The 118,878-nt window shown below is 42.9% G+C and overlaps 3 protein-coding genes across 6 annotated transcripts; 2 read left to right on the forward strand and 1 right to left on the reverse strand.

Annotated features, from left to right (window-relative positions):
- Nucleotides 1-437: 437 nt before the first annotated feature.
- Nucleotides 438-27,989, reverse strand: LOC142195518 (betaine-homocysteine S-methyltransferase-like). Of its 3 annotated transcripts, none has more exons than XM_075265370.1 (8): nt 27,841-27,989; nt 23,335-23,402; nt 8,351-8,505; nt 5,661-5,764; nt 4,483-4,644; nt 4,031-4,236; nt 1,168-1,244; nt 438-942 (listed from the first exon to the last, which is right to left on the reverse strand). In XM_075265370.1, the coding sequence occupies exons 1-8, from the start codon at nt 27,910-27,912 to the stop codon at nt 869-871; spliced, it is 918 nt and encodes a 305-aa protein (XP_075121471.1). In that variant the 5' UTR covers nt 27,913-27,989; the 3' UTR covers nt 438-868. The 3 variants fall into 3 exon arrangements, with proteins under 3 accessions (XP_075121471.1, XP_075121470.1, XP_075121472.1); XM_075265369.1 differs by having other exon boundaries at nt 8,339-8,505; XM_075265371.1 differs by lacking the exon at nt 4,483-4,644 and having other exon boundaries at nt 8,339-8,505.
- Nucleotides 27,990-28,313: 324 nt separating this feature from the next.
- On the forward strand, nt 28,314-60,960 carry ERCC5 (ERCC excision repair 5, endonuclease). Its single transcript, XM_075265382.1, has 16 exons — nt 28,314-28,351; nt 32,991-33,112; nt 36,167-36,342; nt 36,429-36,550; nt 36,640-36,732; nt 38,336-38,396; nt 38,676-38,819; nt 43,462-43,669; nt 45,266-46,384; nt 47,109-47,356; nt 48,547-48,666; nt 49,242-49,455; nt 53,641-53,785; nt 56,185-56,385; nt 59,426-59,510; nt 60,415-60,960. Exons 2-16 carry the CDS (start codon nt 33,025-33,027, stop codon nt 60,958-60,960), a joined length of 3,570 nt encoding a protein of 1,189 aa, XP_075121483.1. The 5' UTR covers nt 28,314-28,351; nt 32,991-33,024.
- A 21,988-nt stretch (nt 60,961-82,948) lies between these two features.
- On the forward strand, nt 82,949-113,708 carry LOC142195523 (protein-lysine methyltransferase METTL21E-like). Of its 2 annotated transcripts, none has more exons than XM_075265375.1 (5): nt 82,949-83,091; nt 94,102-94,157; nt 104,917-105,074; nt 109,366-109,483; nt 111,203-113,708. In XM_075265375.1, exons 2-5 carry the CDS (start codon nt 94,142-94,144, stop codon nt 111,610-111,612), a joined length of 702 nt encoding a protein of 233 aa, XP_075121476.1. In that variant the 5' UTR covers nt 82,949-83,091; nt 94,102-94,141; the 3' UTR covers nt 111,613-113,708. The 2 variants fall into 2 exon arrangements, with proteins under 2 accessions (XP_075121476.1, XP_075121477.1); XM_075265376.1 differs by lacking the exon at nt 82,949-83,091 and adding an exon at nt 92,508-92,712.
- The last annotated feature ends 5,170 nt before the right edge of the window (nt 113,709-118,878 follow it).

Genomic DNA, 118,878 nt, shown 5'->3' on the forward strand with positions numbered 1-118,878 from the left:
TAAAGCGCTATCGGTCCTGGTACCGTAGCGCTTTACAGTCAGAAGGGCATTTCTGACAGTCAGTCAGGTACGTCCTTCTCCACAGCAGCGCCTATCGCACTGCACAGTGTAAGCGGGGAGGAACGCCTTCTCCCCTCCTGATAATACTCGTCTATGAACAAGCACTATTAGCAGAGGGAGGGGGCGTTCCTCCCCGCTCACACTGCACAGCACTCTAGGCGCTGCTTTGAAGAAGGACGTTCCTGACAGACTGTCAAAAATGCCCTTCTGACTGTAAAGAGCTACGGTACCGGGACAGATAGTGCTTTACCCACAGATTGGGAAAGCCGACAGTGCATTGAATTCAGCACACTGTCGGCTTTCCAGCAGTATATGGAACTGCCTGTGCCCAATCTGATGAAAGGTCCTCTTTAAATATTGGGTTGAAACCAGTGGTTATGAAAAACATGAATATGTTGGAGAATAAGGCCAATTATGTGGCTTAAGAATAACATTTTTAAATTGTTTTATTATTCATAAGAAAGTGACAAAATAAAGATCATTCTGCTACAAACCACAGGGATTCTGCAGCAAAATCGGCAAGTGTAAAATTCAGATTATGCGGATAATTTGCAGCTGATTTTACAGGATAATTTGTAAATGTCTTGACATTACAACTGTAATGGGTTGTGCTTATTCAGAGAAGATTCCAATGCAAATCTGCCATGTGTGAACGTGGCCTTTTGGTTCAACTACTGCAGGCCTGCAATAGGTAATACATGAAGAGAACAGTATTGTAATTAATTCCAATAATGAATTGTGTGTGTCAGTTATTACCCTCAAAATACATATGAGGATAAAATAGTGTTCTTTATTTTAAGAGGAAAAATTATGTTAAATTATTTCTTCTCAAAATCTCTCGTATACTTGCAATATCACTGGGAGTGGTCCGGCAGCAGCCCCCTACCAAGACAAATACATATAATTAGCAGAGGCGACAACTCGCACAAGAGATTGAACCTTTTTAGTAAACTTGAACTTTTAACTATGGAATGCAAAATGGTGTGGTAGAAATTGATATCTAAATATTATACATCAGTATTTTATCAGATGCACCTTTTGAAAAAATATTATGTATGTTAATTGACATAACAGAACATATGAATTAACTGTGATTTGACTACTCACCAATCCATCTTGCACCAAGCTGAACCCACTCTATGGCATATTCAGAGATAGCTTTGTCTGCATTTAACCCTTGCCAGCTATATAAAAAATATATAAAATATCAATAAGTGTTTCTCAATCACTCTTTGGCTATGGATTTATTAATCATTAGACAGTATAAACTTAGCCATGCAGTCTGAAAATGCAAAAAATTAATTAAAAAACCCCAAAAACCAACACTAGAATGTCCCTTTAAGCCTTGACACTCTGTGCCATACTATTACGTCGTGCTGTGTGTATAGTTAATGCTCAGCGCTGTAGTACTAGGTTTCCGCCATGTGAACATACCCTAAGAGCTTCCTATATACTTCCCATTCTTTTATAGCCATTCTTGGCTTTGACTTAAAACAACGCAGCAGAATCTGCAACAAGAAAAGGTGCGTTTCCACAACATGGTGCCTCAGGATAGGAAATGTAGATAAAGCATGACCTTCAAACGCCTGCCTTAAAACAAGACTTATGCTAGGTTGACATCTGCATTTGGGTTCCCGTTCTTTGGGTCCGTTTGGAGACCTGAAGAACGAAAACCTAATCCTCTTAAAAAGCAGTTACCCATGGACACCATAGACTAAAAATACTGAAAAATGGACTATTCTCTCTGCATTTTTCAAGCAGATTTGCGAAAGGAAACCACCAACGGAATCCATGTATGTACCTAGCCTTAGCAGCTTGGCTAGCCTATATAAGTTACACATGATACCTGCATCTCTCTCTTTGGTGGAAACAACTATATACTGTATATAAAGGTATATAGAGTAATATACACCATATGTATTGATTTTTCCAAGAAGAATGGGTCCCAGCAGGTCTTTTACCTTTTAATTTTTTACCTTTGGATGCATAAAGTACTGTGTTTGTTCACAAAACAAATACAATACAGCAAAGAATATAGTCAAGAAGCTCCTGCGTTACTAAATTGCTACTTTCTAAATTACCGTATTTTCCGGACTATAAGCCGCACATAAAAACCTACGATTTCCTCAGAAATCGTAAGTGCGGCTTATAGTCCGGTGCGGCTTATATATGGATGGAAGCGGCGGCAAAGACTGCGTGCCGCTTCCATACATACATAAAAGGCACCGTAAGGGTGCATTCACACTACCGAACGCCGGCGTGTATCACAGCCGTACACGCCGGCGTTACAGCAGGGCTGCCGGACACTTCCTATTCATTTCTATGGGAGCCGGCATGCGAGCGCTCCCTATAGAAATGAATGGAAAAAAGCAGTCCATTCATTTCTATGGGGAGCGCTCGCATGCCTGCTCCCATAGAAATGAATAGGAAGTGTCCGGCAGCCCTGCTGTGACACCGCCGTCCTGAAAGAGAACGTGAAACTTACCCAACGGTGCAGGGCGGGCGGGCGGGCATTCTGGCCTCCTCTGCCTCCGATGTTCCGTCCTTCTCCTCCGGCGCTCGCTGATAATGGCCGGGGCGCATGCGCATAATGCTTCTACTGCGCATGTGCCCTGGCCATTATCAGCTTGCGAGCGCCGGAGGAGGACGGAACATCGGAGGAAGAGGAGGCCTGAATGCCCGCCCACCCTGCACCGCTCGGTAAGTTTCACGTTCTCTTTCAGGACGGCGGTGTCACAGCAGGGCTGCCGGACACTTCCTATTCATTTCTATGGGAGCAGGCATGCGAGCGCTCCCCATAGAAATGAATGGACTGCTTTTTTCCATTCATTTCTATAGGGAGCGCTCGCATGCCGGCTCCCATAGAAATGAATAGGAAGTGTCCGGCAGCCCTGCTGTAACGGGGGGGGGGGTGGGGTGGGGTGGGGTGGGGTGTAGTAGTTTAACCTAACGTTTACGGTTGGGCTCTATCAGCATGATTTTGCTGATAGAGCCCCTCCTCGCCTGCCGAGCGCTTCCAATAGAAGCGGCTGGCACGCGGGGGGTTAAGCGGCCGCTGGCAAAGTCTGCCTGCCGCCGCTTTCAATAAGATATAATGCGCACCGGACTGCGGCTTATAGTCCGGTGCGCCTTATATATGAACCGAGACGGACTATAAGGCGCTCATGGGCAATGCGGCTTATAGTCCAGTGCGCCTTATAGTCCGTAAAATACGGTACTTACTGTAGCAAAAATGTATATTTACCCATATCCCATTACCCCATTTCCAGAAACGGAACATCACCTACACTAACCCACCTCCCAACCCATCATACTTTCCTGGATTCCTGTTCAGAACCTCCGAACGAAACGTCATTTCTTCAACGTGCGTGTGCATAATAGAAGCCTGAATGTCGGCATGTGCAATAGAGTCAGAGCCTCTATTACACATGCCGGCGCTCTGGCCCTATTGCACCAGTGCGGGCAGAAGTCAAGAGAAGAGGACAAGGCGGCACAGAAGGAATTGATCTCCAGGACACAGAAGACAGAGAAGTATGATGGTGTGGGGTCCTTAGTTAGTTAGTTAGGTAGGGCTAGTAGTCCGTGGGCTATCTAGGGAGGCAGGGAGGTGGTGTGAGAGGGGGAGGGAGTGAGAGGGGAATCTGAGTGAAGTGCAAAGCATCATGGTAGTTGTAGGCTAAAACAGCAGGAAGCTACCCATGTAAACAAAGTAAAGTGGATGCCAGGAGCTCACAGAGAAACTCAGAAATCACTCAAAACATTGCTAAAGGTATTTGGGTGCACTAATTAACTCATAACTAATTAACTCAATAGCACTAAAATACCTTTAAAAAAAAAAAAAAAAAAAAAGTTTTTTTTGCCTGGAAACCCCTTAATGAACAAACATTTCCCCATTATCATACACAGCAAATTACAAAAAGGCTTATGGAAAAAAATGTCTATATTTTGCTTATCTGCTGTAGATACATACCCCTGATTGTGGTCCCACTTCTCTCCACTATTGGGATAAACAATCCAGTCGATCTTTTGACTTTGTTTAGTGTTGGCTAATGTTAGGAGTGGACTAACAAATGCAGGTGAACAGCAATTCACCCCCACCGCCACCAGCTGGTTGGACTTTGCTACCACATTCACTGCTTCATCAAACGTATCTCCGAAGCTTGTTTGTGACGTACTCTAGATCGAGAATAAAAACAATGACCGTTTTATCAAGAACTGTATGCCTGCTCTGGGAATTAGTATATAATGGGGCAAACTACGGACGGGCAGTAGGTGTTCTATACAGTATGATACAATAGCATATTCTTAGAACAACAGAACTGACCTTTTTTGTGTAGTGAACCTACAGTGTATACAACCAGGATAATAGAAACATGCCATAATGGTATACATTTCCTAATGTTCTGCTTATTGATCACACACCTGACATGAATAGGAGAGCCAAGCTTTGTTATTTGGGAACTCTCTCATAAGCTGCACAAGTGCTTCTGCCTCCTTCTGACTGGGTATTGTCTCAAAAGCAAACAGGTCAATTCCAGCAGCAGATAAACACTGCATCTGTATTCGATGCCAATCTTTTAACTCCTGCCTCCAAAAGACACAAGAGAAATTATTAGGTCAACACATGATGGAAACCTGGACCAACATGTGTCAATGAAAGTGGCAGTAAACAATGACAAACATTTGTAAGGGGGCGTTCACACTACCGTTGGTGTCCGACAGGTAGAGTCCACTCCTAGTGTCCGCTCAAAATCTGGCACGGACATTAGGAGCAGACACTAGATGTGTCCGTGACACCTGTCATTTATTTAAATGGGCATCGGGTGCGTTCTTTTGCACTCCGTGCCTGTCCTTCCCTGTCCGCATGTAAAGATGTCCGACTTCTCAAGCGGACAGAAAAACCCGACATGTAGGGACACTAGGAGCAGACACTACCTGTCGGACACCGACGGTAGTGTGAACGCCCCCTAAATCACTTTTTCTGATGGAAACTCAAAGCATAGGGAGCATTGTAAAGTTTGTAGCAGCCATACAGGCCTTTATCCCCTCGATTCACAAGGGTCACTTGTTTTACAGGAAGCCAACAAGTGTATAATACCAGTATATTTTCAGAATGTGAGAGGAAATTGGAGTACCCAGACAAAACCCACACAAACATGGGAAGAACACAAACTCAGTGCAGGTGTTTCACTTGGTTGCATTTGAACCCTGGACCCCAACACAGCAGTTTTAACCACAGAGAGAAGTATTAAACAGTTATAAGGCTAATATTCCACAATGCAAAAACACAGCCTTTTTTGTTGCAATGTTTTTACTTTTTAAGCCAAACTTAGTAGATTGAGGAGACGGGAGAAGTACAAGAACTTCCTAAATATTTCCCATTCCTTTTATAGCCACTTTTGGCTTTAGCTCAAAAAAAACTCAGCAAAATCTGTAACAAAAAAAGCTGTGTTTCCGCAACGTGGGGCCTTAGCCGTACAACAGTTTCTAAACTGAATGGTTCATCCAGTCATATCTGCTGAATCTTGACCTCTATTTGCCAAAAACCTATCAAGTTTCCCACCAAAGCTTGGAACTGGAAGCAGAGGAGTTGTACTTACCTCAATACTCATGCCTTTAACATAATTTCCTGTGTACTCAGATCCATCATGGAGAAAAGCTCCATAAGGTCCTATTGATCCAGCAATTGTAATTTTCCTTTTTTCTACAAAACAAACACACCTATTAAAGTTCTTAAAATCACAAAACATTTTTTTTGTTACATCTAGAGAAAAACACTATTCAATACACAAAGCCTTCTTGTGTTACCTTGAAATACTAATGATACAATGTATTACATATTTTGTTCTTTCTATTACCTTTACTGAACATGTCAATTTGAACTATACATAACATTTTTTTTAATTCTAAGAATAATAATTACTTAAAAAGGGTCCACCTTCTGATCAGTTTTTAATAATACATAGTGTGGTGTCTAGGGCATCTATGCAGCTTCAATATGTTTCTGCAGTAACAGACTACAAACAAATCTTCTGTTGTCTGATCTTGCAGTCTGGTTGTTGTATGTCCTCTACTTATTGCTCACATACATTCGGTAGATTATCAGGAAGACAGAGGCAAATGAAAGTGTATGACTACAGGATCAGACTTCTTAAGGTTTGTTCATAGTTCGTTATCAAAGAGATGTATAAGGCCCCATTCACAAGGGGCAAGAGGGGGCGAATTCTGGCGTGGAATCCAGGTCATAATCCTCCCCCTCACAATGGTGGTCTATGTAGACCGCTAGGGTTCTTTTTTCCACTAGCGGTATGTTGCACCGGCATCCCGTTGCGGCAGTCACAATGGAATATGCACAATCGTAATTGTATGTGAACTAAGCCTAAGTCTGCATAAGAGCAGAAGGCAGAAAAAAAGATTTCAGTCAATTATTTGAAGTGTAGTATATTGTACTTGCATTGCAGTATAGTGTACTTGCAGTGCGGTATCGTGTACTTGCAGTGTGATATATTGTACAGCAGTGCAGTATAGTGTGCTTGCAGTGCGGTATAGTGTACTTGCAGTGCGGTATAGTGTACTTGCAGTGCGGTATAGTGTACTTGCAGTGCGGTATAGTGTGCTTGAAGTGCGGTATCGTGTACTTGCAGTGCGGTATCGTGTACTTGCAGTGTGATATATTGTACAGCAGTGCAGTATAGTGTGCTTGCAGTGCGGTATCGTGTGCTTGCAGTGTGATATATTGTACAGCAGTGCAGTATAGTGTGCTTGAAGTGCGGTATAGTGTACTTGCAGTGTGGTATCGTGTACTTGCAGTGTGATATATTGTACAGCAGTGCAGTATAGTGTGCTTGCAGTGCGGTATCGTGTACTTGCAGTGTGATATATTGTACAGCAGTGCAGTATAGTGTGCTTGCAGTGCGGTATAGTGTGCTTGCAGTGCGGTATAGTGTACTTGCAGTGCGGTATAGTGTACTTGCAGTGCGGTATAGTGTACTTGCAGTGCGGTATAGTGTGCTTGAAGTGCGGTATAGTGTATTTGCAGTGCGGTATCGTGTATTTGCAGTGTGATATATTGTACAGCAGTGCAGTATAGTGTACTTGCAGTGCGGTATCGTGTGCTTGCAGTGCGGTATCGTGTGCTTGCAGTGTGATATATTGTACAGCAGTGCAGTATAGTGTGCTCGCAGTGCGGTATAGTGTACTTGCAGTGCGGTATAGTGTGCTTGCAGTGCGGTATAGTGTGCTTGCAGTGCGGTATAGTGTGCTTGCAGTGCGGTATCGTGTATTTGCAGTGTGATATATTGTACAGCAGTGCAGTATAGTGTACTTGCAGTGCGGTATCGTGTGCTTGCAGTGCGGTATCGTGTGCTTGCAGTGCAGTATAGTGTGCTTGCAGTGCGGTATAGTGTGCTTGCAGTGCGGTATCGTGCGCTTGCAGTGCGGTATCGTGCGCTTGCAGTGCGGTATCGTGCGCTTGCAGTGCGGTATCGTGCTCTTGCAGTGCGGTATCATGCGCTTGCAGTGCAGTATCGTGTACTTGCAGTGCGGTATCGTGTGCTTGCAGTGCGGTATCGTGTACTTGCAGTGCGGTATCGTGTACTTGCAGTGTGATATATTGTACTGCAGTGCAGTATACTGTGCTTGCAGTGCAGTATTGTGTACTTGCAGTGCGGTATAGTGTACGTGCAGTGTGATATATTGTACTGCAGTGCAGTATAGTGTGCTTGCAGCGTAGTATAGTGTACTTGCAGTGTGATATATTGTACTGCAGAGCGGTATAGTGTGCTTGCAGCGTAGTATAGTGTACTTGCAGGGTGAATATTGTACTTCAGTGCAGTATAGTGTGCTTGCAGCGTAGTATAGTGTACTTGCAGGGTGATATATTGTACTTCAGTGCAGTATAGTGTGCTTGCAGCGTAGTATAGTGTACTTGCCGTGTGATATATTGTACTGCAGTGCAAGTAAAGTGTACTTGCATTGTAGTATAGTGTACTTGCAGTGTGGTACAAAGCTGAATATATATGTTACGATTCTTCACATTGTTTAGAAAGGAGTTATGCCACAAAGGATATTTATTCTCTATCTATAAGTATCTGATCGGTGGGGGACTGACCACTAAGAATAGGAATATGGATGCATCCCATCCAGCACAGGCACACCTACATCCAGCCTGCAGGATGCACAAGGGTACAACACCCTGTTTTCACCCTCTTCAGATAGAGGATAAGTATTCTTTGTGGGATAACCCCTTTGAACATGAACATGTTATAATAAGTTTTACCTAAGGACTGACTTGTGAAACGTTCAGCTGATTCTTTTGCTTGTTGTACTGCTACCGTAAAAAGGTTTGTGGCGTCATCAAAGTTAAGCCCAAGATGCTGGTTAAATCCTTCAATACTGGCTTGATAGGTTGCTGTGCTTAGAACATTGGCACCACTCTTAAGAAAACTGGACAAAAAGAATCATATCCTAAGCAACATGTTAAGAAATTATCATAAGCTAAATATCATATCATATGTAGCTGGCATGTTGTGCGCCAAATCATATCAACTACAGTCTAAAATATAAAAAAACAAACACCCTCAAAAGAAAAATGAAGGTAACGTGTGTATATGGGAAGTCACTATTCAAGGAATACTCAGTTTTTGTATAAACTTTGGACAAGTCACAGTGACATGCCATAAGGTTTGATCAGTGAGGGTCTGGTTAGTGGATGTAGGAAAACTTACAACTGCAGACTGTACCATACAGTTGAGGTTATCTCTGTTTTACCGTTTTTGGCGTGGTGGGCTTAGTGTTGTACGGACTCCCACACTTTCTATGAACCCAAACTATACTCTAAAAAGCTCTCAGAGGACTGACAGGTAGAGAGACACATCAGTCACAATCTGCATAAAAAATCCAAAAAAACCTCTGCTATTTCACAAGTTTTATGAAATAATAGGAACCCTTTCAGGACCAAGTGTCATTAATAGAGATGAGCGAACAGTGTTCTATCGAACTCATGTTCGATCGGATATTAGGCTGTTCGGCATGTTCGAATCGAATCGAACACCGCGTGGTAAAGTGCGCCATTACTCGATTCCCCTCCCACCTTCCCTGGCGCCTTTTTTGCTCCAATAACAGCGCAGGGTAGGTGGGACAGGAACTACGACACCGGTGACGTTGAGAAAAGTAGGCAAAACCCATTGGCTGCCGAAAACATGTGACCTCCAATTTAAAAGAACAGCGCCGCCCAGCTTCGCGTCATTCTGAGCTTGCAATTCACCGGGGACGGAGGTTTCCGTCCAGTTAGCTAGGGGTTAGATTCTGGGTAGGCAGGGACAGGCTAGGATAGGAAGGAGAAGACAACCACAACAGCTCTTGTAAGAGCTAAATTCCAGGGAGAAGCTTGTCAGTGTAACGTGGCACTGACGGGCTCAATCGCCGCAACCCAGCTTTCCCAGGATCCTGAATGGAATACACTGTCAGTGTATTCCCGTATACCCGATATATACCCCCGATACCCGTTCCAACGGTGTGCCCCCCCACCTTCACCCCAGAAATACCCTGCAAGTCCCCTAGCAATAGAATTGGGGCTATATACACCCACAATTTTTACTACTGGTATACAGTGCCATTGTCTGACTGGGAATTCAAAGAATATATTGGGGTTATAAATACCCTCATTTCTTGCTACTGCCATATAGTGCCAGTTTCTGACTGGTAATTCAAAGAATATATTGGGGTTACGTGCACCCACAATTTTTACTACTGGTATACAGTGCCATTGTCTGACTGGGAATTCAAAGAATATATTGGGAATACAAATACCCTCATTTCTTGCTACTGCCATATAGTGCAAGTTTCTGACTGGTAATTCAAAGAATATATTGGGGTTACGTGCACCCACAATTTTTACTACTGGTATACAGTGCCATTGTCTGACTGGGAATTCAAAGAATATATTGGGGTTATAAATACCCTCATTTCTTGCTACTGCCATATAGTGCCAGTTTCTGACTGGTAATTCAAAGAATATATTGGGGTTACGTGCACCCACAATTTTTACTACTGGTATACAGTGCCATTGTCTGACTGGGAATTCAAAGAATATATTGGGAATACAAATACCCTCATTTCTTGCTACTGCCATATAGTGCCAGTTTCTGACTGGTAATTCAAAGAATATATTGGGGTTACGTGCACCCACAATTTTTACTACTGGTATACAGTGCCATTGTCTGACTGGGAATTCAAAGAATATATTGGGGTTATAAATACCCTCATTTCTTGCTACTGCCATATAGTGCCAGTTTCTGACTGGTAATTCAAAGAATATATTGGGGTTACGTGCACCCACAATTTTTACTACTGGTATACAGTGCCATTGTCTGACTGGGAATTCAAAGAATATATTGGGAATACAAATACCCTCATTTCTTGCTACTGCCATATAGTGCCAGTTTCTGACTGGTAATTCAAAGAATATATTGGGGTTACGTGCACCCACAATTTTTACTACTGGTATACAGTGCCATTGTCTGACTGGGAATTCAAAGAATATATTGGGGTTATAAATACCCTCATTTCTTGCTACTGCCATATAGTGCCAGTTTCTGACTGGTAATTCAAAGAATATATTGGGGTTACGTGCACCCACAATTTTTACTACTGGTATACAGTGCCATTGTCTGACTGGGAATTCAAAGAATATATTGGGAATACAAATACCCTCATTTCTTGCTACTGCCATATAGTGCCAGTTTCTGACTGGTAATTCAAAGAATATATTGGGGTTACGTGCACCCACAATTTTTACTACTGGTATACAGTGCCATTGTCTGACTGGGAATTCAAAGAATATATTGGGAATACAAATACCCTCATTTCTTGCTACTGCCATATAGTGCCAGTTTCTGACTGGTAATTCAAAGAATATATTGGGGTTACGTGCACCCACAATTTTTACTACTGGTATACAGTGCCATTGTCTGACTGGGAATTCAAAGAATATATTGGGGTTATAAATACCCTCATTTCTTGCTACTGCCATATAGTGCCAGTTTCTGACTGGTAATTCAAAGAATATATTGGGGTTACGTGCACCCACAATTTTTACTACTGGTATACAGTGCCATTGTCTGACTGGGAATTCAAAGAATATATTGGGAATACAAATACCCTCATTTCTTGCTACTGCCATATAGTGCCAGTTTCTGACTGGTAATTCAAAGAATATATTGGGGTTACGTGCACCCACAATTTTTACTACTGGTATACAGTGCCATTGTCTGACTGGGAATTCAAAGAATATATTGGGGTTATAAATACCCTCATTTCTTGCTACTGCCATATAGTGCCAGTTTCTGACTGGTAATTCAAAGAATATATTGGGGTTACGTGCACCCACAATTTTTACTACTGGTATACAGTGCCATTGTCTGACTGGGAATTCAAAGAATATATTGGGAATACAAATACCCTCATTTCTTGCTACTGCCATATAGTGCCAGTTTCTGACTGGTAATTCAAAGAATATATTGGGGTTACGTGCACCCACAATTTTTACTACTGGTATACAGTGCCATTGTCTGACTGGGAATTCAAAGAATATATTGGGGTTATAAATACCCTCATTTCTTGCTACTGCCATATAGTGCCAGTTTCTGACTGGTAATTCAAAGAATATATTGGGGTTACGTGCACCCACAATTTTTACTACTGGTATACAGTGCCATTGTCTGACTGGGAATTCAAAGAATATATTGGGGTTATAAATACCCTCATTTCTTGCTACTGCCATATAGTGCCAGTTTCTGACTGGTAATTCAAAGAATATATTGGGGTTACGTGCACCCACAATTTTTACTACTGGTATACAGTGCCATTGTCTGACTGGGAATTCAAAGAATATATTGGGAATACAAATACCCTCATTTCTTGCTACTGCCATATAGTGCCAGTTTCTGACTGGTAATTCAAAGAATATATTGGGGTTACGTGCACCCACAATTTTTACTACTGGTATACAGTGCCATTGTCTGACTGGGAATTCAAAGAATATATTGGGAATACAAATACCCTCATTTCTTGCTACTGCCATATAGTGCCAGTTTCTGACTGGTAATTCAAAGAATATATTGGGGTTACGTGCACCCACAATTTTTACTACTGGTATACAGTGCCAATTTCTAACTAGGAATTCAAAATGCGCAAGGCTCCCGGAAAGGGACGTGGACGAGGCCGTGGGCGAGGTCGGGGGAATGGTTCTGGGGAGCAAGGTAGCAGTGAAGCCACAGGGCGTCCCGTGCCTACTCCTGTGGGGCAGCAAGCATTGCGCCACTCCACAGTGCCAGGGTTGCTTGCCACATTAACTAAACTGCAGGGTACAAACCTTAGTAGGCCCGAGAACCAGGAACAGGTCTTGCAATGGCTGTCAGAGAACGCTTACAGCACATTGTCCAGCAGCCAGTCAGACTCTGCCTCCTCTCCTCCTATTACCCAACAGTCTTGTCTTCCTTCCTCCCAAAATTCCGAAGCTTTACAGAACAATAACCCAAACTGTCCCTGCTCCCCAGAGCTGTTCTCCGCTCCTTTCATTGTCCCTCAACCTGCCTCTCCACGTCACGATTCCACGAACCTAACAGAGGAGCATCTGTGTCCAGATGCTCAAACACTAGAGTCTCCTCCATCTCCGTTCGATTTGGTGGTGGATGACCAGCAACCCACCCTCATCGACGATGATGTGACGCAGTTGCCGTCAGGGCATCCAGTTGACCGGCGCATTGTGCGGGAGGAGGAGATGAGACAGGAGTTGGAAGAGGAAGTGGTGGATGATGAGGACACTGACCCGACCTGGACAGGGGGGATGTCAAGCGGGGAAAGTAGTGTGGATGTTGAGGCAGGTGCAGCACCAAAAAGGGTAGCTAGAGGCAGAGGCAGAGGTCAGCAGCTTAGGCGAAGCCAGGCCACACCCGGAATCTCCCAAGATGTTCCAGTTCGTACCCAGCCCCGAAAAACTCCCACCTCGAGGGCACGTTTCTCGAAGGTGTGGAGTTTTTTCAAGGAATGCGCCGAGGACAGATATAGTGTTGTCTGCACAATTTGCCTCTCGAAATTGATTAGGGGCTCTGAGAAGAGCAACCTGTCCACCACTTCAATGCGCCGTCATTTGGAATCCAAGCACTGGAATCAGTGGCAGGCAGCAACGGCAGGACAAAGGCCGCCTGCCGTTCACGCCACTGCCACTGCCTCTGCCACTGCCACTGCTGACTGTGCTGGCGATGCACTCCAGAGGACGAGCCAGGACACCACTTCATCTGCCTCCGCCACTTTGTTGACTTCTCCCTCATCCTCCCCTGTTCCTGTCTTATCTCCTTCTCCTGCACCATCAAAGGCACCATCAGGCGCTTCTTTACAACAACCCACCATCTCTCAGACATTGGAGCGGCGGCAGAAATACACTGCTAACCACCCACACGCGCAAGCCTTGAACGCCAACATCGCTAAACTGCTGGCCCAGGAGATGTTGGCGTTCCGGCTTGTTGAAACGCCTGCCTTCCTGGACCTGATGGCAACTGCGGCACCTCGCTATGCCGTCCCTAGCCGTCACTACTTCTCCCGGTGTGCCGTCCCCGCCTTGCACCAGCACGTGTCACTCAACATCAGGCGGGCCCTTAGTTCCGCGCTTTGCACAAAGGTCCACTTGACCACCGACGCGTGGACAAGTGCATGCGGACAGGGACGCTACATTTCACTGACGGCACACTGGGTGAATGTAGTTGAGGCTGGGACTGCTTCCCAAACTGGCCCGGTGTACCTCGTCTCCCCGCCTAACATTCCTGGCAGGGACACGAGAAGAACACCCCCCTCCTCCTCCTCCTCTACCGCCTCCTCCTCCGCCACCGCCTCCTCCTCCGCCACCGCCTCCTCCTCCGCTGTTAGATTGACCCCAGCTACGAGTTGGAAACGTTGCAGCACTGGCGTTGGTAGACGTCAGCAGGCTGTGCTGAAGCTGATCAGCTTGGGGGACAGACAGCACACTGCCTCCGAGGTGAGGGATGCCCTCCTCGATGAGACGGCAATATGGTTTGAGCCGCTGCACCTGGGCCCAGGCATGGTCGTTTGTGATAACGGCCGGAACCTGGTAGCAGCTCTGGAGCTTGCCGGACTCCAACATGTTCCATGCCTGGCCCACGTCTTCAACCTAGTGGTGCAACGTTTCCTAAAGAGCTACCCCAACGTTCCAGAGCTACTGGTGAAAGTGCGGCGCATGTGCGCCCACTTTCGCAAGTCGACAGTAGCCGCTGCTAGCTTAAAATCTCTCCAGCAACGCCTGCATGTGCCACAACACCGGCTTTTGTGCGACGTCCCCACACGCTGGAACTCAACGTTTCAGATGTTGAATAGAGTGGTTGAGCAGCAGAGACCTTTGATGGAATACCAGCTACAAAACCCTAGGGTGCCACAAAGTCAGCTGCCTCAGTTTCTCATCCATGAGTGGCCATGGATGAGAGACCTTTGTGACATCCTACGGGTGTTTGAGGAGTCCACAAGGAGGGTGAGCTCTGAGGATGCGATGGTGAGCCTTACAATCCCGCTCTTGTGTGTTCTGAGAGAATCCCTGATTGACATCAGGGATAACTCAGATCACACAGAGGAGTCAGGGATAGCATCCGATCCGTCACAGCTGGAGAGTAGGTCCACACATCTGTCCGCTTCATCGCGTTTAATGGAGGAGGAGGAGGAGGAGGAGGAGGAGGAGGAGGAAGAAGAGTTGTCCGATGATGTGATGGTGATACAGGAGGCTTCCGGGCAACTTCGAATCGTCCCATTGTTGCAGCGCGGATGGGTAGACATGGAGGATGAGGAGGAAATGGAGATTGAACTTTCCGGTGGGGCCAGAGGAGTCATGCCAACTAACACTGTGGCAGACATGGCTGAGTTCATGTTGGGGTGCTTTACAACCGACAAGCGTATTGTCAAAATCATGGAGGACAACCAGTACTGGATCTTTGCTATCCTTGACCCCCGGTATAAAAACAACATCTCGTCTTTTATTCCGGTAGAGGGGAGGGCCAATCGCATCAATGCTTGCCACAGGCAATTGGTGCAGAATATGATGGAGATGTTTCCAGCATGTGACGTTGGCGGCAGGGAGGGCAGTTCCTCCAGTAGGCAACCAAGTTCTCACCGGTCCACACAAACGAGGGGCACACTGTCTAAGGTCTGGGACACCTTGATGGCACCCCCTCGCCAAAGTGCCGCCACAGAGGGTCCTAGTGTCACCAGGCGTGAGAAGTATAGGCGCATGTTGCGGGAATACCTTTCCGACCACAGCCCTGTCCTCTCCGACCCCTCTGCGCCCTACACGTATTGGGTGTCGAAGTTGGACCTGTGGCTTGAACTTGCCCTATATGCCTTGGAGGTGCTGTCCTGTCCTGCCGCCAGCGTCCTATCTGAGAGGGTGTTCAGTGCAGCCGGTGGCATCATCACTGACAAGCGCACCCGTCTGTCAGCTGAGAGTGCCGACCGGCTCACTTTGATAAAAATGAACCACCACTGGGTAGAGCCGTCATTTTTGTGCCCACCTGTGTAAAGCACCCCAACATGAAACTCCATGTCTGTACTCAACCTCTCCAATTCCTCCGCATCCTCATACTCATCCACCATAAGCGTTGCACAATTCTGCTAATACTAGGCTCCCTCCACCCTGATTTCCCCCAACTCTGCTGGTTAGAGGCTCCCTCCACCCTGATTTCCACCAACTCTGCTGGTTAGAGGCTCCCTCCACCATGAATTGGTCCAAACTGGGCTGTTTAGCGGCTCCCTCCACCATTAATTGGTCCAAACTGGGCTGGTTAGAGGCTCCCTCCACCATGAATTGGTCCAAACTGGGTTTTTTAGAGGCTCCCTCCACCATGAATTTGCCCAAACTGGGCTGTTTAGAGGCTCCCTCCACCATGAATTTGCCCAAACTGGGCTGGTTAGAGGCTCCCTCCACCATGAATTTGCCCAAACTGGGCTGGTTAGAGGCTCCCTCCACCATGAATTGGTCCAAACTGGGCTGGTTAGAGGCTCCCTCCACCATGAATTTCCCAAAACTTGGCTGTTTAGAGGCTCCCTCCACCATTAATTGGTCCAAACTGGGCTGGTTAGAGGCTCCCTCCACCATGAATTTGCCCAAACTGGGCTGTTTAGAGGCTCCCTCCACCATGAATTTGCCCAAACTGGGCTGGTTAGAGGCTCCCTCCACCATGAATTGGTCCAAACTGGGGTTTTTAGAGGCTCCCTCCACCATGAATTGGTCCAAACTTGGCTGTTTAGAGGCTCCCTCCACCATTAATTGGTCCAAACTGGGCTGCTTAGAGGCTCCCTCCACCATGAATTGGTCCAAACTGGGTTTTTTAGAGGCTCCCTCCACCATGAATTTGCCCAAACTGGGCTGTTTAGAGGCTCCCTCCACCATGAATTGGTCCAAACTGGGGTTTTTAGGGGCTCCCTCCACCATGAATTTCCCAAAACTTGGCTGTTTAGAGGCTCCCTCCACCATTAATTGGTCCAAACTGGGCTGGTTAGAGGCTCCCTCCACCATGAATTTGCCCAAACTGGGCTGTTTAGAGGCTCCCTCCACCATGAATTGGTCCAAACTGGGTTTTTTAGAGGCTCCCTCCACCATGAATTGGTCCAAACTGGGCTGTTTAGAGGCTCCCTCCACCATGAATTTGCCCAAACTGGGCTGTTTAGAGGCTCCCTCCACCATGAATTTGCCCAAACTGGGCTGTTTAGAGGCTCCCTCCACCATGAATTTGCCCAAACTGGGCTGGTTAGAGGCTCCCTCCACCATGAATTGGTCCAAGCTGGGTTTTTTAGAGGCTCCCTCCACCATGAATTTGCCCAAACTGGGCTGGTTAGAGGCTCCCTCCACCATGAATTGGTCCAAACTGGGCTGGTTAGAGGCTCCCTCCACCATTAATTGGTCCAAACTGGGCTGTTTAGAGGCTCCCTCCACCATTAATTGGTCCAAACTGGGCTGGTTAGAGGCTCCCTCCACCATGAATTTGCCCAAACTGGGCTGTTTAGAGGCTCCCTCCACCATGAATTGGTCCAAACTGGGTTTTTTAGAGGCTCCCTCCACCATGAATTGGTCCAAACTGGGCTGTTTAGAGGCTCCCTCCACCATGAATTTGCCCAAACTGGGCTGTTTAGAGGCTCCCTCCACCATGAATTTGCCCAAACTGGGCTGGTTAGAGGCTCCCTCCACCATGAATTGGTCCAAGCTGGGTTTTTTAGAGGCTCCCTCCACCATGAATTTGCCCAAACTGGGCTGGTTAGAGGCTCCCTCCACCATGAATTGGTCCAAACTGGGCTGGTTAGAGGCTCCCTCCACCATTAATTGGTCCAAACTGGGCTGTTTAGAGGCTCCCTCCACCATTAATTGGTCCAAACTGGGCTGGTTAGAGGCTCCCTCCACCATGAATTTGCCCAAACTGGGCTGTTTAGAGGCACCCTCCACCATGAATTGGTCCAAACTGGGTTTTTTAGAGGCTCCCTCCACCATGAATTGGTCCAAACTGGGCTGTTTAGAGGCTCCCTCCACCATGAATTTGCCCAAACTGGGCTGTTTAGAGGCTCCCTCCACCATGAATTTGCCCAAACTGGGCTGGTTAGAGGCTCCCTCCACCATGAATTGGTCCAAGCTGGGTTTTTTAGAGGCTCCCTCCACCATGAATTTGCCCAAACTGGGCTGGTTAGAGGCTCCCTCCACCATGAATTGGTCCAAACTGGGCTGGTTAGAGGCTCCCTCCACCATTAATTGGTCCAAACTGGGCTGTTTAGAGGCTCCCTCCACCATGAATTTGCCCAAACTGGGCTGGTTAGAGGCTCCCTCCACCATGAATTGGTCCAAACTGGGCTGGTTAGAGGCTCCCTCCACCATGAATTTGCCCAAACTGGGCTGTTTAGAGGCTCCCTCCACCATGAATTTGCCCAAACTGGGCTGTTTAGAGGCTCCCTCCACCATGAATTTGCCCAAACTGGGCTGGTTAGAGGCTCCCTCCACCATGAATTTGCCCAAACTGGGCTGGTTAGAGGCTCCCTCCACCATGAATTGGTCCAAGCTGGGTTTTTTAGAGGCTCCCTCCACCATGAATTTGCCCAAACTGGGCTGGTTAGAGGCTCCCTCCACCATGAATTGGTCCAAACTGGGCTGGTTAGAGGCTCCCTCCACCATTAATTGGTCCAAACTGGGCTGTTTAGAGGCTCCCTCCACCATGAATTTGCCCAAACTGGGCTGGTTAGAGGCTCCCTCCACCATGAATTGGTCCAAACTGGGCTGGTTAGAGGCTCCCTCCACCATGAATTTCCCAAAACTTGGCTGTTTAGAGGCTCCCTCCACCATGAATTTGCCCAAACTGGGCTTGTTAGAGGCTCCCTCCACCATGAATTGGTCCAAGCTGGGTTTTTTAGAGGCTCCCTCCACCATGAATTTGCCCAAACTGGGCTGGTTAGAGGCTCCCTCCACCATGAATTGGTCCAAACTGGGCTGGTTAGAGGCTCCCTCCACCATTAATTGGTCCAAACTGGGCTGTTTAGAGGCTCCCTCCACCATGAATTTGCCCAAACTGGGCTGGTTAGAGGCTCCCTCCACCATGAATTGGTCCAAACTGGGCTGGTTAGAGGCTCCCTCCACCATGAATTTCCCAAAACTTGGCTGTTTAGAGGCTCCCTCCACCATGAATTGGTCCAAACTGGGCTGTTTAGAGGCTCCCTCCACCATGAATTGGTCCAAACTGGGTTTTTTAGAGGCTCCCTCCACCATGAATTTGCCCAAACTGGGCTGGTTAGAGGCTCCCTCCACCATGAATTGGTCCAAACTGGGCTGTTTAGAGGCTCCCTCCACCATGAATTGGTCCAAACTGGGTTTTTTAGAGGCTCCCTCCACCATGAATTTGCCCAAACTGGGCTGTTTAGAGGCTCCCTCCACCATGAATTTGCCCAAACTGGGCTGGTTAGAGGCTCCCTCCACCATGAATTGGTCCAAACTGGGTTTTTTAGAGGCTCCCTCCACCATGAATTTGCCCAAACTGGGCTGGTTAGAGGCTCCCTCCACCATGAATTGGTCCAAACTGGGGTTTTTAGAGGCTCCCTCCACCATGAATTTGCCCAAACTGGGGTGTTTAGAGGCTCTCTCCACCATGAATTTGCCCAAACTCTGCTGGTTAGAGGCTCAATCCACCCTGATTTTCAAAACAAATGTTGGTGCCAACCTCAACTTACTACAAGGGCCAAATTCACTGCTGGTGACAAGCTCTCCTCACTGCAAGTGCCAAATACACATGTTTCAAGGTGTTTTCCTACTGTCAGAGAGGTGGTATTGAGTGTGTAAAGTGTGTAGTTGTTAGGCTGTGATGTTGGGGTAATAGAGGGTCTTTGGTGTGTTAGATGCCCCCAGACATGCTTCCCCTGCTGTCCCAGTGTCATTCCAGAGGTGTTGGCATCATTTCCTGGGTTGTCTTAGTGGACTTGGTGACCCTCCAGACACGGATTTGGGTTTCCCCCTTAACGAGTATCTGTTCCCCATAGACTATAATGGGGTTCGAAACCCATTCGAACACACGAACATTGAGCGGCTGTTCGAATCGAATTTCGAACCTCGAACATTTTAGTGTTCGCTCATCTCTAGTCATTAATTCTCAGGCCACATTTAGCCCTTTGGTGTGCATTGCTTTAAAAAGCAGTATATTTTTTAATGGCTATGCATATCTCAACTATTTTTACCATGTTTTTTTCAAAAAACATAAGGCTTGAAATAAGTAGCTTATTTGTCAAATTAGTTGAATATTTTTTTTCGCTAGAAGTAAAAAAAATGGTATAAAATTAAGCCAGCAACATGTTTAGACAGGTCAGGCTCATCTGATTGTGATGCTTTTATCCCCATGAAAATTTCTGCCTCTGTTGCAGGGATAGTCAGTTATTTAAAAATATGCAAATGAACATAGCTTGGAGTGGCGAATGGCGCTTCGCTACTCCAAACTGCTGTGCCTCACACTTATCTATTATGGCCTCCTTTGCCATAAATAGAGGCACCATTTTTCATAAGGAAACAAAGCATTACATTCAGGTGATCCTGACCTCTGTGTGTAGCAGGTGTAATATGATTGACCCTGGTGACAGACTCCCTTTAAAGGGGCTCTATCACTGGGAAAAATCATTTTTTATCTAAACACATGCTTGCATAGGCTTTAGAAAGGCTATTCCACACTTACCTTTTGTATGTAGATTGCTTCAGTGGTCTCTGAATAAGTCCGTTTTTATTCATATGCTAATGAGCCTCCAGCCAGTACAGGAAGTTCCCAGCAGCCTCCTCTCTCCCATTATCTTCTATGTGTGTGAAGCAAACAGGAAGCTGAGTCATCAGCAGCAGCAGGAGCCGTCTCCCATAGAAAACAATAGGAGAGGTGTGCACCTTCTATCGTGCACTAGTCTAATTAGCATATGAATATAAACGGACTTATTCAGAAACCAGTGAGGCAATCTACAAACAAAAGGTAGGTGTGAAATAGACTTTCTAAGGGCTATGCAAAGGTGTGATTAGTTAAAAATGACTTTTCCTAGTGATAGAGCCCCTTTAAAGGCATTTTCTGAAATTAACCTGGATCTTGGAAAACTTCTTTAGGTTGTGGCCCCACGTTTCCGGGCAGAAAGAAGGTAAGAGGATGTCATTGTTGGTTTGGAAGGAAGAAACCACCTTAGGCAGAAAAGAAGGTGGTGGACAAAGGACAACCTTGTCCTTAAAGAGGACCTTTCACCATATCCGGGCACAGGCAGTTCTATATACTGCCAGAAAGCTGACAGTGCGCTGAGTTCAGCGCACTGTCGGCTTTCCCGATCTGTGCCCGGTGTGAAGAGCTTACGGCCCGGTACCGTAGCTCTTCTATGGTCAGAAGGGCGTTTCTGACTGTTAGCCAGAGACGTCCTTCTGCCTCGCGGCACCAATCGCGCTGTGCTGTGGAGCCGGGAGGAACGCCCCCTCCCTCTGCTCACACAGCTTGTCCGTAGACGAGCATTATCAGGAGCGGGAGGGGGGAGTTCCTCCCCGCTCCACAGCACAGCGCGATTGGTGCCGCGAGGCAGAAGGACGTCTCTGACTAATGGTCAGAAACGCCCTTCTGACTGTAAAGCGCTACGGTACCGGGACCGATAGCGCTTTACACCGGGCACGGATCGGGAAAGCCGACAGTGCGCTGAATTCAGCGCACTGTCAGCTTTCTGGCAGTATATAACACTGCCTGTGCCCAGATATGGTGAAAGGTCCTCTTTAAGGAAAACCAGACAGGGAGGTTTCTGGGACAGGACAGCCAGTTTGAAGACCCTATGAATGGAACTAATGGCCACCAGGAAGGAAACCTTCCAGGACAGAAGATGAAGAGAAATATCACACAAAGGCAACCTGAAGCACCTCAAGGATGAGATTCAGGTCCCAGAAAGGAAGGTACGGAGGAGCTCAGTATGCCACTCACTGCAGGAAGTTTTTCACCTGAGGTTGGAAGGCCAGGGTCTTCTGAAAAAGAATGGAAAGGGACAAAACCTACATCTCGGCTTAGGTAGTCTGCTGCCCAGTTGTCCAGGACTGGAATGTGAACTGCTAACAGGGCCGGAACATGATACTCCAAAGAAAAGAGCGGGAGGCCTCCTGCAAGGCTGCACGGCTCCTGGTGCTCCCCCTGATTATTCAAGAAGACGACTGCGATGGAGCTGTCGGTCTGGACACTGACCAGACTCTCCTGGATTGAGAGAGATCCAATGAGACAGGGCTAAGAAGATGGTCCTCAGACCCAATAAGCTGATCTGTAGAGAGGTCTCAGTTTTGGACCACAGGCACTGAATGGTCAAGAAACCGAAGACCACTCCCCAGCAAGAAAGACTGAATCAGGAAGTTGAGGCTGAATGGAGACTTGTCCCATAGGGCCACAATCACCAATTGCAGTGGACACGAGTGGAACTGAGCAAAGAGAACGGCTTTGAAGATCAAGACCTTCATGCACAAATAAAAGGAGCATGGAGAGTTCCTCTGAATGCAGGACACACCAGATCAGAGTGCCAGGATCTTGCCCTGCATATTGAGGATCATATCAAGGAATTCCTTGCGCTGAGAATGCACAAGACAGGACTTTTCCTCATTGGTGAGCCAGCTGATCCAAAGTAAGGAGATCCAAGGTGATCCGGAGGCTGGTCAGATTGTATGGAAACTGAAAATGATTCAAACCCACTGTAATGCAAAGGAGGAAGATGTCTTTGGACGACTCTGGGGGAGGAGAGAGCTTTTTCTTCCTGTAGCCTCAGAGATGAGCTTTTCTAGGCCTTTACCAAAAAAGCCAACCCTGAACATCCTGAGAGAAGGGAAGAGCCACGACCACCTTCTTAGAGGAGGATTCATTGTTCCATAAAAGGATCCAAATCATACGGCGGATTGCCACTGCGTTGCTTCCTTTGTAGAAAGCATCACATAGGTACTTGGAAGTGTTCAGGATTTCAGAAACAAGCAGCTGATTGTCCTTGAGATGGGCTTCACTAAAGAGACCCTTCTGAAACTGTTTCGAACAGGAAATGCGGGCCTTGCTGACCCAAGAAACACGGAGAGTTATCTCAAATGTTGTGTCTCTCAAGACATACTGGATAAAGTCCTGTAGAAACTGCAGGCTGCAGGAATGCTGAGGAGAAGAGTAACAGAAAAAAAACCAGACATTCCAGAGGGGGAGAAGAAACCCCTCCGACAGGTTTTCACAAGTCCACATGATAGAACAGGGAATAAAGGTCCTCCCTATGGCCATGACCATGACCTCCCCATGACCACTCAGAATGTCTAGGAGGGAGCTAGGGGGCTTACCCAGTCCGCCATCTTCACCCACTCAGTGAATCTCACACATAGTAGTGGGGTCACTGGCACTCCAGCCGCAGATGTGGCGAGTGGGGACTGGGTGACCAGCGAGGTGCCCTGTTACAGAGTGCTGCGCCTGCAAGGGGGTACAACAAGTGTGGCACACATGCTGAAGACCCCTCTGCACCTGAAAGGAAAATAAAAATAAAAACAATGTAAGACAGAAATACCTGAGTCAGGTTGTGTTTGAGGCTGAACTAATATCTTGATATTCCTAGTGTAAGCCTCCTAGTGGCTAGGTCTATACACATGGTGCTGTGTTCCCCAATGAAATAGGCAAGAGACTGCAACGTGGGGCCTCAGCCTTAATGTTCAACATCCCAAGTCTACAATACAAGTACACTGCAAAAACTTACTTGGTATGGACAGTCTTAATTGCTTCAGGATTAGTATGAAGAAGTCTTGCACTCCACAGTGGATCTCCCTAGAACAGAAAAGACAGGAATACAGCAAAAAAAAAGAAAAAAAAACAACTAATCACAATGAAATGGAATATCCAATGAATCTTTCTGAACCCGGAATTTTAAAGGAACAGTCAAGAATGGACAGTGTTATGTTTATGCAAGGACTGAGGGGATGGTGAAAGAAACAGAAAGTTTCTTTGATATTAGTGTAATCCCTATATCATGTGTCACCTTCTGAGTAAATATACATTGCACAGCGTGTGAGAGTACTTCTTTAAGAAACAGTTCAACAATTATTTTTGATTTTTTTTCAGAAATTCAATTCTATAAATTACAGTGTTCAAGTTATCGGAGTTGGTGGTTTGGCCTACTTGATCCACAGTCCTGCTCAAAGTCTGCTTCAAAAAAAATCTGTATGAACATACTCCTAGATTCCCACTGATCCTAAAAATGACACGGCAGCATCACTGGTTTACCATTACCTCCCCTTCACTTTTTTCCTGCACAGTGGTCACAGCGCTCCAGCTACCAAATGTGCAGGGAACTAAATTTAATCCCAAATAATTATAAAGTGATGCATTTCCAAGTGATATGCCATTACTTTGGTAGTATTTGGTACACTAGGCCTTTGGTATTAAAGCAGCTCAAGTTTCACCTTTAGCATGATAGTTGCCATCTATAGAAATATGTTATATGGCCTATATTCGCTACCATCAGGTTTTATTCAGATGTTGTACTACAAATTTATAATAATATTATATATATACTGTATATAATATTTTATATCAATAAGAAAAGATGTACACAAGCTGTACGTAATAAGTGCTATTGAGAAAATCATAAGTAAAGTACACAATATTGGAAGGGGGAGGGGCTAAGGCCCCATGTTGCAGAAAGGCAGCTTTTTCTGTTGCAGATTTTGCTGTGTTTTTTTGAGCCAAAGTCAAAAATGGCTACAAAAGAAATGGGAAATATATAGGTAGCACTTATACTTCTCTTTTCTACTCAATCTACTCTTGGCTTTGGCTAAAAAAAACTGCAGCAAAATCTGCAACAAAAAAGCTGCGTTTCCACAACGTGGAGTCTCAGTCTTAAGCTTTTTTTTTTTTTTTTTAGAGACACAACCATGAGTGGCCACAAATGGAATTGGAAATATAAAGTTTACACCTATCCCTGCTAAATCCACTCCTGGGTTTGGCTCAAAAAAACTGCAGCAAAATCTACAACAACAAAAGCGGCTTTTCTGCAATGTGGGGCCTCAGCCTAAAGAGGTTGTCTAGTTTCAGCAAACAAACATTATTGTTTAGATCCATTCAATGACTACTTCAAGTGGATAAAAATCAATCCATGGTCATGTGATATACAGAGATGCACCATGCGTTACAAGGCAGATATCTAGTTATTATATAAATATTTAATCACTTTCCTGGTCCCAGGAATTCCAGTGATGTCACAACCCCTGGGTCATGTGATCGAAGGCAACTTTTTACTCCCCAGGTCATTACATGCACTCCTCCCCCAATCTCAGGAGGTAATTAATAGCCTGTGCTATGGGGCTGGTCTATAGTAAAACCAGTACCACAGAACAGCTAATTAATTACCTGTCTGATTGAGGGAGGAGAGGGGACAGAACAACTTGGGGAGCTGAATGCGGCTTCTATTCACATGATCCAGGGGTTGCAACGTCGCCAGAACTCCTAAATCGGTCAAAAGTATCCCCAAGACCAGGTAAGTAAATAAATACTCCAGAGATAAACTGTTCAAAGTACAATACAATGCTGAATGACAAGATTGAGGTGTAAAAGTGATTGTCTGGTTCTGGTGCTAAGCTTATAGTTCTGGGCCAATAGAATTCCATTCCATCAGTCTGGACTTTCATGTTTCCAATTACTTGTATAAGCAGACCTGCAGCTTCCACAGTAATAACTAAAGATAGCTGTATTCCATACACTGACACATTACCTGTATACCCTGCAGCCTCCATAGTAATATCTATTAGTGTTAGCTGTATTCCATACACTGACACATTACCTGTATACCCTGCAGCCTCTATAGTAATATCTATTAGTGTTAGCTGTATTCCATACACTGACACATTACCTGTATACCCTGCAGCCTCCATAGTAATATCTATTAGTGTTAGCTGTATTCCATACACTGACACATTACCTGTATACCCTGCAGCCTCCATAGTAATATCTATTAGTGTTAGCTGTATTCCATACACTGACACATTACCTGTATACCCTGCAGCCTCCATAGTAATATCTATTAGTGTTAGCTGTATTCCATACACTGACACATTACCTGTATACCCTGCAGCCTCCATAGTAATATCTATTAGTGTTAGCTGTATTCCATACACTGACACATTACCTGTATACCCTGCAGCCTCCATAGTAATATCTATTAGTGTTAGCTGTATTCCATACACTGACACATTACCTGTATACCCTGCAGCCTCCATAGTAATATCTATTAGTGTTAGCTGTATTCCATACACTGACACATTACCTGTATACCCTGCAGCCTCCATAGTAATATCTATTAGTGTTAGCTGTATTCCATACACTGACATATTACCTGTATACCCTGCAGCCTCCATAGTAATATCTATTAGTGTTAGCTATCCTCTATACACTGACATATTACCTGTATACCCTGCAGCCTCCATAGTAATATCTATTAGTGTTAGCTGTATTCCATACACTGACACATTACCTGTATACCCTGCAGCCTCTATAGTAATATCTATTAGTGTTAGCTGTATTCCATACACTGACACATTACCTGTATACCCTGCAGCCTCCATAGTAATATCTATTAGTGTTAGCTGTATTCCATACACTGACATATTACCTGTATACCCTGCAGCCTCCATAGTAATATCTATTAGTGTTAGCTGTATTCCATACACTGACACATTACCTGTATACCCTGCAGCCTCCATAGTAATATCTATTAGTGTTAGCTGTATTCCATACACTGACATATTACCTGTATACCCTGCAGCCTCCATAGTAATATCTATTAGTGTTAGCTATCCTCTATACACTGACATATTACCTGTATACCCTGCAGCCTCCATAGTAATATCTATTAGTGTTAGCTGTATTCCATACACTGACACATTACCTGTATACCCTGCAGCCTCCATAGTAATATCTATTAGTGTTAGCTGTATTCCATACACTGACACATTACCTGTATACCCTGCAGCCTCCATAGTAATATCTATTAGTGTTAGCTGTATTCCATACACTGACACATTACCTGTATACCCTGCAGCCTCCATAGTAATATCTATTAGTGTTAGCTGTATTCCATACACTGACACATTACCTGTATACCCTGCAGCCTCCATAGTAATATCTATTAGTGTTAGCTGTATTCCATACACTGACACATTACCTGTATACCCTGCAGCCTCCATAGTAATATCTATTAGTGTTAGCTGTATTCCATACACTGACACATTACCTGTATACCCTGCAGCCTCCATAGTAATATCTATTAGTGTTAGCTGTATTCCATACACTGACACATTACCTGTATACACTGCAGCCTCCATAGTAATATCTATTAGTGTTAGCTGTATTCCATACACTGACATATTACCTGTATACCCTGCAGCCTCCATAGTAATATCTATTAGTGTTAGCTATCCTCTATACACTGACATATTACCTGTATACCCTGCAGCCTCCATAGTAATATCTATTAGTGTTAGCTGTATTCCATACACTGACACATTACCTGTATACCCTGCAGCCTCTATAGTAATATCTATTAGTGTTAGCTGTATTCCATACACTGACATATTACCTGTATACACTGCAGCCTCCATAGTAATATCTATTAGTGTTAGCTGTATTCCATACACTGACACATTACCTGTATACACTGTAGCCTCCATAGTAATATCTATTAGTGTTAGGTTACTGTCCTCCATACACTGACACATTACCTGTATACCCTGCAGCCTCCATAGTAATATCTATTAGTGTTAGCTGTATTCCATACACTGACACATTACCTGTATACCCTGCAGCCTCCATAGTAATATCTATTAGTGTTAGCTGTATTCCATACACTGACACATTACCTGTATACACTGTAGCCTCCATAGTAATATCTATTAGTGTTAGGTTACTGTCCTCCATATACTGCCACATTACCTGTATACCCTGCAGCCTCTATAGTAATATCTATTAGTGTTAGCTGTATTCCATACACTGCCACATTACCTGTATACCCTGCAGCCTCCATAGTAATATCTATTAGTGTTAGCTATCCTCTATACACTGACATATTACCTGTATACACTGTAGCCTCCATAGTAATATCTATTAGTGTTAGGTTACTGTCCTCCATACACTGCCACATTACCTGTATACCCTGCAGCCTCTATAGTAATATCTATTAGTGTTAGCTGTCCTCTATACACTGACATATTACCTGTATGAGTAGACCTGCAGCTTCCAGTTCAGTAGACAAGCCTCCACTCAGTACTGTAACTTTTTCTGCCATACTAGCTGTTCTCAGTGCTAGCAGTCCCTAGAAACACTGCTCAATAGTGGACTCTGGACTGCCATCTGCATTAAGTATTAATGTGACAGTCAGCCGAACCTACAGATGGCGCTGTGGTGAATGCTTTAACCTCAAAACAAAACACACAGTCTAGGTCGGAAAACGAAAGCAACCAATCTCCGGGCCTGCAGGAGTGCGCCCTCTACTGTCAGTATGTCGGCAATAACACACTATTAGAAGACAGCATTTTGGAGACTGGAGTCCAGCAGAACAGCGACTGAGTCCAAATCTAAAACTACAGCTCCCAGAAATCATTTCCAACACGCACACCCCATAATGATCACGTGTTGAATTTATCCAATGAGCGATAACTATACAGGAAGTCTTCAATGATCACAGCTGCTCGTGTGATGGAAGTTCCTGTGTTGGCTGCAGCAATGTAAGTGAATGAGAGTGTGTGGAGTATTGTCAGGGCTGAAAACTCACACGGAGAGCTGATGTGTCCTGTATGTGTGATCCTATGCTGGAGACAGGAGAGCTGATGTGTCCTGTATGTGTGATCCTATGCTGGAGACAGGAGAGGTGATGTGTCCTGTATGTGTGAGCCTATGCTGGAGACAGGAGAGGTGATGTGTCCTGTATGTGTGAGCCTATGCTGGAGACAGGAGAGGTGATGTGTCCTGTATGTGTGAGCCTGTGCTGGAGACAGGAGAGGTGCTGTGCCCTGTATGTGTGAGCCTGTGCTGGAGACAGGAGAGCTGATGTGTCCTGTATGTGTGATCCTATGCTGGAGACAGGAGAGCTGATGTGTCCTGTATGTGTGATCCTATGCTGGAGACAGGAGAGGTGATGTGTCCTGTATGTGTGAGCCTGTGCTGGAGACAGGAGAGGTGATGTATCCTGTATGTGTGAGCCTGTGCTGGAGACAGGAGAGGTGATGTGTCCTGTATGTGTGAGCCTGTGCTGGAGACAGGAGAGGTGCTGTGCCCTGTATGTGTGAGCCTGTGCTGGAGACAGGAGAGCTGATGTGTCCTGTATGTGTGATCCTATGCTGGAGACAGGAGAGCTGATGTGTCCTGTATGTGTGATCCTATGCTGGAGACAGGAGAGGTGATGTGTCCTGTATGTGTGAGCCTGTGCTGGAGACAGGAGAGGTGATGTGTCCTGTATGTGTGAGCCTGTGCTGGAGACAGGAGAGGTGATGTGCCCTGTATGTGTGAGCCTGTGCTGGAGACAGGAGAGGTGATGTGTCCTGTATGTGTGAGCCTGTGCTGGAGAGGTGATGTGCCCTGTATGTGTGAGCCTGTGCTGGAGACAGGAGAGGTGCTGTGTCCTGTATGTGTGAGCCTGTGCTGGAGAGGTGATGTGCCCTGTATGTGTGAGCCTATGCTGGAGACAGGAGAGGTGATGTGTCCTGTATGTGTGAGCCTGTGCTGGAGACAGGAGAGCTGATGTGTCCTGTATGTGTGAGCCTGTGCTGGAGAGGTGATGTGTCCTGTATGTGTGAGCCTGTGCTGGAGAGGTGATGTGCCCTGTATGTGTGAGCCTGTGCTGGAGAGGTGCTGTGCCCTGTATGTGTGAGCCTATGCTGGAGAGGTGATGTGCCCTGTATGTGTGATCCTGTGCTGGAGACAGGAGAGGTGCTGTGTCCTGTATGTGTGAGCCTGTGCTGGAGACAGGAGAGGTGCTGTGCCCTGTATGTGTGAGCCTGTGCTGGAGAGGTGATGTGCCCTGTATGTGTGAGCCTGTGCTGGAGAGGTGCTGTGCCCTGTATGTGTGAGCCTGTGCTGGAGAGGTGATGTGCCCTGTATGTGTGAGCCTGTGCTGGAGAGGTAATGTGCCCTGTATGTGTGAGCCTGTGCTGGAGAGGTGATGTGCCCTGTATGTGTGAGCCTGTGCTGGAGAGGTAATGTGCCCTGTATGTGTGATCCTGTGCTGGAGACAGGAGAGGTGCTGTGTCCTGTATGTGTGAGCCTGTGCTGGAGACAGGAGAGGTGCTGTGCCCTGTATGTGTGAGCCTGTGCTGGAGAGGTGATGTGCCCTGTATGTGTGAGCCTGTGCTGGAGAGGTGATGTGCCCTGTATGTGTGAGCCTGTGCTGGAGACAGGAGAGGTGATGTGCCCTGTATGTGTGAGCCTGTGCTGGAGAGGTGATGTGCCCTGTATGTGCGAGCCTGTGCTGGAGACAGGAGAGGTGATGTGCCCTGTATGTGCGAGCCTGTGCTGGAGAGGTGATGTGCCCTGTATGTGCGAGCCTGTGCTGGAGAGGTGATGTGCCCTGTATGTGTGAGCCTGTGCTGGAGAGGTGATGTGCCCTGTATGTGTGAGCCTGTGCTGGAGACAGGAGAGGTGATGTGCCCTGTATGTGTGAGCCTGTGCTGGAGAGGTGATGTGCCCTGTATGTGTGAGCCTGTGCTGGAGAGGTGATGTGCCCTGTATGTGTGAGCCTGTGCTGGAGACAGGAGAGGTGATGTGCCCTGTATGTGTGAGCCTGTGCTGGAGAGGTGATGTGCCCTGTATGTGCGAGCCTGTGCTGGAGACAGGAGAGGTGATGTGCCCTGTATGTGCGAGCCTGTGCTGGAGAGGTGATGTGCCCTGTATGTGCGAGCCTGTGCTGGAGAGGTGATGTGCCCTGTATGTGTGAGCCTGTGCTGGAGACAGGAGAGGTGCTGTGTCCTGTGTGTGTGAGCCTGTGTTGGAGACAGGAGAGGTGCTGTGCCCTGTATGAGCCTGTGCTGTTATGCTTAGGAGACTCTGACCTATCTTATTGTGTCACTGGTCTAATATGCTTCACCCTGGTGAGAGAGTCTCTTTGAAAAAACTTGATCAGTACAGTTTTGTATTTACTGCAGCTATTACATACATCTGCTTATATAGGGAGAAACAATACAGCAGTGGTAGTTGTATCAGTTATTATATTAGTTTGCCATATTTGGAGGGAATTATTTTGCTAGATCATACATTTGAGCAGCTGCCTGTTAATAGTAACAATGAGGAGCCTTCACATTAACCTGCATGATTTTCTTTTCACAAGTAGCAGCTCTGGGTGGTCAAAATAACTTGTTTATTTGACCACTATTTTATTATTCCAGCTATATCTAATTGAGGTCTTTGACCGTCCCCCCATATCTGGGTTGCATACCATTAAACATCTGCAGATTTAGAGTTATGGTTTAAGGGGTAGTTGAACCTGCAGTCTAATCTGAGGGCAGTGTGTTATAGAGCAGAGAATGCTGAGCAATGTAACTATTATTGTAATAGGTTTTAACCCCTTCTCAGCATCACCATAATGGTACAGCACATGTTGGGACTTTACATATGCGACCAAAGGCAACCTGTAATACTACTGGATGTATTTCTCAATATACTACAGCACATTAGTATTGCAGTATATTGTACTATTCATCAATCCCCTTAGGGCAGTGGTAGGCAACCTCTTTTATACATGCTGAATTAACCAAAGAAAGAAAGGAGAAGAAGAAAAAAAATCAAAGATGAGGTACTCTATTGGCCGTGCAAGAATTGAAAGTTTCTCAACCCCTACATGAAAGTTTCTATTACAGCTATAAGTCCTGTTATAAGCGTGTAGAATATATCAGTATTACAATCGTGTGAACCTCACTTAATGCTTTATATGTACACGGAGTACACGCTGTTACGTTAAGTTCACACTAGCATTAAAATTTTCATTCTTCGGGTCCACTTGGGGACTTGAAAAGACTGTAATGGGGTCCATTGGGTTTACGCCCAAAGAATTTTTCTAGCGGAACAGGGGAACGGAATCCCTTAATAGTCACACAGCGCTAGTGGAGTGGAGTTAAGCCTTGCATGTGTTACTTCTGCCTGCATCTCCCAGCCCAATCTCTGCCATGATATGGAAACGCATCTTGCATTCCAAAAGATGCTGACTCGTTCCCCAGGGGCTTTAAAAAATATAAAATTTAAATGTGCTTTTGTTCCTTAGATCACATATAACAATAAATAAACAAACATAGTAGGCATCTTTATGTCCAAAATTGTCCGAATTATATTAAAAATATATATATATATAATTATTGTATCCCATGTGGCAGCACCGTAGTGGGGGAAAAAAAATAAAAGATAAAAACATAAAGATGACCAAACTGTCTTTTTACAGTTTTACCTTCTCCATAAAATGTATCAAACTGTCACACAATGAGGCATTTTGAGAACCTTGCCCATGTAAAAAGGCGGCTCTTGGCTTTTCGTTAAGGTATTAAAGGAAGTCTCACCGAGGTGAATCATACTAAACCAATAACAACATTAGATGGGTCAGGCTCATCTGATTGTGACACTTTTTTTTTTTTTTTTTTTTTCTTCCGGTACCATAGCGCTTTACAGTCAGAAGGGCGTTTCTGATACTTAGCCAGGGACGCCCTTCTGCCCAGCAGCGCCTATCGCGCTGTACTGTGGAGCGGGGAGGAACGCCCCCTCTCCTCCTGATAATACTCGTCTATGGAAGAGCTGTGTGAGCAGAGGGAGGGGGCGTTCCTCCCCGCTCCACAGTACAACGCGATAGGCGCTGCTGGGCAGAAGGGCGTCCCTGGCTAAGTGTCAGAAACGCCCTTCTGACTGTAGCGCTACGGTATCAGGACCGATAGCGCTTTACCTGGGGCACAGATCGGGAAGCTTTCCAGCAGTATATAGAACTGCCTGTGCCTGATCTGATGAAAGGTCCTCTTTAAAGAGAGGTTTCAGTGTCTGGTTTTGATCAGTTTTTTTGCAGCTCTCTCTGTATGCACACTTGCACAGGGAAGTCAGTCAGTTATTAGGTGACCCACGCACTGGATTCCTAAGCCCAGAATGAGCAGGAATTTAGATGTCTGCTGCTCTCATTCTATGACAGAAGAAGGCAACATATCCCAATAAGGGCAGTGTGTACATACACATGGCTCCAAAAAGGATTTTTATATGGAGTACTATAGTACCTCACTAGTGACCTACAGTATGCAATAGTATTATTGAATCCTTTCCTTGCTGATGCACTCTCTGGTGTACAGTTTGTGTCAGGAGACATAATTCAAAGAAGTCCCTTCTAAAGTTTTGACTTTGATTTAGGTAAACCTGTAAACACGACGCATATAGTGTCAGCATGGGTGTTCAAGGACTTTGGAAGCTGCTTGATTGTTCTGGAAGACCTATTAATCCGGAGACTCTGGAAGGAAAAATCCTTGCTGTTGGTATCCTTGCAATATTTTGATATGAGCTGTCTTTCTTTACTATCAGAAAACTAAACGGTAAAAAGGTTCTCTGCAAATATTTTAACAAGTCATATTACCAATCAATATTGTTGTTTATAATGTATATTTTAATGTTTGTTGTAAAAATGTGAAGAGCAAAAAATACATACATTGATTGCATTGTATAAGCGGTTAAATGGCAAATATACTTTCTAATTGTTAAATGTGGGAAGGGGTGATATCATGAACAAAAGTCCATTGTACCCCCTCTCCTTCCCTTGGGTAATCCGAAGTAACAAAGACAGGAGAATAAAAACATCCTTTTCTCCCTGGACTGTCAGCAGCACTTAACCAGTGATATCTCAAAACGTAGGTAGGCTGCAGACATTGACTTGGGCTTTTTCACAGGGTTTATTCAATGCTGTGAGGGGGTTGAACTAAGAATGTTAGTATAAAAGCTCCATTACAAATTACTAAAGAGAGCCTTTCATGTCCTCATGCATATGCAGTTTTATATAGCACTGTATTCAGCTTTCCCATTATGTGCCCCTGGGGCTGGAGAGAACAGCACCGATCTTTCTCCACTGTGAGAAGGGCGTTCCTGACATCTAGTGTCATCGCTGGGCTGTGAGGAACGCTCCACCCTCCCCTGACAGCATTTTAACATAACCTTATATTGTCAGAGGGGGTGTCCCTTACCACCCAGCGATGACACTGAGCTCTGAGGAATGCCCCCCAGTATAAGTCTATCGAAGTCTTACACTAGACTGTCAGGAACGCCCTTCTGACAGGGTGGAGAGATCAGTGCCGAAATTAACAATACCAATCTCTCCTGCCCTGGGGCACATAATGGAAAAGCAGTATATAAAACTGCATATGCATGAGGACATGAAAGGTCCTCTTTAAAATGTTATTCAAAGAGGATGATTCATAGGAAATTACGGGGGAGGGGGGTACACTTAGTCTCTCTGGTTAAAAACCATGTGGCGTAAACATCGTGATTTGCCCTCGGCGGAAACACCATGGGAAAAATCATGGCAGTTTATAGTCAGGGTAAAATGGATGGGATTTGCCAGAAACTCCAGTGGTTTCCCCATAGGAATATTTGAAACAGAAGGTCCACAGAGGAAATCTCTACAAAGTTTCTGTCTAAAGCGCAGCGGGAAGAAAGGCAATGCGTTGCCGTCACTGTTTTTCCAGCAGCACTTTTTTTTGCTGTGGGACCTTAGCTTAATAGAGGATCTGGTAACTTTCCTGACATGTCAATTTTTAATAATTGCTTGCATTCCGCATAATGCTGAAACAGTAGCGAAAAGGATTTTCCCACTAACAGATACTATCCATTTTGGTACCCTTTAGTCTCCATGATAAATGCCATAGCTTGTGAAATTTATAAGCAAGCTAGTCAATACCTTGCATATCTAGCAACAGATCTTGGTGGATTACAGTTCTTAATCTTGTTCGGATCTGGCAATTGCTAAAGTTCAGATGGCTGGATCTGACATAAGTGATGAGCACCACCACTGCTTTTACTCCCTACATCATACCTGACCATCAGTCCTAAGTAATAAAAGGTGAATATTTTGGCATTTTCTTTACTGCAACAGAATTTAAAAGTATACAAATGATTTTGTTAGAAGACTTACTAAGGGTGCATTCACACTGAGTAAACGCTAGCTTATTTTGTAGAGTAAAATTACACTTGTAAATTTTGCTATCCCATTGACTTCAATGATATTTTTTTACAAGTGTAAAAATACACAAATAAATATAAAAGTATATTTTATTACTATCCAATTAAAGTTTTTCACATGGACATACAATAATACATTACATAAATAACATAAAGTAAACGGGCTAAACCGTAAGGTTTATAGGTGCCAGCAAGCCAAAGTGATGTGGGTGAGACAAAGACATAGGTGTTTGAAGTCAGTATTTAGCCATGGGCAGGGCAACTAACGGGTTAATTGAATAGTATAAATGCATACATATATGCCATAATAAGAAAAAGGACAACTAGTCCATTAATATGTAAAGTTACACATGGCATAACAATCAAAGATCACAGAACTCAATTATATTCCAAAGTGCCCACATATGAACAAAAAGTATGCCTTAGCTCACCTTAACATCCAGGGACGAAGCCCTGTAGCGGGGGTGAAACGCGCGTCGGACAGTTTATATGATGTTAAGGTGAGCTAAGGCATACTTTTTGTTCATATGTGGGCACTTTGGAATATAATTGAGTTCTGTGATCTTTGATTGTTATGCCATGTGTAACTTTACATATTAATGGACTAGTTGTCCTTTTTCTTATTATGGCATATATGTATGCATTTATACTATTCAATTAACCCGTTAGTTGCCCTGCCCATGGCTAAATACTGACTTCAAACACCTATGTCTTTGTCTCACCCACATCACTTTGGCTTGCTGGCACCTATAAACCTTACGGTTTAGCCCGTTTACTTTAGGTTATTTATGTAATGTATTATTGTATGTCCATGTGAAAAACTTTTTAATTGGATAGTAATAAAATATACTTTTATATTTGTGGATATGGTTGTTTTCCTTGTATATATGAGTTAAGGCCCGTAACCACACTATGCATTATTGGCCTCTTTATGTGTGTATGTAAGTGTAAAAATACGCCTGTAAAAAATACGCCTGTAAAAATACGCCTGTAAAATGTCATTGAAGTCAATGGGATAGCAAAATTTACAAATGTAATTTTACTCTACAAAATAAGCTAGCGTTTACTCAGTGTGAATGCACCTTAAGCCTGTCATTTTTACTGTCATAAACAATATGATCATAGAGTAATACAAGCTAGATACTAGAACGACTGGATAAGTTTAGTTAGTATATTATACAGTAGGTTATAGTATCACGCTTAACTTCCTAGAAACCCAAGTGACTGTGTAATACTTGGCTGAATCATATGCACAGCTCTTTCTGTGTGTAATAAGAATTACACCTGGACTTGATTTCCCTGGTCCTGCCTATATGTACTATTAGTAATAGAAGTAGTATTTTCATTAACTGTTTCTTAAGATATAAGCATCTGGTTAAATCAAGCAATAAAAGGAGCAAGAGATCGTCAAGGGAATGCAGTTCAGAATGCTCATCTGCTCACTCTTTTCCATCGGCTTTGTAAGCTGTTGTTCTTCAGAATACGTCCCATATTTGTGTTTGACGGTGAAGCACCTCTGCTGAAGAAGCAGACTCTTGTAAGTAGCTGTCTTTTTCGTAGGTGCTACAGGAAAACTGAAAGTAGTCACGCTAAAGGTTATATTTCTTTCATCTCTGAATGTAGGCGAAACGGAGACAGAAGAAAGATACAGCCGTTACTGAGGCTAAGAAAACTCATGAAAAGCTGCTGAAAACTTTCTTGAAGAGACAAGCTGTTAAAGCTGCCCTGTCAGGGAACAAACAGAGGTATATACCTTAACAGAACTCTTATGTCTACCAATTTTTCTTTTCCCCCATATGGACACTTCTAAGTAATTGTTTCACCTTTTATAAAGCAATGAAGAGTTCCCAAGCCTCTCACATGTGCACAGAAAGGAAGAGGAAGATATTTATGCCTTACCACCTTTGGAGGAGAATGAGAGAAACAGGTAAGTTGCAATAAACCCTAGTTATGCTTATTATTTATTAAGTTAAGCATTACGATGGTGTAGGAAAGTATAGATATTAAAATGGTTGAGCAAACTACCCCTTTATGCCTAGGAAACCACAGTGTTCTATAGCCCAAATATCTGACAATGGCCTTGGGACGTAGTGGGAAGAAGCAAACCCTCTATCATCAGATGCAGAGTCATGTAGCAGGAACTGGGCAAAGGAGGGAGTCCCAGAGTACCAAGTCAAGCCTCTCCTATAGCCTCATATTCACCAGAAATATCATATTCTAGCTGGATAATGATTTAATTCAGCCTTTTGGCTCAATAGTAGACTGAGGTGCAAAGTCCAACTAGTGGAACGCCAACAGCTTCCTAGCTTGGAACAATTTTTGTAGGACTCCTAGGGCCAAGAGGGGTTCCAGACCTACCCCCTTACCCAACACACCCAGTAAACAAAGCCTGGGATCCACTGTAGTTGCATACCATAGACTCTAGCAATGAGGGCTAACACACACTAGAATTACACTCCCAGAGCATATGGAGCAAATAAGCCTCCTCATAACCACATCTGTGACTTATTGCATCTGGGCATAGCCCAATCCTGAAAAGTTAACTTGGATAGGATATAATCCATGTAGTTAATGTAAATGGGATAATCTCTGTGCCTCAGGGACCATTTCGGAGTGCGCTCCAGAATAACATTCTATTGCTCTTGCTGATAAGTCCAAACTTCACCTCCCATTACAGACCTGGCATACAAGTGAAACTTAACCGAGTGACAAGATAATAGGTCTTGAGACACATGTGAAATAAGTGCCTTGGTTGCATCTGCACACAGTATGGTATCTAATGTAACATGCTCATTGTCAGGTCAGTTGTTCTCGATTTGACATGATGGGCATGTTGAAACTGCTAAAAGGATCTGTGTGGTATGGAGAAGTCAGACTATAGTTGAGCGAACCTTTTAAGTGACCCATTGTGTTGTAACTGGAATACCACGCACACCCCTCAGTCCTCCCATGCTTGAAAGTCAGTTAACTTATCAAATGAAGTCGTACATTTTGCTAAATTGTTATATGCCTTGCACAAGACCCAGTGATAGTCCATTTCCTTGGTTGTTGTCCCATAATCTGAATATTTGAGAAAGATCTCGATACCTTTTTTTTAATCCGGTTTATGTGTAGGCACTGCTATCAAATTTGGGCTTGCATATTAATGCACAATTGCTGTATCACTTATCTTAAATAATGTTGGTCATCGACCCCCTGATAATTTTGTTATTGCAGAAACACATGGGGTTCAGAGCTTCTGGCTGGGACTATCAATAGGCAGGTGTCCCACTGGTGAATATACAAACTATAGTTTGAGTACTCCACTCAATCTTCCATTTATGTATTGCATGTGTACATATCTGAGTATTTGTTAGTAGATATTTTAGTAAACGTTAGGGGTTTGGGGTGTGTTTTTTTTTTTTTTTGGTAATGAATAGAAATAATTACAATGTAATATAGTGAATTTGTCTGTATGTGTTGAACCAGTTTCATTGTCCGGGTTTTGGTATATGTATTCCTTTCATACATTTTTATTACTTTAATCCTAGCTCTGAAGAGGAGGAAGAAAGGGAATGGGAAGAACGAATGAATCAAAAACGGTTACTTCAGGTACAATCTACGTATTATTATGCAGTAATTTTTATAGTATTTAATTTGAGAAGGCCAAAGCTAAAAACAGGGATTGCAGAGGTTAACTTGTATCTCGTACCCAAATCTATACCTTTGTAACAGACAGAGCCTCTAATTTAAATATCCCTAGAAAACTTGTATCTACGGGCATCACTGGGTGTAACTCTTTACATTAGGAAGTGTAAATTTTTAACCACTAATGTTCACCCTTATAACCTAGTGTTTTTTTGTTTTTTGTTTTGTTTTTATGTAATGTAGGATGAAATCCTGACTAATCCTAATTCAGTGGACATAGACTCTGAAGAATTTAGTAGCCTTCCTCCTGAGGTAAAGCATGAAATACTGACTGACATGAAGGAGTTTGCAAAACGTAGAAGGACGTTATATGAAGCTATGCCAGAGGTACGGACCATAAATACAAGTATGTGTGTCTATATATGTACACGCTTATATTTAAAAAAAAAAAAAAAAAAAAAACCTCTGAATAAGATTACATTAATAAAGTGGCACTAATGGAAGTATTGTCTCAATGTTTCTATCCCCTATGACAGCATGGAGTGGAGATAGAAGAATTTACCATACGAGGCGCTGTTTAAAAATATTCAAAATTCTTTCACATGCATGAATGGAGCAGCAATTCAAGCTAATCTAAAACCTAAAGTAGTATTTGAGTTATTCCCTATACACTTGATGTGGAATAGCTGCTGGATCGTGAGAGTCTGACTGTTGTGATCTCACTGATCCTAAGATTGAGAGTCATTAACCCCTCCCCCATCCATTTGAATGGAACAGCAGTCATGCATGCCCATTGCCACTCCTTAGCCATTGAGTTCAATGACATGTTCATATAACCCGTCTTTTTGCGCACGCAAAAAGACACGAGTTATACAAACATGCCATTGAACTCAATGGCTCACAACATTTTACACGTGGAAAATGTACAGAATACGACAAGTGTACAGAGAATAGACGGAGCATAAACTGCGTGAGAAGGGGCCCTTAGACTTGTTCTGTTGTAAGGGGCTTCTGGAAACAGGTGCGGAAGATCCTCCATGATAAAATGGGTGTGGTAGTCCCAGATAGCTCTAAAATTTGTTTGCAATTCATAGATTCAAAGCTGTATCCTTCAACTGCAGACAGGATCCTCCTGACAGAAACCCTATATAGTGGTAGGAAAATGGTGGCTAGATTTTGGATGTCTTCTCGAGCCTCCATGCTAAAAGATTGGATCCAGTTGGTCAGTAATGATCTACTCATTTAAAAAATGGTTATGTAAGCACAGACAAAGGACAAATTTCAGATCATTTGGAGTAGAAAGAGGAACCAAACTATCACCCTCCCATTCATATTGGCAGATTATTCCCCGCCTATACTAGATGAGGTTTTCCCCTACTTATTTGGACTCTGGGAGGTCAGTGAAATTCTGTGCACTGACTGTTTGTTTCATTCTCTTATTCTGGAATATAACTAAAAATATACTGAGGATGTAAGATGTAGGCCTGTCCCATCCCTCCTTTCTTTTTCCATTTTCTATGATGTGACATTCATGCATATCTATTATTCCTCTCCTCAATAAAAAATTTGTTAAAAGTACTTTTTCACCTGTATACAAATATAAAGTGTTCCAGCAGATGGCTCCACTTGCATATGCATTCATACTGTACACCAAAGTTCACTTCCAGTATAGCCAAGCAAAACATTTCTCCCATAATAAAAATAAATTAAATTAGCCATGGTATATATTTGTAACTGGACTTTTGTAGCTCTATAGGAATGCTTTAGCAATACTAAACATTACAAGTCTGCACTGAGATCCTAATACTGTTGACGTTTAATGCAGTTTCATAGTTTAAATGGCGTCTATCTGAAATTTTGACCCGTCTTCCACACCCCTCCCCTTCTCAAAACTGCTGACTGTGCTAGAAACCTGAGGGTTAAAGAAACTTAACCATAGGTTGATTATCATGTTAATTGCATGACCAAATAAAATTACCGTATTCTCCCATGTGCTGTGACTGCATGTCTTAAGTAAACAGTCCCTGGTGCAGCTTCTTTGGCTTTCTGCTGGAGTAAATGCTCCTCAACCCCTCCACAAGAGACAGCTGTCTCCTGGTTATATGGTAGGGTTTTTTAATTTTTTTTTTTTTTTTTTATGTACTCCCCCCCCCCCCCCCCCCCATCAATATGTCTTTGTAGAATGTGAGGAAATCCATGCAAACACGGGGAGAACATACAAACTCCTTGCAGATGTTGTTCCTGGCGGGATTCAAACCCAGGACTCCAGGGCTGCAGTGCTAACTACTGAGCCACGGTTGGATGGTAGATTTGATACGCAGTGTGGAGAAGTTGGAGAGCCCCCTACACTTGTGATCGCAGTGTAAGAATGATTAAAAGCTGGTTTGCCTCTGCCATCAAGGTAGCATAACATTAACTGAAATATGATTAAACTGTTTTACCTCTTCCCTGTCTAGCATTGGTAACATTAACAGCTTTGAGGAGATTTCCTGTAAATGGTCACTAACTCTACAAGAACCCTCTCATAAATCAAGAAACTTTGTAATATATCTAATTAGAGAAAAATTATCTTGCCTTCCCGCCCCTCCTAAACTAACTTTCACGCAGAAATGTGTGCCAAATCCTTAGCATTTGCAGTGGGAATGGTCGCTCTTTTATTACGTGATTGACAGCATTATTGCACTAGCATTGATTGATTGTTCTGGTCTGTTGGAGGATAAGAACAATGCACATGTGGACCGCTAAAATACTGGTTACATACGGAGCCCAGTGGACCCCATTGACTATAATGGGGTCCATCAGGTGTCTGATGTTGTTAGATTGAAAGCAATGGGAGAAAAAGACGAACATGTAGGATTCTTTTGTCTGCTGATTTCGGGTGGACATTGCGATGTGGACTGCAACACAAATGTGAACGTAGACTAAGACAAAACAGTTGTCAGGAACAAACACTTGCTAAAGTGCTTGTTATTGGCTGTATAACCACACTATCGGATAGGTGCTCAAGTCTGTAGTTACCAAAAGAGGAACTCCTGGAAACAGTCACTTTTTTTAAAAAAATTGTCTATGGGATGCTGTGGTGTCTCCTAAAATTGACCTTGAATAAGTCATTAAAGGGATTCGATCATTAAAATGACTTTTTTTTTTTTTTTTTTCCCCCCTTCTTCTCCCTAACACGTAGGAATAGCCTTAAGAAAGGCTATTCTTCTCCTACCTTTTAGATGTCTTCTCCGTGCCGCCATTTGGTAGAAATTCTGGTTTTCTTCTGCATGCAAATGAGCTCTCACAGCACTGAGGGCGTCCCCAATGCTGCGAGGGAACTCTCCAACGATGCCTCCATCTTCGCCTGGAACGGCATCTCCTTGAGTCTTCCGGTTCTGGCCTCAAAATTCTAGGCATGCGCAATTTGCTCTGCTGTTCGGACCTCTGGCAGAGCCGTCTGCGCATGTCTGCGGCAATTTTCCTGTGGCCGCGTGCACAGTAAACTAGTGTAATCGACCATTTTCTTGTGTACTGTTAAAGGAACGTTTCTCACTGCCCAGCAATGATGGTCTCTTTGACAGTGTAATGACAGCCATTAATGCTACATTCACAGTACTGCGCATGTCCAAGCGGCCATTTTGGTGTAGTCAACTATACGATGCTTGTGTAGTTCTCTGGAGAACTGAGCATATGATCATGTAGTTGACTACACCAAAATGGCCAGTCAGATATGCGCAGTACCACTCTGACCGGAGTGAAACTGCGCCTCCCCGAAATCTGAACTCTAACAGTGGGATCTGAGGCAAGAGCACGGCACAATATCCGGAAAAGAGGAGGAGAGACGGAGCACAAGCAGTCTGGGGCGGTATTAAAAGTTTGATGTGGGGGGGTACTCGGAAGCCCTGGGGAACGCCCAGGGTGCTCTGGGAGGTTAATTAGCATAAAGAAATAAAGCTGTTTATAAAGAAATGGTGGGGACAACTGAAAAAGTAAAGGTGGTAGTAGTAGCAGAATTGCCTTTTTAAAGGCAATTCAGACGTGTTTAGCTGAAAAGCACTTTTCCCAATGATAGACTCCCTTTAGGGTCCATTCACACGGAGGAAAATGGTGAGGAATTTGGTGTGAAATTTTCCACGCTGAAAATAAAGCCTCCCATTGATTTCAATGGGTTCCATGAGTTGTGTGTTTTTTGTTTTTTTTGTTTGTTTTTCCCCCACTAGTGGAAAAGAAAGCTCGCAGCATCCGTTGACGTCAATGGGAGGTTTTTGGGTTTGTTTTTTTCTCGGCGTGGACTTCCACACACCAAATTCCTCACCATTTTCCTCTGTGTGAATGGACCCTTAAAGTCCATTTAAATGTCAGCGCTAGGAATCACTTATGTCTCTGTATGTGTGACTACTGATATTAGACATTAAGCTGGGCATCAAAAGAACAGTTGGTGGTGCCATAACAAGTAACATCAATACAGTGGTGTAGGTTGGTGTGTTTTTTTTGGGGGGGTTGGGTGTTTTGTTTTTTTTTGGTGGGGGGGGGGGGTTGTTGGAGTAAATGATTCCAGTAGGGGCCACACAGTGACTCAGTGGTTAGCACTGCAGCCTTGCAGCGCTGGAGTCCCAAAGTTCAAATCCCACCAAGGGCATAAAACCATCTGCAAGGAGTTTGTATGTTCTCCCCGTGTTTGCATGGATTTCCATCCCATACTCCAAAAAGACATACTGATAGGGAAAAATGTACATTGTGAGCTCTATGTGGGGCTCACAATCTACATTTAAAAAAAAAAAAAGTAAATGATTCCAAATGTTTTTGCTTGATCTAAGTTCAATAATTTTGGGCCTTGTTTTCATAGGATAGATTTGTGTACTCTACTTCTTATTTGACTTCATAGGAAAGATGTTATAAATGCATATCATCAAAAAAAAAATATTTTTTTCCTCCATGTAGCATTCCATTCTATTATTTATGCATGGTGTGGAGTGAAGGATGGACCTTCTTACTTTATAGAGATAACATTTTTTTTTTTTTTTTTTTTTTTTTTTTTTCTTCTAAGGACTCCAATGATTTCTCCCAGTATCAGCTGAAAGGACTGCTAAAAAAAAATAACTTAAACAGGTGCCTTAATAATGTTCGTAAAGAGATGAACCAGCAGTACACGGGGGAGGTTCGTGCTCAGTTTGAAACAGAAGGGGGATTTATGAAAGAGGTTGAAACTCGCCGTCTGGTCTCAGAGGACACTTCTCATTATATTCTAATTAAAGGTATAAATACACATGGCAGCAAATGCTTGTAATGAACAGTGCCAGCTGCACAACATCATATGGCAGGAGGTTACACTTTCTGCATTACCGCACAGCCCTAATTTATTGTAAATGCAGACCTTCTGTTTGTCTTTGATTTTAAAGTGCTGCGTTCAGAGTATTTTGGTCAGGAAACTGACTCCAATTCCTCTTCCTCCTAAAAACGCCTCACCATACAGTCCTATGGTAAGGCATTTCTAGGAGGAGGAATTTGAGTCAGTTTCCTGACCAAAAATCTCTGTGAACGCAAAGGGTTTCACTTCTTTTTTGTTCAGTCAAGTTTTTTGTAACCTACTTTACTTAACCTATTTTACTTTTTAGTAGAAAACTGTCTGACTCTAAAGTTCTTCCTAGTAGACTCCTGGCATTGCTTAGTTGGAGAACTATCTTTTACACCTGTGTTCACTGTGTATTGCCAGCATGTACAGATGCCAAAGGAAGGGGTGGTGAGGCTTCCCTGTACAATAGCTCTATCACTGATTTTATGCCACCTAGAACAGTAGATTGTGACTCAGTCGGTAATGTGATTCTTTAAAGGAGTTTTCCCAACTCTCCTGTTCAACCTGCAGGCTGTGTGCTCTGTTCACCTCCTGGTTTTCTCAGTGAATTGGTGGGCGGGGTTTCACTTGCTCTCACAGACAAAGCCAACTCTATCTGTCTTCATAGCAGTACATGTTTGCAGTCAGTAATGAAGGATGGTTGTAAGTAAATTAGCACAGTATCACTGGAAGATGCACAATATGAAGCTGATGTAGCAGAGCTGGATTTGATAGGTGATAAGAATCCCAAATTTACATGTTACAGGACCAAGAGTCCGCTTGCAATAAACTCCGTTTTAGGTCTGTGTTTACATAGAGGTAACGGACTCCCTGTCTCAGCCCTCATCAGTAAAATTCAATTAGCAGACCTGATAACTGGAAGAGGGAGATAAACAGCTCCAAAATACAAGCTGGCGGGGCGACACAGTGGCTCAGTGATTAGCAAAGCAGCCTTGCAGCACTGGAGTCCTGGGTTCGAATCCAGCCAGGAACAAGATCTTCAAGGAGTTTATGTTCTCCCTGTGTTTGCGTGAATTTCCTCCCATTCTACAAAGACGTACTAATAGGAGAAAAGAAATGTACATCGTGAACCCTATATGGGGCTCACAATCTACATTTAAAAAAATAAATAAATACAAGCTTCTCCATAGCACTCAGCTCCCCCTCCCCTCCTGAGAGCAGGGAGCTACGTCACTTGTCCTGGGCGGAGAGATAAGATCATCCCAGGTCTGTGGTTGTGGAAACGCAGTGTAAACAATGAAGTGAATAATCTCCGATAGTAGTTTTGCTGAAGCAATGTATTTAGGAAAAGTCGTAAATTCACATAAGTTACCTGTATAGATAGGATCCTTGAGATGGGACAACCCCTTTAATATAGAGTAAGAACTGCAAGGGTTATCAATCTATGTCTATGCCCTTATAAGCAAAATAAATTGTCGTGATATTATCCCTTTTTCCCTTAGTAACTTGTTATATAAAACTTTTGCTTTTTTTTTTTTTTTTTTTTTTTTAAATAAAGGAATTCAGTCAAAGGGAGAAGATAAGAAAGATGATGTGCCTGAGGAAGCAATACCATCGACCTCTAGTGATATGCCAAAAACCTACCTTGATATGAAGCTGGCTTCAGCCCATAAACCTAAGAAAGCAAAGGATTGTGTTGCACAAGAGGCACCGCCCTCCCCAAGAACTCTTTTTGCTATACAAGAAGCAATGATGGAGAGTAATTCTGATGAGGAACCCAGTACCAGTAAAACACAAAGCTATGAAATGGCATCTGAATCTGCAGGGCCTAAAGATGGCAGCATCTCGCCTAGAACTCTGCAAGCAATTGAGGAGGCTGTTGCTGAAGATGAAATAGGCTTGAGCAGGAAAAGGTCTGTTGAGAACAATAAGGAGTTAAAGATGGAGCAACCTAAAGCCAAAGTTTTTGTTGTTAGTAGCTCAGATGAAGAAGATGACGCCTTGGCTATTGTGAGGAGAGAAACCACTACTCCTGTCAAATCTACAGCAAGCCATGGGGCTGTACCTTCTACCTTTGATCGTACAAGTAGCAGTGATGACTCGGTAGACAGCAGGTTGGGCCCCATTACAAATCGGAGAGGGCTATTTTCCAACTTTGATATAACCCAACTAGACAGACAGGAGCGGAGTGTGGAGGCAGTTAAGAGAACTCTCTTTAGTTCCAAGGATGATACTCTTGAGACCCCTCTGAAAAATATTTCCAGTCATAAAATCATACCACCTTTTATAAAACCTTCACTGGAGAGCAGGCCTAAACCTATATCCAATATTAGAGATGCTCCTGTTTTCTCTGAATTAGAGAATTCTGAATTAAATCTGAGTAATAGAATCGTTGGTGAGTTTACTCCCAAGAAGGAGACTGCCCTTCATCCATCCCCACCCAAGCTTTCAGCTTCTCCATCACTAGTCCTAGATAGATCCATGTTGGTGGTGCCTGAGGTTAAGAGACCGGCAGCCCTACTGCCACCACAGGCCAAGGATGAGGATACAGCTTGTAGTCAACAACAATCTTCTACTGATGTTCCAAAAACAAGAGATGTCCTTATGACTCCAGAAAGTATACATATAACTGATGAAGAATTAGACCGAGATAAAGAAATGGATTCCGATTCTGATGGTAAGTGTCATGAGATGGATGTTTTGCTTCAAGTGGCCATTTGTTTAACCCAATTTGTCATGATGGAGATGACCTATGGCAGTGATAGCGAACCTATTAGAGACCGCGTGCCCAAACTGCAACCCAAAACCCATTAATTTATAACAAGGTGCTGAGATGGCAATTTAACCTTAATACTGTGCAGATCCACAATTAAGGCCCCGCAGAACACAGTCATGTGAATGGGGCTTTACAGAGCTTTCAATATTTCAAACAACTTTGTACTGCATTTGGTACTTTTGAACAATTAATGTTCACTATTTACATCGCACAGATCAGTTTTATAGTGACCACATAATGTTGTTATAACCTCTAATAATATCACGTGTCTGCTATAAAAACAGATACTGTGTAATATAAATCATGAAGGGCTCCCACACAGTCCAATCTGCTCCACAATGAACCTCACACAGTAAAATCTGCTTCACAGTGGCTCTTCTACCATACAATCTGTTCTCCAGTGGCCCCCACACAGTATAATCTGCTGCAAAATGGCCACCACATAGTACAACTTGCTCCACACTGTCCCACACACAGTATAATTTGTTCCACAGATGGGTGCCGATAGAGAGGGCTCGGAGTGCCACCTCTGGTACCCGTGCCATAGGTTTGCCATCATGGACCTATGTTATAGCATAAGGTCTTGCTGATTGTACTTACTGCAAGATAATCTCCATTCCTCTAGGTAGTTTTATTGAAGTCAAAAGTGATTCAGATCATAGTAATTCACAGCCAGTACAAAATACTGAATCTCCCAAGGATACAGTGAAAGGACAAGCAGATGTCACTGAAGCAGCATCCGCATCTACTACACAGTTAGAAGACTCCTTCCAGGAAGCTGAGCGGGCAGATGTCCAGAACACTGAACTACAGCTAAATGAGGAATCTCAAGATGAGAAAGAAGAAACTAATGAATGGCAGGACATAAGTGTGGTAATATTGACTGTTTTCATCATTCCTTTTAGAGTCTTGAACTTATTTTCTAAACCTGTTGCATGGAAATTTATCACTGATATATGTTGGGATGTGCTTTGTCATTTTTATATAACTTTAAGATAAGTCATTAGTTAAATGACTTGGGTATGTTCACATGGGGTATCAATGCACCACGTGACTAAGGTACAATCTTGGGCCTCAGTAGTCCCTGATGTCACTGTAGAGGCTGGAAGAGACCAAAAAAGGGTGGAGGGCCTGCGCTGGAGACCAATGGAGGTGAGTAACACTGTTTTATGTTCACTAGCCGTCCCTGGGCATCCAGTAATTCTATTCTAAGGGTTTGAAAAGTCCTCAGAGTAGAATAGTAGTTTGTGGTTGGTGCACCAACAAAATTTTAGCATTCTGCTAAAAAACAGTAGCTGCGGATGATGTAATAAAATAAAACCACATTATTCACCTGTTACATTTCTTAGCAGCAATGCTTTGGTAATTTCACATCCGTCTTTGCTCACATGCAAATCACTGATGTAATTGATGGATTCACTGCTATGGTCAGTGACTGACTGCAACAGTGTGCTGGTAGTGTGTGTGTGTATTCGTGTGTGGGTTTTTTTTTGTTTTGTTTTTTTTTTTAAACCTAACGTAAGAGGTTAATGGAGAAAAAGACGTGGATCAACTGGACGTGGATTGTATTGCTGAATGGTTTCCCCCGAGCCAAAAGGTGGGGTACACAAGCCAATATAGGATAAAACTGCAGCTCAGCCCCTGGACCACATGTCCAACGAGATGGTGGTAATAAACGATGCTAGGAAAGTCAGAGAATTGGAAACTCAGTAATGGTAAATATTTATTCCACATCTTCACAGTCACAATGTAAAAGGGTAAAACGTGTCCGATAGACGTCAGAATGCGTTTTGCCTTTTTCCATTGTGACTGTGTGTAGATTTTTATGTGGAATAAATGATGTTTCCAACTCTCTGATTTTCCTAGCAGCACTCGGATATAATCTTGTTGTTGTGTTTTGTGTTTTTTTTTTTTGTTTGTTTTTTTTTTTTCCCTTTTTATTCTAATGTGTATTAATTCCCATTAAAGAGGATATGTAATTTTTTAATACATCCTTTTTCACTAGCTGGAATATCGTCTTGTGTTACTGGGTTTGGAAAAAAAAAAGTTACCTTATTTTGCAGGAGGAACTTGAGACATTAGAGAGCAATCTTCTTGTTCAGGAAACCTCGCTCCAGGCTCAAAGGCAGCAGCAGGAACGTGTTGCTGCATCTGTGACGGGACAGATGTATCTAGAAAGCCAGGTTAGTACTTGTCCCCACCCCCACACACACATACACCCCTCCACTGAGCTATTGAAAACCTAACATTTTGTCTGGACAACAGGTAGGGTTGGTACCCTATATGAAAGCAGTATAAGATGGAGGGAAAGAAGCTGAGCTCTTTGATATGTAGCTTCGTATAGTATGGTATGGTCTGCATAAAAGCAGAGTAAATCCTGATAGGATTGCTGGAGACAGTCTTTCCTTATCCCACACGAGGTGACTGACAGCTTTTTGTATACATTGATAGAAAGATGTTAGTCATTTTATGTGGGTGAGCCTTGCAAGATTCCTAATGGTTCCTCTTCTACGTGCATATAGAACATGAGTGTAAACACACTCTATCACCCTGGTATATAGAATATACAGTCACACATTCTAATATATACTGACAGATATGCTCTCACAACATAGTCCTGTACACTCATTTGAAAAACAGGCACCGCATGGTTTACAGAGTCAACGGTTAATATAAAATCAATCTTATTGAGAATAGTAGTTTACCAATTATTCAGAATGTGTCAAGTAATCTTCTGTTGTATAATATTACTCTCTAGGAACTTCTGCGCCTGTTTGGTATTCCCTATATCGTAGCCCCTATGGAGGCAGAAGCTCAATGTGCTATTTTAGACCTAACTGACCAAACCTCAGGCACTATTACAGATGACAGTGATATCTGGCTCTTTGGGGCCCGGCATGTCTACAAGAATTTCTTCTCTCAGAATAAATATGTGGAATATTACCAGCTTTCTGATATTCAGAATCAGTTGGGTAAGTGTGTTAGAAGCCTTTAGCTCATAATTTGTATGCTGTTGTAATCTCATGTATAAGGATTAACAATGTTTATTTCCGCTGCGTTTTGATCACACTTTCAATACGTCTACCCATTCTAGTCTTCACAGGATGCTGGACATGTACACTATATATTAAGCTTGTAATTTCCAAGTATTTTATAAACAAAGGTTAAAGACCTCATTTTATCTGTGTTTGTGTGTATCCATAACTGCTTAAATGAGTTTGATAGAGCTTGAACTCTTCTTGGCTGAAGCTAAATTAGTTCAATAAATAAGTACCTTGTTGGGTAGCACGCTGAACAAAACATATATTTATATATAATGAGTTAGCAGATGTATTTAAGAGCTAGTACAGGCATATTCAACAGGTGGACTGTTCCTGCCAGCTATCTGGATTCCTGCCTCCTGGGCCTTTCATTCCGACGGCAGTCCGGAGACAAACTCTTCTCCTGACCACTGTCTTTTAAACCCACATCTTGGATAGGCAGCAGGAATTACTGCGGTTCTCTACTGCCTCATTTGTAAAGTATCTGGATTTAGGGGACATCAGTATAATTTATTATAACGTGATATTAGTGGCCACATACACAGTGTAATGCTCCTTAATTCCCCCACATAGTATGAGGTATAACGCTCCTTTGTCTCTCCCACACTGCATAATTCCACATTACTGTCCAGCCACCTAGTATAATGACACATTAGGGCTCCTATACAATATGCCATGTTGGTACTCGCTATGCGGTATAATATCAGTTGCATTCAGTTACCAGTATCTGCAGTTGTATGCTTAGAAAGTCAGAGAATTTACCTATTTCATAAGAAAGTACGGTATGTTCTTAAATGCCATGGTAAAACACACCATATGTATACCACGCCATATTCAGTAAGGCATTGATCACAGAATTTTACTTAGAGAATTTGAAAATAGAAATGTGTTTAGGCTGTAGAATTTATGGCAGATTTACTAATGAAGATGGGGCAGAATTCTAGTGCACCAAAAAAAAAAATCACAAACTGAACATGGCATCACATTTATTGCTTTTTGGCTGAATTAGCTGAAAGGGGGCATGGCTTAGCAGGAAAGGGAGCAGTTTAGCTTGCTAAAAACTGAGCTAGCAAATAGGTGATATAAAGTTAGTCTAAAGATGCACACATTTTCATCCAGAGTCGGTCATTATGACTAATCTGATGCAGTTTCTAGGGGTTGTCCAGGATAACTTTTGTGTGTGTTTTTGTCTACCTTTACACTGTCTGGTCATTACACAGTATTAGTAAATCTACCCCATAGTCTTCATTTCAGGTGTCTGGAAACTCTCATTTGACATCGTCACCCTGGAACTTATTGGCATTGGTTATAAAGAGATTTGGCAAACAGGCCAAAAATCTCATTCATCTATAAACATTGCTAAGGCCAACAGCTGTTTTGTAAACTTGGATTGTTGTTCCCAGTATAAATTCAGATTAATGACATTTGGTACCTTGTGTATTGTTTGTGTATCTTATAGTTCTTTTAGGTTACATTCACAGTGTATTTTATGTGTCCCTTTGTCAAACATGTCCATAGGCCCTGATTCCCCTGATGGAAGGCTAAAAGGTGTCATTCTGGTCTTTTCAGGCTTGGTGTATGGAATAGTGCAGTCTGCCATGCTTTTCCATTCAGGCAAAAACACATACTGCACAGTATACTTTGTTTTAACGTGGGTGATGTATGCCACTGTATGGCTATACAGCAGCCTGTTTTTTTTTTTGTTTTGTTTTTTAGGTATACACCAGAAATCCTTCCAATATATAAATCTGCTATTCCTTTTCTGTATGTAGTAAGAATTATAAAAAAAACAAAACAAAGCTAACTCTCCTTTCCCAGGTCCTAAATTTCCAGTTGTGGTTTATTTGCAAGTCCCGGATGATGTCCTATTTGTGTCAGGTGAACTGGAAAGTTCTGCATACAGAACTTCATTCCTGATCATAGCTATTAATGTCTAAAACCCTGGCATCAAAAGGAAGTACACCCATAAGTGAAAATGGAAAAATTGTGCTCCAAGTGTCTATTTTGTGTGACCACCATTATTTTCCAGCACTGCCTTAACCCTCTTGGGAGTTCACTAGAGCGTCAGTTTGCCACTGGAATCCTCTTCCACTCCATGATGACAGAGCTGGTTGATGTTAGAGACCTTGTGTCTCCCCCCCCCCCCCCACCCACCTTCCATTTGAGGATACCTGAAAGTTGCGCAGTAAGGGTTAGATCTGGAGACATGCCTTGGCCAGTCTAGTATTGAAATACCAGTTTCCGAAGGGAGGGGAATCTTGCTCTGCTCTTTTGTCACAGTACATGTTAGTGTTCATGGTTCTCTCAATGAACTGTAGCTTCCCACTGCTGGCAGCACTCATGCAGCGCAGCCCTAAACTATGACATTCCTGCCGCCATTGATTTCATGCAAGATACACTTGTATTTGTACTTCTAACCTGTTTGCCACCATACACCATTGACACCATCTGAACCAAATAAGTTTATCTTGGTCTCATCAGACCACAGAACATGGTTCGAGTAATCCTTAGTCTGCTTGTCATCAGCAAACTGTTATCAGGCTATCTTATACATCCTCTATAGAAGAGGCTTCCTTCTGGGATGACAGCCATGCAGATCAATTTGATGCAGTGTGCCGCATATGGTCTGAGCACTAACAGGCTAACTTCCTAGCATGCTGCCATGTAAGAACAACCTCTGGATATGATGCTGAGCACAGGCACTCAACTTCTTTGGTCAACAATGGTTAGGCCTGTTCAGAGTGGAACCTGTCTTGTTAAACCACTGTAAAGTTTTGTCTGCTGTGCTGCAGCTCAGTTTCATGGTGTTGGCCATTTTCTTATGGCCTTGGCCATCTTTATGTAGTGCAATAATTCTTCTTTGCCAGGAGGCGCCATGTTGAACTTCCAGTGACCAGTGTGAGAGCGATAATGCCAAATTTAAGACACCAGCTCCCCATTCACTCCTTACGTTGTAACAGTCACATGGCACCAGGGAGGGATAATGGCTAAATGGGTGCAATTTGTCTATTTTCACTTTTGATGCCATGAGTTTAGACATTAATGGCTGTGTGTGGGTGTTTTGTTTTTTTGTTTGTTTGTTTGTCGTGCCGGGGGAAAAAAAAAGTTATACAAGCTGTACACTGACTACTTTAGATTTGTATCCGTGTCGTATTTTCATTATCCCATTAAAATATGTAGATGCCAATACAGCTGTATCATACAGTAGACACTTGCCCCTAACAATCAGGTTCCATTTCTGAATTGATCATGGGCGCCGCCATTTTGATGATCTTTGCCCTGCCATGATAATAAAGTTAAAAAGGTTTAAATAATTTTTAACTATTTATATTTGAAACCGTTTTAATTTTTAATTGTCTGCAATTCTAAATCTCTTTTATATTTGTGGAAAACTTACTTAAACAGGTAAGTCCGTCACAATGCATACTTAGCACTTAAGTATTTGTACTTTTTCCACTTTTCCCATTGTTGTCCTAAATCTGTCCATGCGGCATTATAGGCTTTATTTTCTGCTGAACAAATATTTGTAATTCTATTTGAACATCTTAATAGAAATTTTTCTGCATAATTTAAGCATGATGAATTCAGGACCTATAAAATACTTCTGGGTTCAGCATTGTTTCTAACCACACATTCATTATAGATGCTACTAATATTATTATTCTAGGATCACTGGGTATAGCTTAAGCCTTCTCATTTGGTCTGTCAACTTTACATATACATTATACTCCCATTGACAAAAAAAAAAAAAAACACTCCACAAAGGCATTATTGAAATTCAATTGTTTGAATGTGATGATGATGATATATGTAAGGGATTTACAATATTGGAGTGACAGAATACTTATTGGTAAATGCTGTACAATTGAAAGGAGGCTCTAGTACCCTATTGAGCCGCCACCTGGTTTGGATACAAAATGAGATAGTTGGGCATGAAGGCATACAGGTTCGCTATGGTATTCTACAGTCATTACTTGGCCTGTAGATTCTGCACACACTAGTAGAGTACCGAAACTGGTGCCCCAGCTGGTCCAATAAATGCTCAGTTGGGAACGTTATTGGGAAACCTTTTCTGTCCACTTTTTAACTAGCCCATAATCATATCATATTCTGCAGGTTTAGATCGGCCAAAACTTATTAATTTAGCATACTTGATGGGGAGTGATTATACAGAAGGCATACCCTCTGTTGGCTATGTTTCTGCCATGGAGATACTGAATGAATTTTCTGGACATGGTCTAGAACCTCTGATCAAGTTCAAGTAAGTATTTTTATTACATTTATTTTTATTGAATGTATTTTTACGGGAAAATGTTTTTAACACAAGATTATTTTGTATCCCATTGTCAATGGACACACCAAACCCTGAACTTTATGAAGACCTAATGTATTATTATGTTTTACAAAGATCAAAGTTTCAACAAACTTGCTATTAAATTACTTTCCTCTAGCATCCGTAGAGAGATAGTAGTGTATCAGAGCTAGTATTCATAAATGTATGGTATTTTATTCACCATAACATACAGGTCTTTCTCAAGCAAAAACCATTTTGTATACATAATTACACAGTAGATAAGGTTGGATAAAGACACAGGTCCATCAAATCCCACCTGTAACTCTACTGTGGTGATCCAGAGGAAGGCAAAAGAAACCCCATGAGGCTGATGCATTTCTCCCAAGTCAGGTGTAAGAAAAAAAAAAAAAAAATCCTTCCTGACGCCAATCTAGCAATTAGTATAAAAACCCTGGATTAACTTGTCCTTACTAAAATCTAAAACCTATAGCCTGTGCAAGAAAGACATCCAAGCCCTCTTTGAACTTGAATCCACTATTGCACTTCCTGTGGTAGTGAGCACCATAGCCTCGCTGTTCTTACAGTAAAGAATCTCCGTCTGCATTGCTGGTGAAACTCTCTCCTCCAGACATAGAGGATGTCCCTTTGTCACAGTCACCGGTCTAGGAGTAAAACTATCATTAGAAAGTTTTGTTCTGTCCCTTCATATATTTGTACATTGCTGTTAGGTCTCCCTGTAGACGTGTTTCAATTTCAGAAAAACAAAAATCACCCCAAGGTTGTAAACCATCGTTGTACACCAATCCATCCATTCCCCTAATAATTTTGGTCGCCCTCTTCTGCAATCTCTCTAGTTCAATTATGTCCTTTTTGTACACTGAGACCCAATAGTCTGTGTGGCCATAAAAGTGATTTGTGTAGAGGCATAACTGTGTTCTTGTCATGAGCAGCTTGCCCTCTATTGATGCATCCCATAATTTTATTTGCTTTGGCGACAGCTGCATAGCACTGGTATCTAAAACGAAGTTTACTGTCCACCCAAATCCCTAAGTCTTATTCATTGGCAGTCTTACCCAGTAATTTAATATCAAGTACATAATTTTACTACGTCGACCAAAGTGCATAACCTTATATTGGTCTACATTTAAACATTTTCCTAGTCTCTCCCCATACTTCCAGCTTCCATAGATTCCCCCCCCCCCCCCCTCCAATATTCTACTATCCTCCTCATTTGCGATTCCCTTACAAAGTTTAGTATTGTCTGCAAATATACCTCTACTCTGTGTAGTATATCTAGAAAATGCACAGGATGCAAGCATCACTAGTAAGTTAAGAAAATGACCCCGTAAGTATACAGAGATCGTGTGTGTGTGTGTGTGTGTGTGTGTGTGTGTGTGTGTGTGTGTGTGTGTGTGCCCGTGAGCGTTTTGGGTTTTGTTTTTTTTGTTTTTTTTTGTTTTTTGTTTGTGTCCGGTTAAAAAAAAAACAAAAAAACATTCACTTGAACGGTTTGAAAACTGACTGCCGGGTTTCCGTCCCCTGTCCAGTTTTGCGGGGTAAGAGACTGAAACCCAGCTGGATTGCCTAAAGGGCGCAGGTATGAACCCACCCTTAACAGTGTTATCACGGTGGCTCTGTGGTTGGCATGGTCTTGCAGCGCAGGGGTCCTGGGTTCAAATTCAACCAAAGGCAACAAATGTATGGAGTTTGTATGTGCCCCAGTCCCAAACACTCCCGCTATACCCCCTGTTTGCATGGATCTTCTTCGGGTACTTGGTTTCTTCCAACTTGCCAAAAATATACTAATGGGTAAATTGGCTTCCTGTAAAACAACTGACCCTTGTGGGTGTTGTGAATTAGCATTGTGTACTGATGATTTACATTTGTTTGTGAATAGAAATCCTGTGCTTAATGGTTGTTGCTTTTGGAAGAATATTAGCCCCCACAATCCTGACTTGTACTATACGAAGAACCTTACAGAGTTAGGGTCCATTCACACGGAGTAAACGCGTGCTCATTTTGGTAAAATACACGTGTAAAAATAAGACTCCCATTGACTTCATTGACATTTTACACAAGCTTGATGTGTTTTGTTTTTTGTTTGTTTTTTTTTAACACTTGTGTGTTAAAAAAAAAAAAAAAAAAAAAAAGTCAATGGGAGTCTTCCTTTTTACATGTGTATTTCTTTACATGTGTATTTTGCCAAAATGAGCGCGCGTTTACTCAAAGTGAATGGACCCTTAAGCACTTCTAATGCCAGAAAAATAGATTTATTTTTGGAAATTGTATGCAGCTCTTCATAAAAGATTCCAATATTCTATGCTTGTTTCTAAATCTTTACACTCCTTAACTGCATTTCTTTGCAGGGAATGGTGGACAGAAGCCCAAAAGAATAAAAAGATCAGACCTAATCCACATGATACTAAAGTTCAGAAGAAATTATTGAATCTGGATCTACATCCTGCGTTTCCTAATCCTGCAGTAGCGGATGCATATTTGAAGCCTGTGGTTGATGATTCCAAAGGAGCCTTTGCCTGGGGGCGCCCTGACTTACATGAGATCAGAGAATATCCTTTATGTATTTCTATTTCCTGAAAGAGAGTGTTTGTTTGTTTTTCTTTTATTTCTTGTTACTAATTATTCTGAACAAATCTGTGTTGTTCTTTACTATGCTAATTACCATTCACCTTGTCAAAGGGATGTGACCCTACACTGTTTGGACTGATGGTGTTACAGTGAGTGGGGATTCACTCCAAGCGAAAACATTCAGTTGTCCATTCATATATTTCTAGTGAAAATGAGAAGGATGGTAAATGCAGATTTATTTAATTTTTATTATTATAGAGGATACAGTTTACTAAAATGGCAAGGGACTTGGTGGGTCTTCTGGAAAAATGTCTTATCTGTCTTTTATCTCTGATGAGCAGTGGCGGATCCAGGGTTTGCGGGGCCCTGGGCAATTGACTTTGGTGGGGCCCTACTTACTGGGGGGGTCTCGCACTTCTAACCTGTACTTCCCAACTGTTGAAGACTAGAAACAGGGAATAAAAAGTGTGGCGCGCTGCAGCAAATTAGGCCCCGCCCACTTATGTTGACTCCGCCCATTCTCATTCATTTTTCATGTGATTCCACACAGTATAATCCTCCTACAGTCATCCGTAAATTATGTCCCCCTCCATCTCTCCCCCATTTTCATATACACCCTTCATCTACCCCTAGTTTCATGTCCCCCCTCTATCTCTGTCCCCAGTTTCATGCCATTCTCCCCCTTTATCTGCCTACAGTTTCATGTCCCCCCCCGTCTCTGCCCCAGTGTCATGCCGTTCTCCCCCCTTCATCTGCCCCAGTGTCATGCCATTCTCCCCCCTTCATCTGCCTCAGTGTCATGCCGTTCTCTCCCTCTTCATCTGCCTCAGTGTCATGCCGTTCTCTCCCCCTTCATCTGCCCCAGTGTCATGCTTCTCTCCCCCCTTCATCTGCCCCAGTGTCATGCTGTTCTCCTCCCTCCATCTGCCCCAGTGTCATGCTGTTCTCCCCCCCTCTATCTGCCCCAGTGTCATACTGTTCTCTCCCCTGTTCTCTCACACACACACACACACACACACACACACACACACACACACACCTTTCCTCATTCCCCCGCAGCTCTCTCCCTCATACACATATTGTAGGCGCGATGTGACATCATCACATCGCGGCTACAAATGCTGGAGCTCAGCGTTAAAGCAGCAGCTGAGCTGTGACAGCTCCTGCTTTAAACGCGTATGTACTCAGCTCATCGGCGTCCGTGAAATCAGGACATGCCGACCGGGACCGTTTTGTTAGGTCCAGGCCGCGCCGCGGGGCCCCGGGCGGTTGCCCCGCCCTGGATCCGCCCCTGCTGATGAGCCCTGTGTCCATATCCGGCCTTACATAAACAGAAGTCTATGTCGAGGGGCAAATCTTGTATATGTAAAGGTTAAGCACTATCCGATCTGCTTAGATGGAATTGTCAGAAAGAAAGGAGGCATTTCCAATCTACCAGACAGACAAGTTCACTTCTGAAGAAGCAACTCTTCCTTGGCTGAAACCTAAGGAAAATGTTTGTTCTCGTACCATGTTAGCCAGTGGGTAGGAAATATAAAAAAAACAAAAATCTTGATAGTCTTCAGTAGTAGCCTTTTTAATGGCTAACTAATAATGATGACAGATTACAACGTTTCAGAACGTCTAGGCTCCTTTCTCAAGTAAATTTACTTCAAGTAATTTACTTGAGAAAGGAGCCTAGACGTTCTGAAACGTTGTAATCTGTCATCATTATTAGTCTTCAGTAGTTGATACCTTTTTAATGGCTATCAAGTTTTTTTGTTTTTTTTATATTTGCTGAAACACTCAAGGTCTGCTTTCAGAAAAGTTCTTAGTAGGACCTTAAAAGCTACTGACTACCGTATTTATCTGAAAACCTCAGTCTTATATTTAGAGTTCAAGCATTGCAGCCAAGGAAAGTTTCATGTTTATATGTGATTTAATGGAGAAAGAAGCATATATATATTATATATGTAATTTTATTTTTATTTTATTTTTTTTAAAGGGGCTCTATCAGCAAAATCATGCTGATAGAGCCCCACATATGTGTGCATAGCCTTTAAAAAGGCTATTCAGGCACCATAAATGTTATATTAAACTAAACTATATAAAACCCTAAAAAAGAATATGATCTACTTACGCATCGTGCACGCTGGGCGGGCATTCAGGGTGCGCCGTCTTCTTCATCCACGCCTCTTCTTCCTCCAATGTCCTCCAGTCCCGTCCTCCTCCAGCGCTCGCGAACTGACAGTGATAAAAAAAAAAAAAATGGCCTGGGCGCCTGCGCAGTAGCCGTAGTAGAAGCCGCATGCTACTGCGCAAATGCCCAGGCCATTTTTTGTTTTTTGTTTTGTTTTTTTTTATATCCGTGTCCGCTCGCGAGCGCCGGAGGAGGACGGGACCGGAAGACATTGGAGGAAGAAGAGGCGTGGATGAAGAAGACACACCCTGAATGCCCACCCACAGAGCATGATGCGTAAGTAGAGAACATTCTTTTGTAGGGTATTCTTTTAAAACAGGGGGGTAGTTTAATATAACTTTTACGGTGCCTGAATAGCCTTTTTAAAGGCTATTCACGCATATGTGGGGCTCCATCAGCATCATTTTGCTGATAGAGCCCCTTTAAGATATTATATTCATTTATGAAAAGTTGTTTAATAGTTGGAGATGCATTATAATGTTTTAAATACATGTCAGCACAAAATTTATCTATAGAGAATTTGCATGCATTTTGATAAAGGCAAAAAAAGTTGCATAAAATTGTGTTCTTTTTGCATTAGAATTCATAGTTTGTTGCAGGTATGTCACTGACCTAACCCTAAGCATTACATAGTGAATATTCCAAGGAGAGAACCTGCAGCATAATTGTACATGCTAGCAAAAGAGAATCCACACAAGTGTAAATATGCCTTTTTTTGTGCAAGTAGAAGGAATCTGCTTAACTCTCATCTACTTTTCTGCTACTGTACTGCAGCTGACTTTCTGCTTACAAGTCCAGTAATTTCTTTCCTGTAATGAAACCTTTTTCTTAACTCCATAAACATTCTGTGAGAGTCGCTTTGGCTGGTATCAGTCGAAAACTGATGAAGTCTTACTGCCGGTACTGAAGAAGTTAAATACACAGCAGGTAAATCTCTCGTAACCTAAAATGTGTTCCTTTACTTTTTACATAATGGACATTAGAAGAGGTAGGGTTGTTGGAGACTTGAAAACAGATAACGGACTTTTTTTTTTTTTTCTAATCTTTGACAAAACTTATAACAACTTCCTTGCAACATTTATACGTTTTTGTTTCAGGTAAAAAAACATTCAGTAAGATACATATTTCATATAGCTTTTACACTGACATGATTTTAAACTTTTAGATTGAAAATGACTTTGGTCAGATATATGCTGTGTACAAAATTCTTATAGTATACTTGTAAGGATAATACCATGGCAGCCTTCAATTTAAGTGGTTATTAATGACCAAAGTAATTTATGGTATTTTTATGGTGGATATATCACATTCTGAAATTGCTGATGGCAACAGTAGACACAATACATAATTTGCCTTTGTTCAAATTGCAGTAGTTTCCTGTTGTGGGGTTCAATAGGATGATTGTTAAATTTTCTGTACTTGCACAGTAATCAGATTTGCAGTGCTTCTATTTTGTGGCAATTTACTGACTAATGCTTACTCCCATTACACATTTGGAAGATCTATAGTATGTAACACTTGTCAGAAGTTATACTAGGTCTCCATAAGGTGAATGCCATTTCTGGCCACATTTCAGTGTAAAGGGATCTATAGCCCATAAATTTCCTTATTAGGATTCTGGGATAAGAATATACAAATACGTCCTCATTGATTGGAAAAAGGAAACTTCCTCTAGCGCCGCCTCTTGGTAAGTATCTCCATATAGATCAATGGTTTTCCAAAAATGGCGCTAGATCAAGTTTTCTTTTTCTTCTCCCAGTGTGTTATGTTTTACAGGATAATCTCCGATACAGGATTTCATCATAGTATATTCTGTTTTCTCTGTTTATAGACCCAGCTCCGGATTGATTCTTTCTTTCACGCAGAGAAACATGAGTCTCCTGCTGTGAAGAGCCAGCGACTTCGTAGAGCAGTGACTTGTATGAAAAGAAAGGAAAAAGATAGTGAAGCTCTAGAAGTGGAAGAGGCTATGGTACTGATGGAGAAAGAGTATGCACTTGGGGATAAGAAAAATGCAAAACCTGGTGGAAGACCCCAGAAAGGAAAAAAGAAACTTGACACAAATTTGGATAGTCCTCCATCTGGGAGTATGGAAGGTGGCTTTCTTGGGTCTGAAACCATTCCTTCATCTAATAAGAATGAAAAATCATTTGTTGATGACTTTGACAAAGCTACACAAAAACTCAGCAGTTGCACAGACTCTGATAAGGAAAAAACTCCAAGCAAATCTAGTAATATTGGTTCATGTTTAAGGACGGAAACAATGGAAACCAGTAGTTCAAGTGACGACGAAGACCAAGTAGTGCTAGTAGCAGCTAAGCCTGTGTTTCAGGGCAATAGAAGAAAACCAAGACCTCTGAGAGGTAAAAGGAAATGAATTTTTTTTTTTTTTTTTTAAATAAACACCTTTGATACCAATATAATGTATAAACTTAACGATTTTCACTTTTTTATGCTACCTAAAATAAAATTTTGTGCAACATGTATGTTGTTTGACTTCCATTAATATTTTTTTTTTTTTCTTCATTAACCATGAATTATTGCACTTTTAGATTTTTATTTTTATTTTTTTTTTTTTCACTATTTGACCCACAACCTTTGTTTCCTATAAAATGCTCATCAGTGTTTTTGGTTAAGGTATTGTGACCATGTTACTTTACTGTGACTTTTATTTGGTCTTAACCCTTTGATTGGTTATAGAGCTAATTGTGGTGATTTAAGCACAAAACAAACTCGGCCTGAATTTCCCCAAAGCTTCAGATTCTAGCAATTCCATTTGCTTTGGAAAAAGTCGTTTGAGTATCATAAGTCAAAGGAAGATCACGACTTCAGCTCAGGAAGGCTTTCCCTAATGTTTTGCAGGTAGCCCTCAGCCAATCATGATGGACTGTAGGCAATTTCTAGTCACTAAAAAAAAAACAACCCAATCAGGAAACCCTGCCATTTTGTGCTGATTAGGTTAGGAGAGAGAACCTCAGACAGAAAACTAAGGCTGTACAGTTTTTTGTTTTTTTTTTGTTTTTTTTTTTGTTTTTTGTTTTTTTTTGGTCAGGAAAGTCCTTGGTGAGGTGTTTTTTGGAGGAGGAATTTGAGTCTGTTTCCTGACCAAAAAACTGTGTGAATCCAGCCGAAGAGTGTCAGACTCTTGAGAAGGCAAAATTAAAAGTGTAAATCACACAATAGCTACCAAGCAATCTTTGTCTGTCACTATTAAAGGATTCTAGCTAATCGCTTCTTCCCCTTCCCCTCCAAAATAAATGGGTTGCTCACACTTATCAGGTTGGTTTTATTTCCAGCCACAAAGTGTGCACTAATGTATGTAAAACACTCCTGGCTACTGAAGTGGCCCATATGGTGTCCTCTCCTATATTCCTCCTTTGTGTTGAAGCTGAAAAAGCTTTGACGGTGACCACTGGGGTTTTCTGCGTGCTATCCTAAAGCAAGTGGGTATTGACCCTGACTTCCTGAGTAAGATTTTCTCTGTACAAGGATGCTTTGGCTAGGGTCTGGACGAATGGGATCCTTTCTCATTCATTTTTGGTGCAGAACTGAACAAGACAGGAGTGCCCCTTGTCCTCCTCTGTTGCATGTCCTAGTTTTGGATAATTTAGTGATAGTGTGGCAGATCAACCCCAGTGTGCGTGGTCTCCTAATGGGAAGTCAGCAGGTCAAGGCGGCGCAGTACACTGGTGATCTGCTCCTAGACATCACCCAATCTCAAATTTCAAATCGGTGGTCCTGCTCTTTTATTTGACTGGTGTTATCGTGGCTATGACAAACAATGGATGGCTATCATGGAAGACCTGCTCTCTGCTCCCCTTCCCTGCCCTGGATCCTCTCTCATTATTGTCTTAGACACATCACTCATTCCTTTCTAAGAACTTCCTCTTAATGTGGGACTTGATATGTCATGGTACTGCTTCTGAAGGCCCCTGGCCCCTTGTGCCTGTTGTTCCATAATCCCATGTTTCCCTCAGTCTGTTCTTCTCCTCGCATTTTGGACTGGTTTTACAGGGACGATGTCTGGCTATACACTGTGCTTAGGTCGGGTTCACTTCCCCCTTTGGGTCAGCTGAGGGCATCCAATCGGAGCCTCCATCTGTCCTGGATGGAAAACAATCTGCTCCTTTGCTTCCTCCAAGTTCTCAGCCGCTTGTTCTCTTGGCCGATTCCACCATACTGGAGAAGACTCTATTGCAAACTGAAACTCCTACAAGAGCCATATCCCCTCTGTATGGTATTTTTCTAGGTGAGGCTACCTCTGGGGCTCCCCCATACAGCACATTATGGGAGAGTGACTAGCAAATTCTGATCTTCCAAGCGGACTGGTCCAGATCTCTTCCGTTTACCCTTACGTTACCCTTGCCATGCAGCGCGCAAGAGAAAAATTTCAAAATACTGTTGTCCAAGCGTCCTTAACAGAATATAGCCAGGTGTGTCTGATCGGTGTCGGCACTGTGGTTCAGAGAGAGGTTCCATTCTCCATATCTTGTGGGACTGTGCGAGGATACGATCATTCTGGAAGTTTGTATTAGACAAGTTGGCCGCCTTCTCTCTGATTCCAGGTCAATTCTCCAAGGTAAAGGGCAATCTCCTGGGACGTTTCCCAGCAGTAGTCAGAACTGTCATCACACAAGGCAAATGGAAACTGGACACGGCTGACTCAGCTGAGACCTCCACGTTTGATGCACTCTGGCAGCAGTTGATGTAGTTCCAGGAGTCAGACGACTTTCTCTTTCATTGTCGGAGTTGCAGTACTAACCATATTTTTTTCAGACTCTAAATCGTCCTTTTTTTATTCCCAAAAAATTTAGGAGGAAAATTGGGGCAGGGGGGAGTGTCTTATACTCCAAATATAAGAAGGGGGCAACGGGTCTGGGTCCTAGCGGCCAGTCACTCTGCTGCAGAGCGGTCGCCATAGCGATCAGGTCTCCCGCTGTGATGTACAGCAGAGACCTGTAGCTTATGCCCACGATCAGAGTGCGCTCTGATCGCAGGTAAAACTACCACAAAGGCTGGTAATAAAAAGTGCAAGCAAAGCATCAAAATATCGCAAGGGAAGATCTGCTTCTGTTGTGGTCAGCTTGAAAGCAGGCAGTACTGTAGGCTCAAAGCTGTCAGATATGAGGCAAGTTTGGGTGGTGATGGCAGCCGAAATGGTATTAGCAGTGCTGATGGTGTATTTGTTAGGAGCATCTCTTTTGTTGGAAATTTTCCTATACAGTGCTGGCCAACAAAAGTATCACAAGTGTGCAAAATTTGTAAGGAGAGGACAAGCCATGATCATCCAGCCATAACTGTCCCAATCTTCTGTCCCAATCTGGCCACCAGTCACTATAATGAAACCCTTAAAAATGCATTGGAAGAGGTGGCAGCAACCCTGGCACACGCCACAGACACGATTTCTTCAGCGGTGCTCTAGGTGTGCCGAATGTCTATGGAGAAAATCACGTTCACCTGCAGATTTCCTCCACTTCAAATTTATGCTTAAAACATATAGTTCTGCCCTTTACCTCGCCAAGTAAGACTATTTCACTGCCCTCATCTCTTCTCTCTCCAGCAACCCTAAAAGGCTTTTTGAAACTTTTCACTCCTTACTCACACCCAAGGTGCAGACGCTATTCACAGACCTTAGTGCCGATGACCTGGCCACGTATTTCCATGATAAAATTGATAAGATCCGTCAGGAAATTACTGCCCAAGCCCCAGGTGGCATTGATCCCAACACCTACCATAGCAATGATCCCCTCACCAACTGCACTTCAGACTGTCCATTCTCATTTCTTGAACCTGTTACAGAAGAGGAAGTCTCCCAACTACTTTCTTCATATCACCCTACAACCTGCAGCAGTGACCCCTTCCCCTCACACCTTCTCCTATATCTGTCGCCTGCTGTCACTACTTACCTTACTAAAATATTTAACCTCTCTCTCTCTTCTGGAATCTTCCCATCCTCCTTCAAGCATGCTGTTATAACCCTGCTATTGCAAAAACCCTCCCTGGACCCATCCTGTGCTGCTAACTATCGACCTGTCTCTAACCTCTCCATCTCTAAACTCTTGGAATGCCTGGTCTATTCTCGTTTAATCCGCTATCTCTCTGCTAACTCTCTGCTTGACCTCTTACAATCTGGTTTCCGCGCTCTGCACTCTACTGAAACGGCTCTCACAAAAGTCTCCAATGATCTCCTAATGGCTAAATCCAATGGTAACTTCTCTCTTCTTATTCTTCTGGACCTCTCTGCAGCTTTTGACACTGTTGACCATCAACTCCTCCTCACTATGCTCCGCTCAGTTGGCCTCAATGACACTGCGCTCTCCTGGTTCTCCTCTTATCTCTCAGACCGCACTTTCAGTGTATCATTTGCGGGCTCTGCTTCCTCCCTTCTTTCCCTTGCTGTTGGGGTTCCTCAGGGCTCGGTCCTGGGGTTCCTCAGGGCTCGGTCCTAGGCCCCCTGCTCTTTTCTCTTTACACAGCCCCCATTGGACAAACCATCGCCAGATTTGGCTTCAGGTACCATCTTTATGCTGATGACACCCAATTATACACATCTTCCCATGACATCACCCCTGCACTCATACAGAATACCAGCAACTGTCTCTCTGCTGTCTCAAATATGTCCTCACTCTATCTGAAACTAAATCTCTACAAGACTGAACTACTACTGTTTCCACCATCTAATAGATCTGTCCCCGATATATCCATTGTAGTCTCAGGCCTTACTATAACTCCTAGGTAGCAGGCCCGCTGCCTCGGGGTCATGTTTGACACAGACCTTTCCTTCACCCCTCATGTTGAATCACTTGCACGTTCATGTCACCTCCACCTCAAAAACATCTCCAGAATACGCCCTTTCCTCACCAGAGATACACTAAAGACACTTATTGTCTCTCTGATTCATTCTCGCCTTGACTACTGTAACTCCTTATTAATCGACTTCCCCTCACTAAACTCTCCCCTCAACAATCTATTCTGAATGCAGCGGCCAGGCTCATCTATCAGTCTAGACACTACAGCGATGCCTCTGGTCTGTGCCAGTCGTTACGTTGGCTGCCTATTCATTATAGAATAAAATATAAAGTTATCACTCTCACCCACAAGGCTCTCCATAATGCCGCACCTCCATACATTTCCTCCCTCATCTCTGTCTACCACCCAACCAGTGTTCTCAGCTCACTCAATGACCTAACACTTACATCCTCTATTATCAGAACCTCCCATGCTCGTATACAAGACTTCTCCCGAGCTGCACCACTTCTCTGGAATGCTCTACCCCGGACAATCAGATTAACTCCCAATTTCTACAGTTTCAAACGCAAACTAAAGACGCATCTGTTCAGACAAGCCTATGACAATATCTAACGTAAACCCTTAACCCTCCTCTGTCCCCGCTCCCACATTACCCCACATGATATGATGTCATCTCAGGATAACTTTATAGGTCCAAGCTCCATCCACATGTTACAGGACACGACTGGTGACTGCTCATAAAGTTTTTTATGTTTGTGTAATGACAGTAACCTCTATTACAAAGTGTCTGACCTCTGCATATGCAATGCCGCCCCTGCTACCTCTTGTGTCACCCCCTCTACCTCATAGATTGTAAGCTCTTGCGAGCAGGGCCCTCAGTCCCATTGTGTGAAACGACTTTCTTTGTAATGTATCTTTCTGTCTGTATTTGAACCCTACAAATTGTACAGCGCTGCGGAATATGTTGGCGCTATATAAATAAAATTTATTTATTATTAACTGTAGAAACTAGAGCTTTCCTCCAGCATGTAAAGCAACATCACCTGCTCTCGTGAAAAATTAAAAAACTGGCCAGCAATGTGAGCAAAACTTTTCTGTTCTCTCTTTTCCCATCATCACTCTAGGAGCCAGGCCACTTCAACATGGTCATGTTGGTCAACACCATCCACCTATCCTACTCTTCTCCTACGTTCCATTGTAAGTCATCCATAATCTTCCATAATAGAATACGTGGGCTGTCATCCATTTGTATGTCATTTGAACCTCACCAAGTTGCTGGCGCTGAAATTTCTGGCATTATACTTAGTGGAGTCCATTGTATTTAAGCAACTGATGGTGTATACTTAAAAGCTGTTCATGTATTGAATATGGACCTTACTGCAGAAAGTAGGATGCCACCATCGACCTATTGATCAGCAATTACAGCTAGGGAAAGTATATGTTCCTTAGAGCCTATTGAGTCAATCTAATTCTCTGCAGTGGCGATGATTCACCACCACAATAAGGCCGGGTGCTTATGATACATCTACTGTTTTACAGGTCTGGCTCTAATACCAGGTGCTTATCAAAAACAGCAGCAGGGCAGAGTGTTGCTTCCAGGCACCCTCTTTCCGTTCATATATGTAAGCTGTAGTGTTGTCTTACACCTGATGAGCATGGTTGTGAGAAGTCACTTGCTGTTGCGCATCTAACAGCATATTTTGCGCTTGATGTCTCTGTCAACCACAACTGGGCAATGGATTGTTTGCAATGCATTTGGGGAAGAAAACACGTTCTCCATAAATGGTGCACAGCCAAAAAAATTATATATTTTAGTTTGAAGAAGATGCTGATCATATCCAGACAGTGTATTTCAATTGTTTGTGGCTATGAATGTGCAACACACTTTGCATATGCTGGACTGTCTGTACGAGCAGCATGAAGCAGTCAATAATTATATCATGCATACGACCATAAGCAGGGAGCATGGCTTATTTTGACCAACAAAGTGTGGATTGCCGAATATAATGGAACAGTTCTGTCGACTGGAGCACAATTCTGATGAACATCAGTAAACACATACACACAGCCCAGCCTGAACAACCAGGTTGAGTCGTACCTGGACCTAATTTAAAAAAACATTTTTAAACCTGCAAATTAACCCCAGCTACCTACCATCTGTTTTACCCACAGTCATATATGTGACTGTTGCTTTGCCATGCCTAATGTTGTCTTGTAAGTTAAAAATTTGAAGGGGATTCTGTAGACTCCTCAGCGTGTCATACATGACTTTTCAGGGCAACTGAGGGGTTTTCAAATCAAACCTCTGAGATCCCCCACATATCTCAAAATGGGAGTTCCCAACCCTATCCTACCGGTCGAAGCACCTGCAGTAATAGGAGAGGTGGTTTAACATCAATGACATTAGCTGTATGCAGTGGCGTAACTAGGAATGGCGGGGCCCCGTGGCGAACTTTTGACATGGGGGGGCCCCCCCCTCCGATCAACACCGACGCCGAAGACCTCGACCGACACCCCCCCCCCCTACAAATTCCTGCGTGTTCTATTATCCCCCATAGTGGCCCCTGCACACAGTATTATCCCCCATAGTGGCCTCTGCACACAGTATTATGCCCCATAGTGGCCCCTGCACACAGTATTATCCCCCATAGTGACCCCTACACACAGTATTGTACCCCATAGTGGCCCCTGCACACAGTATTATTATACCTTTGGGTCTTTTCAGACTGCAGAGTATAATAATCAGAGACCCAGGGGAATAAAAACATAAAAAACCACTGTTTCTTACCTGTCCCCGGCTCCTACGCTGTCTTCTCTGCTGCCGTCTTTCTTCTATGATGTCGGACGTCACATGACCCAGGACACAGACCGGGATCATGTGACGTCAGAGACGTCAGGAAGGAGGCCTGGCAGGATCGTGGAGAGGTAAGTAACAGTGTTTTTTATGTTTTCTTACCTCTCCCGGTCCGCCAATCATTATACTCGGGGGTCCGAAAAGACCCCCGAGTATAATGATAGCAGCTGTCACCGGGCCCCTAATGTCCCGGGCCCTGTGGCAGCTGCCTCTGCTGCTATGGCGGTAGTTACGCCACTGGCTGTATGTAATATTTATGTAATGTTTATGTTTTAAGAACCAAAACTAACATTGGTTATTTGCATGTTGTCATGTTTTGCCATGACAACTGCCCATAAATAAATAAATACATTCATGCATTATATTATTAAGGAAATTATGCGATGTTAGTATTACACTGGCCAGGCTGTCCATCAGGTTTATTACTGCATACAGTATATTTAGCTGATTATACTAGATTCTGAGTGAGAAGAGCAGTGTTTACAAAACCAAACAACATTCTTGTAATTTTATGAGATTTTTAACACATGCAGTACACTTGACTGTCAGTATACGTGAAGAGAGCAAAGAAAGCAGCAGATGCTTCTCCTAAATAAATGTCAAATGTCATGGCCCCTGTAAAACAGCGTTTACATTGCACTAATGCCAGGGCCTGAAATAGGAACTTGATATACTGTAGTTAGGGTAAGTTCATACATAGCAGATTTGTTGCAGAAAAATTACGGAAAATCTACAGTAGTTTCTTAAAGGAGTTGCCCGGTTTCAGGCAAGAGACACATTTTTGTTTGTATAATGAAGTTCTACAACTTTCCAATATACTTTCTGTATCAATTCCTCACAATTTTCTAGATCTCTGCTTAGTCATTCATTCTGCTTACTCCCAGTGCACCTGTGTGCTCATCACATGACCATGGACTGTATATCACATGACCATGGACTGATTTTTATCCACTGGGAGTAGAATAGATGACAGCAAGCAGAGATCTAGAAAACCATGAGGAACTGATACAGAAAATATATTGTACAACTTTTCATTATGCAAATGATAATATTTGTCTCAATACTTGTCTGACATTGGACAACTCCTTTTAAGATTTTTCTAGTTTAGAATGTCCAGTTAGGGAAGAACCAGGGGTGAATCTACCCTTTTCGCCGCCCAAGGCAAACTACAGAAAGCCACCCCACCCCCACCCCGGGAGGAGAGGGCGAAGCGAACGGGCGTGGCCGAGCGAAGGAGGCATGGCCGAGTGAAGGGGGCGGTGCTTAGCGCCGTTCGCAGGAAGAGAACAGGCACGGAGATGACCTGCTCTCTGCCTGAGCGTGAGGGGAGGCTGCTGGAGCAGTGCTGCTCCAGTGGCCTCCCCAAACCACCGCTCGGTGCTAAGCCAGTCCAGGACAGCTTGTCCTGGACTGGCTTAGGTGATCAAAAATGCCGCCCTCCCTGAGGCCCTGGTATAGCGCCGCCTGAAGCGCTCGCTTCAGGTCGCGTCATGGGAGGTGCGGCGCTGGGAAGAACAATTAATCACAAAATAACCAAAATCAAAAGTCTGCTCAATTACCTGACACGTACTTGCTCAACAACTATTTTGAGTTATTTTGCATCTATGCCATTCTGTCTCGGGCTCCCATTGGTTAAGAGATCTGTTACCGATGTATATCAATGAGGAGCTCTGATATGCCCATTCAGTATATACTGTGCATATCACTGCACTAACTATGGTGTGGATATATACTTAGGACATGTGCAGAATATTCCATAGAATAGGACTGGGCTATCTAGAAATAACCAAAACCAAAATTCATTAGCCTGGTGGGGCATTTAAAAAGTGGGTTTTTTCTATGATTGTTCAATAATAATTTATTTTTTTATCCAGTTATTCTTTTTGGTGGTGGTATTATTATTATTATTATTTATTTATTTTATTTTAATTTTTAAAGGACACATTACTTTATTATTTATCCCGTGTGTTACATCCACTTGACATGCAGATGTGCACAAGAACAATATGGCATGGGCTCAGCCTGTGCCATTTCCAGTGGGCTTGTCAGCTTAATATGGTGCAGCATATTGGAACTAGAGGCTCATACTGGCTTTTGCCTGCTAGCAGTGTTCAAAGGATAAAATGGTTTCAGAGCTTGAGTCTAACTGCATACATGATCAGATCACTAACCTATCCAACACCCACCCCTTGGAACAGTGAGTGACAGGCTGCTGTTTATGCATTTACACAATGGCCTAGCTACTGGCAGAACAGATGTGTAGCTATAATTTGCTGCCCTTAAAGGGGTTGTCCACGATTTAGGACTTTATGGTCTATCCTTAAGATAGATGATAAATATCTGATCAGCGGTGACCACTATACATGGCACAGAGCCAATTACTTCCGACTCTGTGCTGTGTATCGGTGTCGCTGTACAGTTGATCGGTATGGGGGCGGGCTGTCAGTCACTATCAATCAGATATGTATGACCGATCCCCCATAAAAATTAATTATATGGTGCTGTCCAGGTTTTTGGCTTTTAACATATTTTAAATTAACATTTATTAACTTGATCAAACACTCAGCATGCTTTATTTCAGAAATATACCACATAGGAAACCTAATCTCTTCAGCAGGTATCTTAAAGGGGTATTCCCACGTCGCATACTCACCTGTCTTCGCTGCTGGAAAATCTTCTTTCTTCCTGCTTTGTTGCGTCATTGGTGGGTGGGGTTATATATGCAAAGCCAGCGGCTTTCTATGCCACTGGCTCTGCGTGCGTGCTCCCGATGCAGCATTGTGAAGACCAGTCAGTTCCCCAGCCTTCACAATGTCAATACAGACCCAGCATCCGCTGTAATAGTGTTAGGATCACATCTTCCATCTTGTATTCTGTCAGCCATTTTGTAAGCATTTTCTGTTCTAAGCTTCATAAGGATGTCTGTTTAGAGTCTAAGAGACCCCTTTAGGGGATAAGGCGTGTGGAATGTTAATGGTTGGGTTATAACTCCTTATCTATTTGTGGTCATCTTTGAGAGTGGGTGTAGAAACCGGTTCAAATAACCTGTTTGGTCGTTAGCCCCAAGGCCAGAGCGGACCAGCATGTGATCATTATCTCTCTTTCTGTGATATACATCTAGAACTAGTGTATGATGTTGGCTTACACATAAATATCTTAGATTCTTTTTCATGTCATGAGAAAGGTCATCCCAGGTTGGAGTGTAATAATGATATGCAGACCTTATCCAATAGTCATGTGCCACAGCTTATGTCATTAGAATAGTCCAACCTGCTTTTGTCTGTATAAATATTGACTCCTGTAACAATAAATCAGAACTCTTGATACACAGCCATCTTGTGTCATTAATCAGTTCTCCAGGCTTAAAAGAAGATGGCTGCAGTCCATCTAGGCCTGTTAATTAATTATTTAATTTGGAGCTCTGCAACATACTATGAGGACTCTTTAATGTCCCCGACAAATTGGCTTCCAACGTGCGGCTTGAGAAATAAGGAGACGGTTTGCTGATCCCCCGGACGACCAGTGATTACAGAAGTTCCTGGAACCACAGATCCAAAGTCAGCGCTGCAGGTAAGAACTTTTATCTTACCAATCTGATCTGTGTTTCTAAGGACTTTTTGTCTTCCTGTCCGAGTGTGAGGTAAACACATATGTTCCTTATATAGATATCTCAAGCTTTTTGCAAAGAACCTAAGAGCAGTATGTTGTATGGGTGTTGCTAGATAGAAACTTGGGCTGAAATTGTTCTGCTGACTTGTTGTGGTTGTGCATTCATTGTAGTCATTTGTGTTCTGTGGAAAGTAAGTAGTCACGTGACAAAGGGACATAGTGATCCCTAAAAACCCTCCATCTGACCTTAATTAGTCACTTTTGATTTAGATACAGTAGTATCTTGGAAAAAAGGGCAGGAAAAAGGCAGAGGGACCTTAAAAGTCACTTTTGATTTAGATACAGTATATATAGTGTGCTATATCTTGGAAAAAAAGGACAGAAGGGAAGGAGGAAATCCTCTAAACTGATCTTGAAAGTCTCCATTAAATAGGAATTTGGGGCAGGAAGAGACAGTGTGTAGTAGGAAAGCACGCGGAACAAAATGGGAGGAGTGCGGAGTCAGCCAGTATGGAAATCAGCTCAAGAGATAGTAGAAGAGAGAGAGTAGAGCCGTGGTGAACAGCTGTAGCAAATTGTTGAAGTTGTTTAGTATTTCTACAATATAAAGTATAAGAATCTTGATTCATGTTCTCAGACTTGACAAAGTCAGGATGTTGTTGTACTGGACTTCTGAATAGTAGTCATTGGCAAGGAACTGACTCCATCCATAGAGGCTGGGTTCAGGATCAAAAATTAAGTAAAATGTTGAAAAGTTGGACGCAGGTAAGCAGGGAAATAGAAAGGGAGGGGTATAGAAATAAGGAACATGAGGGAGTCATGTATTATGCCCCCCCTGAGAAAAACCCATCTCCCTATGGGCAAAACTCTGCACCATCTGCTCCAGGTAATCCTGGTCAGGAAAGAGCCTGTAAACCAAAATGGCGGCATAGTGAAGCCCCTGCCTTATTACAAGCTGCCAAGGGCCTTGAGTTAGATCACAGGTCTGAGAAGGAGAAAAAGGTATTGCTTGCCTTCAATAATAAAAACTCTGGCCAGAGAACTCACAACAGACAAGGAGGCAAACAAAAACACAATTACAAGTGTCATCACTGTGGGAAGCCAGGCCATTTTATAAAAGACTGTAGATCTTTAAAAGCTAGAAACCCCCCAGCTCAGGGCACTGACCAATGTGCCAACACCCCTCAATGAGGAGTTGGCAACCCTGTACCAGTCCTCCCTGCAAAAACATCAGAAGAAGGTGTGGCAATAATACATAAAACAAAGGGGAGGTATTGGGGGAAGAAATCCCCTTCTTAGTGGATACAGGGGCTGCCATTTCTGTTGTTAAAGGATGCCACATACCTTATGAGCTGATAAAACTGATAAATCTCAATCTTGTGTTGGATTAGGAGGAAAAAGAATCATTTTAAAATAAACAGTGCCACTCAATGTGAAACTTAGAGGGCAAAATGTCACCAAATTGCTTGTTAGTGACGATGTGCCAACATCTCTTATTGGTACTGAGGTATTAACGGTGCTTGGTGCAAATATAAAATTTGATCCTAGTGGGGAGGTACAAGTGGAAACATCAGCTTTTACCATTGATGAATTTTCTATGCTGGCTGTCTCATTGTCTGAGTCATTTCCTGTTTCTGTACTAACTAAGGAGGAATCCACCCAGCTTTCCCAGGTACCAGATAAATTCACAATGAGTGTCAGGCCCCTCCCCCACCTCCTATTGTCCTCTGTATATCTACAGCAGAGGTATCATGTTATACAGGTTTGGTAGGAGTCAGCAAGAAGGGGGAAGGGGAGACAGCAGGTGGCTAAGTTGTCAGCTATAAGTGAGATTGTAACATTGTAACACCATTGGTATAATGTATGGAGAATTATGAATATATGGTTTAATAATTTGTAACTGTATAGGGTAAGGTGGTCATATAGATGGTATGTCAAAAGAAAAGAAAAAGATATTAATATGTAATGTTGGTATCAGTATTGGCTGTTTAAATCATATTAAATGTCTTTAGATTTGGCATAAATTTTAGATAATCATTATTATGTTTATTTTCCAGTGACGAGAAGACGAAGCCATCTAATGACATGTTTTGTTTATTTTTCCTCAATATTCAGCTGTGCAGGAATTATAACTAACCCTGTGATTATTTGTAGGAAAAGAAGACAATAAGTGATATATCACTGTACAAAATATATGAAAATTTGACAAGTTCTTTATGATTCAATGGATGTGTGTGTGTCTGGAGCTCCAGTGTGAAGTTTGCATGTATATGGAAATGAATGGGCCCATATGTGTTACATGTACATGCTCTGTTTGTTCATGTTTATATTGTTACATTTTTAGTCTCCACAGGGAGCAGATGAAGAAATTGAATGCTGATAGTCCCACAGAGGGTGGTGACAAGTAGATATGAGTTCCTTTCCATCGTTGAAAATATATATATATGTACAGTATATATGTCTTCTGGTGAATATGAGATGTACTTGATATACCATGTACATGTACTAGGTAATCAGTGTTTATTGGTTATGAGTTTATACTATAAACCCATGAATGTTAACAATCGGGAATTATTTTGTGAAAAAGTTTTATCTAATACTTGTAAAATGTTATCGATCATTTCTATTCAGATTGATCCTTCTGATATGGGATTAGGCACCATAAAGGGGTAGGCAATGCATGTGAGCTATCTTAATATGTACACGCAGGTAAAGATAAATCATAGTTTTACAAAACAAAAGTGGTATTTCTGCGGCATTGTTTGCTACAAGGTGATAGACATCTGACTAAGTAGATTAGAAGTCACTCGGATATCTGCTCTGTAATGTGTTTTTGTGTATAAATTCTTGTTATGACGGGGGAGATAGATTGATCCCTTAAAGTTTTTGCCTTCTCTGCTGATATATTTTGAGAATTTAATGAATTAGTTGTAATTCTGGAATAATTAGAAGTTGTAGAGAATTGAATTTACTTAGGATTGTATAAATAAGATTGAATACAGGTTTGGCAAGTTTTAGCCAGCCAGCGGCTTACAATGGCTGTACCCTTAGACTACAGTGTCTTAATTAGGTCTTAATTAGGTCTCAAAAGTTCTATTATATATCTGCTGAGGGCAAATAGTGTATTGTACTGCCCTGTATAGCTTAAAAGTGAGACACTGGAAATCTAATTAGAGAAAGGTAGTGATAGCAAAAACCACCAGTGTATGAAAAAGATTAGACAAATGTTTTATGGGAGATTAAGTGAATATTATTGTGATATGTTGATAATTTTAATTTTTATTCTTTGTGCCACAGATAGACAGACATGAACCTGCTGTGTTTCCTCTACCAGAACGGTTGTAAGGCCAGTAAAGACAAGCTGCAATTTTGTAAGCAAAAAGGAGGTTGTTTTTTTTTAGGTCATTGTCTGAGCAAAAGTACCAAACATCTTTCAAATGAACAGACCATAGTGGTGAGAGAGCTGCAGGTGCCAACCCCCCCCATGCTCAGTTACATACCTTTTTGGCCATGGATCAGATAAACTGTGAATGGGCTTGTAAAAACCTGTTTGACAAGGGCTTGCCTGACAGATCAGAAACCCTTTCAAATCTATGTCACTGAGGTGGAGGGACAGGCTACTGCAGTCCTGAGGCATATTATAGTACACATTTGAATACTGTTGCAAGGGGAACGCCCTCTTGTGCAAGGGTTGTACTCTCCGTACAGGCCCTGCTTGAGACAAGCTCAGACATTGTCCTAGACCACCCCCTGGTGGTATACAAACCACATGACATCTATGCAATCCTCACACAGATAGACAGATGTCATATTTCTTTGGCAAGATAGAGCAACATGGAATTTGCTCTACATCCTCCTCAAACATCTCATTTCAGCGTTATTTGACTTTTGAATCCTGCAACTCTTATACCAGTAGGAGTTCATGATTCAAAGGGGGGAGTAGATAATGAGATATTTAGTAGATGAGATATTTTTAAACTCCCTCTCAGAAGAGGCGGCTTCAGTCATGTCACTGATGCCCCATTGGAGAATCCTGACTATGAGATGTTTGTGGACGTTCCAGGTACCTAACAGAAAAAGGCAAATTTGAATACAGGGTATGCTGTAGTCATTATACATGACACCATAGTATAAGAAGCCCTTCCACCACACATGTCAGTATAAGAGGCTAGCCTTATAGAAGCCTGATAGCACAGTACACTGACTCCAGGTATGCGTTTGGCATTGCACATGGTTATGGTCCAATATGGAGGTCCAGGAACTTCCTGATGGCACAGGGCAAACCAATTAAGAAAGGAAACTTAGTAAGTCAGTTGATGGAGGCCACATTGCTCCGTAAGCAGTTGGCAATTGTGAAAGTCAGAGCTCACACAAAGGGAAGAGACCCTGAGAGTATTGGAAATTAGAAGGCTGATTGAGCAGCGGTGCTACTACCATGGAAGGGTCTCAACCAGGTGAGAAAAATAGCAGACCCAAAGGGGCTGTACTCTAAGGTGACTGGTGAGGAAATTGAGAAATGGACAAAGGCTGGTGCCAGAGAATGTGAACGGAATGTGAAAATGGGGGATAGATACCCCCAAATGGCTGGTTTGGCCCACGGTAAGGTGCATGCCTCTTGAAATGCCATGGAGTCATTAGTGGGTAAACTATAGTTTGCCTCAGGGTTTGGAAGGGCTGCAGGGAATCACGTAAAAGCATGTCACATAGGTGCTATACACAATCCAGGGCAGGTAGTTAAGACACATCGCATGCACACCAAAACCCCTGTATCCATTATATATAATTGCCTGAATCTGAACGTACAAATGTGTTGGTCTGTGTATTTGTTCTCAGGTTGGATCAGCCGAGCAACGACACAGGTAACTGCCAAGAAATTGATATCTGAGCTTGTGTGTAGATTGAGGATACCTGAGATGATAGAGTCTGATAGAGGGACACATTTCACAGGTGAAATAATGAATAAAATAATGTATGTATTTCGGATTGAGCAGAGTTCATACAAAGTGAAAAGTTTCTTTGAGTAGAAGTAGCCATGTGTGACCCGGTGAGCGGAGGATGGGTGACTGTAGGATTTAGTATCACTACTGACAGATATATATGTGAGCCTGCATGGCATGTTGTAAATGAAAAGTGTCTTTGAGCCAGGCCCAGAGCCCTTGTACCTGCTCCAGGGATTGCAGGATAACTATATGCTATAACTATAGTAACTACTAAAGGTGATACGGTATAAGTACGTGCTTGTGTGTATAGTGATTTCTCTTCAGGATGGCCTGGGGCATATCTGGTGAAAAAAGCCATCACAAGTGGGCTGCAGGTAGACGGCTATTGAAAGATGTAGAGTGTCACTTGTATTTGTATCTTCTGTAAGGTATCTTCCTGATAGAAGAATTGGTTTTAGCCCATAGCAAACTTTCTTTGGGTCAGACCCTAGGTTAGAGTTGTATTATGGTGTACTGACTGACTATGTGATGTCTTGGCAAAAACATCTGACTAATGTATAGTTTTGAGTTTTCTCCTCCCTCTCAGATTTTAAGTTAAGTGGATGGGACCTATTCATTTGAACCAAGAGATTGATGACACGTGAGAAATCCTCTTGAACCAAGATTTGATGATTCGCTCCAAGTGCTGCTAACTACTAATACTTCTATGAAACTTGACGGAAAGCCTAATTGTATCCATGCTTCACATTACAAAGAAGTCTCTACACACAGCGATGAAGATTCTCCTGATGTTACTGTTATAGATTATTCTGGCGATAAGCCTGCATAGAACATTTGACGATGAGTGGGAGAATACGTTTTTTTTCTTTAAACATCATATGATCTTGAACGAAGATCTGAATGTGTCAGACTGTAGGATATGTCCTCATAGCCCCATATTAGCCTCAGTCATGTTATATAGCTGTTTTCATAACACAACAGGAAGTAATGATACATAGTATACGCAAGTGAATGTATAATCTTATGTTTATGTGTTTGAAAAATACAAAGCAGACTGAAAATAACAGGCCAGAACTATGATTGAGATTAATTTGGAATACAGGAACATATGAGGGGAATCTGGAAAGGTCCAGCAGTAGATGTTAAGTCACTGAAGTACCTAAATATGAATTCCTGTATCCAATTATCTCAAAATGGGGGAACTGTTAGGATCACATCTTCCATCTTGTATTGTCAGCCATTTTGTAAGCATTTTCTGTTCTAAGCTTCATAAGGATGTCTGTTTAGAGTCTAAGAGACCCCTTTAGGGGATAAGGCGTGTGGAATGTTAATGGTTGGGTTATAACTCCTTATCTATTTGTGGTCATCTTTGAGAGTGGGTGTAGAAACCGGTTCAAATAACCTGTTCGGTCGTTAGCCCCAAGGCCAGAGCGGACCAGCATGTGATCATTATCTCTCTTTCTGTGATATACATCTAGAACTAGTGTATGATGTTGGCTTACACATAAATATCTTAGATTCTTTTTCATGTCATGAGAAAGGTCATCCCAGGTTGGAGTGTAATAATGATATGCAGACCTTATCCAATAGTCATGTGCCACAGCTTATGTCATTAGAATAGTCCAACCTGCTTTTGTCTGTATAAATATTGACTCCTGTAACAATAAATCAGAACTCTTGATACACAGCCATCTTGTGTCATTAATCAGTTCTCCAGGCTTAAAAGAAGATGGCTGCAGTCCATCTAGGCCTGTTAATTAATTATTTAATTTGGAGCTCTGCAACATACTATGAGGACTCTTTAATGTCCCCGACAATAGAAAGGCAGATGCCGGGGGGTTAGATGCCGGCACATCGCTACGCTCCTGCCCTGCATGAAGACAGCAGCGGCAGGAGCAATGCTGCTATTCCACTCCACCACCCCCCCCCCCTTCCCCCGGAATAGCAGCATCACTCCTGCCGCTGCTGTCTTCATGCAGGGCAGGAACGTAGCGATGTGCCGGCGTCTAACCCTCCGCGGCATCCGCCTCTCTATTACAGCTAATAAAATAGAGAGTCACAGGCACGCTCCCGAGAACTTAGCCCCTCAGCCCTCCCCCTCACAGCAGGCAGCTACATCACTGGATTTTTGACCAGATAAGTCAAGGGCTGTGTCAACAATGAATTGAACAAAGTAAGATAGTGGACAAACAAAGCAGTTTTGCTGACGCAGTGTATTTAGGAAAAGTCTTACATCCACATTAACAAGCAGTATAGATAGGATCCTTGTGATGGGACAACCCCTTTAACTGTCTTTTTGCTCTACGTACAAAGAGACCTGCAAGAATTGCTAAATCTTCAATACGTCAATGTGACGTCATTAGAAATTTAATGACAAAGCTGTAACTTTTGTGACATTATAACAATATAATATAGCAGAACACCCCTTATGAACAAAGAGCGCTGTGGTGACATCATCAGATATAGCACAGGCGAGTTGTAAAGACACGTTCTTTTCTAACATTAGCCATACTGAACATGGCATAGGAAAGGCTTATGTCAGAAGACAGTTTGGCTTCTAGGAAGAAGCTAATATAGCAATGCTTTTTCCCCACTGTCTTTATATAGAGCACTTAAAAGCAAGGAATACTCTGTACATATCCATTTCAGAAATGCAGAGATGACAGTGCACATATACTTCTAGGAAATGTACAGAGGTTAGAAATGCTTTGGGCTACCAAACTGCTGCTGTACAGAGAAGTTTCTACTTTTGTTTGATGGTAACATGCCGACTCCTCACTGATGGTCCGTCTGACATTCAATATACTTCTTCGGTTGACCTGCTCACCAAGCTGTTTGACCTCTACTTGCTGTCTCGTGGCTTTCTCCCACTGATGCATGGATTCCATACATTGCTTCAGTCTTCTAGTCATTACTGCCCTGCCAGCTATAATGATAATTACTGTTGATACAGCATTAGACTATTTTAGCTGTATATTATATTCTGCTCTGTCAGAGGATGTCTAGTCATCATTCTGATTTCTGAAGCTGACGTGCTCTTGGGTTATGCAGTGCAGCAAGAATACCAACTTGTGTTTTTATAGTGTTGCAGAACAAAGACACATATGCTTTGTATGGTGTTTTATCAGACAAAAGGCCTCCTAAACTGCTTAATCCATCTTCTCCTCCTCCTACTATCTACTCACTGTAGACTTCTGAAAAATCCAAAAACAGGCTGTCCGCTCACAGAGAGATCCCATTACAGCTGCCCACAGAAGTCAGTTGCAGAGATACTGAACTAGCGGCCTGCAGTAGCCTGGACCTGTAGATCAGCACTTTCCATTATAAGTCGCAGTTTCATGCTGACATCAGTGGAAGAGAAAGGGGGGATGAAAACCACTGCAACCAGTTCTATCAATAGTTTGAGGCGTGAGGACTTATTCACACATTTGGATTTTGCGGAAAGGTGATATTGTCATGTGATGTGTCAATAGGTGTGCGTTCTATGAATATCACGGATATCACACGTGCAAAATGTGGATGTTGGCTGTATTCACACCTGCACATTTTGTGAATGCAGGATGTCTGTGAGAATCGTGTTTATTTGAAGTTCATGTGCTGTTCGTGGTTGTTCCATTTTTCACATTTTAAAGGATTTTTAATTTTAACATTTTCTGCAGTTTCCAATATCTCTGGGTACGTGAAAAATGGCTAACACAGATTCCATCCTTTTTTTTTAAATTTTTTTTATTTTTTTTAAACAGACCCATAGAATTGAACAGATTTTTTTGTAAGGACGGGTTCACATCTGCGCCTGGTCTCCGCTTTGTGGGTTTCTGTCTTCTGCCAACAGGAAACGGAAACCTGGCAGTCAGTGTCCACCCGTGAGCGTTTCCTGGTCTCCGTGGCGAAACACTTTTTCCTTTTAACTGGACACTAAGTCCTGCATGTCCAACTTTGTGTCCGGTTAAAAAAAACAGTCTCGCCGCGGAGACCATAAGATGCTCACAGGTGCTAACGGGTGGACACTTTGCAAACCCATTCAAATGAATGGGTTTGAAAACTGACTGCCAGTTTCCGTCTCCTGTGCAGTTTCTTGGGCAGAAGAAAGAAACCTGAAAGCGGAGACTGGGCGCAGGTGTAAATCCGCCCTGAAAAGGAGAGGTCAAGGATCTTGGGTTCCTGTTACTACAGGCACAGACAGACTACCACAGAGTCAGCGGTACACTCATATTGTGCCTGTCTGTGGCGCTCTGAGGATACTGCACTGTGAATATTTTATAAGTAACACTTTAAAACTTTTCATTTAAAATATGTATAGCGGTCGGGAAACCAGGCTTTCCCCGACCGCTGTCATAGTGGTACCAGGCCCTGGCCATCTCCAGCTAGCCGCGGGCCCTGCACCTCACCGGGCCCAGTCGCACTCACTGCAACCACGATCATTACGCCCTTTGGTTTTTACTTGCCAATGGATCAATTATCTCCTTTAATTAGAGCTTGGTCATGATTCATCAGACCTGCCCACTGCTGTCCATGGCTGTACTTTATTCTATCACCACAATTTCCATTAAAATAAGTAAAATAGGTAAGTGAAACATTGTGGTGTAGCATTTCACATACTGTACATGTGTATTATAATGGGTCAAGTGCAGTGGCGTAACTACCGTAGAGGCAGTGGAGGCGGCTGCCACAGGGCCCGGGCCATTAGGGGGCCTGGTGACGGCCACTACGTTTTTTGTTTTTTGTAATAGGCCATTACGGGCCCTATTCACTTGCCGATCCTGGCTGGGCTGGGATCGGCAAGTGACACCGCGGGCCCCACAAACACTATCATTATACTCGGGGGTCTTTGCAGACCCCGGAGAATAATGATCGGTGGACTGGGAGAGGTAAGGGAACCTAAAAAATACTGTTACTTACCTCTCCACGATCCTGCCAGGCCTCCGTCATTCGTGTCTGACGTCTCTGACGTCACATGACCCGGGCCTGCTTCCCGGGTCATGTGACGTCCGACGTCATTAAAGCAGGACAAGAGCGGCGGCCGACAGCCTAGGAGCCGGGGGACAAGTAAGCAACTGTTTCTGTTTTTTTAATGTTTTTATTTCCCCGGGTTTCCGATTATTATACTCTGTGGTCTGAAAAGACCCCAGAGTATAATAATTGTTTATGGGTGTCCACAGTGGGACATAATACTGTGTGCAGGGGACACTATTGGGGATAATACTGTGTGCAGGGGCCACTATGGGGGATAATACTTTGTGCAGGGGACATTATTGGGGATAATACTGTGTGTGCAGGGGACACTATTGGGTATATTACTGTGTGCAGGGGCCACTATTTGGGATAATACTGTGTGCAGGGACCACTATGGGGGATAATACTGTGTGCAGGGGCCACTATGGGGGAATAATACTGTGTGCAGGGGACACTATGGGGAATAATACTGTGTGGAGGGGCCACTATGGGGGATAATACTGTGTGCAGGGGACACTATTGGGGTTAATACTGTGTGCAGGGGACACTAAGGGACATAATATTGTGTGCAGGAGCCACTAAGGGACATAATACTGCGTGCAGGGGCCACTAAGGGACATAATACTGCGTGCGGGGGCCACTAATGGACATAATACTGTGTGCAGGGGCCAATAATGGACATAATATTGTGTGCAGGGCTTACTAAGGGACATAATAGAGTGCGGAGGAGGGGGTCGGTCGAGGTCTTTGGCGTCGGTTTGGGGGGGGGGGGGGCCCATGTCAAAAGTTCGCCACGGGCCCCGCCATTCCTAGTTATGCCACTGGTCAAGTGTACAGAGTGCGCTCAGGAGTTGAAGTGACTCCATATGTGGAAGGTGCCAACTGTTTCAAAACAGAAACACACCCTGGATATTAGAACTCGTCCTGATCCTGAATAAAGTGACTATAGCATCTGAGCAGAGCAGTGAGTGGAGGTCATGGCCGCCATAGGGGCACAATGAAGGGACCACAAGCCCACTCTTTTGATGCTTTAAACAGGCAAGTCCCTTAGTGATTTTTAAAATAAGGACAGAAAAGTAAATTTTTCAAAAATAATAAATACTTTCAAATGTGCATATAAACTGCAGCCGAGGACATACAATAAGTCAGGCAGTGCAGTTTGTCTTCAGTGCTGCCTTCCACAGGAATGTGGTGATAGGACGTTCCAGCTTGTGTTCTAACTGCAGCTGTCAGGATTCATTAAGCCTCCTTATAGGGACAGCACATCATGGTGACACTAGCTGTGTGTAACTTACTCTAGGAATACTGTTTCCCTGTCTCTGGAGAGAATATCTTATGCCAACATCCAAGTGGTCTCCACCACCAAGGAATGCAGGGGTCACTCTTGTTTGCCAAGTGCAAGGTAATGTCATTGTATTACTTTCAGAAGTTCTGTTCTTGTCCATGTAGAAGTTCTTTAGTGGATTACATGACAAGTAGGAATTGTTCTTCTCAATCTTTTACTAAACGGCATATAATAGATAGTATATTAGATTTCAAAGCCATTCACACTTGCTGATCAGTGTCTAGTTCATTGTCAGGACACATATAATCTTCATATGTGGTGGTCTGGGGGGTTTTGGAGGTTTATTTGAACACTGTTTATTCTGTTTATATGGTGTGGGTGTATTGGAAATGTGTTATGCACATATTTTAATGGTACAGACACGTGATGAGTAATATCTAAAATTATAAAACTTTTTTACCCATTTGTATTGTTTTCTTTTGTCTGTGGTAAGTGTAAGTGCATGGCAGTGTTAGTTGCATACATAGTATTATTATGTAAGTGACTTTGTATGTTGAGTATAAGTTCACTTCTTACTGGGAAAATGGATATTCTTATATGCCGTCCAATTCTTATTAAGAAAACTGATAGCTCCATGACAGCAGTGCTGCCTGCAAGTAGATATAAATAATCTTTTTGCATGTCAGCTTACACAAATACATCTCTGAAGGGGACGTACTTGACCACAATGTGAATTGCATAACAGTAATTAATTGAAAATACATTGTACTATCAAAGTAGTCTGCTGGAGTACTGCTGCTCAGTTCAAGTGAAATGGGAGTTGAGCACCAACAGCACAACATGGCCATCAGACAGTGTACAGAACGATCTGCTTCCACAACACAACTTCTAGAAAGACAGGTTATTTTGATATTCTCAATATAGACAGAATAATAGAAATAGAAAACAGCAAAAGACAGTGGAACGCAATTGGAATTAAGATAGACGCAACTATTATATCCTAACAATAGAGCACATCCTGAGAACAAAAACTATTGTGAATGATTAGTGAATCCTCTCCATTTAATAGTGATGTCAGAATAAACAGCTCAGTATGGAGCCTGGTTATCATTACCTTGTTCATCAATAGTGCTGGCATGAACAATGAGGTCCAGCATGACACTGGACTGTGGTTTTTAACGCCTTTCCTGACATCCGCTGTGCTAGCATGGCGGATGTCTTTAAAGATGGCTTCTGCTCAGGAGCCAGCTGGCCACCATAACCATTGGGTGTCTGCTGTTTTATACAGAAAACACCCTACGCTAATGCCTGTGATTGGTGCTCACACCGATTGCGGAAATAAACCCCTCTGGTTAACCCCTCCAAGGCTGGCATCCCATTGATATGACAGCTGGGAACCTTGTTAAGGCTCCCAGGCCAGTCTGTAATGATTTTCTATTGCAGGCTACTCTATGTAGCCTGCAATAGAAATGAAGTTTTTGTGCAGTGCATTGCAGTGGATTAGGATTGTAATGCATTGCGTTAGTGATTGGATCCCCTGGGATTCAAGACCTCTAGGGGGTTTAATAAATGCATTAAAAAATTTAAAAAGTAAAAAAAAATAAAAAAAAAAATTAAACATTCAAATCCCCACCCCCTTTTCCCTAGAACACATAAAGTATTTAAACACTGTGAAACAATTACACATTAGGTATCCCTGTGTCTGCAAACACCCAGTCTATAAATCTATAAAATATTTTTCCCATATGGTAAACTCCATAGTGGGAAGAAATCAAAAGCACCACAAGACCATTTTTTCACTGTTTTGCCTCTGATAAAAATTTGAATAAAAAGCAATCAAAGCAAAAGCAATTCCCCAAAATGGTATAACTAAAAATTACACCTAGTCCCACAAAAAAGACACCCTATGCATCCTTATACACAGAAGTGTAAAAAAGTTAGGGGTGTCAGAATATGGCGACTTAGAAAAAAAAAATTGGGGCCAGTTTTGTATTTTTGTAAAGAGGTTAAAATGTAAATACAACTATATAAATTTGGTATCCTCAGAATCGTACCGAAACATAGACTATAGGTGACATGTCACTTCGGTTGCATAGTGAATGCCGTAAAAATGAAGCCCGTAAGAAAGTCACACGCTTTTTCTTCAAATCTACTCCATTCTGAATTTTTTTCCCATCTTCCTAGTACATTGTACAGAATAATTAATGGTAGCTTCATGACGAAAAATTTGTCCCGCAAACATTAAGACCTCATTTGGCTCTGAAAATGGAAAAATATGAACGTTGCGGGGGTTTGGAAGGGGGGCAGTGTCAAAAACTAAAATTGAAAAATGCCCGCGGCAGAAAGGGGTTAAGTATCAGCGAGTCATATTTTTATCCTATTTGTATTCCTCTGATGAACACAAAAATGCAAATAATTTCAGGAAAACACATAGGTTGATTTTTGTTTTTGGAAAAACTATTATTTGATGATCTAGGGTGTACAGGTTTTACCAACTGTATATATTTTTTACTTGGATTGTGTCCTGGAAAGCTGTAGGATGCATGTCTATTTGACCTACAGTATGGTAAGGCTAAGGATATGGTCAGAATTAGTTACCCATACTATTTAGCCTTGCACGCACCTCACCATCCAAGTGTCTCACTATAACTACTATTGACTCTTACTATAACTACTATTGCTGAAATCAAGTGTCAGGATTTGAACCTGTGTCCCAGTGCTTTGTTCTATGTCTCCTTGTTTGCTGAGCTAGTCAGCTGGTTGTATCGTTGTTTGCTGTACTATTGTGTTGAACCTACTCCTGAGACTCTGACACTTCCTGCATTGTGTTAGTATTAGAGATGAGCGAACATTAAAATGTCCGAGGTTCAAAATCCGATTGGAACAGCCGCACAATGTTCGACTGTTCGAATGGATTTCAAACTCATTATAGTCTATGGGGGGAAATGCTCGTTTCAGGGGTACGCTAAATTCGATAAAATTATACTTACTAAGTTCACGAGTGACGGTCAGGCTGGATTCTCCTTGAAGTCTTCTCCCGACGCAGCATCTCCGCGTCTTCTTCTGGCTGGAATTCATTCTGCCTAGGCATCGGGGCCTAGGCAGAGCCGACTGCGCATGCGAGGTCATGCACGGACATGCGCAGTCGGCTCTGCCTGGCCCGAAGCCTGAGCAGAGCCGACTGTGCATGCGAGGGCATGCATGTGCAGTCAGCTCTGCCTAGGCAGAGTGAATTCCAGCCGGAAGACGCTGCGGGGACGCTGCACGGAGAAGACTTCTAAAGGTAAGAGAAGAACCAGCGTTGATTGGCAGAATGTATAGCATTCTGCCAATCAACGCTGGTTCTGCATCGAACCTTAAACTTCGAACAGCTAGTAGTGTTCGATCGAGTACCAGTACTTCGAATACCGTAGTATTTAATCGAACACCTACTCGATCGAACACTACTCGCTCATCTCTAGTTAGTATTGTGTTCAGTTAACTGAATATAGGCTGGACACCTAGGAGATCTCCTTGCTTGAGATCTTCTTTCAGTTACTTGGAACTTTACCTTTGCTGGCCGCAAGCTCTGTTGCTTCACTTCAGCTCCTGATATACGACAGACTATTACGTATCTGCTTCTGGACTACAACTACAGCCCCCCCCCTCGGGCTATCCGTGTGCTGTCTCCAGCCTCCTCTGCCTTACCTGACTACTGGACTCCTGCCCCCGTACCACCAGTAACGTGACAGGATACTAACACCTAAGAATGGAATCCATTGGGATAGAAGCTTGGGAGGTCTGCTTCAAAAAGAAGAGGCTGCCTTGGGTGCAATGTATGTGGAGGTCCAAGATATGAAACACCAATGGGAATCTTTGATAACCGCCTTGAAACCCTGACCAGAAAGACAGGAGCTTTGCAAAAAGCAAGATATTCATTCTTCAGATCGAGTTGCCTCACAATTTGGCCTGAAGACACTCCCTGCGGATGTGAAGGCCACCTCAGGTTCTGACCCAAAAAACTACGTGTGAACTTACCCTTAAGGACTTCATTGACGAGAACTTGAAAAAAGGGTTTATTCGGCCATGCTCTTCTCCTGCAGGGGCTCCTATATTCTTTAAGAAATCGGACGGTTTAATACGGCCAATGGTAGATTACAGAGAACTTAATAAGATTACAGTGAAAGAAGTTATCCATTGCCTCTAATTCCCAAACTGTTGGAGAAAGTCCAAAGAGCAACGATCTTTACCAAATTAGACCTATGGGGTGCTTACAATTTAGTCCGGATAAGGCCAGGTGACGAATGGGAAAACCGCATTTCGTACCTGATATGGACACTTTGAAAGTCTGGTAATGCCATTCGGGCTCTGCAATGCTACGGCTACCTTCCAACACTTAGCAAATGATATATTCAGAGATTTACTAGATCAATTCATGGTAATTTATCTAGATGATATACTAATTTTCTCTGGATCTCTAGAAGAACATCAGGAGCATGTAAGACGTATATTAAAACGATTGCCGGAAAACCGACTTTACATCAAATTAGAAAAATGTAAGTTCCATCGGGAAGAGATTCAATTCCTAGGATACATCATCTCTTCTCAGGGAATGCGTATGGTTCCCAGAAAGATCCAAGCAGTTATTTATTGGCCGACTCCCAGGACTGTAAAAGAAGTGCAAAGATTCATTGGCTTCTCTGATTGTTACAGACGCTTTGTGAAAAATTTCTCAGAAATTGTAGCTTCTATTACAGAGGTGACAAAGAAGAAGACCCACTTCTCCTGGACACCACAAGCAGATGAAGCTTTCTCTCATTTAAAGTTTAAATTCACCACAGCTCCAGTACTACGTCATCACAATCCAGAACTTGCTTTTGTAGTTGAAGTTGGCACTATCCTGTCTCAAAGATCAGGTGAGAAGGAGCTGTTGCATCCATGTGCATTCTTCTCTCAACAGATGTAGGGAACAAAGAATTACTCGCTATTGTTTTGGCATTTAAAGAGCGGAGACACCATCTTCAAGGAGCTTCACAACCTAGGATCACCACAACCTAGAGTTCAATATATCAGCTAAGTGCCTCTCCCCTCTTCAGACCCGATGGAGTCTATTCCTGAACCGCTTTAATTTCACAATTTCATTTCGACCAGGATCCTGCAATGGAAAAGCAGACGCTTCAGTTCCACCTACTCCCATTGTGCCTGAGGCAAGGGTTATAGGTATTATTCATCAAGGTGATTTGCTCGAGATCTTAAAGAGGACCTTTCATCACTTGGGGCACATGTGGTTTTATATACCGCTAGAAAGCCAACAGTGCGCTGAATTCAGCGCACTGTTACCTTTCATAATCTGTTCCCCAGGTGAAGAGCTATCGGTGCTTGTACTGTAGCTCTTCACCATCAGAAGGGCGTTTCTGACAGCAGGGGCGGATCCAGGGCCGGGCGAGCCGATGAGCTGAATACATAGGCGTTTAAAGCAGTAGCTGTCACAGCTCACCTCCTGCTTTAACGCTGAGCTCCGGCATTTGTAGCTGCGATGTGATGACGTCACATCGCGCCTACAACTATGTGAGCGAGTGAGACTGCAGAGAGAGCGGCAGGGGAGCGAGGGAAGGTGATTGATTGTTTTTTTGGGGGGGTTGTTTTTGTGTTTAAACATTATGGTGGAACATAATGAAGGGGGGGGGGAGAACGGCATGACACTGGGGCAGATGAAGGGGGGGAACGGCATGATACTGGGGCAGACGAAGGGGGGGGAGAACGGCATGACACTGGGGCAGATGAAGGGGGGGAACGGCATGATACTGGGGCAGACGAAGGGGGGGAGAATGGCATGACACTGGGGCAGATGAAGGGGGGAGAATGGCATGACACTGGGGCAGATGAGGGGGGAGAACGGCATGACACTGGAGCAGATTAAGGGGGAGAGAACGGCATGACACTGGGGCAGATGAATGGGGAGAATGGCATGAAACTGGGCAGAAACGGGGGGACATGAAAGTGGGGACAGAGATGGAGGGGGGACGTGAAACTAGGGGCAGATGAAGGGTGTACAGTCCTATGAAAAAGTTTAGGCACCCCTATTAATCTTAATCATTTTTAGTTGTAAATATTTTGGTGTTTGCAGCAGCCATTTCAGTTTGATATATCTAATAACTGATGGACACAGTAATATTTCAGGATTGAAATGAGGTTTATTGTACTAACAGAAAATGTGCAATATGCATTAAACCAAAATTTGACCAGTGCAAAAGTATGGGCACCTCAACAGAAAAGTGACATTAATATTTTGTAGATCCTCCTTTTGCAAAGATAACAGCCTCTAGTCGCTTCCTGTAGCTTTTAATCAGTTCCTGGATCCTGGATGAAGGGATTTTGGACCATTCCTCTTTACAAAACAATTCGCGTTCAGTTCAGTTTGATGGTGGCCGAGCATGGACAGCCCGCTTCACATCATCCCACAGATGTTCAATGATATTCAGGTCTGGGGACTGGGATGGCCATTCCAGAACATTGTCATTGTTCCTCTGCATGAATGCCTGAGTCGATTTGGAGCGCTGTTTTGGATCATTGTCTTGCTGAAATATCCATCCCCGGTGTAACTTCAACTTCGTCACTGATTCTTGAACATTATTCTCAAGAATCTGCTGATACTGAGTGGAATCCATGCGACTCTCAGCTTTAACAAGATTCCCAGTGCCGGCATTGGCCACACAGCCCCAAAGCATGATGGAACCTCCACCAAATTTTACAGTGGGTAGCAAGTGTTTTTCTTGGAATGCTGGTTTTTTGGATGCCATGCATAACTCCTTTTTGTATGACCAAACAACTCAATCTTTGTTTCATCAGTCCACAGGACCTTCTTCCAAAATGAAGCTGGCTTGTCCAAAGGTGCTTTTGCATACCTCAGGCGACTCTGTTTGTGGCGTGCTTGCAGAAACGGCTTCTTTCTCATCACTCTCCCATACAGCTTCTCCTTGTGCAAAGTGCACTGTATTGTTGACCGATGCACAATGACACAATCTGCAGCAAGATGATGCTGCAGCTCTTTGGAGGTGGTCTGTGGATTGTCCTTGACTCTTCTCACCTTCTTCTTCTCTGCCTTTCTGATATTTTTCTTGGCCTGCCACTTCTGGGCTTAACAAGAACTGTCCCTGTGCTCTTCCATTTCCTTACTATGTTCCTCACAGTGGAAACTGACAGGTTAAATCTCTGAGACAACTTCTTGTATCCTTCCCCTGAACAACTATGTTGAACAATCTTTGTTTTCAGATCATTTGAGAGCAGGCTGTCCATGCTCGGCCACCATCAAACTGAACTGAACTTGAATTGTTTTGTAAAGAGGAATGGTCCAAAATCCCTTAATCCAGGATCCAGGAACTGATTAACAGCTACAGGAAGCGACTAGAGGCTGTTATCTTTGCAAAAGGAGGATCTACTAAATATTACTGGCACTTTTCTGTTGAGGTGCCCATACTTTTGCACCGGTCAAATTTTGGTTTAATGCATATTGCACATTTTCTGTTAGTACAATAAACCTCATTTCAATCCTGAAATATTACTGTGTCCATCAGTTATTAGATATATCAAACTGAAATGGCTGCTGCAAACACCAAAATATTTAGAACTAAAAATGATTAAGATTAATAGGGGTGCCCAAACTTTTTCATAGGACTGTATATGTAACTGGGGGAGAGATGGAGGGGGGACATATAATTTACAGATGACTGTAGGAGGATTATACTGTGTGTGAGCACATGAAAAATGAATGAGAATCGATCAACATAAAAGTGGGTGGAGCTAAGTTTGCCGCGGCGCACTGCATGCGCCACACATTTTGTCCCTCATTCTAATCTTCAAAAGTCGGGAGGTATGGGTTAGATGCGCGAGGCCCTTAAAGTGGTATTCCCATGTCCCTTACTCACCAGTCTTCGCTGCTGTAAACTCTTCTTTTTTCCTGGTTTTCTTGCGTCAATTGGTAGGCGGAGTTTCATATGCAAAGCCAGCAGTGAGACGACATCGCTTCTATGCCGCTGGCCTTGCGTGCGCGCTCCCAATGCAGCTAATAGTACACAAATAAGGTCAGTATTATAAGTTGGTCAAACACAGCTAACTAGTTAAAAAAAATGCCTTAAAAACGCATTATTAGAGCTAATTCAGACCCCCTGGTACGTAGGGCCCCGCCAAAGTCAATTGCCCAAGGCCCCGCAAAGCCTGGATCCGCCACTGTCTGACAGTCTGTCAGGAAAGCCCTTCCTCACAGCAGCGCCTATAGCACTGTACTGTGTGGGGGGGGGGGCATTCCTCCCCATTCAGCATCACCACTGGGTGGTAAGCAACACCCCCTCTCACAGTACAGCACTATAGGTGCCACTGTGAGGAAGAAACGCCCTTCTGACGGTGAAGAGCTAAGGTCCTCTTTAAAAGCGACCTATGACACTGATCCATTTCTAGCACACCCGTCAGGGGATGTACACCTATTCCGTAGAAATCAAGTATTGATTGATGGACAGTGTCTATACATACATACATCTGAGGATTTGTACATGATTCCAGACTAGCAGGACACAAGGGAGTACAGAAAAGATATGAATTGTTATCCCATTTCTTCTGGCGACCCACCTGTTTAGAGCATGTGAAAAAATATGTTCTCTCTTGTGATACTTGTACCCAGTATAAGCCTTCACGTTCCTCACCAATGGAGTTGCTGTAGCCATTGTCCATTCCAGTATGACCTTGGAGTTCGATCCCAATGGACTTCATAGTGGATCTACCTAACTCGAAAGGAAAGACATCGATACTAGTAGTGGTGGACCGGTGACAGGTATCCCGACGTAATACAGTGACTTGGGCGTGTTAGATGCCCCCAGACCTGCTTCCCCTGCTGTCCCAGTTGCATTCCAGGGTGTTGGCATCATTTCCTGGGGTGTCATAGTGGACTTGGTGACCCTCCTGAGTCGAATGGTGGGATCCCCTGAAACGAAGCATTTTTCCCCATAGACCATAATGGGGTTCGATATTCGTTCGAATAGTCGAATATTGAGGGGCTATTCGAAACGAATATCGAATATTTTACTGTTCGCTCATCTCTAATAATTAGTCCTCTGGCGGTACGTTTACAACTTTCGGAAACAATGAAAATTCATCCTGTTTTTCACGTGTTTCTAATGAAAATTGCTACGGCCAATCCATTTCCCGAACAATCCTCTCCACTGCCAAATTCAGTTGAAGTTGATGGACAAGAAGAATTTGTGGTGGAAAAGATTCTGGACTCCCGTATATACAGAAATCGACTACAATATCTTATCAAATGGCATGGTGTGGAAGAGAACTCATGGGAACCGGTATCTAACATCAACTGATCAACTTTCTACTGATTAGTACCCGCCCTGAGTAAACCCTGATTGGACTGCCTATATATATATGTGACTCTGACACCTCCTGATTCGTGTTAATATTGTATTCAGTTAACCGAATACATGTTGTACACCCACGAGACCTCTTTGCTGGAGATCTTCTTTCAGTTCCTTGGAACTTCACCTTTGCTGGCCGCAAGCTCTCTGTAGCTTCACTTCAGATTCTGATATATGACGCCCTATTACTCTGGTCTTTATATACCTGCTTCCGGACGTGGGCTATCCGTGTGCTGTCTCCAGCTTCCTCTGCCTTACCTGACTACTGGACTCCTGCTCCCGTACCACCAGTAACGTGACATCAAGGTTGTGTTTAGAGCCTATCAGAACTTATTCTGCTGTATTGGTAATTATATTTATTTGGTAATATTTATAAAAAAAAATAATAATAAGTTTTATGTACATGCTGTTTCAGTGATAAACGTTTGATCAGACTGTGGAACTGTTTGTATCATTACCTTTGAATTCAGGGATAGGTATTGTGAAATCACAATCGGGAACCAGCAAGTAACAGGATAAAAAGCAGCAGCCAGTACATTTAGAGCAGGGGTCAGCACTCCACCTGCTGGGAAACTACAACTCCTAACATGCTCCATTCACTTCCATGGGAGTTCCAAGAACAGCAGAGCAAGCAAGCATGCTGGGAGTTGTAGTTTTGCAACAGCTGGAGTGCAAAGGTTGCCTATCCCTGATCTAGAATATGATAAAATTCCCATGGTTTATTTTATCAAGCATAATGGCTGAGAGAGTGTTCCATGTTGCCAGTGGCTTTGCAACACCTAAGCATGCCAAACTGTAAACCAGAAGTGTGGGGAAAAAATACCTTTTGTTCAAATTAATCCAACATGGATCTGTAAAGATTTTCACTCACTTTTGGCTGATTCCCGTGAATACATCTGTCACTGCCTCTGTTTCCTGTATCATGTTCCATTTATTGTAGTGATGATGCTGCAAGAAACTACTAAACAGCCAGACCTCATCTCCTGTGGCCTGGTCCATCACATTATTCCATGATGTACTGCCATTCATGTTTCCACAACTACCACCGCTACCACCACTCAGACATGTCCTACAGTCTGGTCCATCATATTATTCTATGTCGTACTGCCACTCATCTTAACAAAGCTGCACCACTCACCCAGTCAAGTGGTCACAGAGACCATGTGATGCTCCCTCTCCTCTGCATTTTCCTTTCTCTTAACTATGTTGAAAGCCATATTAGCTTACTCAAATGCAAATGTTTTGATTTTGTCAAAAAAACCTAAAAATTTGAAAAATTCTGGGCAAACTATGTGATATGGCATCCACATCACTGTTGTTAATGTCTGTTGCTGTCTTCCATCATAGGATGACAGCAACGGACATTAAATTGTTGTAGAGAACGGTCACAGACTCATTCTGTGCTTGTTTCCATTGACACTAATGTAAACAACATGGAGGAAGTTATCTTTTATCATGTTTGTTTACTTTTGTTATGGAAAATAAAGTCTTGCATTCTCTGCAACAGTTTAATGTCCACTGTTGTCATCCTATGATGGAAGGCAGCAATGGCCGTTTACAACGGTAGTCTGAAAGCCCCTTATGAATAGGTTTGTTAGTCACTTCACCACCACAAATATGTCTCTCTGAATCATGTTCCCAATAAGAATAATCTTTAATGACCTGCATTTAAATTCTACTGTAATTTTCTGCATGATATTTTATATATTATTCCATTTCTTTACTGTTCATACAGTGTATAGCCAAGACAAAGAAAATTCACCTCACCAGCAAAGATGGCAGATGAACAAGGTAATAAAAATTTCTCTTTTTCTTCTTTTCTTTTTCTCACCTGTCTTAAGCACAGATATCTGACTGTAGTTTATTGCACTTTAAGTTCCTGAATTCCTAATAAATTTTGCAGATTAGTTATAATAATAATTGGCAAAACAAATCTGTTAATTATGTCAATAAAAAAAATAAGGGTGCCAGATTTTACTGAAAGATTAACCTTTAGATACTGGTAACAGCCTTAGTTTTGTAAGATTAAATATCGGTGTACAAAATTTACTAATATGGATTAAAATAAGAGTACACTACATGTAGATGGGGTTTATCCTGTGCTATATTTCGGGATGGCCACTCCCATTGTCTGGTAAGAAATCCTATATAGGAGTGCCACCTGCAGGCTTAATTTAGGAATTACACTTAGATTTCACAGTAAATGCATAGTGAAAGGGCATGTAGATGTCATGAAGGGGCCCTTACTCCAGACTGATCATCTCCTGCTGTGGTGGAGTGGGTGCAAACAAGCAGAGAACATATATGACTCTAGACAGCAACTCAGCAACTGGGCCTTTGGATATAAGTCACTTTATTTTAAAAAAGGGTTGTCTATCGTCACTTAATTTTATTAACAATGTATCACCAATAAATTGTCAGGATTAAACAAGGCATAAGTATCTTTAGTATGAGAAGTGAATGGGACTCTGGCATACATTGCGGCAACTTTGACCTTATTCACATACAGTACAGACCAAAAGTTTGAACACACCTTCTCAGTTTTCTGTATTTTCATGACTATGAACAGGGGTGATCCTGCCCCTTTCGCCGCCCGAGGCGAACTACAGAAAGGCGCCCCCCCCCCTGCCGGGCGTAGCGGGGGGCGTGGCTTAGCGGTGGGGGCATGGCAAATCGAAGGGGGTGGGGCTTAGTGCCGTTCGCCGGCAGAGAGCAGGCCCGGAGACTGCCTGCTCTCTGCCTGAGCGTGAGGGGAGGCTGCTGGAGCAGCGCTGCTCCAGTGGCCTCCCCAATCTACCACTCCGTGCTAAGCCAGTCCAGGACAGCTTGTCCTGGACTGGCTTAGGTTAGCAAAAATGCTGCCCTCCCTGAGGCCCTGGCATAGCGCCGCCTGAAGCGCTCGCTTCAGGTCGCCTCATGGGAGGTGCGGCGCTGACTATGAAAATTGTAGATTCACACTGAAGGCATCAAAACTATGAATTAACACATGTGGAATTATATACTTAACCAAAAAGTGTGAAACAACTGAAAATATGTCTTATATTCTAGGTTCTAGATCTCAAATTTGGACTCATTAGACCAAACCACAGATTTCCACTGGTCTAATGTCCATTCCTTGTGTTCTTTAGCCCAAACAAGTCTCTTCTGCTTGTTGCCTGTCCTTAGCAGTGGTTTTCTAGCAGCTATTTTACCATGAAGGCCTGCTGCACAAAGTCTCCTCTTAAGGGTGCGTTCACACGATGTAACGTGCAGAGTGATGTGGCACGTATACAGCATTTGAGAGTTTGCACGCCATAAAAGCTCGGCGCAAAATAACGCGGCGTATACGATCCTAACTCCCATTGAAATCAATGGGAGCTTTTACGGCGCGCAAACTCTCACACGCCATATACGTGCCACATCACGCTGCACGTTACATCATGTGAACGCACCCTAACAGTTGTTGTAGAGATTAGAGATGAGCGAACACTAAAATGTTCGAGGTTCGAAATTCGATTCGAACAGCCGCTCACTGTTCGAGTGTTCGAATGGGTTTCGAACCCCATTATAGTCTATGGGGAACATAAACTCGTTAAGGGGGAAACCCAAATTCGTGTCTGGAGGGTCACCAAGTCCACTATGACACCCCAGGAAATGATACCAACACCCTGGAATGACACTGGGACAGCAGGGGAAGCATGTCTGGGGGCATAAAAGTCACTTTATTTCATGGAAATCCCTGTCAGTTTGCGATTTTCGCAAGCTAACTTTTCCCCATAGAAATGCATTGGCCAGTGCTGATTGGCCAGAGTACGGAACTCGACCAATCAGCGCTGGCTCTGCTGGAGGAGGCGGAGTCTAAGATAGCTCCACACCAGTCTCCATTCAGGTCCGACCTTAGACTCCGCCTCCTCCGGCAGAGCCAGCGCTGATTGGCCGAAGGCTGGCCAATGCATTCCTATGCGAATGCAGACTTAGCAGTGCTGAGTCAGTTTTGCTCAACTACACATCTGATGCACACTCGGCACTGCTACATCAGATGTAGCAATCTGATGTAGCAGAGCCGAGGGTGCACTAGAACCCCTGTGCAAACTCAGTTCACGCTAATAGAATGCATTGGCCAGCGCTGATTGGCCAATGCATTCTATTAGCCCGATGAAGTAGAGCTGAATGTGTGTGCTAAGCACACACATTCAGCACTGCTTCATCAAGCCAATACAATGCATTAGCCAGTGCTGATTGGCCAGAGTACGGAATTCGGCCAATCAGCGCTGGCTCTGCTGGAGGAGGCGGAGTCTAAGATCGCTCCACACCAGTCTCCATTCAGGTCCGACCTTAGACTCCGCCTCCTCCGGCAGAGCCAGCGCTGATTGGCCGAAGGCTGGCCAATGCATTCCTATGCGAATGCAGACTTAGCAGTGCTGAGTCAGTTTTGCTCAACTACACATCTGATGCACACTCGGCACTGCTACATCAGATGTAGCAATCTGATGTAGCAGAGCCGAGGGTGCACTAGAACCCCTGTGCAAACTCAGTTCACACTAATAGAATGCATTGGCCAGCGCTGATTGGCCAATGCATTCTATTAGCCCGATGAAGTAGAGCTGAATGTGTGTGCTAAGCACACACATTCAGCACTGCTTCATCAAGCCAATACAATGCATTAGCCAGTGCTGATTGGCCAGAGTACGGAATTCGGCCAATCAGCGCTGGCCAATGCATTCTATTAGTCCGATGAAGTAGAGCTGAATGTGTGTGCTAAGCACACACATTCAGCACTGCTTCATCAAGCCAATACAATGCATTAGCCAGTGCTGATTGGCCAGAGTACGGAATTCGGCCAATCAGCGCTGGCTCTGCTGGAGGAGGCGGAGTCTAAGGTCGGACCTGAATGGAGACTGGTGTGGAGCGATCTTAGACTCCGCCTCCTCCAGCAGAGCCAGCGCTGATTGGCCGAATTCCGTACTCTGGCCAATCAGCACTGGCTAATGCATTGTATTGGCGTGATGAAGCAGTGCTGAATGTGTGTGCTTAGCACACACATTCAGCTCTACTTCATCGGGCTAATAGAATGCATTGGCCAGCGCTGATTGGCCGAATTCCGTACTCTGGCCAATCAGTGCTGGCCAATGCATTCTATTAGCTTGATGAAGCAGAGTGTGCACAAGGGTTCAAGCGCACCCTCGGCTCTGATGTAGCAGAGCCGAGGCTGCACAAGGGTTCAAGCGCACCCTCGGCTCTGATGTAGGAGAGCCGAGGGTGCACTTGAACCCTTGTGCAGCCTCGGCTCTGCTACATCAGAGCCGAGGGTGCGCTTGAACCCTTGTGCACACTCTGCTTCATCAAGCTAATAGAATGCATTGGCCAGCGCTGATTGGCCAATGTATTCTATTAGCCTGATGAAGTAGAGCTGAATGTGTGTGCTAAGCACACACATTCAGCTCTACTTCATCGGGCTAATAGAATGCATTGGCCAGCGCTGATTGGCCAGAGTACGGAACTCGACCAATCAGCGCTGGCTCTGCTGGAGGAGGCGGAGTCTAAGATCGCTCCACACCAGTCTCCATTCAGGTCCGACCTTAGACTCCGCCTCCTCCAGCAGAGCCAGCGCTGATTGGCCGAATTCCGTACTCTGGCCAATCAGCACTGGCTAATGCATTGTATTGGCTTGATGAAGCAGTGCTGAATGTGTGTGCTTAGCACACACATTCAGCTCTACTTCATCGGGCTAATAGAATGCATTGGCCAATCAGCGCTGGCCAATGCATTCTATTAGTGTGAACTGAGTTTGCACAGGGGTTCTAGTGCACCCTCGGCTCTGCTACATCAGATTGCTACATCTGATGTAGCAGTGCCGAGTGTGCATCAGATGTGTAGTTGAGCAAAACTGACTCAGCACTGCTAAGTCTGCATTCGCATAGGAATGCATTGGCCAGCCTTCGGCCAATCAGCGCTGGCTCTGCCGGAGGAGGCGGAGTCTAAGGTCGGACCTGAATGGAGACTGGTGTGGAGCGATCTTAGACTCCGCCTCCTCCAGCAGAGCCAGCGCTGATTGGTCGAGTTCCGTACTCTGGCCAATCAGCGCTGGCCAATGCATTCTATTAGCCCGATGAAGTAGAGCTGAATGTGTGTGCTTAGCACACACATTCAGCTCTACTTCATCAGGCTAATAGAATACATTGGCCAATCAGCGCTGGCCAATGCATTCTATTAGCTTGATGAAGCAGAGTGTGCACAAGGGTTCAAGCGCACCCTCGGCTCTGATGTAGCAGAGCTGAGGGTGCACAAGGGTTCAAGTGCACCCTCGGCTCTCCTACATCAGAGCCGAGGGTGCGCTTGAACCCTTGTGCAGCCTCGGCTCTGCTACATCAGAGCCGAGGGTGCGCTTGAACCCTTGTGCACACTCTGCTTCATCAAGCTAATAGAATGCATTGGCCAGCGCTGATTGGCCAGAGTACGGAATTCGGCCAATCAGCGCTGGCCAATGCATCCCTATGGGAAAAAGTTTATCTCACAAAAATCACAATTACACACCCGATAGAGCCCCAAAAAGTTATTTTTAATAACATTCCCCCCTAAATAAAGGTTATCCCTAGCTATCCCTGCCTGTACAGCTATCCCTGTCTCATAGTCACAAAGTTCACATTCTCATATGACCCGGATTTGAAATCCACTATTCGTCTAAAATGGAGGTCACCTGATTTCGGCAGCCAATGACTTTTTCCAATTTTTTTCAATGCCCCCAGTGTCGTAGTTCCTGTCCCACCTCCCCTGCGCTGTTATTGGTGCAAAAAAGGCGCCAGGAAAGGTGGGAGGGGAATCGAATTTTGGCGCACTTTACCACGTGGTGTTCGATTCGATTCGAACATGGCGAACACCCTGATATCCGATCGAACATGTGTTCGATAGAACACTGTTCGCTCATCTCTAGTAGAGATGTGTCTGCTGCTAGAACTCTGTGTGGCATTGACCTGGTCTCTAATCTGAGCTGCTGTTAACCTGCGATTTCTGAGGCTGGTGACTTGGATGAATGTATCCTCCACAGCAGAGGTGATTCTTGGTCTTCCTTTCCTGGGGCGGTCCTCATGTGAGCCAGTTTCTTTATAGCGCTTGATGGTTTTTACAACTGCACTTGGGGACACTTTCAAAGTTTTCCCAATTTTTCGGACTGACTGACCTTAATTTCTTAAAGTAATGATGGCCACTTGTTTTTATTTACTTAGCTGCTTACTTAGATGCAATAAGCATCAGCTTAATCTTCCATACAATAGGTTTCAGGTTTATATCTCAGCAGGCACAAGGCACATGGACAAGTTCTGAATTAAATAACTATATTAAGGCGTCACCTAAGCGCACTCCTTGACTGCACTGCATTGGAGGTAAATGTATGAGGCCACTTCCCCACTGTATCCTGTGTCCGAAAGAATCAACATCAGACACAAGAACATAGCATGTCCTGTGTACATTTTCCTACAAAAGTACGGTAAATGTCACTTTTTATAATTTTCTTCTACTGACAATGTATCAGTGTATACCTTTATATACTAGTACATTATTATAGTAAAGAAGAATACAACTGAAGATTTAGATGGAAAAATGTTTCCCATAAACAGCTGACCCGACCATACAGCAGTTCCTAAATTTATATCCCAGCAGGGACAAGGTACAAGATTGAGCTCAGAATTAAATAAATATATTAACCTTTTCGCTGCCAAGGGTCTCTGGAAATTTTGCACCTCCAGTAGCCAGAGCAATTTTCACAGTTTTGAGATGAACAAATCAAACCTAAATTGCAACATTAAAAAAGCATCCAACCCCCCCATACCTATATATTTTCTTAAAGTAGACACCTGCAGCATTGTCAGAATGCCACTTGGTACTGTATACGAACAGGCACCTTCATGCAATTTTGATTTAAAGTGAATGTTTTATGAAAAAATGCAAATAAATGTATATTAGTTGTTAAAAGCAGAAACCAAACAAAAAATTAAATGCACCAAACCTCCTAAAAATAAGAGTTCAACATGTGCAGAGTTCATACATATCACTATGGCCTGAACCCGCATGCACGTGTCTTCAGAAAATCGCTAGAACTGGAAGGAACAAAATTCTGCTTTGAAGCTGGAATTGTTAAAAAAGTATCATCCTATAAAATGTAGGGATTACACACCATGGAAAGTAAGTGAACCCCTAAACCCTATATATTTTTTGAAAGTAGACAACCTGAAGATTACAAATGTCTTAATGGGTCATCGATAGCCACATCCACCTTCATGCAACTTTGCGACCAACAGGGCCGGCGTCAGCGCACGGCATAGTCGGGCAAGTGCCGGGGCCCACAGAGCCTCTGGGGGCCCCCCGGCACTTGCCTGTCACAATTTCAGCTCATCGGCGTCCGTCCGCCGATGAGCTGGAATACATACGCGATGCAGGAGCTGCGAGATCAGCTCCTGCTTTAAAGCTCCGGCCCGGCTTGCGTGTGTAGGCGTGATGACGTCATCGCATCACGCTTACACACGCAAGCCGGGCCGGAGCTAAGCAGGAGCTGATCTCACAGCTCCTGCATCGCGTATGTGATTGGAGGGAGAGAGAGAGGAGCGTCGGGGGATCGATGGAAGGTGAGTGTAAGTGTTTGTTTGTATTACATATTAAGGTGAAACATAATGAAGGGGGCCCATGAAACTGGGGGGCAAATGAAGGGGAGGGGGGGAACGGCATGACACTGGAGAACATGAAGGGGGTGGGGAGAGAACGGCATGACACTGGGGAAGATGGAGGGGGGGAGAACAGCATGACACTGGGGAAGGGGGTGGGGAGAGAACGGCATGGAACTGGGGACAGAGATGGAGGGGGCCCAATGAAACTGAAGGGGCAAATGAAGGGGAGGGGGGGAACGGCATGACACTGGGGAAGATGAAGGTGGTGGGGAGAGAACAGCATGAAACTGGGGACAGAGATGGAGGGGGCCTAAAGAAACTGGGGGGCAAATGAAGGGGAGGGGGGAACAGCATGACACTGGGGAAGATGGAGGGGGGGAGAACAGCATGACACTGGGGCAGATGGAGGGGGTGGGGAGAGAACGGCATGGAACTGGGGACAGAGATGGAGGGGGCCCAATGAAACTGAAGGGGCAAATGAAGGGGAGGGGGGGAACGGCATGACACTGGGGCAGAGACGGGGGACATGAAACTGTGGGCAGATGAAGGGGGAGAACGTGATGAAACTGGGGACAGAGATGGAGGGGGGACACGAAACTGGGGGCAGAGGAAGGGTGTATATGAAACTGGGGGAGAGATGGAGGGGGGGCATATAATTTACGGGTGACTGTAGGAGGATTATACTGTGTGGGAGCACACAATAAATGAATGAGAATGGGTGGAATCAACATAAAAGTGGGTGGAGCTAAATTTGCAGCGGCGCGCAGAGCGTCTCGACTCCCCCACCTCCTTTACAAGGGGGCCCACTGAGGCTCTGTCGCCCAAGGGCCCATAAAAACCTGGAGCCGGCCCTGGCGACCAACACAATTTTTTGAAAAAATACGCTAAAACACATATTTGCACCTAAAACTCATGTTCAATCTCACATTCATATACAAAATACTTTTAAAATAATAGCTTATGGTGTATACAATGTGTATATATACTATATGTACAGCAAACATCAACTACAACAAGAGCTCGGACTCCCAAAAACACGAATACAGAAGACAAGCAGGATTTTGCTGTTCACTAATATGTTAAAAAGCTATACTGCATCTACCAAACTGTGACTGTGATACCAAAATCTAACTTTTTTCAGAGTACACAGCATACCGTATATAAAAACACAATTTAATAGTTTATATATACAACCACCTTCATTGAACTTTGCCGCAAACAGAGATTGCTAGCAAAAATTGCGCAAAAATTCAAATTTGCCACTAAAGTGCGGCTCAAGAAATCCCTTTCTGCAAACATAATGTACTGTCCATAAAACTGCAATATGTGAGGAGTTCATACATACCACACATGTATATATTTACAGGGGCGGGTGTTAAAGAATCGCCAAAATTGCAGAAATGCGCCATCCCATTTTGTGCATGCAAATTAAATAGGACTTTACATAAAAATGTTATTTTCCATCCCCCTATAATAATTTTAGCAATCTACACGTTCATCTCTAGTGATAATCATTATTACTATTATTTTAGTGTGTAACGGACATCACTAGAGACGTATTTTACTGTAGAAAGCTCAGGTATAGACAGGACAGGGATTGGGTGAAATGTAAACTTTATTTGCGACTTTATGTATATGTTGTGTAAGTGTTTGGTGCGACTTTTTTTTTTGGCTCTGTGACCAGGAAAATGGTAAACGTCTGGGTCACAGTGCCAACAAAGTTCCTGGTTATGTTCAGGAGGTATAACATAAGAATACCCCACTAGAAAAGCTCAGGGGGGAATTACATTATAACTGTATGTGACAATCAGAGACAAATGTATAGTATACGCTCTGATTGGCAGGAGAAGGGTTAATAGGGACAATAGAGTCCCTGCCACCCCCCTCCTGCTGTCACATACAAGTTATGCAGAGAGTCAGATCGTTTCTGTCTCTCTCTCTGCTGGGCTGCTCCGTGTCCCTCTTCCTTTCTTGTTAGATTAAATTGCTTGCTTAGACAGGAGGGGGGGACAGTTTGGAGCTCTATATCTTTGGACTGCATCAACATATCTTGATGCTTTCAATTGCATTTTAAAGAGGAGAATCTCATCTTTAAAATGATATCAAGAACTCGATGATTGGATGTACAGTTTTGGAGCAATTCACTGTTGAAACGCTGTCGGGAATTGAGATCTACAGTTGGATCTCAATGCCAAATAGTGTTTTCAACAGTGAATCACTACAAAACTGTAAGTAAAATCATCAAGTCCCTGGTATCATTTTAAAGATGAGAGTCTCTTCTTTAAAATGCATTTTAAAGCATCAAGATATGTTGATGCAGTCCAGAGATATCGGCATTAGTAGGGAGTACGTAGTAACTACGTCCTCCGCTACTGAAGTGCCACCTTGGGAGCACGTACAGCGTACGTGCCTGGCAGCAAAAGGGTTAAGACATCCCCTGAATGCAGCCAGAGTGCCAATAGGACAACTCCTCCATGCACTATGTTGGAGGTAAATCTACATTTCCCACTGCCCTGTGGCAGTGTGCCAAGTGGGGGGCAGAAATGGGCATATTATACCATGTCAGCATCAGTAAAGTGGCTTTATACCTTGTGGCAGCCATGAAGGGGGCATTATATCATGTGAGGGCTAGGAAATGGTGTGTCATGCCATGTGTGGTCCAATAAAGCGTGTATTATACCGTGTGGGTACTAGTAAAGGGCTGATCAGCGTGTGAAGCTTTTAGTTTTCCGCTGTGGGGTTTTGGATGACCAAAAAAGTAAAAGAAATCCACCTCAATTCCTCTTCATTTTCTGCCAATTGAACAGGCCCTTAAACATCCTTGACCCTCTGAGAACTACAAAGCCCCAGATCCTCAGGACCTGCTGAGAGTTGTAGTTTTAGTCTTTCCTCCTTCATCATTTTTCTGCTATGATAGTGACGGCTATATTGACTGAGATAAGAATCTCAGCTGTTTAACCCCTCAGATGCTGTTCTGTCTCCTCTTTTGTTTACTTCCAGGATGTTATCTTGGCAATTGGAAGTCAGTTTTCTATTGATCCTCATTTTCTCCTCAATTCTTTTCCTCTTCTATCAGAACCAAAAGTGACATCATTCCAGTTCACACCACAGCCACATTTTGGGGCTATTTTCAACTATTTATCCGGATCTGTGAAAATTGTTGATTATAATGTTAATCTGTGTTCCCTTAGTCCTAACAGCAGCACAATATGGGGTATTTCTGCCCCTGTGTGCTGGCAGGACAGGCGGACATTTTTAATTAGCATAAATAATGCGTGACTATACTACCCTATTAGAGGGCTAGAGAGACCTCCCCCCATGTTAGTTATAAAGAAAAAAAACAACAACTCTATATTGGGGGGGGGGGGGCAGCTTGTGCTGCTGTTAGGACTAAGGGAAAACAAATTAACATAATAACTATTCCCTTATATTCTACTAGCAGCACAATATAGGGATGTAGCAAGCAGATCCCCTAGTTAGGGTTTTCTCACTCTACAGCACTTAGAACTGTACACCCAATGGCAGCAGCCACTGACCCTGGAATGTGAGTTGTGTAACCACATGTTTGGCTTGGTGGAAGTGGTATGGTATGAGTAACAGAAGATTCTGTGCCCTAATGGTGGACTTGTACTATGGAATACGACCTCTGATTGCCTCGGTGGTCTCGCCAATATATGCCAAGTTACAAGGGCATCTGTTCATGGTGAATGACATTGGTCTCCATTTAGGGTTCCTAGTTCTTTATCTTTGTATATCCAGTTGATTTTCTTTTTTCAGAACAGTACATTTCTTTAGAAATTTGGAGTAAAAGTTAAAAGGAAATTCAAAATAACAAATGATGTTATGAGTTATAAGATATATACTCGGAACAACATTCTAATATTAATTTTTTTATTCTGTTTTTGTTCAAAAAGGTCATGAGAATGATGATATTATAGTCGAAGAAATTCTCAACCGGCGATATGTACCAGTTTCTCTTAAAAGCGTTGCATGGGAAAGTTTTATCTTTGCTGGACATGAGATAAAAATAGTGGAATCAACAGATCTGTATGGTGCTACGGTTTGGCCTTCAGTAAGTCAATTCTCATGTTTTAGAATAGTACTGCAGACACTGCCAGCTCTTTGGCATTGTAACATTTACACAACGCATAGCAGTGATTACTCTCCTCTTGGAAAAAGCAGATTGTATGAAAACAATCTGAAATATCCCTCAACTGTAGATATTAGAAAAGATTTCATTTATAGGGGGCATTCACACTACCGTTGGTGACCGTCAGCAGTGTCCGTAGCTATTGTCCGTTACAAGATTTTAGCAACGGACATTAGCTGAACCGTCAGTCCGTTAAAATTTCCATTCATTTCAATGGGATTTTATCTTGTGTCCGTTTGTACACAAGTCTGTTTTTTTTTCCGGTGGACAAAAAAATCCTACATGCAGGACTTTTCTGTCCATTATAAAAAACCAACGGCAAGTGTCCGTTATTTTTTTTAACATTGAAGTCTATGGGCAATTGTCTATGGGACTTATAACGGACAGTAACTGACAGCCATCAGTTAGTGTCAGTTTGTGTCCGTTATGACAGGTGTTATTGACTTGCTACAGACTGACAATCTGTTCTGTGGGTTTTTGGTATAGCGAGTGGATGAGATTATATATATATATATATATATATATATATATATATATATATATATGGAATCGCTCAGGTAGACGCTTGTAGCAGTGCAGGAAACAGGGACACAGACACTGGGTTGCACACATGTTCAGGCTTTATTCACTTGCAGTGCATTCACTGCCTTTGCAAAGGCACAAATAACCAAAACAAAAACCTCCTCGGCTGAGAACTAACTTAAACATAAAGAACTTTTCCCTGACTATACAGGAGACTGGCTACCAGTCTCCCACCTTAGCAACAACAACGGGTGGCACAGTATCTGCTCTGTAGATTCAGTTTGGACAGGCCAGCTCTGTCAGTGTGGTGCCACACTTCCCAGTCCTCACACACAGATTTTATCAGGCCTTGATTAGTCAGCTGACCTCCCTGGTGTAGGTCTTTACCAAACACTCTTTAGGTGCCTGGCTGGCACATACCTGTCTTCGCAGACCACATCCTTCACTCTCTCACTATATATACAGTGGGGCAAAAAAGTATTTAATCAGTCACCAATAGTGCAAGTTCTACCACTTAAAAAGATGAGAGGTGTCTGTAATTTACATCATAGGTAGACCTCAACTATGAGAAACAAAATGAGAAAACAAATCCAGAAAATCACATTGTCTGATTTTGTAAGAACTTATTTGCAAATTATGGTGGAAAATAAGTATTTGGTCACCTACAAACAATCAAGATTTCTGGCTCTCACAGACCTGTAACTTCTTCTGTAAGAGTCTCCTCTTTCCTCCACTCATTACCTGTAGTAATGGCACCTGTTTAAACTTGTTATCAGTATAAAAAGACACCTGTGCACACCCTCAAACAGTCAGACACCAAACTCCACTATGGTGAAGACCAAAGAGCTGTCAAAGGACACCAGAAAAAAAATTGTAGCCCTGCACCGGGCTGGGAAGACTGAATCTGCAATAGGCAACCAGCTTGGATTTAAGAAATCAACTGTAATTAATCAACAATAATTAGAAAATGGAAGACATACAAGACCACTGATAATCTCCCTCGATCTGGGGCTCCACGTAAAATCTCACCCCATGGGGTCAAAATGATCATAACAACGGTGATCAAAAATCCCAGAACCACGCGGGGGGACCTAGTGAATGAACTGCAGAGAGCCGGGACCAATGTAACAAAGCCTACCATCAGTAACACACTACGCCGCCAGGGACTCAGATCCTGCAGTGTCAGACGTGTCCCATTGCTTAAGCCAGTACATGTCCGGGCCCGTCTGAAGTTTGCTAGAGAGAATTTGGATGATCCAGAAGAGTATTGGGAGAATGTCCTATGGTCCGATGAAACCAAACTGGAACTGTTTGGTAGAAACACAACTTTTCGTGTGGAGGAAAAAGAATACTGAGCTGCATCCATCAAACACCATACTTACTGTAAAGCATGGGGGTGGAAACATCATGCTTTGGGGCTGTTTCTCTGCAAAGGGGCCAGGACGACTGATCCGGGGACATCAAAAAATGAATGGGGCCATGTATCGTGAGAGTTTGAGTGCAAACCTCCTTCCATCAGCAAGGGCATTGAAGATGAAACGTGGCTGGGTCTTTCAACATGACAATGATCCAAAGCACACCGCCAGGGCAACGAAGGAGTGGCTTTGTAAGAAGCATTTCAAGGTCCTGGAGTGGCCTAGCCAGTCTCCAGATCTCAACCCTATAGAAAACCTTTGGAGGGAGTTGAAAGTCCGTGCTGCCAAGCGACAGCCCCAAAACATCACTGCTCTAGAGGAGATCTGCATGGAGGAATGGGCCAACATACCAACAACAGTGTGTGCCAACCTTGTGAAGACTTACAGAAAACGTTTGACCTCTGTCATTGCCAACAAAGGATATATAACAAAGTATTGAGATGAAATTTTGTTACTGACCAAATACTTATTTTCCACCATAATTTGCAAATAAATTCTTACAAAATCAGACAATGTGATTTCCTGGATTTGTTTTCTCATTTTGTCTCTCATAGTTGAGGTCTACCTATGATGTAAATTACAGACGCCTCTCATTTTTTTAAGTGGTGGAACTTGCACTATTGGTGACTGACTAAATACTTTTTTGCCCCACTGTATATATAATCTGCTACTGTTTTGATCAGGTAATCTGCTGTCAGTACAATTTCTGTGGACTTAGTCTTAGTTTGTACAAGATTATCAACTACATTCTGTGAATTTTACAATGTTGTCATCTAGTTCTACAAACATCACATGCTTTTCAGAAATCTTGGCAATGAGCGCATCATCTGAAGAATGTTTTCCTGCTACAGTCTGATATTTTTGCATCATTGCTGTCATCCACAGTATTTTTAGAAGACAGACATGAGTTTTTGGAGTAGGTTTAGTACCAGTCAAGAGTCATCTCGGCCACCTCCAGCTGTCTGCAGCCTCTAATCGTCTAGTGTGACATACATGGTTATTAAGTCACATTAATTACACTTCCAAAACACAATCCATCAATACCCACTAATTCTAGTTGTTGTGTTGTTCCCAAAGACATGAATAGCAGTAAGTGTAGTGCAGTTAGCTAATAAACAAGACATACGTATGATGCTATTGGTCTGCTAGAAATGATATTTTAATGTACATGTACTGAGACCTACTACAATTTGATTGTATGGTACATTGTCTGTTCCAAATGCCCAGTGCCCATTTTTTGCTGCATAAATGTATCTTAGAATCATGAAACAGTTTGGATTCTTCATTTGTGCATGTCTATTTATGAGAGTGCATATACAGTGTTTTGTCAAAGATGGGGCAAGTTGTTCAAAAATGGAGCACCCAGCATGATTAATTGCACACAGTTAACTTGGCACGTGATGACTCGTCTAATCCATACTTCTTTTTCTAAATAGTTTACAAAGCTGTAGAACTAAATATTATATGTGTCCAAAACACATAATAAATTTGGCACATTATATGTATCAATTTTTGTCATAATTTGTGACATAATGTTACTTTTTTGGTAGAATGTATTAAAACTTAAAGGGGTTGCACAAGAGTTGATTTTTATGATCTGTCTCTAGAATCAGTTGGGTATCACATTAGTCACCCCCACTGAATAGTCGCTGGTCCTGCAAAGTATATGTAACCAGAAGCAGACATTTCTATACATTATGTAGTGCTGTGCTGGGGGAGCGGAGTTGCAATAAAGCAGAACAAACACCATACAGTGTATAGAGCTATCTGTTTCTGCCTCCTTAGGGTAGGTTCACACTGAGTTTTTTGGTCAGGAAACTGACTCAAATTCCTCCTCCAACAAACACCTCACCATAGGACTGTATAGTGAGGTGTTATTTGGAGGATGAATTTGAGTCAGTTTCCTGACCAAATTCCTGACCAAAAAACTCAGTGTGAATGCAGCCTTACACTGTGCAGATCTGTGGCCATAGCAGCTGATCGGTGGGGGTGCTGGGTGTCAGATTGTTACAGATCAGATACTGGTGACCTATCCTAAAGATATGCTATCAATCTCAACTCTTGGACAACCCCTTTATAACTTGTTGTAACAAAAAATAATTCAGTATTGACAAAAGCAACCAGTGTTCATATTTTTAGGACTGGACATAGGAGTGATCTGATTACTATGAAAAGCTTTGACATTTTAATAAAACTGTTTTTATGCATAAGACCCAATGTGTTTATTATCTTGTTTCCGAATGCAATCATTTGACTATTATGATCTTGTTTCACAGGCTCTTGTGTTGTGTTATTTTTTGGAGAAACATGGAAACCAGTTATGTATAGAAGATAAAAACATAATTGAGATAGGATCTGGGACAGGGCTAGTTGCGATTGTGGCGAGTCTACTTGGTAAGTATTTCTAAATGGCCATCAATGTAACCATAGAAAAACTTGAGTCTGGTGGATGTTAACTGAGCTTTAGAAAATAATTTCACAATTTGTGTCTATTTGTAAGACTAAAAATTATATATGTATAATTTTTTTCTTGCATAGTTCTTGCATCTCTGGTGAGATGTTTTCCCCTACTTTGGTGTATTTTCCTATAGTACACACATCATATAATGTTGCTCACATTATGTTTTTGCCCTTCGTTTGTTATAAATCCAACGGTGACCTGTAAAAGATGCCATACTGTTGTATGGAACAGAATAGTCTTCCATGCCATCCCATACCTTTTTTTTTGTTATACTGGCATGTACTGAACAGACGGAGGACAAAGCAGGTTGCCTTTATCCACTATCCGACTAATGAAGTCCTTTGGTTACTCAAGGATATACAGTAGGAGCATTTCTTGACATATATACTCATGTGAACATAGCCACAGACAATCGGATGTTTTTCCACATCAGCTTTTCTTCAACTCTCAAAGCATACACTTATAACACAACATACAGAGAAATAAGAGTTGCAGCTGCTGCCTCTCCTCTTTCCCATTATTTTTACTATAGAAAGAATATTTGGGGATTGAGAAAAGTTCTCAAGATTTACAAAGAGCCTGCAGGCAAGTAAAAGGGTATTACAGGCTGCTTCAAGGGGAAAAATATGCTGAAATCCCTTTATAAAATTTATGAAAATAATAGTAATACTAGCTTTTACCCGCGACTTCGTCTGCGGTGATTTGAGAATTGGGCGGACACAGACGTGTGAAACTGTAAAAGTGCTTTAAAAAGTTTGGTGGGCTAGCAAATGTGATGTGATGTGTTATATTGTGTATCTAGTGATACAGACAATGTGATGTGTTATATTGTGTATGTCGTGATACAGACAATGTGATGTGTTGTATTGTGTATGTCGTGATACAGACAATGTGATGTGTTGTATTGTGTATGTCGTGATACAGACAATGTGATGTGTTGTATTGTGTATGTCGTGATACAGACAATGTGATGTGTTGTATTGTGTATGTCGTGATACAGACAATGTGATGTGTTGTATTGTGTATGTCGTGATACAGACAATGTGATGTGTTGTATTGTGTCAATGTGATGTGTTGTATTGTGTCAGACAATGTGATGTGTTGTGTATGTAGTGATACAGACAATGTGATGTATTATATTGTGTATGTAGTGATACAGACAATGTGATCTGTTATATAGTGGAAAGCTATATTTAAATGTGAGTGAGTAGAGTGAGGGCTACTCCTGAGGTGACAGTAAGGAGTGTGCAGGCAGGTTGAGGCAGGAAATGCCAGGCAGTGTGTGTGAGTCTATAGCTGGGGCTAGGAGTCCTGCTTTTGTGAGTCTCCTGCTAGGAAGCCATGTTGTTTAGTGGCACCAAAAGTTGCCTGTGACTCAATCCTAAGGGAAAACTATGTTTGTGGAAAATTGCACGCAAATCCGTCCAGGCGTTTTAGCGTGATTGAGGAACAAACATCCAAACTCACAAACATCCAAACACACAAACTTTCACATTTATAATATTAGTAGGATAATATGAACATTTTGGTGAGTCCGATGTTCAACCTGGGTCTGATTGTACAACTTGGGTTGTATTGACCGAATTGTAAGAATGTATCAGTATGATTTTGGATTCATTCCCTGACATTATTCTCCCCCTTTCCGGTTTCAGGGGCTCGTGTTACAGCAACTGATCTGGAGGAATTGATTGGAAACCTGCAGTACAATGTACTTAAGAATACCAAAATGAAAAGTAAACATGTCCCACAAGTTAAACAACTTATCTGGGGATCTGATTTAGAGAAGAAGTTTCCAAAGAACTCCTTAGACTTTGACTATATTTTTGCAGCTGATGTTGTTTACAACCATCCATATTTGGAAGAACTTTTGGAGACATTTGATCATTTGTGCAGTGTAAACACCACTATCCTTTGGGTCATGAAATTTAGGAAAGAAAATATGGATTTGGAAAATGCATTTATTCAGAAATTTCAAAAACTATTTGATATGAATGTTACCTACAATCTGCCATCTCTGGGCATAAAACTCTACACAGCTAGACGATACAACAACAAAAAATAATAGATTTATCATTATAAATATTACATTATTTATTGCATTTTAAAACTAACCAGTGTAAAAGCAATACATTTATATGGACTTGTACATAGATTAAATAAATGGGTAGTACAAAAGTAGAAAACACACTGCTAACATTGACCAGTTATTCTCCCTAGTATCGTAGCTGAGCTCCATGTAGTTATATGTGGCTGAGCTACAATACTTGACAGTTTTTGGACAATCCTGGCACAGTTTCTCAGAAGGACACTAGGACCTTTTTCCAAGTCATGTACAAATTCTTTAAGGAATGTTGTGAATGGTATCTTCTTCCTGTGTTTTCATGTATGCATTCAGCCCCACTTTCAAAAATGGGGACACTGTAAAATGTAAAGAAAACCAGAATGCAATGATATGGAATTGTCATATAACCATATTTTATTCACAATAGAACATAGAAAACATACCAGAAGTTGAAAGTTAGACATTTTCCATTTCATTTGAGAAAAAAATAACTCATTATTAATTTGATGGCAAAAACACATCTAAAAAAAAGTTGGGATAAGGATATTAAAAGGCTGTAAAAATAAGAAAAAAATATACCCTGTCTAGTTACATGATGATTGTAGGATTGTTCACACAGATGATTCCACCATCAATCGATCAGCAGAATCAAGGATGTCTGTTAATTCAGGTTTATGGTCGGCTTAAGCTTTCACTCAAGCGTTCCTTAAAGGGAGTATGTTCGCAGCAAAATCAGTATTCAACCAATAAAACTACCTTGTAGAGTTGCTTTTACTCTTTCCAAAAATGCCATTCTTATTCTGCATTGCAGCTCTTTATCAGCCCATTTTTTTCTTTTTTTCTTTTTTTTTAAATCTGAGTTTTATTCAATTTTCAAATTTTCAGAGAAGTGCAGAGAAGCGGAAATGGGCGGTGGTTAAGGGCGGCTATCTAGAGCAGAGAGTAAAGCCTCGGCAACAGAAAAACCGCTCCTAAAGCCCTATCAACCAACTTACATAAGGATAAAATCTTTGGAAAGTGTAGAAGCCGCCCTACAAGGTACTGCCATTAGTTTGATACTGGTTTTCCTGCTGACAGACTCCCTTTATTAACATAATTATATGTTCACAGCTATATTTTGACCTCCATTATTCTGGTCCATTGGAGAAACTCAAACTAAAAAGGATCCATTTCATGACAGAACCCAGGGAATACTCATTCTCCATTTGTGTCTGTCAGGTTTCCATTGGATGTCTGTTTTTTTGGGGTTTTCCCACTAAAATCAAAAGACAAAAAAGTCGCACTTGCAACAATTTTTCGTACAGCAATTTTAGACATTTCTGCACTGGAGACTCTAAATGGTAACTCAACCACAGATATGAAGTTAGCCATAGAGTAATATTATAGCAAAATGTAGTAAATGGTCATTAACTAAACATTCTGCTCGCTTTCATTTCCCATTTTGAAATGTCTTTAGGCCTTATTCACACATCAGTGTTTTGGTCATTGAGTGATTGTGAGCCTGATTGAGAGACTACACACAGGTAATGATAACATTTGCACTTGTTCTGTGTTTTTAACCCAAACACTGACATTTGAATAAAGCCTTACAATATGTTCACATATTGGGGGGGGGGGGGGGTTAACTAAAACCGCAATGAGCTGTATTGCTCTGTGATACACTGGAAATGTTTTACACAATACTAAAGGGGTAATCTGGCAAAGGCAGCGGTTCAAGAGTGACCAGATCACAAGTCTCTTACATTGTCATTACCCATCTAAAGATGCAGGATGAACGAAGAACGTATGTGTCTAATGTGGATTTGCTCTGAGATGTCTTCTACACTACTCTGTGCACTTATAAAGTAACTTTTTATTTCAAAACAAAGACTTACTAAGTTCCAAACATCAATTCTGAAGACTTTTGCTGCATAGATCTATAGCATGCTTTTAGTGTGGTAGTAGTTTAGGGAGTAGTTAGCAAAAATGTTTTAATGCAACATCAGGTTGTTTGTCATGTGAAATTTAGTGAAATAATGTAGTTTATGTAACATTATCTTATGCAATTTTATGTGTAGCTTGTAGCAGTACAGACATGAACCACAACAATGGATTAAACAGCAGTAATGTGAATGTTCCATAAGTAGAGAGACCTTGCTTGGTCCCTCCACTAGGAAAAAATAAATGTCCTGCTCAATCTTCCTGCAGATTCTGTCGCTGATCAGCCTCAGAACTCACAGCATGAACTACTCCGCTGTTAGACTAATTCATCTCAGACTAATAAGCAAATGAAAAGAAGGTCCAGAAAATAGAGAGGAATCCGAGGTAGAATTCTGCCATAATTCCTCTTCATATTTCACCGTGTGAACAGACCCTTGTAGTTCCCCCACAAGTAATAGGTCCCCCACAGCTAACAGGAACATTGCAACCTATGTGGGTGAACTGTTACCTGTGAAGAGGGTACTATTACTGTAATAATGCCCTGATAGTACCCCTCCCCCTCCACACACACAGGTAATAGCCACCCCCCTTCCCACATAACTTATACTATTACCTCTGGGGTGGGCATTATTAACCTTAATACTGTCCTTTTTGCACGCGCACACACACATACACACACACACGTAATAGTCCTTCCCCACATAAGTAATGTTATTATCGCTAGGGGGTCACTATTATTGTAATAGTGCCCTTATAGGACCCCCTCCCCCCACAGGTAATTGTTTCCCTATAAGTAATGTTAGTACCTTTGTGGGGGCACTATTAATGCTACTAGCATAGCCTTTAGAAAGGCTATTTCACACCTACCTTTTGTATGTAAATCGCCTCAGTCATTTTTGAATGCACCCGTTTTTATTCATATGCTAACTTGCCTCCAGCATGCACCCCGGAAGTCTCAGCAAGCGCTCTCTGTGCTATGTGTGTGTGAGAGCAGGGAGGCTGCTGGTACTGCTAATGATAAGATAAGATATTCCTTTAATAGTCCCACAATGGGGAAATTTGATACAGTTTCATAGATGGTACAGTAGTATATAACAAGAGAGAAAAACACATACAAGCTCATAGCAGATAGAGAAATCCTAGGAATCATAGAAAGTAAAAAGAAAGAAACACAGACACACTGCAGGATCATTTAGTTCTCTGTGCGGAGTGATGTTAATAATACAGCAGAATGTGGTTGGAGGACATGAGGAGGGGGGGTCACAGCATGTAGATATAACAGCCAGAAACATTTTTGCAAAGGTGGGGGACATATGCAGCTATCATGATAACATGTGGTAGTTCTTTGGTACGTAGTGAGATCTCCTGCTCACAGCTGATAGTTCGGTATCTTGTATCAGCACTATTGTCCATTAACCACAAAAAAATGCCCCAAATGTCCTTCATCACAAGCCCTCCTCCTCCTTTCTGCTTACCACTGTGTTCTACTGCCCAGAGAAGTCGAAGCCATCCAGGTAGAAAGGGTGCTGCTCTCTTGCCAAGCTTCCATAACTCCTGGGGGTAGGTGGGTGATGGTAGGTTCCCAGGCTCATAAGCCTTCCCAGACTCATAAGCCTTCCCGGCTGTCATACATAGCAGAGAGAGAGTGCTCGCTGAGACTTCTGGGGTGCACGCTGGAGGCTAGTTAGCATATGAATAAAAACGGGTGCATTCAAAAACGACTGACGCATTTGCATACAAAAGGTATGTGTGGAATTGCCTTTCTAAAGGCTGTGCAAGTATGTGCTTAGATAAAAGTGACTTTTCCCAATGATAGAGCCCCTTTAATGTAATAGCGCCCTAATAGGCCCCCACAGATAATAGTCTACTCCCAAGAAAAGTTAACTGTGTGGGAGACTATTACTGTAATAATGTCTGGGAGCAGAGCCCAGAAGACGCTCACGGGCGGACACTGACTGCAGGTTTCCATCTCCTGTCAAGGTTTCTCGGGCAGAAGATGGAAACCCACAAAGCGGGGATCGGGCGCAGGTGTGAACCCGCCCTGAGCAAGGTACAGAACAAACAGTATGGCAAATCTTTGGTGCAGAAAGGAGAGATGCATCACAAGTGCACCCATGTCTGCCATAATTGGTATAGATGAGCTAATAATAACTACTCCAAGAGTTTTGTAAAATATCTTATTGATGTTGTATACTGAAAAAGGCAAATGCTAATGTGAAGTCATTACTTGGCCACTATAGTACTATATGATACCTTACGCTCCTTTGCCACTCATATTTTTAGGGATATGACACATCATACCTATGATCTCTGACACTCAGATCCTAAGCATGAGTAACAAGGATAAACTTTCCAGAGCTAGATTCTAGAAATTAATGTAATACTGTAGCTGACAAGTTTAAGATTTTATCCTGCATGCCAGGGTAATTCTGATGCACACAGCCCCAGCATATATATTTCACATTCCTTTTACTCCAGACACTGGCATTTGGATTGGATATATTCATTATAGTTTAATATTCATATTATGGCCACAAGACCCAACCAGACCCCATGTTCTACTGAACCCTATTTGAATTGCTATAGATTATTTTATATTAGCCTAGCAGAATGGAGGAAGAGGGTGGCGGTGTTGTAACCAAAATAGACACATTCATCTCCATCTACACTCACCGGCCACTTTATTAGGTACACCATGCTAGTAACGGGTTGGACCCCCTTTTGCCTTCAGAACTGCCTCAATTCTTCGTGGCATAGATTCAACAAGGTGCTGGAAGCATTCCTCAGAGATTTTGGTCCATATTGACATGATGGCATCACACAGTTGCCGCAGATTTGTCGGCTGCACATCCATGATGCGAATCTCCCGTTCCACCACATCCCAAAGATGCTCTATTGGATTGAGATCTGGTGACTGTGGAGGCCATTGGAGTACAGTGAACTCATTGTCATGTTCAAGAGACCAGTCTGAGATGATTCCAGCTTTATGACATGGCGCATTATCCTGCTGAAAGTAGCCATCAGATGTTGGGTACATTGTGGTCATAAAGGGATGGACATGGTCAGCAACAATACTCAGGTAGGCTTTGGCGTTGCAACGATGATCAATTGGTACCAAGGGGCCCAAAGAGTGCGAAGAAAATATTCCCCACACCATGACACCACCACCACCAGCCTGAACCGTTGATACAAGGCAGGATGGATCCATGCTTTCATGTTGTTGACGCCAAATTCTGACCCTACCATCCGAATGTCGCAGCAGAAATCGAGACTCATCAGACCAGGCAACGTTTTTCCAATCTTCAATTGTCCAATTTCGATGAGCTTGTGCAAATTGTAGCCTCAGTTTCCTGTTCTTAGCTGAAAGGAGTGGCACCCGGTGTGGTCTTCTGCTGCTGTAGCCCATCTGCCTCAAAGTTCGACGTACTGTGCGTTCAGAGATGCTCTTCTGGCTACCTTGGTTGTAACGGGTGGCTATTTGAGTCACTGTTGCCTTTCTATCAGCTCGAACCAGTCTGGCCATTCTCCTCTGACCTCTGGCATCAACAACGCATTTCCGCCCACAGAACTGCCGCTCACTGGATGTTTTTTCTTTTTCGGACCATTCTCTGTAAACCCTAGAGATGGTTGTGCGTGAAAATCCCAGTAGATCAGCAGTTTCTGAAATACTCAGACCAGCCCTTCTGGCACCAACAACCATGCCACGTTCAAAGGCACTCAAATCACCTTTCTTCCCCATACTGATGCTCGGTTTGAACTGGAGGAGATTGTCTTGACCATGTCTACATGCCTAAATGCACTGAGTTGCCGCCATGTGATTGGCTGATTAGAAATTAAGTGTTAACAAGCAGTTGGACAGGTGTACCTAATAAAGTGGCCGGTGAGTGTATATTACAGCTGTCTGAAATTCACTTTCTTTTTGGCTGCTCTGGCAAGTTTAGAGAGCTGCTGCTATCATCAGAATTGACTTCACGTTCATGGAGGACATGACTAACAACTGAAGTCGTGCACAATGGACAACACGTGATCAGGAACAATAGGGAAGTGACTGACACAAGTGCTGTGTTGTTCACAGGTTAGGTTATTGTATATAGTTTTATCGCCATTTTACACATTATTCATAGTAGCGCCATCATTCTATATTCCTTTTTGAGGCAGATAAACAGGTACACAGCAGAACAGATGTGATATACATGGAGATTTGTATGTCATTTGGCATGCAAAAATATTATATCAGATAGGCTGGGTGTCATACCCCACCATTCTACCAATTAGCTGATATCAATAAATATTTCACTATACAAATACAGGGCACGGAGCTGGAAGTAGACACCGCTGGACACATGAAGGAGCAGTTGGCAAATATTGGAGTTCACTCAGATCAATAGAAGCTGAGCTGCAGTATTTGCCATCTACCACTACACAGTAGACCGAGCTGTCAGCTTCCAGCTCTGTACAATGTGTTTTTATACCACCATGGATAAAGATATTCGCTGATCTGCAGGCCGCTGTGTATCAGACCGCCATCAATATGCTATTGATGACCTAAATATAACTCAGCAAACATTTTTTTTCTGAAAAACCCGTTTAGGCTGTGTTCACACAGAGTAACGCCAGGCGTTTTTTGTGTGCTTTTTGCACATAGCGCCGCGTTAACGCCACGTAGCGCCGCATATACGCGGCGGCGTTGACCGGCGTTAACGCGGCGTTAACGCGGCGCTATGTGCAAAAAACACACAAAAAACGCCTGGCGTTACTCTGTGTGAATACAGCCTAGGCTCAGGCCCCACATAGCGAACCATGGCTGAAACGCATCATGTTTTTTTGTTGAGCGTTTTTCACAGAAACCCAGCAGAGGAAAACTGCACTATTACTGCCCCTATTAGACCTACAGTATACAGATAATGTCAGCGTTTACATAGGTATAGTTGACATGCTGAAGGCCATGTGTAATGCCATGAAGAGGCCTTCAGAAGGGAACACCAGTCCTACTCCTACAAATCCCTGTACATGGAACTATAAAAATTATAAGTGTCAGAATATGGCGACTCTCAGAAATTTTGGGGGAAAGTTTTTGATTTTTTTAAGAAGTTAAAACTATTAATATATATATATATATATATATATATATATATATATATATATATATATATATATATATATATATAAATTTGGTTTCACCGAAACTAGACCAACCTATAGAATACAGGTGTGATGTCATTTTGTCTTGTGAACGTCATCAAAATGAAGCCTATAAGAAAGTCACAGGCGGATTCTGGAGATGTTTTAGAGATGGAGATGTTAGGTGTGTGCTAGTGATTGTATATAGGGGTGAAGGAAAGGTCT

This window comes from Leptodactylus fuscus, chromosome 2 (assembly GCF_031893055.1).
Source record: "Leptodactylus fuscus isolate aLepFus1 chromosome 2, aLepFus1.hap2, whole genome shotgun sequence".
NCBI classification, from domain to species: domain Eukaryota; kingdom Metazoa; phylum Chordata; class Amphibia; order Anura; family Leptodactylidae; genus Leptodactylus; species Leptodactylus fuscus.

What these genes read in the sequence shown, in the direction of transcription:
- ERCC5 (XM_075265382.1), top strand. Translation starts at nt 33,025, where the DNA reads ATGGGTGTTCAAGGACTTTGGAAGCTGCTTGATTGTTCTGGAAGACCT. An exon ending in TATATGAAGCTATGCCAGAG is followed by an intron (nt 38,820 to 43,461) that starts GTACGGACCATA and finishes TTTTCTTCTAAG; the next exon opens with GACTCCAATGATTTCTCCCA. An exon ending in GAACCTCTGATCAAGTTCAA is followed by an intron (nt 53,786 to 56,184) that starts GTAAGTATTTTT and finishes ATTTCTTTGCAG; the next exon opens with GGAATGGTGGACAGAAGCCC.
- LOC142195518 (XM_075265369.1), bottom strand. Translation starts at nt 27,912, where the DNA reads ATGGCAGAAAAAGTTACAGTACTGAGTGGAGGCTTGTCTACTGAACTG. An exon ending in TTAAAGGCATGAGTATTGAG is followed by an intron (nt 4,645 to 5,660) that starts GTAAGTACAACT and finishes TTTTGGAGGCAG; the next exon opens with GAGTTAAAAGATTGGCATCG. An exon ending in GGCTCTCCTATTCATGTCAG is followed by an intron (nt 4,237 to 4,482) that starts GTGTGTGATCAA and finishes TTCTCGATCTAG; the next exon opens with AGTACGTCACAAACAAGCTT.
- LOC142195523 (XM_075265375.1), top strand. An exon ending in GTGCTACGGTTTGGCCTTCA is followed by an intron (nt 105,075 to 109,365) that starts GTAAGTCAATTC and finishes CTTGTTTCACAG; the next exon opens with GCTCTTGTGTTGTGTTATTT. An exon ending in GATTGTGGCGAGTCTACTTG is followed by an intron (nt 109,484 to 111,202) that starts GTAAGTATTTCT and finishes TTCCGGTTTCAG; the next exon opens with GGGCTCGTGTTACAGCAACT.